At 53.8% G+C, this 106,339-nt stretch overlaps 3 protein-coding genes across 5 annotated transcripts; 2 read left to right on the plus strand and 1 right to left on the minus strand.

Annotated features, from left to right (window-relative positions):
* Positions 1-568: 568 nt before the first annotated feature.
* BAG4 (BAG cochaperone 4) lies at positions 569-19,303 on the minus strand. Of its 2 annotated transcripts, none has more exons than XM_084614932.1 (5): positions 19,238-19,303; positions 13,407-13,514; positions 4,542-4,799; positions 3,737-3,991; positions 569-2,091 (listed from the first exon to the last, which is right to left on the minus strand). In XM_084614932.1, the coding sequence occupies exons 1-5, from the start codon at positions 19,286-19,288 to the stop codon at positions 1,594-1,596; spliced, it is 1,170 nt and encodes a 389-aa protein (XP_084471058.1). In that variant the 5' UTR covers positions 19,289-19,303; the 3' UTR covers positions 569-1,593. The 2 variants fall into 2 exon arrangements, with proteins under 2 accessions (XP_084471058.1, XP_084471057.1); XM_084614931.1 differs by lacking the exon at positions 19,238-19,303 and adding an exon at positions 16,894-17,385.
* Positions 17,645-27,567, plus strand: LSM1 (LSM1 homolog, mRNA degradation associated). 2 transcript variants are annotated; one of them, XM_084614933.1, is made up of 5 exons: positions 17,739-17,783; positions 19,760-19,828; positions 21,691-21,950; positions 24,939-25,054; positions 27,031-27,567. In XM_084614933.1, the coding sequence occupies exons 3-5, from the start codon at positions 21,827-21,829 to the stop codon at positions 27,199-27,201; spliced, it is 411 nt and encodes a 136-aa protein (XP_084471059.1). In that variant the 5' UTR covers positions 17,739-17,783; positions 19,760-19,828; positions 21,691-21,826; the 3' UTR covers positions 27,202-27,567. The 2 variants fall into 2 exon arrangements, with proteins under 2 accessions (XP_084471060.1, XP_084471059.1); XM_084614934.1 differs by lacking the exon at positions 21,691-21,950 and having other exon boundaries at positions 17,645-17,783.
* Positions 27,568-31,773: 4,206 nt separating this feature from the next.
* On the plus strand, positions 31,774-93,958 carry LOC311513398 (G protein-coupled receptor kinase 5-like). The gene is made up of 16 exons (XM_084615212.1): positions 31,774-32,109; positions 69,159-69,254; positions 73,678-73,790; positions 82,189-82,266; positions 82,673-82,773; positions 82,903-82,995; positions 83,089-83,152; positions 83,926-84,066; positions 84,453-84,643; positions 85,275-85,312; positions 86,157-86,246; positions 86,480-86,688; positions 87,366-87,503; positions 87,992-88,129; positions 88,849-88,980; positions 89,525-93,958. The coding sequence occupies exons 1-16, from the start codon at positions 32,058-32,060 to the stop codon at positions 89,642-89,644; spliced, it is 1,794 nt and encodes a 597-aa protein (XP_084471338.1). The 5' UTR covers positions 31,774-32,057; the 3' UTR covers positions 89,645-93,958.
* The last annotated feature ends 12,381 nt before the right edge of the window (positions 93,959-106,339 follow it).

A 106,339-nucleotide genomic window follows, 5' to 3' on the forward strand; every position in this document is an offset into this window, starting at 1 on the left:
CATAGCTTGTGCTCTTGGGAATCAGATCCCAAACAGCGTTAGCTAGGCCTGGTTGGTCTCTGCCATTGCTATTAAACACGGTCCTCCAAACCAAAACATTTATTGGCCCAGACGGATTACTCTGCTCTTCTGGATTAGCCCAGAGTATATTTTCTAGACTGCCAACCACATGCATGACTATGAGGATGGATCTGAACAGTTGGAGAGGTCAGTACTATAAAGCAGAATTCAGGTGCACTAAGGATGTAGAATCTGCAAACATACATCTTCCACTGCATTGACTAGCAGCATACAGAATGCCAGGCTGGATGGCTTCAGGGAAATGTGGTCATTATTTCAGGAGCAAAAGGCTAAAGTGTTCACAGAACTAGTCTGCTCCAAGCCGTCACAAAAGTAGCACCAACCCCCTTTCAACATCATGAATGTCACTATTTCCATGCCACTTGCTGCCTTGTCTTATGAGGATCTGCTGCAAAGACAGAATTCCAGGTGCTTTGGTTACAATAGGTTCCATTTATAGTTTCACACAAACTTTAAAGAAAGTCATTTCCGACTTATCAGTACAAAATTATTTTTAAAACTTGCCAGAGTTTATTTTCTTATCATACACAGTAATGACTACTTAATTTCAGATGTGGTAGCCCCCCGGTTAAAGGCAGATGTTTTTCCTCTCCCCTCCACAGTGCACTGTACAGAACCACCAGTTATGCAGATTATAATGGATTACAAACTGCATTCTGTGAAAGGACATTACAATTAAAAAGTGGATTTTTACCCCAATTTGCCCTGAAAAATCATTTCCAAATGTTTCACTTCCCTAGGATCTTGCCGCCATCTCTCATTTGTACCACTGCCTTTTCAGAGGCAGAATTCAAAAGCTCCCAGTTGTGTTCCTTATTACCTCTCCCCCACATAAAACATCACTGAATAGTTCTCACTATATAGAAGAAAACAGTGTGAAGTTGCCATATTTACTGGTTGCTAATATGGTCTCTTCCACCAGCACTTCAAGACAGTACGACAGCGTGCACCAAAAAGACACAGAACAATACGCATCAATCTCAATGACTAGAGTGATGAAGCTGTAAATAATACACAAGAATAGTGGTCCAAGAGCATGAAGTCTTGTTGTTCTTGCTGTGTGTTGCAATGCCTTTGTAACTTACAAAACTTGACAAATATTCCAGCTATTTAAGAAGCCATGGGGCAGCAGGTGGCATCTACAGACACACATTTGGCCTAGTATAGAAAAGTCTGTTCCATACAACAGTTTCCTCTCCTGCCGATGAAAAGCATGTAGACACCCACAGAGGCAAAAGCACTTTGTTTGGCAGTGTCAAAATTCCACAGTTGTCTGTACATTCGTTGGCCTGGAACAACAAACTGAAAATTCAGGACTGATGTTTCAATCCTCCCTTCATTCGTCCACAGCCAATTTATTATTTGTTGGGTTTAAAAAAAAAAAAAATTAAAGTATCATCAGACTTTATTGCTTTTCGTGGTCAACAGAAGTTAGAAGCGGACCGAGAATTAAGCCTAACCAGAGAGCTTTGGGATGTCCATAGCAGGCCTTGAATTGTTACCATCTGTCTTTTACAATCCCTTTTTTTCCAGTTTTTCCAGTATGGCCTGGATTCTATGAACAGCCTCCTTCCTAGCCTGTCGAACATTGTCCTGGCCACAAGTCTCTATGGAATCCAGTTCCAACAGCTCCTTGGTCAGCATTTCCTCCAGGAGCCGGTATGCTTTGTCCGTCTTTTTCCCTACAAATTCATCCACCTCTTGCTCCAACTGCTCAACTTCCTCCATAACTTGCATAACTCTTTGAATCCCTGGCTGCATTCCCAGGGAGTTTGACAAAGGCTGGTTGCTGGGTTTAAAACCTGCATCCTGGTTCAAAGGTGGTTTCCTAGGTACATTATCATACATTTGGGGCTGTGCGCTGTATTGCACTTTGGGATTGAAATGGGATGGTTTGGTGTTTAGTTGAGTTGATTTGTGATCATTCATAGTCCCAGAGGGCTGATGATTGACTTCTGGAAAGTAGTTGTTGTGGTTTGCTCCTTGGTCTGGTTTGTCATAAGAAGTATCCTAAATCAGAAACAAGCAGAGGTTTTAAAATTTGTTTCCTTCAACATCAGTTTTCTTATCCCACATCAAAGAGGGAATGCAAGCAGATCTCTGAGCAGCAGGGCCAGTCTCTCTCCCTGCTCATTTGGAAGATGTGCATGCCCAGGATGGCAGTGCAAAAAGGGTTCGGGTAATGGAAGTTACTAAGGATGAGGCCTGCACTTTGAGACTGTCATCCACCGTGATGTCATAATATTCTGTGACCTAATAACGTGAAACTTACACAACTTTCTTCAATAAGCATTGCTGCCCATAAACAAGCCCAAAAAGGAATGCTCAGAGACAGCTAGTGATCAAGTCTTTGACCTATTTAAGAACAAACTAGTTAGAGGAACCACATCTGGTTCACAAAACTCTGTGTCTGCGGAATGACAATGCGACAGTTGTGAAATAGCCCACAGCAAGGTCAGGATTATACTTGCTACAGCTATGTTTAGCCATGATATTTGCTAGCAGGATTCTAGCACAATTCCTCTGGTATGTGTGGATGTATTTGAGTGGATCATGAGAGATATGAAAGCTCATGCTCTAATAAATTGGTTAGTCTCTAAGGTGCCACAAGTCCTCCTTTTCTTTTTGCGAATACAGACTAACACGGCTGTTACTCTGAAACCTCTCTTTCCAGGGAGTGTATTACACAATTTTATAACTATTCCCAGGTGACAAATTCATGGCCATGCTATTCAAAAAAATCCACATTAGAATCCTGCTAGCAAGTACTTTGTCAACACAGTTGTACCTTCCAGAGATCTGATCCTGGTGTGGCCAGGGCCTCTAACTGTAAAGAGGAGAATGGTGAGACTAGGAAGGAACAGAATCCATTATTCCCACAACACTAATTTTTAGCGACGTCTAGTAAAGGATTTCTGTGCCCAGGAGTTCACTTGGACAGGAACACAACAATTGCGTGTGGATCAGGACACGCCCTTCTAGCCCAGTCTCCTAGCTCCCAGTGACCAGCACCAGATGCTTCAGAGGAAGATGCAAGAAACCCTGCAGCAGGCAGATATGGGATAATCTGCCCCCCATAAAGGTCTCACCCTAATCCCTACTAATGAGAGACTGTTTTAAGACCTGGAGCATGAGATCTGATATTCCCTCCAATACCTCCCTTTAATTTTTTGCATTAAGTATAACTCTGTATATTCTTTATGAATATCCAAGTTAATGGATCTAAAAGACCATTGTGAGAATTCCTAGTTTTAATTAGTTTAGTTCTATGTAGTATGAACCCATTACTTTAACAGAGGGGGGAAAGGTGGAAGCACTTCAAAGAAATGAAAAGTACATGTGTTTTTCAGGGAAGCAGTGTAGTCTAGTGGTCTGATCACAGACCTGCAGTCAGAGAGCTCATCCTGACTGACGGATTCACTCTACAATTATTTAGCATTGTACAGCGTTCTGAAGTTGTAAAAGCAGTATGTAAATACCAAACAGTATTGGATTTCCAAGCAAGATCTTTTCTTCCCTGCGCCAGCGGGAGCTAGAAGCACTGTAAAAGCAGCATGCTAAGCTTCTGGGGAAGGGGTTTTTGCACTGCTGTGCAGTGACCCATACGGCCGAGTTAATATAGGCACCAGTAAGTGTCAAAAAATTAAATCTTTACCTTTGTATCATGAGCTGGAGGATGAGGAGAAGGAGCTCCATTGCCAGGCCAGGATGGAGATGATTCTGAAACAAATGGACTTCCTTGGGGTGTTGAAGCAGCAGGCCAGGCATAACGTGGCTGCATCCCATAGATGCCAGAGGAAGCCCAAGATTCATCCTGGGGTCTTGGTTGTGGTGGTGGAGGCCCCTGCTGTGGAATGCCAGGGTTGGTATCTCCTCCATATGGATAGTGTGGGACAGGCATACCTGGGGTCTGCAGGAAGAGGGAAATGAAGGTAGTACTTTCAAGGTCATGTTCACTCAGTCATTGGAAATACCTTTGGACATGCTTCTCCACTCCTACTAAACACTCCTTGTTAAGAGCCACAAAGTCAGACCAGCTACCTTGGCTCTGACATGTCAGCCTATTAATTCTGAGTCCTAGGCCAAGGGAGTGGTTACACATCTTTATAAGAGTGGGCATGGCTGGCTCTCTTGGCAATTTATGTAGTTTAGCTGCAGTCTAAGTCAGCACAGTGTCAGTCAAAATACTGGGCTGTGTTGGAGAGATGAGAGACCTGGGGCATGAGATGGACCTCGGGGTAAACATTTCCCGTGCTGGAGCCAAGAACAGCAGCTATGTAGTGCACTTCTAGGGCTCAGACCTGAATAGCTGGTAGCTGGAAGGGCAGACTGCCCTTAGGCTAGCGCATGCCAACCTTTGCTTCAGAAGGGCTATATCCAATACTGAGCTGGGTTGTACTCACACCAGCCGCAAGCATATTCCCAAAGGAAGCATGTATTCCTTGTATTAGCTTCCTTACCGATGGTGGGGAGTATCCTGGGGCCTGCCTCCTGAGAGAGGGGCCTTCCGGGGGGCAGTCTGGTGGGGGATAATTCCAGTGCGAGGCTGGTGATGGCGGCCGGTACATGCTCGGAGACTCTGCTGGATAGGCGGCCCGAGGGTGCCCAGAAGAATAGTAAGTGTTTGACTGTGGCAGATTAGCATAGTGTGGAGCAGCCCCAGGGGCTGAGGGGTAAGGGGCGCCATAGGCTCCATTTGTGTAGGGAGACTCCAGTCCCTGAAAAACAAGCAGAGAACATATTTGGGAGATGGACACAGATTGAATGTGGACAACACCAACCGGGGGGGGGGGGGACACTTTGGAGGACAGGAATGAATGCCAATTTGTCAAGATCGCTTTGAAAACTGGTCTGAAATAAGTAAGATAAAATCCAATGTAGAGAAATGCAAAGGACTGCACCTAGGAAGGAAAAAATCAAATGCAGAAATACAAGACGGGGAAATAACTGAGTAGGCTGCAATACTGCTGAAAAGGATCTGGGGGTTACAGTGGGTCACAAATAGAATATGAGTCAACAATGTGATGCTGTTGTGAACAAGGCAAATGTCATTTTGGGATGTATTAACAGGAATGTTGTATGTCAGACATGGGAGGGAATTGTTCTGCTCAACACTGGTCAGGCCTCAGCTGGAAAACTGTGTCCAGTTTTGGACACCACACTTTAGGAAAGATGTGAACAAACTGGAGCAGTCCAGAGGGCAGCAATAAAAATGATAAAAGGTTTAGAAAACCCGATCTCAGAGGAAAGGTTGAAACAATTAGGCATATTTAGTTTTGAGAAGGCTGAGGGAGGATATGCTAAGTCTTCAGATATGTGAAAGGTTGTTACGAAGAGGACAACACGCAATTGTTCTCCGTGTCCATCAAGGGAAGGACAAGAAGTAATCGGCTTAATTTGCAGCAAGGGAGATGTAGGTTGGATATTAGGAAAAAATTTCTAACCAAGTATTACGTACTAGAATAGGTTACCAAGGGAGATTGTGGAATCTCCATCATTGTCTAACCTGTCCTTAAACTCCCAAACCCCTGTCTAGGTACACTTAAATCCTGCCCCAGAAAGACAGGAGGTTGCGGGGGATGGATTAGATAACTTCCTGAGGTCCTTTCCAGCTCTCCATTTCTGTGATTCTATGAGTGGCCAAAGGCTCTAGGGTCTGGAATAGGAGCAGCAACATAGCTGTGTAGGAGAAGAGTGGAATAGGTTTTAGACAACTGCAAAATAGGGATTTTAGTCTCAAATCAGGAAATTCAGAGTTATGGTTTCCATAGCAACTGTGCACACACCAGCAAGGAATATTAATCTTGTTGCTGTGGGAACCATAACTCTTTCTCACTGGAGTGATTAAAGTTTTACCATTGAAGTAGGATAGAGGTTTTGCATTTGAAAATTTGTGGGTTGGGGAAAAAATATAGGGTAGAAATTTAATTGTCTTCCTCCTGCCATGTCTTATTATCAAGCATTACAGAGATTCCAATGAGAGGCTGACAAGAATGCTTTACAAACATTAAGCCTCTCCACCACCCCTGTAAGGCAGGTCAACATTATTTCACTGTCAGGTGCTGCTCAGCACACTGCTTGCGATCCCTACCTTGTGCCCAGGTATACTGATTAGTACCGATTAGCCCTCTACAGGCTTATCCACATAACTGTTTCTGGTGCTCCATGGCCCTAGAATCCCTGGAAAAGGTTGATTTCTATCACCCTGACAACCAAAGAGGTCAATCTCTTTTCCATTTCAACAGACCCTCATGATAGAATACCCCTTAGCCCCAACAGCCCTCTTCCCTCCGCAACCCCCTCTCTGGTTTTCACGATCCCTGCCTTTATACAACACTTACAGTTAGTGAAGGATTTGCAAATACTACTCCACATCCTGATTCCCCAAACAACCCCCCCATATCTATCAGTTTCACAAGCCTTTCCAGTTCTTGCTTCCACTTCCTGATTGAGCTGGCCATCAGCACTGATTGTCTATCTCAGGAGCATACACTTGTTTGTCATATTGTATTGTCACGTCAATCACAGAAGCACCATGATTACTGAGCCCCTATATTTGACACTGATACTGGATTTGGAAAAGTAAGGAGAGTCACATAAGAACCAAGTTAAAGTTATACAATGTCATTGTGATACCCACAAGGTTATATTCTTCAGAAACTTGGCAACAGGAAACTTAACGCGTTACATAAGAGATGCTTACAGAGAGTACTTGGTGTCCACTGGTGGGATAAAGTAACTAATGCTGATGTGTTACAAAGGACTGACCAACAGACTGTAGGGACAATGATTTGAGAAATAAGGATGAAAGTGTTTGGGTATCTTGTACAGATATGAAAAGACTACGGCTGTCAAGTGATGAAAAAAATTAAATGCGTGATTAAAAAATTAATCACGATTAATCGCACTGTTAAACAATAGAATACCATTTATTTAAATATTTTTGGATGTTTTCTACATTTTCAAATATATTGATTTCAATTACAACACAGAATACGAAGTGTACAGTGCTCACTTTATATTTATTTTTGATTATAAGTGTTTGCACTGTAAAAAATAAATAGTATTTTTCAATTTACCTAATACAAGTACTGTAGTGCAATCTGTTTATCATGAAATTTGAACTTACAAAGGAAGAATTATGTACAAAAAACTGCATTCAAAAATAAAACAATGTAAAATTTTAGAGCCTGCAAGTCTACTCAGTCCTACTTCTTGTTCAGCCAATCGCTCAAACAAGTTTGTTTACATCTGCAGGAGATAATGCTGCCTGCTTCTTGTTTACAATGATACCTGAAAGTGAGAACAGGCATTCTCATAGCACTGTTGTAGGCAGCGTTGCAAGATATTTATGTGCCAGATGCGCTAAAAGATTCACATGTCCCTTCATGCTTCAACCACCATTCTGCGGGACATGCATCCATGCTGATGACAGGTTCTGCTCGATAACAATCCAAAGCCGCGCAGACCGACGCATGTTCATTTTCATTATCTTATTCAGATGCCACCAGCAGAAGGCTGATTTTCTTTTTTGGTGGTTCAGGTTCTGTAGTTTCTGTATCGGAGTGCTGATCTTTTAAGACTTCTGAAAGCATGCTCCACACCTCATACCGCTCAGATTTTGGACAGCACTTCAGATTATTAAACCTTGGGTTGCGTGCTGTAGCTATCTTTAGAAATCTCACATTGGTACCTTCTTTGCGTACTGTCAAATCTGCTGTGAAAGTGTTCTTAAAATGAACAACATATGGTGGGTCATCATCCGTGACTGCTATAACATGAAATATATGGCGGAATGTGGGTAAAACAGAGCAGGGGACATACAATTCTCCCACAAGGAGTTCAGTCAAAATTTAATTAATGGATTATTTTTTTAACGAGGATCATCAGCATGGAAGCATGTCCTCTGGAATGATGGCCGAAGCATGAAGGGGCATATGAATGTTTAGTCTATCTGGCATGTAAATACCTTGCAACGCCAGCTACAACAGTGCCATGCGAATGCCAGTTCTCACTTTCAGGTGACATTGTAAAAAAGAAGCAGGCAGCATTATCTCCTGTAAATGTAAACAAATGTGTTAGTCTTAGCAATTGGCTGAATGAGAAGTAGGACTGAGTGGACTTGTAGGCTCTGAAGTTTTACATTGTTTTATTTTTTGAGTGCAGTTATGTAACAAACAAAAAAAATCTACCTTTGTAAGTTGCACTTTCACGATAAAGAGATTGCACTATAGTAACAGTATGAGGTGAATTGAAAAATACTATTTCTTTTATGATTTTTACTGTGCAAATATTTGTAATAAAAAATATACACTTTGATTTCAATTACAACACAGAATACAATATATGAAAATGTAGAAAAACATCCAAAATATTTAATAAATATCAATTGGTATTCTATTGTTTAACAGTGCAATTAAAACTGCAATTAATCTTTTTAATCAAGATTAATTTTTTGAGTGACTCGCGTGAGTTAACTGTGATTAACTGACAGCCCTAGAAAAAACACATTCCTAGATAAACCCTTGACTGGACACCACTTGGTGAAAGATGGAAAAGAGGAAGACAGCAGATGACATATAAGAAAACTATTGACAAAGATGTTGCTGTCATGGAACAGACTGCAATGGAGTAAGAAATGTGGCAACCCTGGGTTGCCTCATGTGTCATAGGGATGAGAGCATCCGCTTTGAGCAGGGAGTTGGACTAGATGACCTCCTGAGGTCCCTTCCAAGCCTGATATTCTATGATTCTATTATTCTAATCCAATCCCCACCCCTCCACCCACAGTGCAGCACTCTCAGGGTCGCAGTAAGCTATGTGACCATGTGTGCAAGCTTTCCAGTTTCTCATCAGGAAGCGCATTTGTGGTCCTTGAAGTCATAATCCCACCCCCTGCTTTTCCAGCCCTACATTTCTCCCTCATGGGACATTCTGGAGGCCTTACCAGTGTTGAGCACTGACCATGCTCCTTGATGGCCAGGATGTACTCTGCCAAGGACACAGCCCTACTCCCAGTGTCTGGCCTCTTCCTCCTAACCCATGCCTGAACATCATGTGGGAGGATCTGCAGGAATTGCTCTGTGATTAGCATGTCAGCAATCCGTGCTGCACTCGTGCTTTTGGGCTGGATCCACTTGTGGCACAGCTCAGACAAGTGAGTGTGAGCCTCCTGGGGTCCCTCTGCCTCCTGGAATCTGTACTCCCTAAACCTGTACCGACACATTTCTGCATAGTCGTCAGCCTCCCTCACATCACTGCAATGAGTCTCTTGGACTTATACGTAGGGACCACTGGTCTTTCAGCCACTGATATGCCCTCTGAATGTGTATCCAGAAAGAGCGTGATGGCTGTAAGTGGTCTGGAGAAGCTAGGTGAGGAGGGAGTGCTTCTCCAGGTCTGACCTGGGAGCTCAGAGCCAACCTGTTCGCTCTCTTTCCTAGCTCCAGGAGAAATTGCTGAGATTTTGTTTCTGCCTCCTCCCACCTTTTCTCTGCCTCCTTGCGCCTCCTCTCCTCTTCCAGAAGCTGGAGGAAGAGCCACTTCACCAGATCATCTCTTTCCAGAGAGCCTATATCCTGTTTTGACTGTGGGCAAGCAGCTGCAACACCCTGGATCAGACTGTCTCCTCCAACATCCCCATCTAAACGCAGCGGAGAGGATTCAGAACCTTTCAGTGAGTCTTCTCCTTCCATCACCTCCTCCTCTTCTGGCTGCAGAGCTGTGGCCATGTCCCTCTCCAGTGGATGATCTTATTCCATCATTACTACTTCACCTCTTCCAGGGGCAGCAGGTGCTGTGCTGCAACACCTTCCAACTTGCCTTTGCTCTTCAGCCCTGCATCCTCAAGCACATCTGTCTCAGCTGGCTTTTGGGGGGGCACTTTCCCCTCAATTTAGCATTTTTCCTATAGTAATTGTGTATTTTCTCTTGCGCAGAGAAATGGGATAGTACACTCTGCCTTCAGCTGTTATACGTAAGTTTCCTTCAGCCCCCAAAATGGGCTGTCTTGGGGCTTCTGGTTTCTCTGACCCAAATTGGAGTTTTGGCAACTTGTAGCTGTCTTTGGACTGCCCACAGTGAGTGGTCACAGGGGCCTGTAAAATCACGATGGCTCCCACCAGCCTTGAAATCTCTCCTTAGTCTTATTACATACATCTTGGTCATATGCAACATGTATATGTAATAATGGTGGTCAGTGACACACACCAAGGCTCTTAGCAACGAAGCATAGGAAGCAATGAGAGGGAATGGAATGCAGTGACATCCACAAGACAGTTGGAGAAGGTCAGTTTTGTTCTGACCAGGTAAGCTGGTAGAAGAGTCTGGTGTAGGACTGAGACGTGGGAGGCTGAAGTTACTGTCTGTGGGGAAGCTGTGTTTATAGCCTAACCCCTCTCTGTCTCTGTGCCTAAATCTGCTGCACTGAGAAAGGCATTTGTTAGTTCTGTCTCATCCTCACAGTATACTTCGTCTTTAGAGGAAGAGAGGGCCACAGCGGTCACAGCAATAGAACAGTCAGAACTAAGAAGGTGCTGACTTTATAGTGGTTACATTCTCAAGAGTAATACTTAAATAAATTAGATAATTTTGGAGGGGAGAATAAACTGACAGCCTTAACTGCGCATTGGCAAATTTTGTTTGGAAACATCCAAGCAACTTAGATACGAAATATCTTGGAGCATGTGATCTGGTGAATTAATATTTACTGATGTGGCTATAACACAATGGGATCCTGGTCTGTGACTCAGGCTCCTTGGCACTACTATAATACCAATAATAAATAATACTAACAGCCAAGAAGAGTGAGTCATGGGACCAGAGAGTAGAGAGAAAGTCTTCTGTCAGTTCCCTTTTTTCTGCAGGCAAGCGGAAGTACAATGCCCTCTACTGAGGATTACACTATTCTTTTTTATTATTTAAAGTGTCAGCCATTCTTACAGATTATCAGGCATTTCACTACCTACACAGCTGGGGCCTTTTATTTTGTTAATCTCTTTAAAAACGAGGAAAGTCATAGGAGTCGTTCTCAAGCACTAAATTCCCATCCTCTTCCCCTCCATTGGAGGAAGCATTGAGTTCCTAGATTACTTTGGCTGTAATGCAACTAGCAGTTGGGACCAGACTCTTTCCCTACATGCACATCACATGTGTATTCCCAATCGTGAGGTTTGCTAAACAGTTTCCATACGCTCATGCCTGATGCAAGTCCTGTCATTTATAATGACAACAGCTGGCTGACATTTTTCAAACAATTTATTCCAATTTAAAAAATGGCCTATTTGAAGAGGGAATTTTTTGCAAAAAATTCTCTTATTTGGAAAAAATTGGAAGAAAAATTTAACTACTTTTCATTTTGTTTTTCCTATCCCCACCTTTTTCAATTTTGCCAATGAATAAGACAGGGAGGAAACTGCTTTCCATTTTTTGTGTAAAATGTTGAATAAATTAAGTTGCTCCTTTTCAAAAGCTGGGAATTAAAATGATGCATTTTCTGCAAAAAGCGTTTGTTATCTTTTACTAGTGCTAATACTGACTTTGCGTATGAGTAAGTGTTATTATTCCAATATTCCTAATAAGAAATATGTATTATTTGTAGTGCATTAGCATCACAGGGCCCATTGTGCGAGGCACTACACACCCACACTTGCATTGCATTTATACTATTTCCAAATAGCAACCGTTTGACCTGTGCATATCCAAAGGCTCAAGTTGCTTTTCCTACATGGCTTGTCTTTCATAGAATATTAGGGTTGGAAGGGACCTCAGGAGGTCATCTAGTCCAACCCCCTGCTCAAAGCAGGACTAATCCCCAATTTTTGCCCCAGATCCCTAAATGGCCCCCTCAAGGATTGAACTCACAACCCTGGGTTTAGCAGGCTAATGCTCAAACCACTTGTGTTTTTACAGATTTTACTGTACATCCAAGTTCATTCAAGGAGCATGAAACACACCTTATCCATAGTCACCAGAGTGAGGGTGTTAGTGTTCCCAAAACAGAAAAAGCTCTTTCCTTTTCAACCAAATAAAAAACGCACTAACACTGTCAGGTAAGAAACACGGTCACACTGGTTCTCAAAAAAAAGAAGTGTAAAGTCCTTAGAGAATGACTGCTCCAACCACAATCACGATGGGAAGCCAAATTCATCTTGTAACACAAACCCTAGCGCATCTCATGCTATAGGAGCATAAGGTGAGATTTTACTGTTATACTTTAAGCAGATGAGATGCAAGTATGAAACCCTAAAGCAACACGTGCTTTGTAATTAGCTAAATAACGTTTTCCAATGAGAGGAGTGTTCAAACAGAACATACCAGATTGCTATTGTATAGAGTAGGGCTTTATAAACAGGGTCACCAGCCATACCAATGTTGTATCTGCTTTAGTGGCAAGATAAGAGCGAATTTCTTCAGCTGGCAGGATAAAGAAACCAGAAGAATTTGCCCAGTACCAGGGTGCAAGAATTCCAAACACACATCAAGGATGGGCAGGGAGAGAAGGGCAAGGAAGAGTCTACTCTGCCCGCAGCTTTCGGGGAGTGGGCAGAATGTGTATGTCTTTCAGCATTTTCAGTCTATAGGATTAATTTTGGCTGCAATGTTAAATTACACAGGCATTTTCTTGCTTTCCAGAGCTCTAGTTTCAGATTGTAGCTTCTAGGGTGATCTAATGGTAGGGCAGAGGAGTGGGTTCTATTCCCACTTCAACCACTGACTCACTGCGTGACCGCAGGCAAGTCACTTTTTCTGTCTGTTCCTCAGTTTCCCTATTTATAAAACAGAATAAAAACCTGCCTAACACATGACTGTTTTAAGAGTCTGTAAAGCATTTTGGCTTCTTTGACTGAAAGACACTAGAAGAGTCATTTGGGATTCTTCATTTAGTTGGACCACTGATAAAAAAATAATTACCCAAATTACTCTCAGTTTGCTGGCAACACGACACAGTGCATTTCATATCAAGCAGCTGGAAGTCACCAACACTGACAGCAAAGGAGATTAATACATTTGCACTGAGCTTCAACAATTAGCTAAAGAGTTTCAGGCATGGATGCTAAAGTAGTTTAAAGTTTCAGTGTCCAGTTCAAACCCAATTTAATATTTTCACATCAGTATGTGGGATTTCCTGATGCTAATGCAGTCAGGAGAAATGGGCAAAGGAACCAAGTGCTTAGGAACATCGCCTGTGGGGGATTCTTGGGTCCTTTCTTTTCAAGGGAAACCAGCCCTTTAGTATTGGGGTATGGCTTTAACCTCACCCCAACAAGACAAACCTTTCAGATTCAAAAGAAACAAGAGGTGAAAGAGTTGCCCTTCTACTATACCTGGCTTTGTAACTCAGGTCCAGCGGGGTACGGACTTGGGTAGGGAACTCTAGGCTGCACCGCAGAGTTCCAGTAGTTGGAACCATAGCCAGGATAAGGAGGCTGCTCCTAAGAAGGAAAATAAAAACTCATTTGCAGATAGCAATGGTCACAGTCCAAGGGCAACTGCACGTTTATTCCTCCTTCATGGTCCAACAAGGGCACCTACTCTCAGATTTCTGGCTCCCCAGCCATCACCTCTCTTGAGCAGAGACACGTCTCTCCCCCATTACTGGAGTACTTCCAGGCTGCACAGATCCCTGCCTACACTGTGATTTCCCCAGCTGTCAGACTGCCTAAACAGGCCTGCTTTACTTTTCTCCTCAGAGGCTATAAACAGTGTAATTGCCCACAATAAAGTTACCACACAGCTCTAAGCAAGCAGATTTTATTCTTAAAGTAAAAATCATTACAGAGAAAAAATATAAAAACAATAAAAGAACCTACACGCATGCTAATAAGCTTACCAGAGATGTCCCCCTAACTCCAACAAGGCTTCTGGCCGATGAACAGTCCTCCCAACCCCACACAGGAGTTTTTCTCTGGCCACAAGTTCATAACAGCTTTTGCTCAGAACAAGTGCAACCCCCTCCCCACCTGCAAATCTGAGAGTCAGTCTTGTATCCAGTTTGGGCTTCTGAGCTTGTCCTCGTGTAACAGGCAATCAGCAAACAACACACTTTCCTCAGGGCACAGCTGCTAAAAATTGGGTGAGAAGGCACCTTCCCCTCCTCCCAAGTATTTCCTAGCAAGCCCACTTAATTTGGTTTGTCTAACACACAGTTTCAGAGTCCTCTGAAGCTCACAGCACTTCCCAGGGTTTACATTAGTCCTGTCCCCCCCCCCCCCCCATTAAAGAAGCTGCATATAATCCCACAATAATACATAAACATTAGCATTTTTATACAATCAACTCCTAAGATACTTAAACTTCATTCAAGTGAGGTTTGCCCAGGACATTGCCATATCGGTCACAGTAATGAACAGAAGTCTCCCCATTCGGGAAAGAAAGGGGAAGAGTTCATTCCGTGTATAACGAGGAACAGCAGCCCAAGCTCATTAAAGATACAGCAGCCACAAAGAACTACGAGTACTCATGCTGCCCATTTGCTATTAGCAATACACAGATGCAGTTAACTCCTCATGAAAAAGGCTCTTGGAATGTGCTCACTGACATTCATGCTAGGTACTGCTGCAAACAACACTTTTACAGACGCACCTCTCCCCTGCCGTCCTTGCCTTTGCTATATTCAAGCTTACTAGGTGTCTTTCACTGTAAGAGCTGGCTGCTGGCAGCCAGGGTCAGCCTGATGTCAGGAACTGATGTGGAACACTGGCAAGCCTTGCTCTGAGCTGTACAGGTAGCAACACAGCCCCTGCTGCAATCTTCAGTCCCAGGAACCTGTCTGTGCTTAGGGTGAATCAGACTGTTACCATCTTACTGTGACAACAGAGCTAGGAAACCATTCTTATCTGACACCCTTTTCAGCACTGCACTGTAATCCACAGCCCTTCTCTAGCACCTTCCATCAGCACCTTCTCTAGCACCTTCCATCAGCACCTTCTCTAGCACCTTCCATCTTAACACAGTTCCCATGGGAAGAAGTTACTCCTCTAATTGTACAGGATGCAATGAGATCGCCAACCTGCTTTGTTCCTCTGAGCACGTATTGTGGGGGTCTGTACAGAGAAAGGAATTGAAAGAGACACAACCCCTTTCTAAAAGCATGTTTTAACACATCTTCAAGCTAGCTCTGCTCTCAGCATACTTCTCACAGCTTACAGGAGGACAAGCTCCCAAGCTTGTGATCCCCAACTCTCAGACCAGGGCAGGGTGCTGACAGCACCACAGAAGTTGGATGCTCTGGGTAATTTCACTTTTGACCATGAATAAAAACCTGAATGTTCTAGACTCTAAAGTAGATTAATTAACCTTTGGAGTCCAACAAGCAGTGTTAACTTTAGAAACCACCGTTTGATCCACTAGTTCTCTGCTGCTTAGGATAGGAAAATTCAGACCTCATTCTGTTTTTCTGATGTCTCTTTTCCTTCTACAGTTCTTCCCAAGTCACATAAAGAGTGAGTTACCAGATCCCACTACCCAGGATAACTCCACTCACCAGCCACACTTCATCACCCCTTAGCCTGCCTGAAGAATTGTGCCTGTGGATTCTGAGATGATACTTGGCTACCACCACAGTGATGTCTAGACCCACATGCCTTAGGAGAGAGATTCCCTTTAGCCTGGTGACCCACCTGCTAAAAGGACCAAATTAAAATACAACCACAGTCTATTACCTCTTTGCCTTGAACTATATGAAAAATGGGTTGTTTGGGGGAGGAGGTTAACTAGGGGAGGGGAGGGGATGAGTGCAGACTTAGGAAAGAGCACATGATCTGCATTCATGTATACCCACTGTCCCAGAGGGGTGAAAAGTGACAGCACTAGAACTAGCAGAAGATTAGACAATGTCTAATCAAAAACATGCAAAGAGAATCCATAATAAGATATGTTGCAGTGCTGTGAATCCTAGAATACCAGGGTTGGAAGGGACCTCAGGAGGTCATCTAGTCCAACCCCCTGCTCGAAGCAGGACCAATCCCCAACTAAATCAGGGAAAGAAGAGCTTGCCTGAACAGTCTGCTATATGTGACTTAACACATTCTATAAAGGCCTGAAAGCATGTTAAGGTGTCAGCTATTTTCAAATCCTCACACACAATGTAATTACAAGCCTTTCCAGGCTTCTTGCCTCTCCAGGCTAGCTGCCAAAACCAGAATTCCTCCCTCTCCGGCCTTTGAGGTGGCATTGCACAGAGGCACTTTCCAGTAGCTGTAGGCTCAAGCCTCTAAGATAGTGCACCAGCTTAAGGGCGAGCTGATGGAGAGTCGCCCTGAGTACAGAAACAGCAAGAGAAATGTGTAATCAATTAAGCAGAGGTGTGCAAAGGATTCAGGAACACAGCAACTATTTAGCTTAATTGCATCTTAGGGCAGTCATCTTTTCCACACCAGGCTAGTGACAGACCACTACACCTGGGGCATCTGCACCCTGGAACCCCAGGAGCCTTCCCCAGCTCCCTTCAGGAGTGCTCATAAGGTACACCCACACCCCCGGTCTCTAGGGCAGGAGCATGCCCGGGGACGCCCCCAGCCATGCTCCCCTCCCAGCCCCTAGGGGCCTTCCAGCCTCTGTCGCGGGACCGCGCCCCACAGCGCGCGCTCCAGCCCCGGGACCGCGCCCCACAGCGCGCGCTCCAGCCCCGGGACCGCCCCCCACAGCGCGCGCTCCAGCCCCGGGACCGCCCCCCACAGCGCGCGCTCCAGCCCCGGGACCGCCCCCCACAGCGCGCGCTCCAGCCCCGGGACCGCCCCCCACAGCGCGCGCTCCAGCCCCGGGACCGCCCCCCACAGCGCGCGCTCCAGCCCCCCAGGGAGTCCCAGTTACCTGGGGGCCGCCGCCCCGGCCGGGCCTGTCCCAGTAGCTGCCCCCGGGCCAGGCCGGCCCCATCCCAGCCCCACGGTGCTGCGGGCACGCCCGGGGCTCCATGCCCCAGGGGCCTGGGGGCGGCTCCGGCTCCGGCCGAGCCCGCTCCGCCTCCGGCCCGTACAGCAGCCGCCGCAGGGCGGACATTACCAGCCCCGCTGCCGGCTCGCTGCCACGCTACCGCGCCTGCGCGAAGCCCGCCCGCTGCAGCCAATCCCCATCAGGGATACAACCGCCACCAGCAGCAGAACCAGGTCAGCCAATGGCCCTGACGGTGCCATCGCAACTCTACAGCTCCTGCAGCCTTAGCCAATCACTGAGATGGTACCGCCCACGCCGTGCATATCAGCCAATCAGCCCTAGCGTTCCGCATCTAAAGTCGCCAACAAAAATTTAGCCAATCAGCGTCAACTTTCCGTCCGTCCCAGCCCGATCCACCAATCCATGGAAACCGGGCTGTGCACAAGGCACCCGTTTCTTAAAGAGACAGGCACACGATGCCCTCGCCGAGTCCCCCGTCTTAACTCAGCACAGCCCCGCCCGAGCCCTACCCGGGGAGCGCTGGGCGAGGCTGTGGGTCGGGGGTGCCCCACCCCCACCCCCGTCACGCCGCGCTCGAGCGACGGGAGCCCAAAGGGGCCCCGCCCGGCCCCTCACGCAGCCGCGGGCCCGCGCCCCGGGGGGGCGGTGACCCCGCGGCGCGGGGCGGGCCGGGGCGGGTCCATCCGGGGGCAGATGGCGGCGCTTCCGCTGCGTGCGGTGGGCGGCGGGAGCGGGGCGGGACCCGTCGGGCTGGGGCCGCAGGATGAACTACATGCCGGGCACCGCCAGCCTCATCCAGGACATCGACAGTGAGTGGCGCCCGCCGGGGGGGAGCCGCCCCCTGGGCCCCGGCCCCGCCCCAACCCCCCGGGCCCCCCCGCCCCCGGCCTGGGCCCCCCGCTCCCGCTGCAGCCCCTGGGCCCCGGACCGGCCCCGGGCCCCCCGCTCCCGCTGCAGCCCCTGGGCCCCCCTGGCCCCGCCCCAACCCCCCGGGCCCCCCGCTCCCGCTGCAGCCCCTGGGCCCCGGACCGGCCCCGCCCCAACCCCACCGGGCCCCCCGCTCCCGCTGCAGCCCCTGGGCCCCGGACCGGCCCCGCCCCAACCCCACCGGGCCCCCCGCTCCCGCTGCAGCCCCTGGGCCCCGGACCGGCCCCGCCCCAACCCCACCGGGCCCCCCGCTCCCGCTGCAGCCCCTGGGCCCCGGACCGGCCCCGCCCCAACCCCACCGGGCCCCCCGCTCCCGCTGCAGCCCCTGGGCCCCGGACCGGCCCCGCCCCAACCCCCCCTGGGCCCCCCGCTCCCGCTGCAACCCCTGGGCCCCCCTGGCCCCGCCCCAACCCCCCGGGCCCCTCTGCCCCCGGCCTGGCCCCCCCGGGCCCCCCGCTCCCGCTGCAGCCCCTGGGCCCCGGACCGGCCCCGCCCCAACCCCCCCGGGCGCCCCGCTCCCGCTGCAGCTCCTGGGCCCCCCTGGCCCCGCCCCAACCCCCCGGGCCTCCCTGCCCCCGGCCTGTCCCCCCCGCTCCCGCTGCAGCCCCTGGGCCCCGGACCGGCCCCGCCCCAACCCCCCCGGGTCCCCCGCTCCCGCTGCAACCCGTCGGGCCCCCCTGCCCCCGGCCTGCCCCCCCCCGGGCCCCGGTCCAACCCCCCCACCCCGCCTGGTCCCGCTCCAATCCCCTGGGCCCCGGACCGGTCCCACCTCAACCCCCCGGGTTCCCCGCTCCCGCTGCAGCCCCTCGGGCCCCCCCAGCCCCCCGGCCGGGCCCCAGCCCCCCCCCGGCCTCGCTGCAACCCCCCGGGCCTCCCGCCGGGCCTGCTCCCGCTCCAACCCCCTGGGCCCGGGCCCCAGCCCCTGCCCCCGGCTTGGCCCCGCTGCAACGCCCCGGATTCCGGGCTCTGGACCCCCCCAGCCGGGCCCCGCTGCCGCCCCCTGGACCTCGGGTCCCGCTGCCGCCCCCGGGCTCTGTAGCTTCACGTCCTTTCTCGAAAGGCTCCAGGTCTCAGTTCTTGAGCCTGAGGGAGACCCGCGGACTCCCCCCGGAGCGCTCGGCGCTGTGCAGGTGGTCCGGGTTCCCCATGTCTCCCTCAGGGCTGGGTTCCCCCTCCCCGGGCGCCCTGCCGAGAACCGTGTTCTCCCGTCGGCCCAGCTCTCCTCTCCGTTCAGCTTAATAACGATCATCTCGGCGCTAACTGAGCCGGCTGGGGCTCCCTTTCCTTTGGGAAGTCCCGTATTTCCTCCTCCCTCCCCTGCCAGGCTCCGTCTCACCTTGGCTGCCTTTTTCTGGTGCTGTGTGTAGTTTGTGAAGGGCTGCAGCATCCTCCAGGGTGCTGGGTGCTTCCCAAGTGTACGTTTTCAACCCTCTTCTGGGGTGGCTGTTTCCAAATGTCCAGTGCTGTAACTTTCTAGAGTCTCAGTATCCTCATTTCAAATCTGGGTGGCACTTACAAACTAATGGCCTGGTCTTCCAGCAGTGTGTCACCTGCAGCAGCTCCCCTTGATTTCAGTGGCAGCTGCATATGCTCAGATAATCCGGCTAAAAAACTATTGTAAAATCTTCAGAGCAGAGCCCTTCTTGTTATCTGTCTGCGCAGCACCCAGCACAATGGGGCACGGGTCCATGACTAAGGCTCCGAAGCACTGTCACAATGCGACTAATGCCATTTAATGCTGATTAAAACCTTCTTATTCAGCATTTTAGTTGCTCTTTTGAATTTGGTCTATGTATGAATTGTAATCATTGCTTGATATTTTCTATAACCACTAATACTGATTTAACATCTCTTCCAGAAAAACACTTGGTCCTCCTTCGAGATGGTAGAACACTGATAGGATATTTACGAAGCATCGATCAGTTTGGTATGTGATCACATGGCCTCGCTTTTCCTCCAGCCCTCTCTGCCTCATGCAGCAGGTTTTCCTTCCCCTTATGTATGTCTTTAATGATGATATTTTAAAAATATCTACTTTACCATAAATCCACTGTTCAGAAGTCTCCAGTAGACAGTGCTGAAAGCTAGTATGCCATGTATGATGCATGTGCGTCCCAAGCCTTTGACCTGTGACAAATAGAAACATTCTTGGAAAAGTTACATGTGCCAAACCCAGTCCATGAGGTGTGGAGGGAGGTGAGGAATGCTCATTGTTAGTAATCAGCATTGGTTTCTATGGTACTGCTGCTTGGAGAAGCTTGCTGACAGATTTTAAAACGGCTGTTACTCTGAGTGCTGTAGAGAGAAAAGGGAGGAAATTTCACTGTGTGTGTTTGACTTTTAATTCTTCCTGTGTGCTCAGACATTTTTCAGCACTGTTTTGGTATGTGGCCACCCCTTCTTGATTGCAAAGATCTGCATCTTGCATCAGAACTTAGCTCTGAAAATGCTTCTAGTTTCAAAGTTGTCCGTTAAAATGTTTTTTCATTTAAAAAGAAAAGGAGGACTTGTGGCACCTTAGAGACAAACAAATTTATTTGAGCATAAGCTTTCGTGAGCTACAGCTACAGGAAAGGTGAGCTAATTCCAGCAGGAGAGTGGGGGGAGGGGCGAACATTTTGTAGTGATGATCAAGGTGGGCCATTTCCAGCACTTTACAAGAACAGTAGGAGGGAAAATAAACATGGGGAAATAGTTTTACTTTGTGTAATGACCCATCCACTCCCAGTCCTTATTCAAGCCTAAATTAATTGTATCCAGTTTGCAAATTAATTCCAATTCAGCAGTCTCTCCTTGGAGTCTGTTTTTGAAGTTTTTTTGTTGAAAAAAGAATAAATGGACACAAATCAGACGTCAAGAATGATAACATTCAAAAACCAGTCGGAGAACACTTCAATCTCTCTGGTCATTCACCTTTCCTGATCGCTCTTGTTACAGTATGTATGGTAACACCCATTGTTTCATGTTCTCTGTATATATAAAATCTCCCCACTATATTTTCCACTGTATGCATCCGATGAAGTGAGCTGTAGCTCACGAAAGCTTCTGCTCAAATAAACGTTAGTCTCTAAGGTGCCACAAGTACTCCTTTTCTTTTTGTGAATACAGACTAACACGGCTGTTACTCTGAAACTTATCATTTAAAGACTTTCTTAGCTCACCACTGGGGGGAGCCAGATACCTCCCAAAAAGTGCTTTAAGAATGGAGAGGAGCCAAGTGGTGCACAGTTTTCACCAGCATCATAAATATTTATCTACTTGATGACTGTTGGCAGGGAGGACGGAATGCCTTGGATGGGGCTCTTCGTGCACACTTTGGGGGGTAGAGGGCTTATAAAGATAGTAACTTGATAAGGATCAGGAATAATCCTGGTTGCAGCATTTTGTAAATGTGTAGAAGATACAGCAGTTGTGGGTCTGGGCTGTATGTCCAGCTGATGTCAGAAATTTAGCTGTGCTGCGGCCTCTTTCGATATGTCTACACTGCAATTTAAGTCCAGGGTTAGTGGGACTCGAGCCAGCTGACCTCTGTTAGGGAACCCTGGGTTTGTGTCTACATTGTATTTTAACCCCATGTTAAGACTTGTCTAACCCGTGCTCTGGCAGACCTGAGTCAAAGTAACGATGTCCCAGAGTCCCTAGTGTCCCTCTTCTTCCCCCCCGCCCCCAAATGTAGCTGCTCTAGCCCTAGGACCGTGGTACACTGTGAGAAAAGTTTACTGCCCCCCTGCACGGTACCAGGAAGGCGCTCGCTTGCAAAAGTCTTGATGGGTTCGCTCTCCGTTGCAGGCCCCGGAGGCGCTCTGACAGCGTGCTTGCAGATCAGAAGAGACTGGGTTAACTCTGAGTCCTGAGCTGCTAGCATTTGCAAAGCATCGGGGCTTTCCTTTTTCCATAGAGTGGATTGCAGATTGTTGGGAGAGGGATGACTAAGGAAGTTGTCCCGTGGAATTGTGGGATACTTCCAGCTGACTCCTGGGACCCACGTCAAGTGGTGCTACATCTACACTGCAAAGCAATAGGGCTCGGACCCTTGTGCTTTAAGCAAGGTAACTTCTGTGGTACTTGAGCTTTCCAGTAATAGGAGCAGTATAACAGGATCTATGCTACCTTGCCCATGTTTAGACAAAGCTGTATGACATAGCTGTGGCAGATTTTAATCCGTGTAAAGACTGGAAAATATAGGTTGTAGCCATCTCTTAACTCAGGGAGATTCCTAGGCTAAAATATGGTTCTCTAGTACTATAACAGGCTCTTCGGTCCCATAGGCAAGGGCAAAGATGTGGTATAAAACGGCTCTGCCCCAACTCTCCCCACACCTGGTTATTTTTGCAGTGTGGACAGGGCCAGTGAGTGCTACAGCATGGAACATGAGGTGACTCCCTGGGGGGGGGGGGTGCACGCTGCTGAGATGACATCTCTCACTGTGCCCATTCCTACTTTGCCAGGCTTGTGAGTCAAGAGCTCTTCACCTTTTCAGGGTGTTGCTCCTCATCTTTAAAGCCCTGCAGGACCTAGGTCCATGCTGTCCCAGATGCTGCCCCTCCCTCCACATCCAGCCCTGGCAGAGATAATTGATGGGTGTGCTGCAGCTGGAGTGGCTCCCGAGGTGCAACTTTTTGGGGTACAGGGCCGGGCAGTCTCTGGGTAAGGCTACGGGGTTTCCTGCCAGTGGAGATCAAGATGAGTCACTACTTTGAGTGTGCAGTGCAAGGTCCGTAGGTCTGCCCAGCAGTGGCAAAGCACTGTGCAGACACTACTGCACTGTGAAGGTTCGCTGGTGAGGATCTTTATCCCCACTGCAGTGAAACACACAGGGGATGGGACTCACCCAAGGGCTCTGCTAGAGCCAGGACCTCTTGGTTCCCACCCCTGCGTCGCTCTCCAAGCTGGGCTGCTACAGACGGGATGTGGAAGGCAACTGGCCAAGTTGACCCTGCCTGTGTGTTTGGCTGAAATGAGGGACAGTGGAGAGTTTGGGTTAAATTTTGGACAGAATTCAGTGCCAGGCTTGGTTATGTGTGCAGAGCCTGATCCTTCTGTTGACTTAAATGGGGCATGATCATCTGAATGGTGCTTAAATACTGTGGTGGCTGTTAATGATACATAGCAATCCATAGTCTTAAGGGTGGGCAGCTCGAGGGATTAGGAATGCATAGGCTGAGAGGGTGCTGAAATTTTATCACAAAGAGCAACCAGGAGACCATTTTTCTGCAAGATCTCTGAGCAAAAGCAGTGAAACAGAAAATCTCCACTGAGGTTAAAGACATAGTGACTTTGTAAACAGCAAGTTTGGATCTGATGAGCTTCCTGTTTCATTTCTTTCCTGTGTGATCTTGGGTGCAATAGCTGCATAATCTCGAATAGCAGTGCTGATTTCTTGTCATGTGCCTGTCATAAACAGTACTGCACATTTCCTCAACTCCAGTCAGTCAAGGCTTAAAAGCACTGATGTGTATAATAAAGTGGTCTGACTTGAAATCTGAATTTAAACCTTGTTTGTGTTTTTAAATAAGTGTGTGTACTCCTTATGGTTCAGAGCTGGCATTATAAGCATTCTTATCTGCATAATCTTTCCCCTTGAATTTATGTGCATGTTGGGGTCTGGTTTTCTTCAAGATAAGCTAGTTTAAGATTTAGCGTACCAGATACTGGGTTTTATATATGCAGGCATTTGGTTGGTAATAAAAAAACAAAAAACAACCCTTTAATAAACGACGGCTATGTTAAAAGAACATGTCAAGATGTTCTTACTTTCTATGGTTTGTTAAAGCCTCTTTAAAAGCTGGCTAATATATCGTCCCTTACTAGTTTTTTTTTTTTTTTTCCCCTGCTTTTAATTGGCAAATGCTGACCTCTTTTCTCTTTCTGTGGATGTTGACTGAACAATTTTATTGAGTCTAGGACAACTGCAATTTAAATAGCCACTGAAGATGAAACATCTTGGTCTTTACCCCAAAATCAACAATTGAGTCCGTACAGCTCCAGGGACCGTGTGACATTTAATTGCTGCTGCAGATGGAGCACAGGGTTCGTTTTCATACGGCTTGTACAAACACCAGTGTCTTCAACTTCACAGCGATCCATAGAGATACAAATGAAAATATCGAGACTTTGCCTCTTTTTTCCCTTTCGGATTCTGACAGACTTCAGTCACACGTGGACTGTGGAAAATGTGGAGTCTTACGTTCCGAGTTTCAGGAAAAGGAGGATTAGGATGGGAAACCTCCAACCTAGACACGTGTCGTAGCTTCAGGACGTGGTGCCAGTGACTAGCTTCTGTCATGACTAGTGCCCCGTGTGGTGCTGTACCGCTTGTGGGCAGTGCTCTCGGGTGGGACTTGTGCTCATCAAGGAGCTGTGCTGCTGCCTGTAAGAGTAGGTGTTGAGCCCAGAGCCCTGGCAGCCTTGTTCACTTCCTTTGCAGTGGGGTCTGGTGCCTAACGCCAGGGCCTGGATGTCAGGTGACCTGCGTTCTCTTCCTGATTCTGACACTTTCCCTCCCTGTGCCCTTCTCTCCTCCCAGCCCTTGTCTTGTCTATCAAGGCCTCATGCACACATGAAAGTAAATTCAGATTATGGTAGGGTGTGAATTTAAAGCAGATTAACTATTCCTGGTTAACTCTGTGTAGACACTCTTATTCTGGAGTGTGAGTAGTGTGTCCTTTAAGGGGAGTTCTTCTTGATTAACTCCATAAGTCTGTAAGCTTTTCAGGTCAGGGACAGCCTCCCGTTCTGTCTGGAGAGTGCCTAGCCCAACAGAGCTCCAATCTCAGGTGGGGCCTCTTGGTGCTAAGCAATACTGCAAATTGAAATACTGCAAATGGATACAGTATTGTGCATTGAAGTGGTGGGTGAAATTCAACTGCCCTTTGCTAAAATGCTCGGAGATACTGGATGCTACCAAAGCATGAGCATTAGGGTGGCTTTGCAGTGCATGTGCAGCCCCTCTGCTTTGGGTTGGGACCACGACACTGTAGCCTCATTCAGACAAAGTCACAAAGGAGTCTGTTTTCTTCCTCCCTTGAAAACTGCAGCAAACTTGGTGTTACACCAGACGGTGGAGCGCATTCACGTGGGCAAAAAATATGGCGACATCCCTCGAGGCATCTTTGTCGTGCGAGGCGAGAACGTTGTCCTGCTGGGGGAAATAGTAAGTAACCATCTCGTCTGTCGCTGTGCTGGACCCCGGGCTCCCTTGTTGCCCGGGATTGTAGTCTGTTACTCTGAGCAGCATTGCCAACAAACCTGACACTAGAGCCAGGTCTCGTCAACACCTGGCAGCATGCAGGTCCCTTCCGTGTCAGTGATGATATGGTCACGCAGTGCCAGAAAAACAAGCACAGCGGGAATTATGTAACCCTTTACCCTGGCTCATGGAATGTGCCGTTACGTAGGCAAAAGGGCCGACCCTGCAATCGAGGGTCCTGAGCTTTTATTGTCCCTTCAATACTGTAAGGAGAAACCTGGTGCCTTCCTCTGGCTGCTCCTGGGGGTGGGGCAATGCAAAGAGTTTGGTGCAGGTTAGTTCATCAGAGCCAAGTGGGAAAGTGGGCGCCCGCAGAAGCTTTGAGACATTTCCCACCAGCTCCGAGGGTAAAGTGACCTTGAAGCACAGGGTGTGTGCGCGGAGGAATCTGCCGTGGTCCCAGGCTGAATGCAGTACTCCAGGTGCAGCATGGTCAGTGCTAGACAGAACAGCTGTGCTCTCCCTCCTCCCCCGGCCTTGCCTTTTTCCAGGTCAGATTTCCTCTTGATTTCAGGCTGGGGTCTTCAAGGAAACTTAAGGAATAGGTGCCCAAATCCCACTGTAATTCATATGTACTCGTGACACTTCATGGCTTTCTCAAGTGAAATCTGGCATTTAAGAATCCGCATCCCAGAGCTGGGATAAAACATTGAGATGGTTCCCATCTGCCCTCGTCGTGGGGGGAGTTGGGCGTATCCTGGGAGACAGATCCTGCCATGGCTCAGCTTCTCTGATCAAGCAGGCCAATGAACTGATCGTTGGGCAATGCTAGGTGGTCACAGCCAGAAATACCTAGCAGGCCCTCAGGGGTGAGCACAAAGCCCTCTCCAGAGTCCATAGCATATGCCCAGGCATCTCTAAAGTGCAAGTGTGTAAGATTTCTGTTAGTACTCTTATGACTCTGATTGCAGACACGCCTTCCCTAAAACCTCTCTGGTGTGGGTCTGCCCTGACCATTCAGAGCATCAACAAATCATACATTGATTCCTTCACAGCTGCCGCTGGCTGGGAACAGTGTTGCTCCAACAATTTGCAGTCTGCAAAGGTGGAGCATGGATTGATTTTCCCCCTTTTCTGTGCTCCATTCTAAGGAGACAGTGTCAGCTGCAGCAATTCCCCCTCCTTGGGAAATGTTAACCCCAGTACTAGGCACACAGTGGGTCCTGCATCAAATGACTCGAATTGAGAGGAGGAGATGGGTGAGTACTTGACATCCAGCAGGCCCCGTGGGATTCTTGGAGTGTGAACAGATCCCGAGAGCTGTGATCTCAGCTATGACACATTCCTGATTTTGTTATGAGAGCAGAACATAATAGATTAATTGTGAAGCTGCTAAGGACCAATTCAAGTGAAACTTCCGTGATGTACCACTGGGTTCATGCCCTGCAGCACAACGTTTGTACTGAGTGAAAGTAGAGAGCTCCTGCTCCTCATACACTGAATCCCTCCATCCCTTTTGGGATCACGTCTCCTCTCTCACCTGGGGTGACTGTGTAAGCTAGGGATCTTGGGCCACAGGGACTTGCTGGCCACTGCTTCCCATATTTCCGTGCCATGCCTGCGGACGGTCAACGTAAACAAAATGTCTCGTGGCCTGCCAGCGGATTACCCTGATGGGCCGCATGCCGAAGCCGACCCCTGCTCTAGGGCAGTGCTGGAAATCCTGGGACTCTTATCCTGTCCCGTGCATCTGCATTGCAAAGTGGTGGAGCTGCCTGGGGACACATGGATTCTCGGCCAGGTTGTTAATGTGCTGCTTGTGGTCCAGGCCGTGCTGTGTTAAGCTCTTTCTATAATGTCACCAGTGGTCAGAGCAAGCAGAGCCTCAGATCTCACTGCTAGCTCCCTCCCGGCAACCCTGAATGGTGCTTCTTTTGCAGGACCTGGAAAAGGAGAGTGACACGCCTTTGCAGCAGGTGTCGATCGAGGAGATCCTGGAGGAACAGCGCGTGGAACAGCAAGCCAAGCAGGAATCGGAGAAGCTGAAAGTGCAGGCACTTAAGGAACGGGGCCTTTCAATCCCGCGAGCAGACACTCTAGATGAGTATTAGGTGTTCTGCCCATCGGACAATTCGCTCTGTCCGAGCAAGCAGAGCGCTTTGTGTTTAGACCACACTTGGTCAGAGGGTGTGTAGGTCTGTTTGGAAAGGCTGTTTTTTGTTTTTAATTTTGGGCTTATCTGTTTTCCATGGCACAGATACACTATTAAAATCATGTCATTGTTTTCACAAAATCATTGTTTATGAAGAATGAAGGTGTCTGAATAGCCTTGAACATACCCACATGCAATGGCGCAGTTAGAGCATGTGTGCATGGAGAGAAATCTATTTTTTTTTTTTCCCGTCATGTGATTTTGGGGAAAACTGCTCTTCAACATGTAAATAAAACCTGGATCCTGACAATGTAATCAACAGTCACCTGTACTGGAATCTGCTTTGTTTTCTGGGCTGTATCTATATGGAACAAACAGAACATGGTACTGATCACAAATGGGATCTTACGCCCCCACTGCTTCCTTCCAACCTTGAGGGTTTCTCATATCACAGTCCAGGGAGCTGAGGAACCAATGCACATTGGAGCACTCTTCTTTCTAGCTTAGTGGAGGGGGTGGGAGTGGGGCACTTCCTGGTTATGGGCAGAAGGCTGGAGCCTGTTGCTGTCTGTATTTCTAGAGGGAAGAGCAGGAGTCTGCTTTCACTGTAGTCAGGTGGATGGCTGGTGGTAGCATAAATGTGTCTGATCCTACAGTATTAGTGGACAAGTGACTCCAGTGGCTGTCCAGCTAACCCTCCTTGTCACTGACTGTGCCCTTGCAAGTATGAACCATCCTTTTGTCATTAAAGCAGATAGTGTAACAGACAAGACAAGGAATCCACTAACTCTCTCCATTAGCTCCCTCTAACCTGGCTCCGCAGGGTCCACCATACTTTTTTCCTCTTAACAAGAAACTGGACTAGGTTTTGCTACTCATGATACACACCTGCTGCTCCTGTGCTGAACTGCCCAGGTGTGCCCAGAGCAGGCAGTAGAATGGGCTCGCAGTGGCAGAAAGGACATCTGTCTTGATGCTGAATTGGCCAGGATGCTCTTAGATATCTTGGGCTGTATCACTCAGCATGTCTGTGATGTTACAAGGCCTCATCCACCCTGCAGCAAATGGTAACTTGACAGCAAGAGTAAGGTTTTGCTGGGGGCAGCTTGTAAGGCTCTTCACTGTGATCTCCACAAAGGTAAAACCAGCTTCTGGTGCAGTGAAATGAGCAGTTCTTGCCTCCCCCTTGAGCTGCTTCTCAGAGCCTTATGTGCTCTTCCTCTGGAGGGACATTAGAGCTCGGAGACTTATTTTTCATGGAGGTAAATGTGTGATGCAAACTGATTCTCATCCCCTTCCCTGAGAACTGTGTGGGCACTGTGCACAGAGATTCCTGTGAGAGGACTTCATGGTATCATGTTAAAATCAGATTGGCCGTGAGAGTTACAGTAGTTGCCACTCTGTGCCTCTCTCCCAGTGCTCATGCTAGAACAATCCAGCAGCATCAGGTGTTCAACCTTATCAACCTGTATAGATTACACCTGAACCACTCTCCGTGGCTACTGTCCAACCTGTGCAAATGCTCTAGGAAAAATAGTAGGTATGGGAGAGGCTGGTGACATTAAAGGTACAAATTACTTAAGCAAATGCAATTCCTTTTAAAACAATAAACATTTTCTTTACAGCTCAGAGCTTGGGCAGCACTACTGGGGCCGCCCTGTACCATAAGCTATGAACCATACACAAACTGAACAGGGACTGCATCAATTATAAACCATGCTTAACCAGTGGGAAACAGTTCTTCCAGTTTTGGAGACTTTCAGTGAGTTCTACAGCCTAATCGGTTGGCAGCCTGTGACGTTCCTGTAACTGGAAACAATTCTACAAAGAGGAAGTAGCCTTTTTTCCTCCAGTAGGGTCTAACCGTTGCTTTCCTTGGGCATAACACAGCTCCTGCTTTGCAGAGTGCTAAGGGCCATTTTCCTCCTGTTTTGTAGATGCTCAGTTATTCTGTGGCACTCCAGGCCTTCGTGCACTGAGGAGGAAGAAAATGTAAGAAAGGATGAGGCAAATTCTGGCATTTGATACATTTCTTTACTTGTGTTACTAATCCACCTGGATGGTGAACAGTGAGAATTCAAAAAATCATGTGGTTGTCACACCCGCTGGGGGTTATTTTATTGCAATTCTGTCATCTTGGCCAAGGAAAAATCCATGAAGTAGGTTTTGTTTGGATGTTCTGTAGTCCTGCTGGGCTTAGATCTCAAATACTGCAGGGAAATGTTTTCAAATAAATAGCTGTTTTGTTTGGAATACATTGTGGAAACATTTCTGTGGATTTATGCTTCATCTACGTGGATTATACTGGTATAACTCCCCACCTTATTCTGGTAGAAGAGTGGTTTTTCTGTATAGATTAAACCTCTTCCCAAGCAAGGTGAAAAGAGGCACTCTTATTTCAAAATTAGAAGTGTCCGGACTGGTACAACTATATTGGTTTAGATTCATACCTGATGTTATACCCAAAACACTTTCTCAAATGCACAAGGCTTTAGGTTATGTAATATCTTTTTAAGTTGCAAGTGTCCTTTCCAGTTCCATGGGAACAAATTAACAGTGTGCTTAAATTAAATTTGGTTCTTATTGAATTCACTTTACATGTAATTTGTTTGTCAGATATCACCTACAAGGAGGCTCTAGAATTCAGGTGCACTTTGGGAATAAAAATAGCTCTGTAACTGTGGCTAACACCATCCTTCTGAGGTCCAAAGAGTTGCTATTACAGTTTGACCCAGAAGCCAGGATTTAACACCTCGAGTCCTGTGAAAAATGCCATGGGCTCTTTAATAGGCAGGTTTTGAAATGAGCTCTTATGAGCATATCAAACCCCTTTCTGCCAAATCTTGTGTGTGAGATTCCTGGGGTCATAGGCAATGAAGATGGAGAAGCCCAAGTAAATCCTCTATCCCAGGCACCTATGCCTCACACTGCTGCCTCTGTTTCTTCATGGCACTCTATATATTTCACTAGTACAAAACCTTCCTATTTAGCATTAATTCTCTTCCCTTCCCCCTGTCAGTCCTGTTTACATCCTCTTGGGCCAGCAAGCCTGGCTCAGTGGGCCTGGTTTGGCTTTTGTGGTGCCAGAGGACAAGCGAAGACCATAAAGCTGCCTGTGGAGGTGAACAGCATGTCCCTGGTAGTGTGTGCAGCCTTTTCCATGCTGCCTAAAATCCCCCATTTATGCTGAGCCAGTTTGAGAAGCGTAGGCAGCACCAGCTGGGTTAGGCTGAGAGCTAGGGAACGTGGCAAAGCCGCTAGGCCTGTCTGTGTGTCCAGCTGCCTTCATTAAAACAAACAGAAACTTCCCCATAGTAGTATAAGAACATAAGAATGGCCATACTAGTTCAGACCAACGGTCCATCCAGCCCAGCATCCTGTCTGCTGACAGTGGCCAATGCCAGGTGCCCCATTAGGGAGTGAACCTAATGATCAAATGATCTCTCTCCTGCCATCCATCTCCACCCTCTGACAAACAGAGGCTAGGGACACCATTCCTTACCCATTCTGGCTAATAGCCATTAATGGACTTAACCTCTATTAATTACAGGGGAGTGCTGTCCATTCTCTTGCTGTGAGGGCATGCCACACTCTGGCCTTGTTGGTACAAATGGGAGTGCCCGGCATTGCACAGCACCCAGCCTAAAGAACCCTTTCAAAATGGTCTGCCTTAGATGTGAGGAACTGATCTGGCAAGGCTGGGTGAGAAGATTGTGGGCCCACCCAAGTAAGTTGTCAGGTGACATGGTATGGTGTGCACAGCCAGTCCCTAGCCACACTCCAGTGCTGTGTCCAGTACAGCTGGGACCTCACCTCACCCGCCGTACTGGGATAGCCAGTCCTGGCTGGAATGGGGTCATCCTTCCTGTATGCAAACCACAGATAAAGGTAGCAGAGGGGAAAAGCCATTCCCAGCCTGGGGTGGTTAGCAAGCTGTGTGGGGGGGAGAGATTGCTGTCTTATCCCCATCATAAATCACAGCACTAGGGATTCAAAAGTGCAAATAAGGGGAGGTGGTGGTTGAACTACGTTACCCAGGATGCATTTGTGATTCCAGGCTTTATTTTTCTTGGGGGGGGAATGGGGGAGTTACATAAATCCTAGTGCGTTGACCATCTGGTCCCGCCCTATGGAACGTCAGCTGCACTAAGCCCCGCCCCCATGGAACGTTTTGTAGCCAGTCAGTTTCAGATTGCTATAGTCTGTTCTATTCCATGCTATTTCCTGCTGCTGCTGGGGGATAGAGGATACCAGTCTTCTCCTTCCCCTTCGTGGGGCGCTGGATTTACACTGGGGGTGGGGGGGATCCTGAGCCCCTAACCTGCCCTGGACTCAAGGGACTGAACCCAGCATCCTCCCCTGGGTATGGTGCGTGGGGGTGGGAGGTGTTTTTCCCCCCAGCGTTGATGACCCCAGTGCCCCCAAAATCCGTGCAAGGGGCTGTTCTCACGAGCCGGAGATCTAGTTCCTGGGGTGCGGGGGGTGGGGGGGGGGGCTGGGGAGGAGGTGGAGGGGAAGGAGCCGCGGGGAGTCCTGTATCCTGGATTGCAGTCGTTCTAGGAAGGATCCTTTCCTCGTTTTGGGTTTGTGCTGCTGACTCTTTACCACCAAAGACTCCAGATCCTGGCCTCTGCGACTCCGAGTGACTCTTCTAGAAGAAGACGGGAGGGTTTTGATTTTGTTTGGGGTGATTGCTACATTCAGATTTTGGGGGTTTAGCCACCTCGTAGACTGTTCTCGAGGACACAGCTACTCCTTCCTTTTTCCATCTCTTTCCTCTTCTTCCTCCGGCAACATATCCAAATCTGGATCACTATGGAGCTGGAGAATATTGTGGCCAACACAGTCCTGCTGAAAGCCAGAGAAGGTAAGAGAATAACTTGGGTCATTTTGGGTGTATGATCTGAGTGTCTCTGAACATGCCTTGACACCGTGACTAACAGAAGGAAATTGGGAACAGGGAGTGAAGCATCTGCTGCTTTGTTGCCGCTCTCTTGATTTTACTGAGTGAAAGCAAACTGCCCGCAGGGGTGAGAACAGGATATTTTGTAACCTTAAATGCAGCTGTAGGAAACAGACCTGGAAACTGGGGTTTAGTGGGTTTCCTCAGTAGTTCCACAAGATGCTTTATAATACCAATATTTAGCATTTATAGCTCCATTTACAAAACATCCCCTGGTGTTTTCACCTACTATATACAGAGCAAACGTTTGAAAACCAGGCTTTTGGTTTTTGTGTAAAGTTTTCTCTGCAATGACTATGGCCTGGGGATGGAAATTTTGCATCTCCCCTGCACCTCTGAACTGCAATGTGATTTTCTTGTGTGAGCTAAGAATTGGACTCTGGCTCTGTCTTTGAACAGGAAGCATGAAATGCATGTTTGCTGCTCTGTCTGATGCAAAACTCTGACAAGCAGATAAGGAAAAACATAGAAAGCATGTTGTGACTTTTGTTTACCACAGAAAGCTAATGCTGTGTTGCAAGAGAATCCCAAGACTGTGTGTTATACCTGACCTTTCATTGATATTCTACAGATGGTCTGTTTCATGAGATTTGATCTAATTTATTATGCTAGGGAAAAGTGGTCATGCTGCTGACCTGGTGTAGTGTGGTATATTTTGTGTGACTGTGCTGTAGACATCACAGCAGAAATTCTGGTTGTGGTACATTTTAACCAGGCGTGGTGTAGTGGGAGATAGCTTCTCTTTATTTTCACCCATTGCACCACAAAAACGGTTTGACCTTCCTTATCCTTAAACCCTTAATGTAAAGTGGCTGCTGATTGTTCAGTGTGGTAAATTACGGGAAATGCAGAGGGATACTGTTGGAGGTGAAATTTTCAAAGGCATCAAAGTCCCATTTCCAGAAGGGAAACAGGGAGTTAGCAGCCAGTTCTCTTGCCTTTCATTGAGACTTTGGCCGGTTCTACACCGCTTTGCTGGTGTAGCTACCTAGGCTATACTGGCAAAGTGCTGCTAGTGAGGACACGGTTTATACCAAGGTTGTTTTGCGCTTTGCCAGCATAGCTTATTCCAGACTTCTTGAGCGAAATATCCTGTTCTAGCAAAAGTGCAGTTTTGCTGATGTAACTACATCTGTGCTGGAAAATGCTCCTAGTTCAGGTATGCCAGTCACAAATTGCACTGCATCACACCCCTAACCAGGGTAGCTATGCCAGCAACCGTCTGTCCTGCAGACCTGGCCTCAGGCTCCTAAGTGCCTACATCACTTTTAAAAATGGGACTTATGTTCCTAAATCACTTGAAAATTTTACTCTATGTTCCTAAGCTTTCATAACTGAAAAGCAAACAGGAGCTTAGAGTGACTTGAAATAATGAAAAGGAGGACTAGTGGCACCTTAGAGACTAACCAATTTATTTGAGCATAAGCTTTTGTGAGCTACAGCCCACTTCATCGGATGCACGCACTCCTTTGCTTTTTGAGAATACAGACTAACACAGCTGCTACTCTGACACCTGTGAAATAATGAATTCCCTTAAAGTGACTGGGGGAAATATCTTGCTTTCAGGATGATCCCACAGCAAGCTAGTATTTATTGGAAGGCACATTCTTCTGAAGGGAACCCTCTCTTATCAGTGAACGCAGTGTGGGAGAACAGTGGGAGAACTGCTTGCCACACACTCCTATATTTGTATTCACCAACTGGCTTGCTTGCTTGCTAATTGTGCCTCAGCCTGGAGCTTGGGAGAACCATCTCTACAGAAGAGAGTTCAGACTCTGTGGCTCATTTAGCCCTTTGCCTTCCAGCCAAGACCCGCATTCATAGGCGTGTGTGCTTGGTGAGCTGCCTAGCTACTCGTGTGGGCACCTGTCTACTGAACTAAGCTCCTCGGCTCTTTTCACTTAAGCCATCGGATGTCCGATGAAAGCTCCTTTTGGCCCATGCTAACTCAAGTCAAAGTTGAGCTGGTGTGAGTTGGCTTCACCAGAGCACTGTAGCTCAGACTCTCTGCTTATTTCTTTCCTCCGAGGAAGCTCATTGTTAGGCAGGTGAACACCAGGCAGGAATGCGTAGCTTGTAAATTACTAGTATCAGAAACACAGACAGTTTTAATGGGAGGCAGAGCAACTATAAAAGCTCAGACAGAAATAGTGTGTTAATTTCAGCCCAAGATGATGACAAGCTGTTCTCTGATGGAGGCAGGAAAGTAACTCAACTGCCAGTCCTGCTATTCAAGTGCAGTGAGGCGATTTCCTTTCAGGCTTGATAACGGTTACTTTCCCTGATTTTTCATCCTGGGTGGGGTGGGTGCGGGGTCCCCTCATGCATTCTGACCTTGGACATCTCCAGAGTCTACTTTTTCCAATTCCCAGTCTTCCAAGGCTGGAAACCTGAGCTACTGGAATCCTTCAGGAATGATTTGCACGAATGAGCTGCTGCTGCTGCACATCAAAGCAGCGAACAGTTCGTGCCACTAAGGAGCAGCACCAGTGTACAGTAGAAAGAACAGGAGGACTTGTGGCACCTTAGAGACGAATCAGTTTATTTGAACATAAGCTTTCGTGAGCTACAGCTCACTTCATCGGATGCATTCAGGACATTACTGTAGCTAGCTCATGGCAAAAGTGTCTCAATTGCCAAGCAGATCTGGGCCATTGTAATGTTCAAATCCCCTGCACACCCTAGGTCATGATCTATTCCAATGGGCTTATTGTGGATAAAAGTATCTGGACTGGGTCTTTCAAAGATGCTTAGGGGATTCAGATGCCAAGATCCCATTTAATTGAAACAGGCGCTGGGAGTCCAAATGCAGCTTTGAAAGTCTTCAGAGGTGGATCTGAGCTCAAGTCTGGCTTCTGAGGCATGAAAAGGGTCACAGGAGGGATTTATTTTTCTCAGGCTTGTGACTCCTGTATATTTGAGGTTGGGGTGAGCCTAGGGGTAAATAACTGGTCCTACAGCTTCGGGCTAGTGTAAGCGTGGCAGAGATGGTTTAGGTCTCTGACTTTGCCTCTCCCTTCTGCATGCCAGCCAGCATGACACCTGGAAATACTTGATCCAAATGTCATTGCAGAAATATCCCTGCTGCCATAAAATGCACTGGAGTTTAACCCTGTACTGAAATACGTGCCTGTGTTTCTGGAATCCTGAGTCTCCTTTAAGTGCTGGGACTTGGTCAATATCCCATGGAAAAGGCCAGGAAGTGTGTTTAGCAAGGTGTTGGGTGCTCTCTTTGCAGGGCTTTTTTCCATTGTGTATTTGCTGCGGACTCGGATGGAGTCCTTGCTCCAGGCTGAGCTGCTGGTTCCAGGACTATAAAGCAGCAGCTAGTGTCTTCACAGCGAACACATTAAAACGGCAACTGTGCGAAAACCCCTCTGCCTCAGTGGCAATTGACTGCCCCAAGGGCGGCATTGGGGGAGCCTTGTCTCAGGGCCAGAAAAACACTTCTGTATGCGCTGCGGGGGGACTGAAGCATGGGTGCGAGGCAGAGTCAAGGTCCTGCCTGCGGGCAGCCATTAGCGATCATGCGGAGGTGTTAACCCTGGAGCCCTGGCCAATTAGACAAGGATATTCTGCCTCCCTATACGTCCCCACTCCTGCTCTTCCAGCCGGCGGTAGGAGTCTGGTCTGGAGCTGCTGTGCTGGGCACTAGGAGAGAAAACAGCTGCTGCCTTCTGCCCCAGTGTTGGTCAAAGGGATTCTGCTCTGTGGACACACGATGCCTGATCCTGTTTCTGTTTAAGCTTCTTGCTGTGGTGGGATGACTAGGCCCGTTACCTGTAAAAGCCAGGTTAGTCCCTTGGGCTCCTTCTGGGGAACTGGCTACGTGTTGGTTGCTGTGAGTGGCCTGTCAAAGAGGGCATCACTGGGGGTGAATCCGCAGTGACCTGACTGCCCCTGCCAATTCTGGCATGCAGGGCCTTTGATCTAGCTCGTGCACTCCTCCCCATGGGGACCATGGCACTTGAAGGTGTGTGGCCAGGCCAGAGTCTGTGGGCAAGGCCTCATCCTGGCCCAGGGCAGATAGAGCTGTGTGTATGTCAAGCTGGTTGGAGTGCAGCTGGAACGGACGTTTCGGTCTGCCAAATGGTTACTGATCAACAGTGACCTGTGCTAAAGGAGAGGCTGCAAACTCCGGAGGGTTTAGGGATCTGGGAGTGCTTTCCTGGTGCCATCGGTGTTCCCAGTGGAGTCTTTAGAGGCCGTGTGGTTCAGGAGCCAGAATTTCCTGACTCCCCTCCCCAAAGCCAGTGCCCTCAGCCACCTTCAGTGAATCCGGTTGGGCGGGATCCTCATACGCTAGGGCCCCTTTACACCACTCTCACAGGCTGCTGGGACTTCACTGCACTTTCAGGGCCCTTTGCGCTGTCAGCGGTATTCCCAACCTCAAGCGTTCACAAACCATGAGCCCGGCCCTTCTTAAAATCCTGAGATTGCACCGGGCATCTGTCCATATTCCAACCACTGCTGTAGCTTCTCTGGTGCGCGCCCCTGCTGGGAGCTAGGGTCAATGGTGCCAGTAATTGCAGGATAGCGGCGCTTTGCCTGTCTGCACTAGCGGCTGACATCTGGGCGAATCCCAGTGTGGGCAAGGTCTGTGTCTTTGTGCCTTCAACTGGCCCCTAAATGGGGGATGGCTTAGAAGACTGTGTGACATGAGGAAGTATGGAGCGTGAGTGACGTAATAGACTATGAATCTATGTACTTGCCATGAGCTTGAGTTGCAAATTGATGCTCATAGGGGTGTACCTGCAGCATTTAAACAGTGGGAACATCTGGCCCAGGGTCACTAGATGGGCCAGTTCAGGTGTGAAGCAGTGCAGCGTGGGATAGCAGTGGGAGGACTCAATGACGCGGTGTGGGCAAATAGGCATGAGGATGCATCCACGCAAACCTTCCACCAGTAGGACACCTACTGAAACAGCGAAGCTGCTTCTAAAGAGGTTTAACAATTATGGTATGAGGCACAAGATAAACCACAAACAAGACAATTTGTGGGTGGGCTCAGGGCAGCTTCTGCTGGAAAAAGCTAAGTTACACCATGTACCTCCCATGTAGACATGGCCTGAAGTCTCCCCCCTAGTGTTAGTCACAGCCAGGTTCGCGCATGCTTAAGTACGCTGGCTTTAGCTTGACTAGAGTGTTTAGAAGCTGTTAATTAGATACGCAAAAGCCATTGTTACAAAACAACAGTTCACAGGTGATTTCTCTGGCATAACTCAAACTTTAACATCTGGGGGGGGGGGACAACTTTGTCCGCAGTTTGCTGAATCCACATGGGCAGTCCTGGGAACCTGTGTGCAGAGAGGGCCTGTTGGCTAACTCCCTCCCCAAAAATCTTCCTGCTTTACAGCTAGCTTCTCTCTCTCCCCTGCAGCTTAATGGACATTAATGCTGGGGGTGAATAGCTGAAGTGGTGACAGGTAGGTCAGGTGACAAGGAAGTTGCTAATTTTACACTTTGTAAAATGGACAAAAATAGACAAACCTGGTAAGCAGTTGCTGAGTTAATGATTTCTCTCTGGCCGTGTGTGTGTGTGTGTGTGTTCTAAAGTGAAAGGTAATTTCCCTGATGTGTGTGGTTTGTAGGGGGTTGGGAAATGAATTAAGGTCCCACTGCCCCCAACAGATTGTGGTGCATAACAGGAGGGTGAGAGATTTGTAGAGAGCTGGTGCTGAAGGGGAAACGTGGTCATTTTAGGCCCTTTTTAAAGACGTTACAAACTAGGGATTTAAAAATGGGCTTTGTGTCTTTTTTTAGCTGCTTTATGGTGGAGAAGGAAGGCTGGAAGATGGGTCTGGTTTTTTGCTTTGCATGCGTGGGGTTTTTTTTTTTCCACATTAGAAATTCAGGTCCCATCTAGATGGGAAGACTGGTGGTGAGACTTAATGAAAGGAGACCATTGCAAGAGCCAAGCATGGAAATTGAGCAATGGGGAGAGGAAAGGATTTGTTGGCTTGCTTCAGACATATTTTAGTACATATTTAACTTCAATGACTTATCAACATGTTGGAGAAAGGAACTCTTTGCTATGATTTAACACTGCTGGCCTTCAGTTAGTGTGAGAGCTCATAACATAAGTCCTCTGAAACCCACAACAAATCCCTCCAGTGAGCCAAGCAGTATGGCCTAATAAATAGAGCCCTGAACTGTGACTCAAGAGACTTGGGTGCCTCTGCCACTGGCCTGCTGGGTAACCCATGTCACTTCACTCTCTCTTTCCCCATCTGTAAAATGGGGATAATGAAACTGATCTCCTTTTGTAAACTCCTTTGAGATCTACTGACTAAATGTGCTGTCAGAGCTAGGTGGTGGTGTTTTCTTTCTCTCTCCTGATATTTTAAAGGTTAAAAACCAAACAGGAAAAGAAAAACACCTTAAAGCCAGGTTTCAGAGTAGCAGCCGTGTTAGTCTGTATTCGCAAAAAGAAAAGGAGGACTTGTGGCACCTTAGAGACTAACAAATTTATTTGAGCATAAGCTTTTGTGAGCTACAGCTCCAATGAAGTGAGCTGTAGCTCACGAAAGCTTATGCTCAAATAAATTTGTTAGTCTCTAAGGTGCCACAAGTACTCCTTTACTTTAAAGCCAAGGTGGCCATGGACTAGCAGCGTGGTTTGCTGGCAACTGGGGCAGGGAAGAGGGTAATAATTGCTGCAGACAGCTTCTTAGTAGGGACCTACACCTCGTTTAAGTGAGCAAAGAGCATTTCAGGGAACAGACTTGTATTTAACAAAGAGGGTATTACTCTGCTTGATTCAAAGGGAGCTATTGTAACTAACAGTGATGCTCTTTCTGGGTCTAAGAAAGTGGTTGAAGAAGCAACTGCAAGCCTGTGTGAAGCCAAGCGAAGCCAATATTTGTGAGAGTGTTTTAGAGTGACTGGGGCTGTGTATTTTACCTAGATGGTCACTCAGTGTCACACTGGGATCAGGCTTGGAGCCTAGTTTTGGTAGCCCCATGAATAACTAGGTGATTCTTTTTTTCTTTCTGTCTGACATCCTGGAGATGAAGGGAGTAACACCTGCTCACCACAGGCAAATGTTACAAGGATAAGGGCCAGATTCTGATCACTGCTGTCCAGGAGGAACTTCACTGACTTCTGTGAAGTTACTCTGGATTTACAACAGTGTGACAGATCTGGATCTGCCTGGCTCCAGGCCTCTGCCCATCCTGTAATTATGTGGGATTGGAACTACCAGGAAAAGTTAACATACAATCTCCATACACTAGAACTCCTCTGAGACTGTTCATTGGTGGAGTTTTGAGAGCCAGGCTGCATGCAAAGCAGAAATTAAGGGAGTCTTAGGATGGGAAGAGGAGCTCTGATTGGACATCAGATACTAGGATGATCTTGGATCAAAAAGAAAAGGAGTACTTGTGGCACCTTAGAGACTAACCAATTTATTTGAGCATAAGCTTTCATGAGCTACAGCTCTCTTCATCGGATGCATACCGTGGAAACTGCAGCAGACTTTATATACACACAGAGAATATGAAACAATACCTCCTCCCACCCCACTGTCCTGCTGGTAATAGCTTATCTAAAGTGATCATCAAGTTGGGCCATTTCCAGCACAAATCCAGGTTTTCTCGCCCTCCACCCCCCCACACACACAAATTCACTCTCCTGCTGGTGATAGCCCATCCAAAGTGACAACTCTCTACACAATGTGCATGATGATCAAGTTGGGCCATTTCCTGCACAAATCCAGGTTCTCTCACCCCCCTCCCAAAAACCACACACACAAACTCACTATCCTGCTGGTAATAGCTCATCCAAAGTGACCACTCTCCCTACAATAAGAAAAGGAGTACTTGTGGCACCTTAGAGACTAACCAATTTATTAGAGCATAAGCTTAAGTGAGCTGTAGCTCACGAAAGCTTATGCTCTAATAAATTGGTTAGTCTCTAAGGTGCCACAAGTACTCCTTTTCTTTTTGCGAATACAGACTAACACGGCTGTTACTCTGAAACCTCTCCCTACAATGTGCATGATAATCAAGGTGGGCCATTTCCAGCACAAATCCAGGTTTTCTCACCCCCCCACCCCCATACACACACAAACTCACTCTCCTGCTGGTAATAGCTCATCCAAACTGACCACTCTCCAAGTTTAAATCCAAGTTAAACCAGAACATCGGGGGGGGGGGGGTAGGAAAAAACAAGAGGAAACAGGCTACCTTGCATAATGACTTAGCCACTCCCAGTCTCTATTTAAGCCTAAATTAATAGTATCCAATTTGCAAATGAATTCCAATTCAGCAGTTTCTCGCTGGAGTCTGGATTTGAAGTTTTTTTGTTTTAAGATAGCGACCTTCATGTCTGTGATTGCGTGACCAGAGAGATTGAAGTGTTCTCCGACTGGTTTTTGAATGTTATAATTCTTGACGTCTGATTTGTGTCCATTTATTCTTTTACGTAGAGACTGTCCAGTTTGACCAATGTAAATGGCAGAGGGGCATTGCTGGCACATGATGGCATATATCACATTGGTGGATGTGCAGGTGAACGAGCCTCTGATAGTGTGGCTGATGTTATTAGGCCCTGTGATGGTGTCCCCTGAATAGATATGTGGGTACAGTTGGCAACGGGCTTTGTTGCAAGGATAAGTTCCTGGGTTAGTGGTTCTGTTGTGTGGTATGTGGTTGTTGGTGAGTATTTGCTTCAGGTTGCGGGGCTGTCTGTAGGCAAGGACTGGCCTGTCTCCCAAGATTTGTGAGAGTGTTGGGTCATCCTTTAGGATAGGTTGTAGATCCTTAATAATGCGTTGGAGGGGTTTTAGTTGGGGGCTGAAGGTGATGGCTAGTGGCGTTCTGTTATTTTCTTTGTTAGGCCTGTCCTGTAGTAGGTAACTTCTGGGAACTCTTCTGGCTCTATCAATCTGTTTCTTTACTTCCGCAGGTGGGTATTGTAGTTGTAAGAAAGATCTTGGATCAGTTACCAGCTCAGTCCCATACAGTTTTGTGGCATTCTCAATCATCTCCAAATTATTGTTTTCTTCTAACACTTTGTGCTATGGCAGTGCCAGGTGACCCCAGTGGAGACCAGGGTCCCATTGCGCCAGGTGCTGATGCAAACCCAGAGTAAGAGTCCCTGCCCTGAAGAGCTTAGGGTGGGAGAGAAGACAGAGGTCCAGAGAGGGGAAGTGTCTCACCCAAGCAGCTCAGTGGCAGAGGTGGAGCGAGAATCCAGCTCCCCTGTGTCCCAGTCCATGCCCGGCCCACTGCACAAGAGGCCTGCTGGGCTCATATGGGCCTAGTCGGGAGTCACGGCTGGCATCCAGGCAGTTAGAAGGGGTGAGGTTTCCAAGTGGATGTGCACTTTGGCTGTTTGAAAAGCTCCAGGTGAGTAGCGCTTCTCAACTGGAATCAGCTGCTGTGCATCTGCCGACCTAAATTCCAACTGCAGTTGGACTCCCTGTGGAATTCCTGGGTTTGGTATTTTTTTTCCAGGGGGCCATGTTCTCTAGAGAGGTTGGAGCCAGGACTCCTGGGTTCTATTCCTGGCTCTGCCCCTGACTCACTTGGGTCGGTCATTTAACTTCCCTACTGTGGGGATAATGATCCTTCCTTACCCAGCTTTGGAAGGAGCTTATAGATCCCTGCATGGCATGAGGGTTCGTTACTGCTAGTTGTTGGTGTTGGTAAGCAGAAGCTGCATTTCGCTCCACGGGTGGCTCCATTTCAGCAGTGGGTGGGCGGTCACTGGGGAGAGCACAAGTTCGTGGAGGGTTTTGTGTGAGATGAAAAGGTTTCGTGGAGGGTTTCCTGTGACATGAAAAGCCCCATTTCAACATGTGCACTACTTCGCTCTGCGGCTTTTACACCTCATCTGAAAATAAGGGCTGTTCAGTTGCATTTGGTGCCTAAGTCCCTTGGACTCCTGTTAGAAATCAGTCTAAAACAGCTGGCATTACTGGGGGGGGGTCTGTCTCTGAAGAGCTTCCTGGCGTGTGGTCCTGTGAAAAGCCTGAGAGCAGATGTCGGAGTGACAGCTCCCTGCATGCAGTTCTGTGACAGCGCAGGGTAGCACAGGTGGAGGCCGGGGGTTTATCTCTGAACAGGTTTATTGGTGTAACAGACACCCAAATGCTTATGTCTTGCCATTTGGTACGTGGGCTTCTTTCCTAGGAGGACAGTTTTAGTTTACATTCAACAGCTTTTCTGATTTCACAGGTCTGATTGGCAGGGGATCGGATGGGTTTCTGGTTTGGGGGAGTTTCTGAGACCCTTCAAATGAAGTAATTTCTTTTTAATACATGAAATCTAGGGCCAGCTGCTGGAAGCCAATGGCGCTTCTCTGCTCTATGCCAGCCATGGGTCTGCCCCAGCTCCTTCGGGTCCTGTGGCTGCCAGCTTTGAGTGTGTTCGAGTAGGACTGCCTAGCAGCTGCCATTGAACAAGGGGTTATCAGATGTTGCTTGCACAGTCCCCACATGTTCCAATTAGAGAGCGAACATAGACTCCATGCGCCGCAGTCAAGAGTGTGCCACCTCCCTGCTCCCATCTGCTCTGTGGGTACACTCAGTCCTATCCGCGGCTGCATCCACGCAAACACGGTCTGGCCACCTTAGCCCTGCAGAAGTCACTCATGCTTTGGGAGTGGGCAGTGAATTGGATTCTCTTCTGTGTCATGAGTCACCGACTTGTCAGCTCATTTCCAACGGCAGGCGCTTGATCCCTGGTGCAGTAAGAAGCAGAAGGAGTGCTGCTTTAATATTCCCATCCGAGGGCGGGGTCTGACTTGTGTGTTGAGCTGGTCTGGCGTGGGCTTGCCAGGAAAGAGCAAATGGGGGCTGCATGGGTTTGGTTGGTTTGTTGGTTCATTTTCAGTGAGTCGTGCCCTTTCGAACTGTGTGATCGCTGCTGTACTGCTTTCAGAAGAGCCCACTGCCCTGGGATTACCCGAAAGGAAAACATCATCGTTAGGGAGCAGTAAATTTTCTGGCTGTTTTGCTGCCGTTTGCTACAACAAACCGCAGCCCCGCTGCCTCTTCTGACCAGCCCCTCTCCCCTCAGCTGGCTTTAGTGGACACCCATCCATGAGAATTTTCCTTGGAGAACGTTCCCTTCATGTTTTGTAGCTTGGTCCTTGGCTTGGTCGTACTGGAGCCGTTGAAAGAAAGAAAGGATCCCTTCTCCTCTTGTAGGACGATCTGGTCTAAAGATGCACTGGGGTCTGTGGCACATAACAGATCACTCCTAGTTGGGATGCGCTAAGATTTCAAAGGCTTTGCGAGGTGTCTGCCCTTTTTTTTCTCCTACAGAGCCTGGATCCAACGTTGCATGGTCCCGTGCTGCGTGTCAGATAGCTGGGGAGAGTGCTACCATGTTAATGCACTTCCCTTCTTTATGGTCCTTCTGGGTTTAGCTTAGAGTGCTGGCCTGACCTGAGCTACGAAAGAAAAGCTGCCGGTTTGTAGCCATTAGCACTTGGCTTGGTTATGGGTTTTTTGTGGGAGGGCTACTGATTGCAGAAAGCCAAGTCCGGCGGCTGCAAAGAATGGGGGCGACGCTGACACAAGACGCTCTGCTAGCATGTAGCCATGCTGCCGTTTGGGAAGGAATTATTTCTACCTTTTAGGAGAAGGGGAGAGTCCTCCTGTGCTGGGCATTCTCAGGCCAGCCGGGTGCTGGAATGGCCCTCGACATTGGAGTGACTGACTCAGTGGCTGTGGTGTTATTTACATTACAGTATTGCATACAAGCTCCATCCCTGGCTGGCCCCCATTGTGCCAGGTGCTGCAGTCCCAGGCTTCCTGCTCCCTTTCTCTGTCTCTCTGCCGCACACACAAGAGAGGGGCAGAATGAAATGCCTTACTGCAGCCAAGCAGAGCTTCTGCTCTGACTCAAGTCGCCGGCTGGCTCCTGGCTGGTGTTTCGGATGAGAGTGATGGTGAAGCAGCCCTACTTCCATGTGACCTCAGAGCTTTCCGAGTCCCTCCCTGCGTAGCCAGCAGCCTGAGTGAGGGCAGACACATGCTTAATATGAGAAGGCGTTTGCTGGGGGCCTGCATCAGAGGAAATGTTGCCACACTTCCTGAGCCATTGGGCACTGCCTAGAGCAAGAGGAGCCCAGTTTCAGGTTTTGATTGGATGCTGGCACCTGGTTTGAGACCTTTAAACAAACTGCGTAGGTCGCAAGTCACTCAGTGCACGCTCCCTCTTTGTGCTGAATTCTGTGGGTTGCATGACACAAGAAATGGGGGACCAGTTCTGGTTTCTGTTGCCGTTCACTGCTAGGCAGCTGGCTCAGAACTGGGCCAGGTGGGCAGAGGCTAAAAGCTGCTGGTGTCTCTGCCATGTGTGTGGTGTGAAATGCATGCCACGGGTCCTTGCCTGCTGCTCAGGGGACAGGTGTCCATGATACAAAAAATTCACAGCTGGCCTCTTGTTGGCTGACTCAGCAAAGAGACCAGGACTTGACTGGAAGGAAGAGTGAGGAACCCTGTTCTCTCTCCCTGCCACGCAGGTGGAGGGTGGCCCGTAGGGGTGGGGTTGAGACATGTTCACCAGCGTAGGGAAAGCTCACTCTGCCACTAGCTGCTGCGTCGGCCCTGCAGATTCTAGTCTGTTACACATGCGCGCGCACACTGCTATCTGCCAAAGGCAGGTCAAAGAAATGAGCCTGCTACTTGGTGCTGAAGGGGGGAGGTTTGGGATACTCGTTAGTTCTTGAGGGTGTTAGTTCCACAGTCTCAGGCCTGCCCTGGAGCAAGTTGTCTCCTGCCCAGGCGAGCGTCAGTGCTGCTGTGCCAGAGGAGTGGAGTCGGCGACCACAGTCCTCGCCTTGCAGCTAAACAAGGACTTCAACCTCCCAGCTCTTTCTCCAGCCCTGAATTCAGATCAGCCCTGAGAGCCGATTAATGTGCCCCTGTCTCCCCTTTGTCCCAACCCCTGCTTTCTCGCCAAGGATGTTCCCTGTTCCCATGGATTCTGTACTGGGCAGTGCTCTAGCCAGGCCTGTCTCCTACGGTCAGCCTTTCAGAGGGCTTCAGGCCAAGTTAGGGGGAAGAGGGGGACATTCAAGGCCTCTCATGCTGCAGGTCAGGGCATAGGAAGTCCCAAACAGAGTGGTAAGAACAGGCTGCTCTCCTCTGAGTGCTGCACTGAAGTTAACACAGCCTCATGAGCGTAGGGTGAATTGTTTCCATTGTACAGATGGGGAGCCTGGCTCAGCTTGGGTTGGTACAGGGAGCCCCCCAAATCCATATTGATTTCAACTGGAGCTAAGGGTTTCCCCATCTGGAAACCTGCCCACTTGCTGCGGAGCCTCGATATGGGGTTAGGTGTCGAGCTACATCTGTCTGAAACGTGAGGGCCCCAAGTGATTTGCCTATGCTCACTCACCGCGCCAGTCAGGGACAGAGCTAGACTAGAACCCAGGAGTCCTGACGCCCAGTCCTGTGTTCTAACGGTCAGAGTTTAAGGCCAGAAGGGACCCCAAGATCCTGAGGTCTGACCTTCTGGACATTGCAGGCCGCCAGCCCCCTGTGCTAAACCCAACAGCCAGAATGACTCCGAAGTATTACCGCCCCCAGGAGACGGGACGACAACGTGCCACAAGGACGTTACTGACGGCAGAGGGGGAAGTTCCCTGCGAGGGGGAAGGGAAACGCCCCAGGAGTTGTGCGGGCGATAGCCCTCCCAAGCACAGGACTCCATGTGCTATCAAGCAGCTGCTTTGAGATCAGAAGGTACCCAGGCCCTTGGCTCGGGGGCAGTGGCTGCCAGCACTGGGTTAGGCTTGATTAAAAACTGGGGCCTGCAACGAGAGGAGGCTAAAAGCTTTCGTGAATCTGGGCCCAATGCAACCAGCAGCCTGCAGTGTAGGTGGCCACAAGGGCTGCTTGTGCCATCTCCAAGCTAGAGATCTTGCCTGTGTTCCCACTGCTCACTCCCTTGCCGAATGTTATCAGTCACAGCAGCCTAGGTGTCTGACATCGAGTGTACTGTATCCTGGAGCATGCCAGCTGTTGCAGCCCTGGCTCCCAGCTGCAGTCCACTTCACTTTCGAATAATGCTCCACGCATGCTCTCTGGGAGGCTCTCATTCCAAGGAGGAAACGTGCTGCTTTCTCCCGCCCACTCCCACATGCCTGATGCAGCAGAGGTACCAAGGGATGCAGCCACCCTGCAAGGACAATGGCTCTTGTTACCTTCTCACCGCCCTGGTGCAAGCTCACACGTGGTCTTTGGAGAGAATGAACAACAAGCTTAATGGAGGCCAAGGAATTTTAGCTTAAGGGCTCTTAAAAAAATCATTAAAAATATATACTCTAGAAGGCAAATAAAAGCCCCCTTTGCCCCTGCACTGTGGTTTCCGGCACACATTGAACTTCCTGGTGCTGGATTTCATTATAGCTGCAAGAAGGGAAAATAAAGAGAGCCAGCTGTCCCGCACTCCGCTTCGAGTCTGCGTGGCGGGATCACCGTGTGCTGCGTGCCAGGAACATTCTTATGGACGTCGCGGGACTGAATGGGCTTCCTGTTGGAGAAGTCGCCCAGGCAGGGAGGAGCTAGGAGCGAGTTGTGTTTGGTCAGGTTGTGTAGTGACCTCTGCGGCGAGGAGGGGCTGCTGGGGCGGAAGTGCATGCACCCTGGATTACTCCAGTGTCGCGGGGGACAGGGAGCGATTGTGGGAACTCTCAGCAACGCTCATGGTGGCTGTGGGCTGGGACCCTGTTTTGGGAGAGCAGAGGGAGTTCTGAGGGACGGAAGGTTTGCATAAGTGAGCTGGAGCTGTGTCTGTGATGCTGCCAGGGCTTTTAACTGGGTCACTCTGGGGCCAGGCGTCCCACCCCAGGTGTTACAAAAGGGTGTGGGGGGACCCAACCCTCCCGACCTTCCTCTATTGCTCAAAGCAAGGAGCTCCTGGCTAGAGGCGGCAGCAAATGTTCAGGAGTTAGGCCCCCAAAATCAGGGGATTTTAAATATGAATCAATTTTCTGGTCCATTTTGGGGGCTTTTTTGAGCCTTTAGGTCACGCTTGGGTTGTGGGTTTTTTTTTCCAACTTTTCAAGCCAAAAACAAGGTCTAGACCCTTACTTTTCTTCTCTGCAATGAAAGCTGAAATAGTCATGTGAACACTGGGCTTTAAGAAAACTTCCCCTGTTGCACCATCCCCCAGTAGGACAATGAGTTGGCAGCGGTGGGGGGTGGGGATGGCTCAGCTTGGACAGGAGCAAGACCCAGTGCCCAGGAAGACTTGCGGCGTGGCAGGAAGCTGAAACCTGCGCTGTGCGTCCAAACGGCTGTCGAGAGCCTATGTGGATGGTGCTGTCTGTCCCTGCTCGTGCCCGCAACATGCTAGGTGTTGCACAGGCCTCAGGGGAGGCCTAGGCTGCGAGCTCTCCCCATCAGGAAGAGACCACACAGGGACCCCTGAGGAGTCCAGGCAGGGAGAGGTGGTGAAGATGATGTAAATTATGGGGGGAGGGATAGCTCAGTGGTTTGAGCATTGGCCTGCTAAACCCAGGGTTGTGAGTTCAATCCTTGAGGGGGCCATTTAGGGATCTGGGGCAAAAACTGGGGATTGGCCCTGCTTTGAGCAGGGGATTGGACTAGATGACCTCCTGAGCTCCCTTCCAACCCAATTCTATGCCAGAGAATTGGCCTCCATTTGATGCCAGAACATGTTTGTAAGTGTTCCCAGCTTCCTCTCACCATTGTGAAGTGGCCTGTCACAAGCAGGTCTTGGGGAGGAATTTCAGTGCTGACTGGGGAGTTGCCTCATTGCCCAGCCCCGGAGGGTGCCCCGTGTGTGGGGAGTGGGCAGGTTGGGAAGCAGGTATAGAGGCAGTTATGGGAGATGGGGACAGGCTGGCATCGTTGGCTGGGCCGGGTGGATTCGCTAATGAAAGGCCCCAATCTGGCTCCAAATCTGCCCCAAGTTCTGGAGCATTGGTACGGTCTCCAGGAGCCCAGCCCATTCTCTGCCGATCCAGCTGCCTAGGCCAGGCATGCTCTGAGTGTCATACGAGTGTCCTGTGGCCGAACCCTCTGGGCTCAGGGTCCAGGCTCAGCCCCAAGGACCTTGGCTGCCCTGGGCTGGTGCTGCTGCGCCTGAGTATTCCCTCCACCAGGACATGCCTTATTTACTCTTTGCTAGGCAATTACAAACGGCTGTTTCAGCAGCTGCCCTCTCCTCGGGCGCCAGAGCATTGCCTGGCCCTCTCTAACCCGAGGTGTGTGCTCTGCTCGGGAAGGAGGTCTGGCTGCTGCAACGTTGTTCAAAATTCCATTTGATTTAAGCTCCTCTCCCTTTCTCGCCTGGCTCCGAGCCCCAGCCTCGTCCCTTGCCGTGGGAGGCTCCATCTGGGCCAGATCCAGCATAGGCCTTTCAGTGAGGGGCTCCGTTCCCCTGTCCTGGTCCCTGGGGGGGTGGGAGAGAGCTGGCGCTCGCTGGAAGTGGAGTCGGAGAGAAGCTCAGCAAGTGCGTCAGGCCCCTAAACCTGCCTTGGGAAAACATCCGAAAGGCAAACACTGCTGATGGGCCAGCTGGGCAGAGGCACCTGCGGTTGTTTACCTTCCCGTTGGGGGAGCGGCGTTGCTGGGCATAACCTGCCCAGCTCTTCTGTCTTTCCCATACAGGAGAGAGGCTGGAAACCCACTGGGAGCGGGGAGAGGTCAGTACTGGAGTGAGGGCCAGGGGGCTGGGGGAGGAATCCAGGGCTGAGGTGTGCTGGAATCACTGAGCCCATCCGAGATATCGGGTCCTATAGAGACTAACCGCGTGCAGCACACTTGCTATGGTGTCCCGGGAGGGACGGCATCTTTCCAGGACCCTGGAGGATGCGTGGGATGCACTTACACAGCTACCCTAAACTTCGTTATGGGCTGGGGTCCCACAGACTGCAGGTCCCAGCATGCAGCGCAGCGGGGCCCATCAAAGCATGGTGTATGCCAGGGCCTGTAGTTGCCATGGGCTGCCCTCTCTCCCTTTAGGGCAGCTGCAGGTCCTGTCTGGCAGTGCACCGCCAGCTTGTTAGCACCTCTGCGCAGCTGTGCTGGTCATAGATGGGACCCGTCTCCTGCTGTGGGCTGCATGGCCGCTCCCCAGCTGGCTGTCAGGTGGATTTTAGGGGTTGGGAATGCTGCTCCCTCTGTAGCTACTCTCATCCGAGGGTTTTGGAGCACTTGGGTTAATCCTTGCCAGCTCCCTGGGGGCCTGGTGGGGTGTCTCCCCATTTTGCAGAGGTAGAAATGAGACCTTGTCCAGTGACTTGCCCAATAGCACCCTGCGAGTCTGGAGCTGGGCTGGGAATGATAGCTGACCCCACAGGCCTATGCTCTAGCCACTAGGCCCCATGGCCTGACTTGGGAGCTCTCTTTTCCGTTCAGAATGCATAGCTCAATCCTCCCGCCACCAGACTGGCCGTCACAGGCTCCTGGTGAGACTCAAATGCTACTTGCTCCGGGTCAGAGGAATGTTGGGGGCTGGCAGCTGAATCCTGCCCCAAGGGCTTGCAAGCGGAGTATTGGATCCTCCTTTGCAAATGCGCAGAGCTGTCAGGAATCCCTTGGCCTTGCCCCTGGTGTTGTGCAAACACTCTAAAGGTTTGATGGCAGTGTTTACACTGACCTGTTTAACAAGGCTCCTCGCCTTGTTTTGAGATGTCATTTGAGCCGATCCTTGACAGCACAGAAGTGGACGTTGCCCTAGGCCAGAAAACAGGAGGACAGTCGGTGTGCCACGCAGCAAGGCCTGAATGTTCTCTATAGCGCAGCACCACTGTCCCACTGACTTCCAGCCTTCTGGGGCCGCTGATCCTTCTTGGCTTCCTAAGGACACAGCTTGGCCTGGTGCACTGGGCAGGCGGCACCAAGAGCTCCCGAGTTCTAGTCCCAGTGCTGCCACTGTGGGCCTTGGGCAGGTCACTTAACCTCTTTGTAAAACAGGGAGGGGATGAGCCCACCCACGCCCATGGGGCGTTCGCTCTATGGAAGTCGTTCTCCTAGGAGAAGCCGAGACGTGGAGCTTTGTGGGACTGGAAGGAAGAGAGACCTGCAGTAACTTACAAACCTTTGCTGATGACAATTGCTGGTGTGAGTATCTAATAATACTGCAGCCCTTCCATAGCCCCACTCCTGTCCAAAGGATCCCAAAGCATTTTACACACCACTCAGCTGAAATGCAGCTAGGAGGTATTACATCTGCACACAGACGTCCCCCCTCCCCAGCTTTCTTGGTGGAGGCAGGAACCGTCTCCTGTTTGTGTTTGTGCGGCGCCCAGTGCAGCGGGCCCCTGATCCTGGCTGGGGCTCTACTGATGCTCCTACAATACTGGGTTTTTGTGGTACCTTTAATGTCCGTGCAGAACAGACGGGGCCTCTTCTGATCTTTAGCTGGCGGAACAGCAAAGTGACGCCCGCTGCCCTCTGGAGACACACGGCTGGGGCAGTGCGCCGCACGAGGGCACGTGCTGCGGAGCGCGCAGAGTCACGTGGGGTCCTCCTCTCTATTTTACGCTGCTGGTTCTGAGGCCGGCCAGGCGCGCTCCACAGTGTCCTTTCTGAGAGCAGACCGTATGCGCTCAGAGCTGGGTAATGCACGTCAGTCACCCAGGCCCTTGCAGGCTCCTGGTGGGCGGCTGGGAGCTCGCAATGGAGGACAATGTCCTGAAGTCACCTCTGCGGGCCAGTTGCACGGCAGCTGCCGCTGTGGCAGGGAGTCACAACGAGTGGGGGGTGTTACCAGGCTGCAGCACAGACAGGCCAATGGGGCGAGCGAAGGAAAGCTGGCTGAACTCGCACCTCTGTTTAACCAGCGCCCTCAGTGAGCTCTTAGCGTGGGGTTCCTGACAAACGGCAGGATGCCGCTCGGCCAGCAGGCGTGCATGCACAAGCGACCCCTCTGCGCAGAAGCTTTGGCAGTGCTCGTGGTAACACCCGGCCTGGCGTGCGAGCAGCACTGTGTGGCGGATTCGCACGTGCCGTGTGGGGATTCCTCCCTCCCCCTGCCTGGGGTGGCTAGAGGAACGCTTTCTCCAGCCCTCTGGAGCCGGCTTCAGCCAAGTGCTATAGCAGTTTCCAGTGAAGGGGAGCCTTTGTGGTCAGCTGCTTCAGGTGACGGCGTGTCAGACTGAGCAGCCCTCTGCGGCTGGGAACCGCCGCACCTGCCCAGGTAAAGCAGCAACCTAGCCTCAGAACAGCCTAAAGGAAAATGCCAGGCGCTAACCGCTCTAGCAGAGCACCCACCTCGCCCGTAGCGTATGATGTCAAAGCAGCGAAGTCACTCACTGGGTTTGCAGCGGCTGAAGCGAATGTGCTCCGTGCTGCTACCCAGCTCTCACCAGACTGTGACTGATGACAGGCTTCCCCGTGGCTGAGAACAGACCTTCCCTAGCCACCTGCAGACCTGCGCTGGGAGGGCTCGGCTTATCTGCAGCCCCCTCGTACTGCGGACAGGACCTTTCTTTCCCACTGCACCCTGGGCATCAGACTCCCTCTGGTGGGACCCAAATGATCTTTCCCCCCCCTGGTCTTGCGCACAGAGTGGTACTGGGATTGGGCTGCCACAGCTCCGGCTTCCTTGGCCCCGGGGGTATTGCCTTGGCACAGCTGGACTTAGTCTTGGCTGGGAAAGCTAATTCCAAGCTCTGAATGTGCATAATTTCCTCTGGGCCATTACTCTGCCCTCCTCCTCCAAGATTCTGTCATAACCACGTCCTTCCCCTAACAGGAAAGAAATAAAACTTCATGTAAGGAACATTTATTTACGTGTGGGGCTGGCTCCCTCCCCCAGCCCCACCTTTTTTCCCCCCGGTAGGTCCCATCATTGCCTTCTGGGCTGCGTTTTGTTTGTGCCTGCGAGGTGCGTACTAGCTAGCGGAGGGCTCTCGCGTGCCTGGGAGTGTTTACAGAGCACAGAGGAGCTGAGCCAGCTGCTAGCATGCAGGGAAATGGGTCTCTCTCTTCCATCCTAGCTTAGATGTTTCCACCAAGATGTATATCTCCTGGCTGCTGTTCTCCTTGGGCCTTAATGGCTGATCCCTCCTCCCCCCATTTCCCCAGCCTTGTGCTTCGCTGCCCTGAGTAGATTCTACCAGCAGAGGCAGCCCTCTCTGGAGCCCTCCTGGCACTTGGTGGTTGCTCCAGACCCTCCGGGCATAACTGGTGTCAGATGGGCCACATAGAGGGGAGGGGAGTTTGCAAAAAGAAGAGACGGTGTGGTACAGGCTGTAGGGATCTGGCCTCTGTGTGAGGAGCCCTGGGTTCCATTCCAGCTTTGCACTGGCCTATTGGGTGATCCTGGGCAAGTCTTCGGGCCTCAGTTTCCCCACCTGCACTTCTCTAACTCAGGGGGTTGTGAGGATAAATACACAAAAGATTGTGAAGCATGTTTTGCTGTACTGATGGAAAGCTATATAAGAGCTAAGTATCATTGTTATGCGGGAAAGGTTTTCTCGAGAGGAAGGCCTTGCAATATTTCCTAAAGATGGTTAGACTCTGGCTTCACCTGATCTCTTCTTGAAGATTGTTCCATAGCCAGACCCGCTATGTCAGTGTCCAACTCTCTCTCTCTCTCTAATCCTACTGAGCTCTTGGCTTCAGTGTCTTGTGGCAATTAATTCCACAGGCTAAGGGTGCAGTGTTTTTGCTTTTTTCAGTCCTGAATGAATGCACGGCCTTTCAGTGTCCTAGATTACAAGCCCTTTCTCCTGGGGCACTGGCCCTCCTCTGCCCTAGGACAGGAAATGGCACATGCACAGTGTGATGTTGTCTAAGGGCTCGGTCTGCTGCTAGCTGCACAGTGACTGGGCAAAGGTTCTGGGGGAAGGAATCTTTGAGGAGGGACAGTTGATGTCCTTCCCCGGGCAGTCTCCTTCCTGCAGGGTTCCAGAGATGCACCTGCCCTTCATGGATAGGGAACAAAGAGTCCGGCCCATACTCGATCCAGCTCCCTGTTTGGAGGGGAGATGCCATGCCGAGACGTTCCCCTCTCGGATGGAGAAGAAGCAGCACGAGCGGTTCTGTCAGAGGCAGGGTAGATGTCGGGGCTGCAGGTTGCCAGCCCTTGGCTCTGATTCTGGGGCTCAGTGCGTCCCTGGCTTTCTCTCAGGCTTGCTCAATTCCACGTGGAGCCTCACAGGGGACAGACCCGTTCCAAAGCACGGGGCTGCTGTAAGCCTGAATTGAGCTACAAACTAATGAATGCTTTAGAAACTGGACAACAGTGGCACAAACCTAATGGGTGGCCCCACGAAAGCAGCTGCAGGGGGGCGGCCAGCCTGAGCAGTGGGGAAAGCCCCAGCGTGTCTGGCCATCTCTCTGCTCTAGTCTTCCGCTGCCTGCCCCAAAATGAAACCAAGCTGAAGGTCGCTCTGTGTCTCCTGGCTACATGTAGCTAGGGTGGGTGTGGGTTGGGGAATGCAATTCCTTTTTAAGGCAAAGAAAACCAGGGCAGACCCTGAGGCTGAACTCTGTCTCCTGGCCCCTCATGCCCTGTAGCCAAGGGATAGGCAGGATGGGCTAGTGGTTATTGCACTCGACAGAGAGCGGGGTTCTATTTCCGGCTCTGCTGTGTGACCCTTGCTGTGTGACCCTTAATCTCTCCTGTGACTCAGCTCCTTATCTGGAAAAGGGATGATAACCCTTCCCTGCCTCCCGGGGCTGGGAGCCTCAGCTGCGGGAATGAGTGTGAGATACTCAGTGACTACAGCGATAAGGGCTGTAAAAGTGTCCAGGGAGATCCCAGGCTGGGGAATGGCAAGCGTCCCAGGATTTGCTCTAGATTAGGGATTACAGGGCCAATGCAAACCCAGCTCCTGCTCTCCCGCTGTGGTGCTCTGGTAGTGCGGGAGCCTCTAGCTTTGGGGTGTCTGCTGCAGTCCAGTGCCCCCGGGGAAGCGGAGGGAGGCAGCTGCATGTAGCCCTCTCCACTGCCAGGCAGCGGATAAAGTGCACTGGGGTTTGAAGGTGCCAGAGAAACATGTGGTTATGTTCCTACCCAGAAGATGGAGAACAACCTTGTGGATCAGGACTCCTGGGTTCAATTCCCGTGTCTGTTTCCGATCTGTTGTATTACCTGGGGTGAGGGGAGTGAGCCCTCGGCAGTTTCTCTATGGCCAAGTGAAACCTGGGCTCCTCTGTAACTGTATTTAGCTGTGCTAGTGACCTGTCCAGAGATTGGCATGAATCTGCTCCCCTACTCCCCATCCCTCCAGTCTGTCTGATATTAGAGCATCGCTCCAAATTCCACCTACCGCCCGTAGGCAGCACAGCGAGGCCCCTTCCTCCGAGGATTGTAGTTCTCTCTCCAACGCTTTTAATCAAAGCTTCACCCCGCCCCCAAACGACAGTGCCGCAGCTGGGCCTGACCACCTTTGCTGCCCCACAGCGTAGTCAAGCCTGGGCACCGCAGGTCCCCAGTGTGCCGGAGGGAAAACAGTCTGCTTTGCCAACCCGGGTGCTCCAGATTTGTGGGTTTTCACAACCAGGAGGGTGGGAAACTCACATGCCTCAGTGACAGCTGAGATTCTGGCCTCCTCCCATGACTCTGGGAGCAGAGGCTTCAAGAGAAACCGGAAATATTATGAGATATGTGATAGGCTGGTCGTGCCAGGCAGCACCTGCGGTGCCCCAGGAGCTCGCTCTGGCTAGGCTGGATAGATTCTCCCTTTGGGCCGTGTCTGGGCTTTGTAGCGGAGCTGGTGGAAACCCCAAATACAGGCGTATTCAGCTGCTTTGCAAGAGGCTGTGCATGAGGGAGCTGCACTGGGGGGTTACAAGGAGGGCTGGGCATGGGGCATGACGCTCTGCCGGAGCGTCATAGGGGCTCACGTGTTTAAGGAGGGCTCCAGAAGGATTTGGGAGCCACGCTGGGGTGGACTGATTTACTACAGTCTCTTGTACGGCACCCACCATAGTGGCTGGGCCTGTTGTACCTACATTGAGACACAAACAGTCCCCATGCGTGACCCCCCTTGGCTCTGCAGTTCTACGTGGGGGATGTGGCCAGCAGCAGGGGAGATGCTCCAGGAGTAGGCATGCATTTTAGTAGGCCTGGTTCAGGTCAAATAATTTGGCCTGGGGAGGTTCTGCTCGTCGCCCTGGGCTCTTTGTCTGCACCACCCAGTGTGCTGGCTCGGCTGGGACCCACAGGAGGGCTGCCCTAGGACTTCTGACCTGATTTAAGCCAGGCTGCATGTTGGGAATCTCGCCAGAGACCCTGCTCTCGTTGGGCTCCCGAGCAGGACACATCTGGCCAGCGGCCGGGGGGCGAGGTTCCCAGCTATCTGTGTCGGGAGCGTGTCAGGCAGCCCTGAACCTGGTTGCTGTCCGCATGCTGGGTGCTCTGAGGGTGTCCTCCTCGGGAGAGGAGAACAGGGATCCTGGCTGACGCAGGGCAGCGTAGGGAAACGTGTGAGAAAGTGACTGGGCTTGTCCTGTTCTGTGGCAAGCCAATTAGCCAACATGGACTTGTTAATGGGTTACAGACTCTGCCAGCTGGAGGGTTGACTCACTTGAGAAGCTTGTCAGAGCTGTTCAGGCACAGGCTGTGGCCAGGGTGCGGGTTGATTCCTTCTTCTAGCTCTTGCTGCTGTATCCCAGAGTCCCCCTTCCAGCACAGGCCTTCTAAGGAGATGTTGGCTTCCCTCGGGCTAACAGCTAGGGGCCGGGGTGGGAGACGATGAGTAATGTGGCTTTGTGGCCTGCACTCCCTAAACTTCGCTGCCTTCTCTCATGCACACGCATGGGGGGTTCTCGCTCTGCAGCGGGACACGGGCCCAGTGCAGATGCGGAGCAGCCTGAATGAAAGAGCGAGTGAGTCTTTTTCCCCTGGGAGCGCTGAGGGGGGGGGGGGAGAGACATGGTGAGGGCAGATGTGGAACTCGGGGTGGGTGGGGAGATCTTGCCGCGATCTGGACGGCGGTTGGGACGAATGGAAAGTGTGAGATCATTGCTTGAAGGACTCTGGAACGCAATTCAACCCAGTCCCCAAACTCTGCCACCCTCTGACTGTGTCCCGGCCGGCTTGGCGCGTGGCCTATCGAGGCCAGCGCTGTGTTCGGTAGGTGATAGTGCATTTCTGTTTGTAAACACACACCCCGCCCGCAGGTGCTAAAAATAATGCACAGGAGCATAGTGCAGTGCAGTGTCTGCCAGTCGGGGGGCCAGCCGTGGCACAGAACCCGCTCTGTGTGGGTCAGGAGGGTCTGCTCCGGGGCTGCAGGCACAAGGCCGGGTGCCAGAGTGCAGGTTGGGTGGGGGGTCTGATGCCAAGGGGTTTGGTGAAGGCTGTCCCAGTGACTGGGGCATGGGTGGGATCTAGACCAGTACCATGATGGGACTGGTGCTCGGGGCCGTGTGTGTGTGGGGGGGGAGGGGAGCACGTTGAGGGGAGGGTGTCTCTGCCTGATGCCATGGCTTGCGTGTGGGCTCATCTGGGTGGGGGACTTGGCCGGGTGCTGTGGGGCATGTGCACGGAGGGGGGATGCAGGCTGGTGCTGTGGGGGTGGGGTATTTGTTGGGGAGCGGGGGAGACGTGGCTTGGTGCCCTGGCTCAGTGTCCATTTGCCATGACCACAGCACATTAGCCATGCTGTGCAGGGCGGGCTCTCCCGGGCCTGACCCACCCTGGCTCTCCCGCAGTTGGTATCCGGGAGCACGGAGCCACCTCTGGGGCTGACAACACGAGAGGCCTTATCCTGGCTTATTGAGCTGCTGGCCCAGGAGCTGAGCAGACCTGCCTGCTGGATCTGACTGGGGTGTGCTGGCCTAGTCAATTCCTTGAGCCCCTCCCTCCGAGGCGTTAGTTTGCCCCTCATGTCTGAGCTGGGGGTAAGTGAAAGGGGTCACCTTGGGTACGTGACTACCGGTTTCCGCAGGCTGTGATTCAGGGCAGGCTAGTGCTCTGAGAGTGGAACTGTATTTCCAGGAGGTGTGTGTTTAGAGAAGGCAGGGCGCATGACCCCATCTGGGCGTCACTCTGATTGCTGCAGGTAGGGATGGGTTAACAACCTTGTGATTGTATGCTGGCACGTCAAGCTGAGTTTACGATGTTTCCCTTCCACGGGCCAAAGGACCCAGCAAGAATCCTGGCTGCCTTCCAGCTGATAGAGCCCGGTTACCAGCCGGCACTGTCCTCACTAGCCCAGCCTGCCACGCATGGGGCATGGATGACCCATGTGTGCGGGCTGAGCCATGAAGAGCCAGCCCTCAGGCAGTGAAATACGGGGTGCCCAGACAGAGTCCCTGGGTACTGCAGGGTGGGCTGGGAGCATAGGCGCTCTGAGGTGTGTCTGGATTTGGTTTGCTTGCCCTCCCCAGCCTGGCTTGCGTCAGGTTCCCTGCCTTTTCAGGTGATCCTGGAGTTTGGGGTGTGACCTGGGCTGGGCCTGGAGTTGGGGGTGTCAGACCTCAGGGAGGGACTGGCATGCATTCCCCATTGCCGTGTGTTTTACATCCAGAAATCGGCTTCCAAATATTTTCCTGGAACAGCCCCCTCTATGTGGCTGAGTGCGGGTTCTCCTGCAAAGGGGCTGGGCCGGGCAAGGGGCTCCTCGCTGGCTGGCAGTGGCAGAGAGCGGCTCTGTGCTCCCCTCAAAGGTTCCAGGGGGTTGAGTTTTCAGGCTCAGTGTGCGAGGGACCTGTGAAGTGCTGAGACCGGTCACTTGGGAAGAGGGATGCATGTGTTCACACTGCGTAGGCTCTAAGGCCAGAAGGGAGTGTTGGGATCGTCCCGGCTGCCCTCCTGCAGCGCACGAGCCAGAGAGTTTCACTCAGTGATTCCTGCCCAGCAGCCAGCGCGTGTCTCTGAGAAAGGTGCCTCTGCTCACTCCTACCCAGAGAGGTGAGCAGGAGTAGAGTGCGGGAAGAAATGCCAGGGTTAAAGCAAGAGGGGGGGTTATTGGCTTATATCCATTTGCTAATGCTTATGTAAATATTTCGAGGGAACTGGAATGAGCAGTGCAGGGGGATGGGGAGGCTGCTTTTAACTTTTGGCAAGGCAGCAGCAAGCTCCATTCTGCTTTGTGATGGCCCAGAGTGCCTTGTCCAAGCATTTCCTAGTGCTTTGCAGGTGTAACCGAGCTGCCTGGTTCCTCTGTTTAGGAGGGGGGAGAGAGATGTCATTGCTTCCCATGCCCCACTGCTTTGCTTACCAGGGAAATGCAGCCTTCTATAGCATGGGACTGAAGCTGGAGGGGACTCCCTCAAGGGGCTCCCTAGCAGCTTTCCAGGGCCCCCATGGTCCCCCATCTCTAGCTGAGTGGGGTACTTGCTCCCCTGCACTGCCCCTCCTCCATAGCTGGTCGGGGGGGATGGTGTCTCGCTCTTAGACAAACTTTCCAGTCCTCTCTGTGACTTGCTTCTGTGCCTTTGTATTGGAATCAAGCAGAGGGACTGCCCCTCCACTTGCTTCCAAGGTGAGAGGATGGCCGGGTGGCCAACACACTGGGCTGGGGCTCAGGAGAACTCGGCTCAAGCTCTGCCTCTGCCACAGACACCCTGTTTGATGTTGGGCAAGTCACTTAATGTCTCTGTGCCTCGTTCCCATCTGTAATGGGTGGTAGTAATAACCCTCCCCCAGCCTGTGTCTGCCCTGTCTGTTTAGGTTGTGAGCTCTTTGGGCCAGGGACTGTCTCTGACTACGCAGGGCCCAGCAAAACAGGGCCCTGATCTCCAGGCTGCTTCGGTGTGACCCTTGCTGGCCCCAGTGATCAGACGTTCTTGATCTGAGTCTTGTTTTGGTCCAGTGTAGTGGCCCTGACCCTAGCACCTGCAGCAGTTTCCACCTAGAGAGAGAACGGTAGGGCCCTGCAACTGCGGTTCTGCGGGGAGAGAGGCCAGCGGGAGCTGGGCAGGGGCCTCAGGATCCGCCCGAAGGGAGCAGTTGGAAGGGGGTTAGTGAAGAAGAAGGCGGAAAGAGTTGGCGCTGTGGTGAAGAGAGGATTTGCTGAGGGAGCTGGACCGTGAAGGGAGCCCGGCTGCGCAGGACACAGAGCGTACGGCTGGTGAGGTTGACCTTTGGGACATGGGGGGCTGGGGGTGCTGTCTGGGCACCTGGAGTACGGGGGTGGTGCTCCAGGCGAGGAGCTGTCATTCATGGGTGGGCTTCTTGGAAAGAGGGGTGGCCAGTGCAGCCGCGAAGGGAAGGAGCATCCCTGCTGCATAGCAGGGATGAAGCTAGACTTTGCAGCCGGAGAGAAGAGGGGTTCATTCCCTCGTGGCCGTGACACAGCCTGTCGTTGACACATTTCTCTTATTGTAATGGTAATTTTACAGTTTATTATTCTCCTAAATGAGCATTTGATGTTACTTCATATTATTTATGTTCTTGCCAAATTTCTGGGTTTTCCTTTATAAAGTTTAAAAATGGAAGGTTCTCCATTATCTTGGTTTGCCGCTGCCTCTCGCACAGCCAGCCTGGGTCACTGCCCAGCTCTATCAAAACGTCCTCTTGGTAAGAGGAGAGGATGAGACTATCCCCTCTGGCTGGCGGTTTGAAGCAGCAGTGGCCAAGAGATTGCACGTGGGGTGTTTGTTTTTTAAGTAGCTGATAAGCTGCTCGGTGGACCCCTGGTGAAAATGTGAGGAGTGTCCATCCGTTTGCTAGTAGCGCTAAGTGGGGCCTCGGTCTGAAGCCATGTCTTTCCTGCTATAAAAAAAAAAAAGTGTCTTTGACATCGGGGAGCTAACTAGTGTGTACACTATCCCGAAGTAGGAACACAGAGAAGACAAGGCGCTTTGGTTTTACTGAGAAGCAAACTAGGCGAGGCCCACCCCAGGTGAGGAGATAGCGCTGACCTCGCCTCGTTTCACTATCGCCGGTAAAAACACTCTTCTTTAGCAGCAACCACAAGGCCGTGGAGGTGGCTGAGAGCTGAATGGGCCAGAGAGGAAGGTCAACTTGGCACCTTTCAACAACCACACAAAATTCAAACTTGAATAAAAGTGAAGGGAAAGAGGAGGAAACAGCGACATCTTGGCAAATCCTAGCACTTGCCACCCTTTCCATTTAAAATCAATTTAAAACACATGGAAGAATGTAATTTTATTATAACTCCAGACGTCTACATTCTTATCGTGGCTTAGTGCTGATGACAGAAATGAAGTATGACTAGCACTTAATAAGATTGTTATCGAGCTTGATTAAAACGTACGGGAGGAACTGCCTAGAGGTTTCAATTCCTGTGTGGAGTGAAAGAGGGAGAAATCTGTCCAAGAACCAGCAAATGCAAAGCTCTTTGCTGTCTCGAATCAAAGAAAAGCCACCCCCTGCACCCAGGGGGTAGATAACCAGAGCTGAAAGCCACAGGCCAGAATTCACTGGCATGGTGCTTCTTGTTAATATTGCCCTGTGTGATGGGAGCTATTCTTGACTTGCCAAACTTTGGAGCCTCTCTGCTTCAGACTGAGTCCTGCTCAGGTGCTGCTGAGTGGTCTAAAGGAAATAAAACAGGGACTTGCTCCATAAAAGCCACTTGGAGCTCAAGAGGCTATGAACTGACAATAATTCCACTCCCAGCCTCTGTGCTGGGCGCCCACCTCTGGACATCAAACTAGCTACTGGCCGATTCTGCCATTAGCTTGGGGCTGTTCCCATCCTGCAGAGAGACCAGTGAGGGGTCTCAAGTCCAAGCTCTTTCCCATCATTAATGAATTTCAGACACAAATGCTTTAGGGATCATTTTCCTCTCCTGATTATTGCCCGAATCGGAAACCTCTTGTCTGAGCAATCACTCCGCTTTAGATCTGGTCAGCACTTAGAAATTAGATGGACCTAGCTACGTCGCTCAGGGCTGTGAAGACGTGTGCACCATGTGTGATGTAGTTAAGCCAACCGAAGCCGCAGTGCAGCACAGCACGGTCAGTGGATGAGGTCTTCCATTCACCTCGCTACTGCCTCTGGGAGAGGTGGATTAACTGCGGAGATGGAAACCCCCCTTCTGTGGATGGAGGAATGTTGATGCTACAGCTGAGCCGCTCTAGTGCAGCCCTACCCTGGGACTAAAATTCTGAATTTCTGTACGAGGCTGAAAGAGAGATTGGTTCAATATCGGCACCCTGACTGTTTAAAAAATCATAGTTCCGGGCCCTAATATAATGAGATTTTAATAAATGTGGTGGGGGGTTCTTAGTTCTCTCCCGCCAAGTCTCCCTTCTGTAGGCATGCCCTGGTCGGGGCTCAGATTTGGAGTTCTGGCCTGCCTGTGTTCCCTCTTGCAGGGGGTGATTCACTCTGCCTCCCCATCTGAGGTGACCCAAGCCTGCAGGGAGCCTGGGCCTGGGACATTCGTATCCACAGTGTCCCATGGCCCTGAAAAATTCAGTCCATGGAGAGCCTTCACTGAGGAGCAGTGGCAGAGCTAGAAGCCCGCATGACTCCAGGCGAGTTGGGGTCTCCACTTAGCACCTCCGTCCAGAGCTGCTGGGTAAAGCTAAGTGCAGTAAAGAAACAGACTCGTGGGCCAATAGGTATTGGAGCCGAAGTGGGTACCTAGGAGGCCGGTTCCTCCATCTCCGGCCTCTGTGGCCCCGTGATGATGAAGGGACTAGAGACTGCACCCCGCCCCCCATCCTTGCTGTGCAGATTTCCTGCGCTCTAAGGCCAGGAGGGACGGTTAGTTTTGCTTTTCATCTATCTCAGCGAGTGGGGAGCCGCTGCCTCCTGCCAGGGCTGCCCCTTAGCTGCAGAAGGAGGGAGCTGGGAGGGGAGGAAGGAGGAAATGGAAGCTCTGGTGAGTAACTTGCAGGGGCCTGGGGCCGGAACGCTCCCCCCCTCGCACCCCCCCATCCGGCATGTTAAACTAGTTGTGGATTATTCATGCTGAGTGGGAGGCTGCACGCAGACTTAGTGCTACCAGGCTGTGCAGGGGGAGAAGGGGTGGAGCTGAGCAGGAGGGGAGCTGCGGAGACCTTGCCTATGGAGTGGAAGGGTCCTGGTGGGCTAAGGGACGGGCGTGAGCGCGTGGCGACAGGCTGGTTGCTCTGAGCCTCCGTCCCACAGGCTGCATCCACACCTCCCTGCCAGAGATCCCTCCGGGGCGGAGAGTGTCCCCATGGGCCGTTGGCTCCTCGGTGTCTCTGCTGAGCCTGCAGCGATGCGAGATCAGCACGATGGGCTTGTCTGTGAGATGCGGTGCCCTTGACGTTAGGAACTGGACTGAGATCCCGCAGGACACCACACAGCTTTGTGCATCCCCAGGCTTAGGAGTTGGGGAGCTCCGTGCCAGCATGCGAGCCATGCCCATGCTGTGTGCTAGACGAGAGATCAGGAGAGCTGCCCTGGAGACACGCCTTGCAATGGGCTGCTGCTGTATGGGGGAGTGGGAGCCGGCTCCTGTTCATAAGGGGGGCAGAGAAGGGCCATGTCCCTTGGGCCTCTTCCTCTAACACCTCTCCTGGCGTGAGAGTGTCTGGCGGAACAGAGGGTCAGGGCCACCTTCTCAAGCCGCGAGGCTGAAGTGTGTGTTTGCACACATGCACTCTTTGGGGGCAGTTACCCACGTCCCCGAGAGCTTGGGACCCCAGCTTTGGCCACAGCTTCAGACAAGGAGGTCACAGCTGGGGCTGTTAGGCGCGACCATAATACTAATGAATAAGAGAGTGCATGGTCTTGTCTGGAGGGGAACCCCGGCCCGTTCCTGCTGAGTTTGAATTTCTGAGGCGGCCTGGCTAGAGAATTATTAGCTCACAGAAGTCTATAAAAGAAGATAAAGAAATAAATCCACACGGGAAAGTAGGCAGTTAGCCCGGGTTATCCAAGGCCTCGTCACTTTAGTAATCCATATTAAACAGCTTCTTCAGCGGCGGCATGCCAGCCGCGGAGGGGCTGGGCAGGAAAATTCCCCTTCGGTTTCGGGCAGGTATGCTGCATCTCTCCTCTGCTTGGTCCATCAGTGGCACTGTGGCATTGTGGGGAGGTGTAGCTTGCTGTTAGCGGAGGGCAATGGAGGAGCGGCCTGGGCCCAGGTGAGGAGCAGGCATGTCTCCCATTGGCTCCCAGGGGAGTTCTGGGTGCTTGGGGCTTTGGAAAACCCCGGCTGGTAAGGTGGGGCCTGGCACGTCTCTGGGCTGCACCTCTTGGTCTGTCCCCACCTGGCTGCACAGCGTTACGCAAACCTGTGTGGCCCCCAGGCTCCCCGCCTTGGCTGAGCAGAGTTCAGACATCTGGGCTGCTGGGGAAATCCGTTGTGGCCTCAGGCGCTCTGGAGGCCAGTGGTTAGTGCTATATGGAAAGCAGGAAGCCAGTTGCTGGGTCACATGGACTGCGTGATCAAGGGATTCCACATTAAGGAGCACTAATGGCCATGCAACCACTTGACAGCTAATCAGCTGCTCTTCGCCGCGGCAACCGTCATGTACACAGCAACATTGGAGCAGTGGCATTTGCAGGCCCTTGGAATTCCACCCTGGGTCTCGTCAGGCCCCAGAAGGGAGGGTATCCATGGTGCCGCCCATGTCCGTGACAGACAGGGCTGGGGTCCCAGCGCTGGCCGACGGGGTCCCTGGCCCTGGGAAGCTCTCACCAGCTGGCTGAGACCTTGGCTCTAAGGAGCAGGCTGAAAGCAGCAAGTTAGCCTAGCAAAGCACGGTCTTCTCCTTAGCCAGATGTCCGCAGGGAGGCAGAGAGGGGCAGAGGGAGGAGGAGCCCCCTGGCCCCAAGGAGGTTTCTAAGAACCCTGCAGGGGTAAAGCAGATGGTGACTTCTCTCTTTCTTGGGTCTGTGGCCTGGACAGCTGAACCCTCCTCCGTCTGAGTTTTAGCAGCAGCCTAATAACTGGTAGTGCTGGCAAAGGCTAGCACAGGGCCATTGCTAACTGTGTCCTGTGCCCTAACCCCCCAAGGCTTTGCACAGCATGGCAGCAATTCAAAGAGCCGATGGCTGGGTGTAGGATCCAGCTCCTTGGACTGCAGAGGGGCAGCTGCCTGTACCAGCTGGGGGCAGAGCATGTGACTGCTCCTGCAAAAAGCCGCCCTGTTCCCTGTCGTGCTCTCTCCTTGTTCAGGACTTACTAGGCCTTCCCCCGGGGAGGCTGGTACCAACAGCAAGTCCCCGTGGGAAGCTCCTCTTTGCCGAAAGGAGGCGGCTGGCCAAGTACTGAGTGACGCTGTCCTTTTAAGCAGGACTGAGGGGAGATGCAGCCATCCTGCTGCTGCAAGTGAAATCTGTGCCCCGGGTGGCTGGCCGACAGCATGAACTGAGGGGTGAAGTCTCTTCCCTGGCACTAGGCTCCCAGCTGCACTTGCAGAGCCCGTCTCCCCGGGCCAGAATGCTCTGCCTGGAATCCACCGGGCAGCTGGCCTGGCTGCATGTCTGCTGCAGCAGGGAGGAGACCCACCCAGCATCATGCCGCTCCTTGGAGCACGCTGATGTGGCGCTCTCAGAAGGGCTCCTCAGGGAAGCCCTCGATCAAGCCAGCAAGGATGTTACTGATCTGAAAGCGGCTTCGTCTGCTCATGGGAGAGTTCCAGCCCAGCTATTCACAGTTGTCCTTGGAACGCAGCTGCCTGGGAATCTGTCTCCAGCTGACACCTCCACCCCCAGCGCTAAACACTCAGCAGAAGCCACCTGCAGGCTCCTCGCCCCTTCCAAATTAGAGACCATCGTCCTGGCAGCCAGCACCCAACCGCCGATCCCAGAAGCAGAGTGTGAGTGGGCGTCTCCAGACAGCAAGTGGGGCCTTGTCCCTCCTCTCCATCCCCAACCCTCGGTGCCCAGGATGGGACCAGGACTCCTGCAAGCCGTTCGTATCCTGCATGCTGCTCGCCACCTGTTGCAGAGTGTGGTGTGCTGCCCTGGCGTGGGGTCAGCTCCAAGGGAGCAGCTGGGATCACTTTTCCGGAGGCTGTAGAAAGAGGCTTTAGAAGTAATGGGCCGGATGACTGCCCAGGAAAGGCTGGGGGCTTTTATTGTTAGTTCTGGTTTGGTTGGTTCAGCAAAGCTACTTTGTTCCTGTCCCTGTTTGGTGCCACAGCAAAGTCCTGCTCCAGTGTCCCCCTCTGGCACTCTGAGCTATCCCTGTTGCCCTGGTTTGCTGCCTGGCTGTCCCTTGGCTTACCTCAGCTAATAACCAAGCTGCTGTGCATGTCCGCGAGGTGAATAATGTCCCGATACTCTGCATTAAAAGCTGAGTGAGATAATGCTGCCCCGAGCAGCTGCCCTGCACTTCCCATCACAGATGGCTTTGCTCCTTTGGATTACCCTCTTTGGTGGAAAACAGATGAGTTCCCTCAATATCCCAGGGCTCAAGGATGAACTCTTCAGCACACTGCAAATGCTAACAGGGAAGCTGAGGTGTCCACTGTTTTCCCCAGCTCCTGAAACCACATAAAAGCAGAGAGATGCGGACTTTTTTTCCAGACAGTGTGTCTACCATGCACTGCCCCGTTGGCTGGGAACGGAGGGAGGCGAATTAGCGTAGCGGCAGAAGCTGGTGTAATTCCTGCATGGTATTTACTGCCAGGCCTGGGACTGCGCCGCTGCCCAGTTCCAGCTCTCTGACGTTTGGCCTATTCATGCATGAGGAAGTGAATTAATTACGGCAGGAAATTCTGCTGGACCAACTCCCGAGAGGACTTGGTGAAACATAGGCCCTCTGGGGCCTTTGGCCAGGAGTCTGCAGACAAGACCCCGGGATTCTGTCAAGCAGCATTGTAGTGGGGTCCTGGCTTCCTGTTGGCTCAGCTTGACGTAACTGGACCTTTAGATGGCAGCTGGTCAACGGTGGAGATTGTTATTGGCTGACAACCAGCCCTGAGCAGCCGGAATGAATGCTGATGTCAGATCCCCACTGGGATTACTTCATAAGTGCAGGGCATGTGTGCGTGCCTATGGAAAGAAAGAGTCCATAGAAACCCTTCAGTGATCCTAAAGGCTCCCCAAAGCTCATTCCCTTTCCCCACTTCAAGGAATTTGCCTTGTTTCTGCACTCAGTTGTAACCACGAACTGGCTTGTGAGCAGAGTGGGGGCGGGAGATCTTTTGCAAAATTTCTGGAAAACTTACAGGGGTCTCCTGGGGCGGGCAGGGCAGGGGTTGGCTGAGAGCTCCCAGCTGTGCGGGGCCCAGGTGTGAAGTGAGCATGGCGGGATGGGTTCTTGGTCTAGTCCTTCTGTTGATGTCACAGCTGGCATTGACCCTCCCCTGGTTTGCAGACTCAGTGGCAAGGCCAAGGACTAACTGGGCCATGGTGTTTGAGCCCCCTTGGGGCTGTCGAGGGCAGGACGAGGCCTGCTGGTGGGGCAGGGCCATGCCGTACCTGTACAAAGGCCAACCCCCTCCCAAAGGCCACATGCTCTACGCATCGGATGTGCCAGCCCCGTGCAGCACCCTGCAGGGCAGAGTGGGAGAGCAAGGCCTGGTGCCTTTCTGGGTAGTGGTATGCAATGCCGATCGGGTTGCCAGTCCCTGATGCTCTCAGGCTCCTAGGGCAAGTTCCAAGGTAGTTGCTCTGTGTCTGCAGCCAGGAGTTGGGCCCAGGAGTTGCCGGGCGATAGCATTGGAGTCTCGGAGGTGCGGCTCTGCGGGTGGCTGCTCTGTCTGGGGCAGGTGTCTCAGGCCAGGGTCCGGCAAGGAGCACTGCAGGGAGGGAACTCCAACAGCTGCTCGTCGCTCGCTCTCCCTGGGGGTCGGGGCAAGGCTGGGCTGGGCTGCTCTCCTGAGAGGGAATAGCCAGCAGACCCATCCTATTGCCGTAGCTTTGGGAACCGTAAAGGCACCCGTGACAGGATGGGACTGGGCCACTGCCCATGGCACGCCGTCCAGTAACTCCATAACGAGCAAATCCCAAATGCTGCTGTTGGAAAACTTCTCCCTGCCAAGGAGGGCCCCATGGTGAATGTGGGTGCCCTCCGCCCAGGCGTGGTGGGTACTGCGTCGGGCTGGGAACATCTCTTAGGGCTGTCTCTCCCCTCTTGGGGCGTTTGCAGTGGGGTGATCCCGCAGCGTTCCCTGCGGTCCCCCCACATTTCCCCCCCCCTTCTGTTGTTTTAAATGCCAGGAATTCCCCAACAAGCCACTGCCTTGACACTGTAGGAAGGGATCTCACAGCACTTTACCCTTCCTGCCTGGATCTTCTGTGTCTCCCTCCCTGGCAAGCTGAGAGCTCAGCTCTGGATCTTGAGGACTTACTATTTATTTGCACCAGGGAGACCCTGTGCTAGGGGCTGTACATTCGTAGAGTAAAAAGACCACGCCTCCCCACTGAATACACTCCCAGGGTCCTGGTACTCTTCTCCAGAGCCCCTGCTTGACCTGCAGAACTGGGACAGAGCGGGGATGCCAGTGGGGCGAGGAACACATGGCTTGTGGCGGACAGGCAGCTGCCAGGGAGGCTGAGCATGTTGTCTGTCCCCTGGGGAAGCATGCCAGGCCATGAGCTCATTCCTCCAGAGTCAGGCCTGCATCCTCTGCACGCAGATGAGGGCAGATAGCAGCCAGCAAGTCCCGGCCGGGCAGGGAATGGCGTGTGGAACAATAAACCAGCCCAAGAGATAAGGAAACCAGATGGTTATTAGCAAGCTAGCACGGAGGACGGGGCATTGTTCTTGGAGGAAGCGCAAACCCTCTCTGGCTTCTAGGCTCAGCTCCTATGAAGAAAACCCATGTTGTGTCAGAGCTGGAAGCGGGGCTGCTCGTCTGCTGCCCGGACCTGCAGTCAGGGTACGGTCTGCACTGTGATCTGAGTGCTGCTGGATGGGGAAGAGCCAAACGTGTGTATTCTTGCGCTGCCGCTGGCTGCCGGGGGAAGCCAGTCGCTGGCTGGTGCGTTCAGACGCAGCAGAGCTGAGGGGGCAGCGCAGGCCATCACGGGAGGCCAGGCTGTGCGGAGCTCGGCAGGCTGGAGGACTTGGTTCCTCTGCATCTGCAGCCAGAAGCAGCACCATGCGGCTGCTGCGTGCTTGGAAACCGGGGCTCTTTCCTGCCGAATCCTGCAAGGTGCCTAGCCCCTGGGAGAGGTGCTGCGCTCCGCATGATGCTCAGCAGCTCCTGGGTGTACTCAGGACCATGCACAATTGGACCCGGCAGGATTGGTGTCTTTGGGTCAGGCAGGCGGACCAGGCAGAGGGCTGGGAGCCAGGAGTGCAACCGCTCATGTGTTAACACACAGAAGTGTGGCCCTTTCCCTTCCAGCCACAGCAGGGCTGTGACTTCTTGGGCTGAATCCTCATCTGCCCCACCTGCAGCACGGGGTGACAGTAGCTGCCTGCCTGTGTGGGGCAGGGAATAACCCGTTAACAGTTTGCGAAGCACCCTGTGGCCAGGCCAGGCACAGGAATGGGCGCCTCCTGTGGACGGGCATGGGGCCTGGGAGCTGCTCTTTGTGGGGCCTGTCAGGCTCTCCCCTGTGCTTGGGAGCAGGAAGCTCCTCTCCACGTCAAGGGCCTGCTCCAAGCCCCATAGAAGTCAAGGGGAGTCTCTTTCCCTTTGGCTTTGGATCAGCCCCGTTCTGCAACGTGAAAAGGAGGCCGTGTGCTCCCTGATTGTGCATCACCCCCGCCTTGCCCTGGGTGCCCGGTGTGAGCTGGGGCCTTTTGGAGTAAAGCTGATCCCATCCTCCCAAATTCTGATGCTCCAGCAATGGCGGGGGGCAAGGGGGGCAGGGGAGGTGGGGAGGGAAACCTGCAGATCTAACTGGGGGGGTGGGGGGGGAAGTCCTGTAGAAACTGCTGAGAAGGAGCATCACCTGCGCACTCTCTCCTTCTCCCACAGTGTCTGAAGCTGGGTTCAGGGCCAAGGTGAGGCTCAGAACTGGGCCAAGCCCCTTCCCCTCTCTGCACCTCAGTTTCCCCTGGGGAGGAGTCTTCTCCCCCATATCTCCAGGGGGGTTGTGAGGCCTGGGTTAAGGATGTGTTGAGGCCCGTGGCTGGTGCGTGAAGCATCGCTGTCCTGATGCCATGAGTGCTGTTCCTCCCTTCGGTGTCCAGGCTCTAATGACAATGGTCAGTGTCTCCGGATTAATTTCTCCTTCCCCTGCCCCCTTCTCTGTCCCTTGCAGGAGGTGGAGGGAAGCGGAAAGGGAGGAGTAAGAAATGGAAAGAGATCCTCAGATTCCCACACATCAGCCAGTGTGACGACCTCCGGAAAGGCCTGGGTAAGCGACGAGCCCCAGCCCGGCTGCTCCCCGGAGCTGGCCAGCGAGATGAGCCTCGTGCAGGGGCATGCGGGGATTGTGTTGCAAGAACTGGCAAAACCTGCTTGCCGCAGAGCCTGGGTGCCTGCTGTGAACGAGCAGGTACAAGCCAGTAGGGAAGGAGGGGAGTGTGCGGGGAGAGCAGGCTAGCACACCGAGCTGCACTGTGCCCCGCGGCCTCCTGGTCAGCAGAGAGGCCAAGAGCACCAGTGTGGCGCTGTAATGGGTACAGAGAGAGCAATGGGAAATGCCAGGGGCCCATGGGGAGCTCCATGCTACGGCTCTTGCGCTTGACAACAAAGACTGTGATCATTTCCTGCCAATGCAGAGGAGAGATGCTTATCGGGAGCCCGAGGAGGGTGGGGCAGGGAGTCAGGAAAAGGGTCAAGGCTGGGGCTGGTAACTGCTGCTGGAGAGAGGGTGTGCTCCCTGCATGCAGCTGGGGACACCTGCGCTGCCTGTAAGAAGCCAGGCACTACCCCCATACGCACGCCCGCGTCCCGTGTAAGCGGGGAATGGGGGGTGTGTGGCAGAAGTGCAGGTGGGAGGAAAGCAGCACCTCCCGCGGGGCAGGCCCAGACACAGCTGCAGCGCTCCCTGACTCTGCGTCACCCCCACCTTGCCCTGTGCGGGTCCCAGACCCAGCTCTCCACTCTAGCATCCTGGTGCACAAATGTCCCTGATCAGTGTCAGTGACTAACCTGGCCTTTCCCTGGCAGGGGTTGGGGTGATACATGTGGGTTTAGGGGGAGCTGCACTTGGGCACAGGGAATGAACTCCCTGGGTACAGCCAGCCTCAGCGGGGTGCAACTTCTCTGGAGCTTCCTTCCTGCATCCGCAACAGGGATTGGGCCTTTCCCTCGGGTCTCCTGCTGGCCTCAGGGTCCCACGTGACTCTAGGTGTCGGGGAGCCATTAGCTGCACAGTGCTCATCCAGCCACCTGCAGTAGCAGGCGGGCAGGTGGGTGTCAGTGTAACGGCGTACAGTTCTGGGTACTAGGGCACCATATCTGCCCAGAGAGACACGTCTCCTGCACCAAAAAGCTGGCGCTTCCGGGGCACCTGAGAGACCTGAGCAGGGCAGCACAGGAGGGGCAGGGGTGTGGCTCTTGCTGTGGAGGGGGAATGGTTGGTGCGAGAGGGGGCATGTGGGGAGGGAGCCGTTCTGGGAAGGGGGCCGTGCTCCAGGACCAGGGCAACAGAAGCTTCACGGCCATGAAAACTGTGTCCCAGACCATGAAAACTGGTCTTTTGTGTGCTTTTATACAGATTTCACGGGGAGACCAGTGTTTCTCAAATTGGGGGTCCTGACCCAAAAGGGAGTTGCGGGGGGGGGTCACCAGGTTATTTTAGGGGGGGTTGCGGTATTGCCACCTTGACTTCTGCACTGCCCTCAGAGCCGGGCTGCCGGAGAGCGGTGGCTGTTGGCCGGGCACCCAGCTCTGAAGGCAGCACCCCACTGCCAGCAGCAGGGCAGAAGTAAGGGTAGCAGTACCGCGACGCCCCCCCTTCCCCCCCCACAATAGCCTTGTGACCTTTTTGGATCAGGACCCCTACCATTACAACACCAAGAAATATCAGATTTAAATAACTGATATAATGAAATTAACGATTTTTAAATTCCTATGACTGTGAAATTGACCAAAATGGACCATGAATTTGGTAGGGCCCTAAGCGGGAGGGAGCAGGGCAGCGAGGGCAGGACAGCCCTGTGTGCCAACGTCTCCCCCCTGCATGGCCCACTGCTATCGCACGGCCCTGCGTTCCTGGCATCGGCCCCCCCTTCACGCTCCCCTGCTATCACACGGCCCTGTGTGTCTGGCATCGTCCACCCTCCCCTCTCCCCCCACACACGCCCCTGCCATCGCATGCCCCCACCCCCGCTCTCCTGCCATCTCACAGCCGTGTGTGTCCAGCATTGCTCCCCCCCCCCCACATGCTCTCCTGCCATTGCACAACCCTGTGTGTCTGGCACCGTCCCCTCCCATGCTCTCCTGCCATCGCACAGCCCTGTGTGTCCGGCATTGCTCCCCCCGCCCCCCCCACATGCCCCCTGCCATTGCACAGCCCTTGGTGGAAGGGCTGTGTCTCTTTGTCTCTGGGAGGTGCCTGTCCCAGCTGCCGGCTCTGAGTCAGCTCCACTCTGGAGCCATTTGCTCCAGGGAACATGCAGCCTTAGTGAATCTTCCCTTCCTGGCCCGCCCCTCAAGTGCAAGCCTAGCCTTGTGAGTAGTGCCCTGGGAACTGGGTGCTGGAATGCCTGAAGTCTGTCTCCAGCGGTGGAAGAGGAGCTGGGTCTAATGGTTAGAACAGGGAGGTGAGGCGTTTCTCTCACTCCATTAGTAACCTCTGGGTCCCCAGTGAAACCTCATGGTCAGCAGTATCCAAGGCAGCCGATGGGATGTAATAGTCGGGGCAGACCTGGTCCTCATCCCTGGCTGGGACGATCCGCGCATGGCACCATTTCTGCTCCTAGCCTTTGTCTGAATCATGACTGGGCAGGGCTCAGGAAGCCTGGCCCCAACTCCCCTGGGACCTTCCCCCAAAGCAGAAAGAGTGACTTGAGAAAGTAGATGGTGAGTGTCCGCATCGAGGGCACTTTCCCTTCATAGAATCATAGAATATCAGGGTTGGAAGGGACCTCAGGAGGTCATCCAGTCCAAACCCCTGCTCAAAGCAGGACCAATCCCCAATTTTTGCCCCAGATCCCAAATGGCCCCCTCAAGGATTGTGAGTTCAATCCTGGGTTTAGCAGGCCAATGCTCAAACCACTGAGCTATCCCTCCCCTCCTCAGGGCTCAGGCCAGACCCTCTATTAATGTGGATTTGATGGGGGGGTGACATCAGCAGTCCCCATTCGGAGCAGACCTGGTACTTCCCCGCTCGGAGAGTCCCTGGCTCCCCCAGAAGCTGGACTGAGCCGAAGAGGAGAAAACTAGCCACGGCCCCCTCCAGCCTCTTGAAGGCACTTTACATCTCACAGAGCTGTTGAAACCCCGGGCAGATCTGCTACTGCCTCTTTGAGGGTGAGCATAGGAGCCATTGTCCCCTGAGCATCCAGTGGAGTTTGGTGGAACTAAGGTTCTTGGGAAGCCCGCATTGGGGCAGGCGCGCTCAGAATCCAAGATAAGTGTGTCCTTCTCCCATGCTCCCTCGGAAATGTCAGTGACTCTTCCCCTAATGCATGCTCGGCTGCTCCTTCCCCTGGGACTCAGGCTGCAACACCAAGGAGTGGGTGTGTTTATATGGCCTGGGAATGTGGTTAGGCAGAGGCCGGGGGGCAGTTTCCAGCTCAGAGAAAGGAGAGGAGCAGCGGGAAAGACATTTGCAATGTTTTAGTCTTGCTAGAACACAAAACTTACAGCTGCTGGGGGCTTTGGCCTGGAATTCATTGTGTGCAGCTGGGCCCAGCACGGAGCTGGGCCCCTGTCACGCTACACAGGGGAGATGCATGAGAACCCTCTGCCTGGGGAGTCTCATGCATTCTCTGGAGAGAGAGTTGCAGCAAGGCCTGACCTAGCGTCCAGACGCACTCGAGCCTCTGGGAGGTCAGAGGCCACAATCGTGGGCCACAGAGGTGTTTGGGCAAAGGGGGCTGTGGAGGGGGCTGCCTGAGGGGGGCACACACTGTCTCGAGGAGCTGGTCCCCTAGAAATCCTGGCCATGCTGTGCAGTGTCAGCTCCAGTGACTTCAGCGAAGGCGACAGGTGCAGTTTGTGCAAGCCGGCGTTTGACTCTTGCCTGCCTGTTCCTTGAACCAAGGCAGTGACATGCAGGTGCTCTGAGCCCTGCTGGCTGGGGGAGCAGCTTCCTGCCTTGGGGGCTGCTTTCAGAGCCTTCACAGCGGGAGGCTGCGCAGTGGCCAACAGATGACGACGTTCATGAGGCAAGTCCGGTGACTTGGTGCGTGGATCCTCGGGCCAGGGAAGAGCCCCATGGATGTCCCTATGGCTCTGCCTCAGCGCAAGGGCTCACCTGCAGAGTTACCTGCTGGATCTGGGCTGAAATCACTGCTGGTCTGCGTGACTCATCAGCCGCAGCAATGCTCCCTGTCTCCCGCTCCACCGCCCAGTCCCCACCAGCTCAAAAGGCAATCCAGGTGTGCGCAGGAGAGTGGCCAGTGGCTCTCATCCCACAGCCTGGTTGCACTGTTGCCTGATGCAGCAGTGCTCTAAAGAAGCGCTTCTCTCCAGAGCTGCGTGCCTCCTTCGTCAGTGAGCCGCAGAACCCAGTCATGTGGGAACAGAGCTGTGGAGGGTTACAGGCTGGGAGGGCTCACCTGTCTGCGAGATGATCTCTGGGGCACAGCGTCTGCGGAATGGGCCGGTACGGACCATCGTGCGCCGTGCTTCTGTCCCATCTCCTCCTTGATTTTCTTTTCCAGAAAGGGACTACAGCAGCCTGTGTGACAAGCAGCCCATCGGCAGGCTGCTCTTCCGCCAGTTCTGTGAGAGGCGGCCGGAGCTGCAGCGCTGCATCCACTTCCTGGACGCTGTGGTAAGAGCCCCGCTAGTCGCCAGCAGCCCGGGGACTTTGGTGCTCCTGGGGTCGGTGCAGTTTGAAGCTAGGGCACCCTGCTGGTGTTCTTGACCTAGGTTAGGTTTTGGGAGGATCGCGGCAGGAGGGATGTCTGTCTTGTATGGATTGCAGGGGGGATGACACTGTAATATATGGAGTGTAGGGAGTCCTGGGTTTGCTCTGTCGGGGGACGAGACAGGATGCAGCGAATGGAAAGCAATGGGATTCCGAAGGGAAGGGGAAAGTGGATGTAGGGGTGTGCTAGATGGGGGGTGTGGTGCGGGCCCCGGAGCTGTGGGAATTCCCATGTAGCATTGGCTCTGCCAATAACGGATCTGTCTGGGAGCTGGAAGTCTCTCAGGAACATGTGCAGTGAAACCAAAAACCCACCCTGCAGTGTGCACATAGCTCCTGATTGGAACAGTCCTCTGGAAACGTCCCACACTGCTTCCCGGGGACTGGCAATTGCTCTTAAAGCCTCCGAGGGATGTAAGATCGAACAAGGATCTTTTGCACCATCCTACAGCAGAGCTGTGAGGGCCCAGTGGGGCAGGGCTTTGGGACGACGCATGTGCTTCAGTTAGACCCGGATGGTTGAACTGGGGCCATAGAGAATATCTCTGCCGTTGAATTCTGTAGGAGGGTTCAAAGCTTCTCTCTGGCTGTTCAAATGGCTTTGTAAATACCAGCCTACAGAGGTGTGATTTCCTAGGGCATTCACTAGGATGCTTCCATGAGGGAGAAGAGGTCACTCGCCTTCCGTCTACGTTCTTTCCCCGTTGTTGACTTGTTAGGTGGTCGTGATAGACAGGCGGCTTCTTAGATGCCGGAGAAAATGAAATTGCTAAAGTGCGCCCCTAGCTCCAGTGGTGTGCGGGCAGTACATTTCACAGCCCTTTCTAAGGCAGCCGTGCAAAAATTCCACCCTGATAACATGTAGCTTCAGTCAGGCCTTCTAGTGAAATCATATCTTCGTGTTCTCAAGGGCTTTTTGTTTTTCCCCTCAAAGGTTTCCTGGTTCTGGAAGCATGGTCTGTCCAGTAGGGCTTGGTTTCACTCTGGGTCACACTAGAGGATTTGGGCTTTTTTCACTAGCTAACTTGAAGTTCTGATCTGAAATCCGTGTGCATCTGCTGTTACTCTCCTGATGCCAGGAGGCAATTTTAGATGCTGTTTAATAGAAAACGTAAGCCTCCTAGAATGATCTGTGTTTCCCATTACCAAATTGTTTATGTAACTGAGGGAGCTTTTGCCCTTCAGACTGAGAGGAGCTTGCTGAGTCCCATTTGGTTTGGGTCAGGGGAAAATCTCGCTCTGTGTTGAAGGAAGCAGCCAGTCCTGCCAGCAATTCAAGCTGGTGTACGAAAACTTAAGCATTTTTCTTTTTTTGCATAGTCTTGATGCATCTGAGCGGCAGAAAGGCCGATCCAGTCATATGGGTGTTTAATGGGAAACACATGCCTGAAAAACAACCCTGGGTTTGTGTGAGGTTCTTTGAGCTTATGGAAGATTTAATAATTTAAAAAAAAATAATAAAAAAAGTTTCTTGTCCATCTAAGTCAATTAAATAGAACTCTTCCAACCAAAGTTGGTCTGGTGGTTGCTGTAAGTGCAGGTATGTAACAAAGCCACAGGCTTTCTGTACCTTCTGGGACTCTTCCATGTTTCCAGATACAAACCCTTTTGTCTCCAGCTAGTAAAATTCTGCAGGATGTCCCAGCTCCTCCTTCCACCACTGTCCTTCCCTTTAATCCCCTCCTGCCTCTCTTGTGGGCTGAAAGAGCAACGCTGCGCTTCCTCCTGACCAACCTCATGCTACCTTCCACACCTAGCGTCTGCCCTAGCCCCTCATTTGTTGCGATTCAAGGTGTTGATTTCAATTTTGCAACGTGAAGCATGTGGCTTCTGATGTTGCAATAAAATTTCGCATCCAAATGTCACCCGGAAAAATGGGGAGAACGTTTTTACTGAAGCCTTGGTGAAATTTGTCCCTGTTCTTGACCCAGCTGTGATGTCAGTCTCTAAAGCTCCAGACTGTTTGAGTCTGGGCTGCTTTAGAAGCAGTCTCTTCTATTTCATACCGCGAGCAGTCCCTGCATTCCCACACCAGCGGCTGACAACGGTTAAGCATCACTGTGCACCAGGGTGATCGCCACGTTATCAGACCGTTTTCTTGCATACCTGGAGAGGAAAAATGTCCCTGAGCTATCATGCTGGAGAACTAGGTCTCTAGGCTAAGGCACAAGCCTCTGCCCTGGTTCTAATGCATGCTGTAACCACTTAGCTATGGACAGGGTAGGGCCCTCTGCTTGGGGAGTCCGTCTCCCACACAGCTGATAGAATGGGGGTCTTGTAGGGCACTGTAGGCAGGTCATATATTGCTTTACGCTGTTATCTGAGCTGGCAGAGCGGGGAACGCTTGGCTCAGTTAGCATGTAGAGTCCCTTTGAGGCTCATGTGAGTCACTCTGAGTCTGGGCGCACTGTAGAAACTGAAATGGAGAAGTTTCACAGACTCTGGCCTGCCCCGTCCATTCTCTGTGGATTGGGAGAGACAGTCCCTGGGGTAACTCCAGGCTGGTTCAGGATTCCAATCCTGGCTCTGGAATCTCCTCCTGAACTTGGGAGCTCTGCCTTGGAATGGCTGCATCCAGATACCCCTGGTCTCTGGCTCTCTGACCCTGATCTGGTGGGCACTGGTGGGTGGGCTACAGTTCTCTGGCGTCAGGTGGGTTCTGAGTCCTGTGTGCTCTCTCCCAGCTGGTGTTTGGTGCAATCATGAGGTCAGATTCGGTTTGGCACAGCCCAGGGGGAAGGCAGCTTTGAGCACAGCATCATAGAGATGCCCCCTATGCTTCTGCACTTGGGAAAATTCTCTTCTGGCCTCTTCCTGGGCCTGGTGTGCTGCCAGAACAGTGTCTAAGGCCGGGTGGGGGCAGAGCGTCTCCATTGGCCTGAGCGTCTGTGCATCCGCTGGTCTCATTTCGCTTGGAAATGTCCCTGCCTGGCCCTGGCAGCGATTTGCAAAGGGTGTGTGGCTTCCTGGCTGGGATTACGGGCACCCCGGCCCTTTGCAGTGTGCATGTCATTGTTCAGGCCGCGCTCAAGGCCCTCCGGGCATGTTGGAAATTACAGAGAAGCTAATGACCGCGGCAACTGCTAACAGCTCGGTAAAGCCTCCCCAATGCCCTTCTTATCTGTGAGAAGCCTGCGAACAGGGGCTAACCCCTCCGCACAGCTGTGGGTTTTCTCTTCCTGGCAGGGCTCCAGGTCTGTGCTGCTATTGCATACCTCCCAAGCCAGGCAGCCTGGCATCATACCGGGGCAGTGTGGCTCTGCATGCATGGAGTTCTGTCGTGAGTCCCGGGAGGGTACTCACCCCGCCGTCTCCATGCTGACGGTCCCAGTAAAGAAACCAGTTTCCAGTCTCGAGTATCGAGTAGTGTTTGTGATGCGGTGGGGCCCCGTTGTGCTGGGGAGCGGCGAACACAGGCAGTTCCTGCCCTACAGCGCCTACGATCTAACCAGGTGACGAGGGACCACGGGGGGAGCCCGAGGTGACACGGAGGTGGGTGCTATCGGTGTCACGGGCAGCAGACCCAGCACAGCAGTTGCCTAGCCATTGTCGAGTGTGGTGTAGGCCTCATGGTGGAAGGGAGCTGTAAGGAGGGATTGGGCCAGCAGTGATTACTCCAGAGAAGCCAGGTGAACAAGGCAGCGCGTTAAAGACACTGGTTAGGCTGTCCCCCACTCACACCTACCTGCCTTTTGGTTTCTCTTTCCAGTGGTTCAAGAACAAATTTGTCTTTTTATTTTTTTTGAGTCCTTGCTGGTGGGTTTCAAGTGACCCCCATGACAGTCGGGGGTGGTGTAAAGTCCCGCCTGGCTTACAAGGTCTCCGTCAAGTTGGAAGAGAGTAACTCTGCCAGTGCGTTGCACCCACTGGGTGGAAGAGACAGGTGGGCGGAAAAATTGCAACCCCAAGTCCCAGCCCAGCACGGAGGTGGTGGGGATGTGGAGCAGCGCCGAGGGGTTTTAATGCCCAGTGTGTGTAGTTTGCTTGCTCTACTGGTGGACTTACAATTGTGGGGGCTCTGTCAAAACATGCATGGTGCACTGGGGTAAACTCAGGTCCACTTAAAGCCAGTTTAGTGAAACCTGGGCAAGCCCCAGTGTGGACACACTGATATTCACTTAAAACTGGGTATTTCAGTTTAGCTTGTGCCTGGAAATTTACCACTTCAGGCTAACTTGTTGAAAGCAGGATTAAATTAACATTTTGGTCCACACAGGGTTTGGCACCGGATTCCCTTGCTCGGCTTGCAGCCTTTCTGTGAGGTAACCCTGAGCAGCTGTGTGTGTCGTCCAGGCTTGGGTTGTGTTTCTGAGCCCCTCTTCCTGGCCCCAAGGTAGAGGCTGGACTCTCCCGCAGCAGCATTCGAGTTAGTGCAGTCGGTTTAGTTGCTGAGGAAAGTTTCACATGAGGCTATTCTCCAAAATGTGCTTCGGAGCCCTGATGAAATGGGTTTGGTCTTGTCACGAAACTGCTCTTCCAGCTGTCCGTCCACATGCTCCCCTCTCGGCACTGACGGTCCGGCTGGAATACAGGCTCTGCAGCCCGATTCTGCCCCTGTGGGGCCTGTGCAGCCCCATTGTCTTTGCTCTGGTCAAAGACCAGGCACCCCTAGTTTTCAAACTGGTCAGGATCCACAGCAGTTGCCGAGGGCCTGGCCGGCAGAGCCTCTGTTGCGGGTGGCGTTGAGTGGGGTGGAAGAAGCCTGTCAGATCCCGAGGGATGTGGGGACCAGGGAAGCGTTTTCACTCCCAGCTCGCTCCTTGCACAGGTAGAGGGGTGGGGCTTCACCTGCCTTGGAAGGCAACAGGGATTGGGCACTATGGGATGCTCCAGTGATCTAGCTTGACGTATCGCAAAGGGGAAAAGACGTGCCATGTGTAACACTGCGGTGTGCATGAGGCTGTCCTGTGGAAATGCTGCAGGACAGGGCCTGCGCCTGCCCGGTGCTGCATGCGGGGTCCTGGTCCCAGGGGCGTGCCTCTCTTCTTTCTGAAGGAAAGAGAAACTGCATTGCTTTGGTCTCCTCCGGCCCCTCCAGCGTGCTGCCATCCGGCTCCAATTGTGAGCGACCCCCACAGCCCCTTTGCACGGCGGGCTGGTGCCACTCATGCTGGCAGAGCTGGCTTGTCGTGTTGTTGACATCCACCCTGCAGCGTGGGCCCCTGGGACTTGCTCCGGGATTACTAGCAGTCTCTGCGCACATCCTTGCCGGGTGCCAATGGGCTGGTGCCTCTTCACGGAGTGTGTTTTTCTTGGCACGTTGGCTCACGGAGGCTGCATGCCCAGGGGCCCTTGCAGGCTGTGCTGGCTTGTTGCTGGTGCTGGGGTTTGTTGCCTTTTTATGAGGCTGGCTGCTGGCGGGAAATGTCACACCACGTAGGGAGGGGAGGGAAATCACCTGGGGCCATGAGGAGGCCCACGAGGAGTGTCATGCCTGCAGTGCACCGGGTCACATGTGGCACTGATGCCAGAGAGTTGCTTTCTGTCCACAGATGAATCGCTGACCTTGCGGATTGTCCTCCCCCGGGGGGTGGAGGGGTCCTAGTGGATTAAAGCAGTGGAGGCTGGGAGTCAGGACTCCTGGGTTCTGTCTCTAGCTCTGGGAAGGGAATGGAGTCTAGTGGGTTAGAGCGGAGAGGAAGGGGGCTGGATGCTGTCCCCAGCTGTAGGAGCAGGCATGGGGTCTAGCAGGTTAGAGCAGGAGGCGGGGAGTCCAGACTCTTGGGTTCTATTTCCTGTTCTGGGAGGAAATGTGGCTCTGTGGCTAGCGCAAGTGTGAAGCCACTTGGTTTTATTTTAGTCTCTGCCACTCACTGTGTGATCTTTGGTCCTGTCACTTAACCAATCAGTGTCTCAGTTCCCCATCTGTAAAGTGGGGCTACGGACAGCACCCTGGGTCGTGGGGGCTCTAACTGCCAACTGCTCTTGCTGTATCCTGTCTCGGCAAAGTGGACTGGTAACAGCTTGGTCCCTTTACAGCCCCCTCCCTTTCCCTAGCTTCTCGGGGCCTCAGTGGTCCTGCCGGAGCTGCCCTGCAAGGAGACCCCCCAGTCAGCGCTGTAGTTCAGGGCTGGCTCGGAGAGGCTTACTCAGCTCCTCATGGGACATTCCAGCCTGTTTGTTTCTCATGGCTGTCATCCAGTGGTCTTTTTATTAAGGAAAACACAGATGTCACTTGAGCCTTGAGAATGAGGGCGACCCGTGAGCCATCCCCGCTATGCTGGCCCTCCAGAGCCTATTTCCGTCCTTCCTGTTTAAGGCGGCCGAAGCCTGGGACAGTTTTGAGAGCACCTGCTCCGTTTTATTCCCCTGGTTGGCTCTCTTCCCAGCCCCCCTTTATTAGGGGACCGGGTGCTTAGCCAGCTTCACACCTGACTCTGCTGCACTATGGGAGAGGTGAGTTCTGACCGAACCCTTCGCCCGCGGCTCATCCCTGCCTCTGGGGGTCATTCCTGTGTCCTCCGTCTCCTAGCGCCCGGCCGAGTTCCCAAAACACTGGCCGAGGGAGCAGCAGGTCAGATTTTAATAGCCGCAGAGCGTGGCTCTTGGAGGAAGGCAAACCGCCAACACCCAATGGGGAGGCGTGGGTGGGGAGGTGGAAATCAGGGAGGAATGCCAGGAGGGGCTTGCAGGGGCCCCATGCCGACAAGAGCAAAGTGGGAAGGAGACACCAGGGAGGTTGTCCGGGTAATTGGCCCAGGGTAGGTTTTTCCTGGTGCGGTTGGCTTTTTAATGAGGGTTTGGCCCAAAGTCCTGGCTGCTCCTGTGTCTGGGAGCTCGTCCCCTACTCTCTGGCGGTTCAGACCCTGCAGGCCCGTTAGTGTTGGCGTTAGCGCCAGGTGGGCCACCGGAAGAACGAGCGGCTCTTGGGCGGAGTTGGCAGAGTCCGTTGCTGCCTAACAAGCACCGTCATGGGGGTGACCGGGGTGTTTGAGCCCTGGTGGGGTCCATGCCCGCTTGCCGGGGGGAGCCGAGCAAAGCCAGGTCTCCCCTGCTCCTCCTCCTGGAGCTGTGTCTAGGAGGCCTAGCAGCGAGTGCTTAGCAGAACCCTGGGGTCCCCGAATGTGGGTGAATCCTCCCGAGCAATGTGTCATGTTAGCTCTCCCCAAGGCAGTGTGCGAATCCAGGCTGTTCCGGCTGGCGGCTCCCCCGCCTTCGCAGTTGCTCGTTGTTTGGTTATAAATGGCTCCCACTGTCCGTACAGCTGTTCCTTTTGTTGGGCTGGTGGGTGGGAACATTTGGCTGTACACCCCCCGGCCACGCTGGCTTCCTGCCTGTCCCGGGAGCCGTACTGCAGGGAGGGGATGGTTAGCCCAGTGCCGGTCACCCTGAGTGTGGGGCAGAAACCCACGAGCATCTACACTCGCCGACAATAATGTCATGCAGGTAAATGCAGTCAGGCCCTGTAGGGGTGCCCAGGTCACCTGGGAGCCGTCCGGGGCACCAGCCATGATGCCATGACAAGCAAATAGGTGCTGATCCCATGAGCTGCAGCCTCAGCCCCAGTGGTGCCCAGCACAGGGACTGGGTCTGTACCTGGGGAGTGTGAGCGCTGCACAGAGCTTGTCCCAAGACCATGGCAGGCAGGCCTGAGCTGGCAAGGGGTGTCGTGGCCAGACAGGGGGGAGAGCGTCTCGGCAGAGCTCCAGCACAAAGGGCGAGAAAGGTCAGGTCAGGCCAGGCCTGCTGGCCCTGGGACAGCTGGGGCAGGGCCTGGTGCTGAAATCCCTTCACAGCCCGGTTCTGTAATGCTGCCGGCCACTTCAGCCGTGGAGCCCGTGCTTGGTGCCAGTAACCCCCTGAATCCAGGGCAGCGTGTGGCCCACAGGGTGGAGAGAGGCGAGGGCTGGCGCTGCGGGGTTTGGGAGGAGTCCCAGGCCATCCAGTCTTGTCTCCAAGGCCAGGTCCTGATGTAAGGGCTGGAGGGGGAACCATGGTGCCTCCAAGCACTTGGCAGCGTTCCCTCTGTCAGGAGGCTCCCTGGCAGTGCCAGGCAGTGGGAGGCAGAGGTGTGGAACCAACCCGGTGTCTGCCTTGGTGGCACCCTCGCCCTTTGGTGTTGGTGCCATGGTGACATGGCAGAGCCCTGTCTTGCCCATTGCTGGGGGGTGGGCCCTTGGGGCCAGCTTCACAGCTCTGGGCTGTGCCTGTTTGGGTCTGGGGTTTTGGTTTGAGCCAGGCAAACCCTGGTGTGGTTCCAGCCAAGGCTGGAGCGGTGCTGAAATGTACCAGGCCTTGCAGAACAATGACCGCTGGACCGTCCAGCCCGGCTCAGTCTGATGCCTCTTTCTGCCCCGCCCAGATCGATTACGAGCTCTCTCCGGATGAGCGGCGCAAGGAGATGGGCGACGAGATCATCCGAAGGTTCTTTAAAAGGGAGGTGAGTGTGTGCCCGGTCCCCCCGCCCCCCACGGTGAGCACAATGGGGAAGGAGGCAGGCAGAGGCTGGCCAGAGGGAAGTGTGTCTCTGCCGAGCAGCATGCGCTCTCTGTGAGGGGAGGGTGCCCCTTGCTGGCAGCATGGAGAAGATGCAGGTCTGCGTCCCTGCCGGAGAGTGGGGTCTCAGCTGCACTTTCTCTCACGCTGCCCTTGCTGGGCTAGACAAGGTGTGAGGAGCCTCGCTGTAAGGCCCTGGGCTGCCTGGGGCTGGGCAAGGCAGCTTGGTGTCTCCCATGATTCCTACCCAAGAATCAATCAGGTAGGTGGAAAATACCCAGGTGGGGAGCTGGCTGGGCTTGGGGGCTTCAGCCAGGACTCAGACCTGCCGTGCTCTCCTTTCACCTCAGTCTTCAGACTACATGCCGGAAATCAGCCAGGCCCTCATGAAGCAGTGCATGGAGAACCTGGAGAAAAGTGCCTGTAAAGACCTCTTCAGCAGCTGTCTGGCGTGAGTACTGGGCTTGGCCTTGAGCGGCGCTGTGCGTGATACAGCGTGGCCATGATCCGCGGCGCTGGAGAGGGGTCCTCCAACGGGGCAGCCGGGAGAGCAGAGCTAACATCCCCTTCTCTCCCCTAGTCCTATGCACGGGTACCTGAGCGGAGCGCCCTTCGCCGACTATCGGGACAGCATGTACTTCGACCGGTTCCTGCAGTGGAAGTACTTGGAGAGGTGAGTGAGGGCTGCTGTCTCCGGGCTGCATTCGACTGAGCTGAGCTGGGATCTTACGGGCCTTAAACACGCCTTGCGGCTTTGTCATTTCAGGCAGTCGGTGACCAAGGACACCTTCCGGCAGTACCGGATTCTGGGCAAGGGGGGCTTTGGAGAGGTAAGGCTGTGTCGCCGGAGCGGGGGGCTCAGGGGCTGGGCAAAGGCTGGTTTCCCTGAGGCGTGGCACAGGTTCTCTAGCCTTTGTGGAAAATAATCCCCTTTGATGGCAGCACCAGCCCGGCGGGCACTGGTGCCTGGGAGATGCTGCCAGCTGGTGAGGCCCTGGCCTCCAAGCACTGCTAGCCCCAGGAGCACTGGGCAGGGGCCTGTCTGCCAGGCTGAGGGGGCCTAGCCCAGAAACGAGGTGATTCAAGCTCTGAGAGGCCAGTATGTGGGCATAGCCCTGTGGTGAGGGGGATGGGCACAAGGGCATTGTCTGTCCCTGTCCACCACGGGGGAGTCTGGGGCTAGTCGATGGGAACGTGCAGCTGGGCCCTGCTGGCTGGCCCTTGGGCTGGCTTTGTGTGGCCAGGGGGCTGCTTGGGGCTGGGTGAGTTGAGTGGCCTGCACTTGGCACGTTGCCCCAGATGCAGAGGAACTTTGTAAAGACAATTGGAGCAGATAAGTCAGTTTACTGCCGGCCAGGAAACCCCACGATCCCCTGGGGGAAGGCCCCTTGCCTTTTGCCCAGATGGGATCAGGAAGCTGAGTTGTTGCCCGAGAATCTGTTCTCCTGGTGGCTCTGGACAGAGACGTGGCTTTGGTCGGGCTGGAAGGATAATGCCAGGCCCTTGGCCCAGGGGTCTCCTTCAGCTAGTCCAGTCCCATCTCCCAAGCACCAGGCACTGCCCTTCTCGGCCTCCTCATGCTGCGCTGTGTCTGTGTCTCCAGGTCTGCGCCTGCCAGGTACGAGCAACAGGCAAGATGTATGCCTGCAAGAAGCTGGAGAAGAAGCGGATCAAGAAGCGGAAAGGGGAGGCCATGGCCCTGAACGAGAAGCAGATCCTGGAGAAAGTGAACAGCAGGTTTGTGGTGAGTGTTGCTCTCCTGAGAGCTGGGCTCCCAGCCCCTCCTGGTGCTGCTGCTTCCTGCCTCCTCTGGCTCCGGGATGGTTCGGGAGCCCTCCTCCCTGGAGCTGGCCATCGGGGGGACCCTGCTGGGTGTCAGTGGGATGGAGACGCCCCCACTCTTCATCACGTGGGTTGGGACTGGCTGTGTTTGTAAAGGGGTGGCTGGGTTTGAAGTGAAGCACGCAGAAGAGGGGTGCCATGGGGACCCAGCTGGCATGCACCCCTGTGCCCTCCGGTCCGTACAACCCAGCGACTGCCCCCACCCGTAACCCTGATGCTGCCATGGTGACAGGCAGCTGTTGGAGGCCTGCCTGTGGCGATGGTGCCAGCTCTGGGGCGTTCTTGCAGGTCAGCCTGGCCTACGCCTACGAGACGAAGGACGCACTCTGCCTGGTGCTGACCATCATGAACGGGGGTGACCTCAAGTTCCACATCTACAACATGGGCAACCCCGGCTTTGAGGACGAACGTGTCGTCTTCTATGCGGCCGAGATCTGCTGCGGGCTGCAGCACCTGCACCAGGAGGGCATTGTCTACAGGTGAGCGGGCCTGGGGCAGGGGGCCTGACTCGGGCCGGCCATGGCTCCCCGCGAGAGCTGCTGGGGAGGAGCTATGCAGCGGCAGTGCCCGTCTCCAGGCAGCAGACTGGCAGTGCCCAGGCTGTGGGGTCAGGAGCATGCCCTGTCCCGCTACTGAGCACTTGCTCACCCAGGGAGGAGATGGTCCCCGAGGCAGTCCCTCTCTCTCTCCCCATGCCAGGGGCTGCAGCGCCCCTCCTGATCAGCTGGGCACTCACGGAGTTCTGCATGCCGGCCCCGGGCCTCCCCTTCCCTGCGCTGCTCTGTGCCTGTCCTTTCAGGCTCTGCCCGCTGTCAGGCCACAGCTTTCCCCAGGCCTTGGGTCTGTGCTCCTGGCATGAGATGCTGGGCCATGCCCTCCCTCTTCTCTGACTAGGATCTAGCCCATCCTCACAGCCTGGGATATGAGACCCAGCTCTCACGAGTTAGTGGCACCAAGCTGGCCAGCAGCGTCCGAGTGGCTCTCTGGGTCCCCCAGTGTACTCAGCTGAGCCAACGAGCCCCAGCTGGCATGCACTGCACGTGCGAATGTAGCCGTGCCTGGGCTGCCCCGGTTGTCTCATTCTGAGCTGGGCCTGTCTCTCCTCCCCAGGGATCTGAAGCCAGAGAACATCCTGCTGGATGATGATGGTGAGTGGGGAACGTCCGGGGGGAGCTGCCAGGGTCTACACGGCCCCTTCCCAGGCTGGTGGGAGCATGAGCCCAGCTGGCTCCTCCTGGCCGTTCCTTGGCTCTGGTTCTCTTCACTGCGTCGGCTTGCACTGCGTATTCCACCCCGGCTGGCACCCAGCCCTGAGCCGCCTCCGGGGCGGGGGACGGGCTCCCTCCTGCCCCGGCTGGTACGGCTCACCCCACAAGCTGGGAGTGGCAGTGATGGCCTGGAGGCGGCCCCAGAGACAGCAGCCCCCGATCCACATTCATGTCAGGGTGAAGGGGGTAGACAGGTCTGCTGGGGGGAGCGGCTTCAGGCTCTAGGCATCGGGCCTGAGATGCCCCCCTGGGAGCAGTGTCTGGGCCCACGTGGGGTGGGGGCAGTGACTCCCAGGTCAGACTAAAAGTGGAGGCTCTGTCTGCTCCGCGCTAGGGGGTGCGGAGCTGGAATTCCCCACCCCGCCCCGTGCTGCTGCGCTCACCCATTTGCTGCATTTCGCTGTTGAGGTGGTGCCATGCTCGGGGAGGGGAGGGGAGGGGACGATCGTCGTGTTTAATCAAGCTGGCATCAAGCGCTCTGCCCCCTTCGGGAGAGACATCGCATGCATTGCTTTTCTCCTGAGGTCAGTGGCTCCCTCTGTTCCCCTCTGGGACTATCTTCCCGAAACCCATCTCCTTAGAATAGCCCAAGCAGCTGATGCCTCAGTCCCCGAAGGGCTGCCTGCTGAAGGGAGGCAGCAGGCCATGGAGCTGGGAACCCCGGATGGCTTGGGAGTGGTGGGCAGTCCCACCGCTGAGCCTTCTGATTTCCCTCCCGCGGCAGGACACATCCGGATCTCGGACCTGGGGCTGGCCATTAAGATTCCGGAGGGTGAGATGATCCGCGGCCGCGTCGGGACCGTCGGCTACATGGGTAGGTGTTGGGGCTGCCCGTGCCAAGGGTAGAGCGGGAGGTGGCGGCTGGAAGCCAGCGCTCTGGGCCGGGTGCTGGTGTCAAGGGGGAAGCCGCTAGGCAGGACGGCTGTGCTCTGTGGCGGGGCCCTTCTCCCACCTGTGGGCAGCCTGGCCTCAGGGCCTGGCTGGGAGCCGGCGAGTGATTCCGAATGGGGTTTGTTTGAGGGCTGTCCCCTGCTCTCGCCCCGCCAGCCCCAGAGGTGATTAACAACGAGCGCTACACCTTCGGCCCGGACTGGTGGGGGCTGGGCTGCCTGATCTACGAGATGATCGCGGGGCAGTCGCCGTTCCGCGCCCGCAAGGAGAGGGTCAAGCGGGAAGAGGTGGAGAAGCGGGTGCGGGAGGAGCAGGAGCTGTACTCCGACAAGTTCAGCGAGAACGCCCAGGCCGTCTGCACGATGGTGAGTTGGCAGCTGGAGCCGCCGTGCCCTGTGCCCCTCCCTCAAGGCCTGTCTGTCCGGAGCGGGGGCCGGTGTCCAGGCCTGCTCTGCTGGGGGCCCTGCCGGCAGGGCCAGCTTTGTGAGTATGTGGCTCCTCCCTGACCCCAGGCGCCCGCTGTCTAGAGCCTGCTGCTGCTCTCAGCCGCAGACACTACCCAGCTTCCAGCTCTGGTGAAGAGGGGAAGCGCTGAGAGGAAGTCCCACGCCCCGAGACGTGGCTCTGCTGACCCACCCCCCGGGGTAAACAGCGTTGGGTCGAATTCTTCCCTCGACCGGGCGGCCGCCTCTCGGGGAGGTGGGTTAGCTCCAGCTGCGGGAGGACGTCGCTGCCGCGTTCAGTGTGTGGACACCGCCCCAGCCCCTCTGTGAATGGTGGGTGATGAGACTCTTGTCTGTGCAGCGTGAGCTCACCAGGCAGGGACCGTCTCGCTGGGGCTCTGGGCTCATTGGGGCCTGGAGGTGCCCCGTCCGTACACAGGCTCCTCTCCAGCCCCCTGCCAGGCCGGGTGCCACCCCCAGTGCTCTCCTGCGCGCCAGGCTGTGGGGGCAGCGCTGGGTCGCTCCGTCTAGCCCGCTGCGCTGCGTTCAGTCCGCATCACCCCCCCGTGTGACCACGGGGCCTCGGTCCGTCTCCCCAGCTCCTGACCAAGGACCCGAAGCAGCGACTGGGCTGCGGGGAGGACGGGGCCGCCCAGGTGACCCAGCATCCATTCTTCAGGACCATCAACTTCAAGCGGCTGGAGGCCGGGGTCATAAAGCCGTCATTTGTGCCAGATGTAAGAGCCCAGGAGGGGCAGGGTGGGGGCAGAAGGGCAGGCAACATGGCACAGGCCAGGCATCGGCGGGGAGGGCCACAAGTCAGTGCTGGGCCAGTGGTGATGGGCTGATCCTCCTGTGGCTGCTGGTTGAGTCTGAGGGGGCTGCCTCCCCAGCCCAGGGGAGTGGGCCCTGGAGCATGCTGGGGGCAGTCAATCCCCTGCCCCATGCTGAGCGCTCTCTGTGGGTCATTCAGCTCTGGGGTATGGGCCCTGGGGTGATCAGTCCCCTGCCCCACGCTGAGCACTCTCCGTGGGCCCGGCACTTCCCTGGGGCGGTCAGTCCCCTGCCCTACGCTGAGCGCGCTCTCTGGGTCGTGCAGCACTGGGGTATGGGCCCTAGGGCGGTCAGTCCCCTGCCCCATGCTGAGCGCTCTCCGTGGGCCCGGCAGTGCCCTGGGGTGGTCAGTTCCCTGCCCCACGCTGAGCACTCTCCATGGGCCCTGCAGCCTCGGGCCGTGTACTGCAAGGACGTGTTGGACATCGAGCAGTTCTCCACCGTCAAGGGCGTCAACCTGGACCAAACAGACAGTGACTTCTACGCCAAATTCGCCACAGGCAGCGTCTCCATCCCCTGGCAGAATGAGGTACGGGGCGGGGGGAGGGATTCAGCCATAACAACCGAACTCCCCCCTCACCCCACTATGTGTCCCTGCAGACAGTGCCCCCATGGCTCTCTCTGGCACAGCAGCTGGCAAGGAGGGAGGCTGAGTCCATATTGCTGGCCAGGGGGCTCTGGCCTGTCTGCTTTCCCCATAAGAGGATTGGTGCCCTGATTCCCGAGCCCTCTGCCTCCGTGCCAGGGCTGTGGGGCGCGCCAGGGTGTGCAAACTCCTCTCAGGCAGGATTGGTGGTGGGCTTCCCTCTTGGGCAGCTGGTTCCCACGGCAGGGTCTGGGAGGAAACCATGCTGGGGTAGAGCCTGGGGGAGCTGGGATCCAGGCCTCTGCCCTGCAGCTGCAAGCCCTGAGGAGGGTGGGTGGGAATGGAGGCTGGGTGACCCAGCAGGAAGGAGCTGCCCTGGGAGGAGGGGCAGGAGCCCCATGGCTTAAACTGAGGAATACAAAGAGCCTGATCCTGCCCTAGCCCCATGGGGCTGTCCCTCCTCTTGCTGGCTCCCAGGGATGGCACTAGTGTGCTGTCACCCCAATGCATCCAGCTTGGCCAGCCCCCTGCTCCCAGACACACAGGGAGACTGCCCTCCCCAGGGAGCCTGCCTCTGATCGCCTGGGGGACGGTCCCATCTCTGGGCTGCCTGTGGCCCCGGGCGCCTCCCGCTGAGCTTTCCCCTGTGCGCCTCTCCCCAGATGATCGAGACCGAGTGCTTTAAAGACCTGAATGTGTTTGGACCAAATGGGTTGCGCTCCCCGGATCTGGACTGGAAGCAGCTCCCCGAGCCCCCCAAGCGCAGCCTGCTTCAGCGGCTCTTCCGGCGGCACGTAAGGCCCGTTGTGTGTCCTGCCCGCGGTCCCTGAGGTGTTTGCCCCGCCCTGGGACCCTGGCCTTGCTGGGGCTCCCCCATGCACTGCAGCAGGTGCTGGAGACTGCCCCGCTCCACGCCTGCTTTCAGCCAGCACCTATAGCCAAGGCTGGCTCGACGCTGACCCACTCCGGCCCAGGGGAAGCCAACGCCCCTTCAGACCAGCAGAAGGCATCTCATGGCTGAGACTGGCCCGGTAACCCCCCGTCAGCTGTGTGGACGCCTTTGGCCCACGCCGGCCCCGGCTGGTTTCTGTGCCGTTGGTATGAAGGGCTCGGCGTAGCCAGCCCTGACACTTCCCTCTGTGGGTGGGTATCTCTGCCCAGCTGGGCTGCTGCCCTTGCAGACGTCCTGGCACTGAGGGAAGGTTCCTGGGGTCTCTCGAGTAGCCCCTCCCCTGTCCCTTGCCTTCCTGGCCAGGCTGATCATGGGGGAGCCCGTGGCTCGCAGGCGGGAGTGGCTGAGCCCCTATCTGACGCTCTCTGTCCCTGTCTCCCCTGCAGCCGGCGGACTACACCATCAGCACCAACACACACTCCAACCTCACAGCGGGCATGAACTCGCATCCGCCCACGGCCAACTCCGCCGGCCAAGGCCGGGCCATGGCGCAGGCGCCTTCCTGACCCCCCTGCTCCCATGGAGACCCTGCTCCGTTAGAGCCAGCATGGGCAGGCCCAGAGCCCGCCCGTGGAGCTGCCGTCCTTGCCGTCTCAGGGTTACCGTGGATGTGAAGCTGAGGCTGTTGGCGCCAGAGCTGGGGTGAGGGGCTGTTCCGTCACCCTGCCCTGCTGGGCTGAGTCACTCCTGGAGGCCGAGTGGGAAGATGCAGCCCCAGCCCAGGACTGCGTGCCAGATACTCTCACTGCACCTCACCCCATCCGCCTCGCCTCTGGGTAACCGGAGCCCTCTCAGCCCTGCTCCCGGGGGCCCGTTGCGCTGGCAGGACCTGGCACGGCCGCATGCCAGACACAGACTGCTCAAGGGAGCCTGGATCCATCTGTGTGTTCACGCGGGAGGGTGGAGTCGGTGTTTGTTGTTGCCAATAGCTTCCTTGCCGTGATCACTGGGGTGGCCTCTCCCAGCTGCTCCCGCTTTGTCCCCCCAACGCGGTTCCTGCGGCAAACCCTGCCCTGGGAGGTACTGTCGGCATTGTGCCCACCCTGCATCTGTCGGGGAGAGGGGGGCTCCCCCGGTGTTACACCCCTGCCTGTGGGGTCTGGGTGAGAGGAGGGGCGGGGCTCACAGCCCAGGTGGGAGCCCCTAGCTGCTCAGGCTGAATAGGGGCTGGCCATAGCCAGCTGGCTGCAGAGACCCGGGGCAGGTGTGCAGGGTGTATTGTCACTGCTCGGCTCCTCTCAGTCCCGGCTGCAGGTTGGGATTGAGGGGCACCAGCAGGGTTGGGGAAGCCCAGGCCGGGGCAGCAAGGAGGCTGTTTGAGTGGAGTAGGACCCAGGGGCCCTTGAATTTGGGGTCACGAAGGCCATCAGTCAGTTGCACCCACGCTCCCTTGCTGGAGAGAATTGGTGAAGGGAGCAATGACCAAACCCCTTCTCCTCTCACCCTCCCCGCAAACCCAGCACCTCCGGCTTCCCGCACCGCTTCTGTTCTCTAAGCAAGTGTCCCAAAGAGTCAGTCAGTCAGTCCCCCTCCGACTCCTGCCCCTGCCCTCGGCCCAGCGGGAGGTCGCTCCTGGTTCTCTCAGCTGCCACCTACCCAGGGTCTAGCAGCCTACGACGATAGCTCATAGCCTGGCCCAAAGGGTGAGACTAAGACCCCCTGACCCTGCATGGGAGAGTCTTGCCATGGGACTGGCCACGGGCCCCTGGGCTGCCACTTGCCTAGGAGCAAGCCATGGCAGGGAAGTCGTCTTGGCTTCGGGCTGGAACGCAGGCGGCTGGGAGGTGCTGTGGGCTCAGGTGGGACCTGAGCACTGTTGCTGAGTGGGGATGGAGGGGGGGCAATCTGTTTTCATAGCACCTGAGCCCCAGAGCTGCTTGTTGTCTCATGGCGAGCATTTGTGTGCTGTTAGGGGCCTGGCAGCGTGCAGGGAGCCTGGCACTGGGCCAGACATGGGCTGTGTTTTTATCTTTAGGGTCTGTTCTGGCCTTGTGCCTGGGAATCTGTCACTCTTAACATATTTGGTGCTAAAGCAAGAGCTGCTCTCAGCGGAAGAAACTCGGGCTGTAAGCAGGGGAGTGAAGAGTTTTCCATGGAACCCACCCCCTAGCATGAACTGCTGAATGCGCACCCAGCATTCGCTCAGACTTCAGCGTGACTCAGATGTCTTCATACAGCCCTGGATGCCTCTTTGCTCCCCTGCTGAGGTCAGAGTAAAGACCCCCTCTCTTGTCCCACTGGCTGGTGTCCCCACCCCCTAGGGCTGGGTAGGGAAAGAAGCCCCCAGTTCTGCCTGGTGCTAGCGACATCATGAGCTGTGACAAGGGAAACGCTTTTCAATTCCTCTTTATGTGAAACAGTTCCTTCGTCTCCACCCCCCAGGTCAGTAGTTGCCAAAAGAGCTCCTTTGCAAAGGCTCCTCTCTCGAGATTGGCCCGTGAGGCTTTGTTGTCCCAAGAGCCGGGGCTGGCAATAACAGACTCCTGAGCCGTGCCAGATCTGCCAGGCCGAGAGTGGCAGACTCGTTGCACTTTGTGGCTTTGCCCTGATTCCAAGTCCAATGCACAATCCCCCTTTTGTTCTCCGGCCTCACCGCTCCTTGGGGAACTCGATGGCGGGAGTGGGCCACAAGGTCCAGAGGGGCATGTAGCCCAGCTCTTCCAGCCCCAGCTGCTGGCTGTTGAGGGAGCTGCACGTTCTGCTCGGCTGCTTGGCTCATCGGAATCCAAACAAGATGCTCCATGTGGACAATCTGCCCCATGGGACTCGTGTCCCAAGGGAGGGGCTCTCTGATGTGGGGACCAAGGTTAAAGGCAGGCTGTGCTGTGCAGTCCCACTCGAGCTCTCCCTCTCATCATGCCTAGAGCAGCGGGTAAAGCTGGCCACCCAGCTGACCCCTGCCATGGTCCTCTAGGCCTGACCAGAGCCCACCTTGAGAGCCGTGCCCCAAAGATTAGCCATTTCTGTCTGACTGACACCTGCCCCCTGTGGGAAGAAAGGGTATTACAGCCTTATGCTCCTCCCCTTTCTCAGCTGGAGCGTGAGCCATGCCTGTGGTGACCTCAGCAGGTCCCACATTCGAATTACTTCCGCGTGAGCATGTCTCCTCTGGGGAGGGGGAATCTCTGGGAGCACCTCAGGGTGATGGGGTTCCAGGCCTGGCTGGACTCCTGATTACTTGGTGGTTGTGCGGGAGGAATCTTCACCTCTCCAGTTTGGTTTGCACTGGTGGAACTGGGAGCTGAGTCCCTGCTGGTGGCAGCTGCCATGTAGGCGGGCTGGGGCCCGTCTCTCACCCAGCTTTGAGCCCGGCCCGCACGACAGCTCTCGCCAGTGGGGCTGTGGTGCTGGTGACTTGTGGGTCCCATCTTTGCCAGTGCGGATAGAGCTGTCATTGCTGGTGAAATGTAGGGTGATGGCACAGGGGTAAGGCTGCTCCCAGGGAGCATTGCTGGAGCTAAGCAGTTGGGGTCTGCGTTTGGTCTCTGGAAGTGTCTGTGTCCCAGGCATTGGCTTGGCTGGACTGGCGTGGATCTCGCTTTGCCCTGGTCTTGGCAACCTGCTTGGCTAGAAGTGCAAACAGATCGGGGGACAACAGTGCAATGTTGCAGGAGATTTAGATGCATCAATGGAAGATGTGTCTAAATCCTCTAGACTGTTGAACAGCCTCAACCCAAATTAAAAAAACACTGATCCCTCTGCATTCAAGTTACCAACAGGAACCGAAACAGAAAATGGTTGCAAAAAGTTGTATTCTTGTTTCCTTCATGCATTTCGCTCAGCTTGGAGGCAGAAATTAGGTGGGTTTCACTTCCTAGTTCTCCAGAACCAGCCCAAGATTGCAGAGTGTGGGTTGCAAATGCTGCAGGAGGAGGTGTAAAACCAGACTAGGTGTAGTTCATTGACACTTTCAGGCTGCTCCAAACAATTGTTAAATTCTGTGAAACACTTCATTTAGGAAAAAGTAACTCTTGGGCCTAGATGACATGACTGTCCCTCTGAAAAATACAGACTGATGGCTTTGGTGTAAATGAACTGGGAAAGATTGTTTCAGATGCCATGTCTCTTATCCCTGGAGCCTCAGCAGACATCCTGAAATAATCCGTGCTTGGTTTTTTGAATTCTGTTTGGGGGCTGGGCAGAGAAAGTTTCTTGAATATGATTGTATCCTGCTCCATCTCATCGGAGAGGAAAGTGTGTTCTGATACCATTGAAAACAAGGTGTGTGAGAGAGAAAATGGGTGTGTTTGTTTAACAGACTGAGAACTGCCTTTTGCTGAAAAGATGCTCCGTGACCCACGGACCTTGTCCAGAGAGAGACTGTGTGCCACATGGACAGTGTCTGTTTCTATGCAAGGACAGGTTGGTGGTCTCATGCCAGTTTCTCCAGCGGGCAGCCCTGGGGATTCCAAACAAGACTGAATTTCCCCCTTGCAAAAGGACACCTGTATTTTTGTATTTTCCTTTCTCTCAACATCCATGGGCTTTGGATTGGTTTTTTACACTGTAAATTCCTGGTTCTGGTGTATTCAGTTTGGTTTTTGTACATTTGTAAACATTTGTAAATACTTATATGGTGAGTGCCTGGATGTACATTTTAAAGCTAAAAGCAGCAAACCAAGCCATGTGATGACTTGTACACTTCCATGTTTCAGGGATATTTTTATAGGGAATTTAAAACAAAACAAACCCAACCTCTCAGAGGAAAAAGGGGATGTCGCTTCACCCCAGTCGAGGAGAAGCCCTCTTACTCCGCTGTATTTTTGTAGTAAGCTTTTACAACTTTCTAATTTGTAATTTAATTACAGGACTATATTTTAGGTTGGTTTTCTTTTTTTCCGCTTCCATTTTGTAAAGCACTGAAATTACATGCGTGGTCATTTTTATTTTTTGGATTGTGCCCTTGTAACTTTCGGATATACAGGTAGTTTTGGTTTTCCTGCCCCCGACCAGTAACAATATACACACCTTCCCCTAGAAACATGAGTGCTGTGTGTATGTGATACTTTCCATTTCACTGATCAGCCACGCAAGTTTGTCAAAGCCATTCAGTAGGGAGTGCAAAGAAAAGGCTGGGTCCTGCAACCAGATCCGTGCAGCTGGACTCTTTGGGCTTCATGTGGGTGTTGGGGCCAGCCCAGGCAGGTGCAATCGCAGGATTGAGGCCATAACCTGCAGCAGCAGTCCGGCTGGCTGTCAGTGCTGCTCCATGGAGTGTAATCTGCAGGCTTCCGGCCTAGCCGAGTTAACTTCAACACACAAGAATCTTCTGAATAATGAGGGGAGAGAGCTCCTTCCGAGGGACGTTTTCCTGCAGCGATAACACTCCTTAGCTCCTCAGCCATGACTCCCAAAGCATTTAACAGAGGTAGGTGCCATTATCTATCTCACAGATATGGGGAAACTGAGGCACAGAGCGGGAATGTTCCTTAAGGTGTCTTAGGGACATGGTGACCGCATCCGCTGCTGTGCTCTCAGCACTGGCCCATGCTGCCGCTCTAGAAACGGAGGCTGTTGGTTCTCTGCCAGGCCCCCATGTGCCCTAGCAACCCGTCACTGGTGCTAGGGGTACATGGCGACTGCATAGCTAGGACTCTGCTGGTCTCCCCACCAAATAAGATGAGTCCCATAAGCCCTGAGCCCCTTCATCCTCCGTGCGGTTCCTGAGTGCTTCCCCTGTAGCCCATTAGAGGGGTAAAACGGTCTTTGAAACAACCCACCCGGCTTTACATGTCCTTTTTTCAATGAATTGTCACAGACCCCTGAGCTGCAGGGAGCTCTCTTGGCCACTGGGTGGCCCCAGCGGGAAGCAGTGCAGGGCTGTCAGATTTCAGCTCCGCACCCAACGTGGGGGCTGCGCCCCATGAGCTGGGCTCTCCTCAGAGTCTGGCCCGAGGCCCTGCAAGCAGGCCAGGAGAGGCTGAGCAGAGGGTGAATGCCAGTGCAAGCGGGCAAGGAGAGGCTGGGCAGAGGGGAATGCCAGTGCAAGCGGGGACCCTGGCAGGGAGACGGGCTCTGGTGGACTTGGCCCTTGCTAGGGGACACAGGTGTCTGCGATGCACACAGGCTGCTGCTGTAGCCCAACTGTGTCTGCAGGAAACGGGACACCAGGCCCAGCTTCTGCTCTGGCCCTTTTACCCCCTCTTGCGCTGCAGATGCCTGAGGGCCTGCTGCCCTCTGCAGAACTCCATGAGCCGCCCCTCCGGGAGCTACTGCCCCCAGCTCTCTGGGCCCCCGAAGTGACCACGCTGAAGACACGTCCCCTCTCTGCTGGACAGGAGCAGCAGCAGGGCAAGCGTCCCCCTGCTGCATCTCACAAGGGGGTAGCAGGGCCCATTGCAGCCCGCAGTGGGGCGGTTGGGGCGCTCCTGGAGTCCGGTGCCATTTCCCCCATTGTTGGCCAGCGCAGGCAGGGGGTTACGCTTCTCGCCGCTTGCCCAGGCAGGGAAAGGAAAGCGCCCCGTAGTGCAGACCCCTCGCCTACACCCCCCTGGGGCCAGTCCTGCAACCTGCGGTGTTGAGGGTAGCGCCCTGAGGGAGCGTTTCCACCCCTGCCGTGGGAGCAGGCCGACGGGGTGCTGGCTGGAGTGGCAGGCTCTGTGGTAGGGGAGGGGGAGCTGACAAAGGGGCCCAGCTGCCTGGAGGGGTGGGGAAGCTGGATTCTAGCATCTCCACACCCCTCCCTAGCTGCAGGGCCATTGGCAGCTCCCCGCTTCGTGCCGCAGCGTAGGCTGGTGGCAGGTCCTTGCTGCCCCGCCCTTGGGAGCGATCTGTGCTCCCTCCTGGCGCTCTTGCCCTCTGCACTGTTTCCACATGGCTCCCATGCAGCGCTGTGTGGGGAGGAAAACCAAATGGCAGTGCCCAAGCCCCTGCCCACCCTTGGTGAGTGGGTGGGGCAGGCCTGCGGAGAGCTAGTCCATGGATCAGCCTGCATCGGAGCCTGGCACAGGTTTCAGACTGAAGCCAAAGTCCTGTCTGCTAAAGCCCCTCACACACCTGCAAGCTGCTGCCTTCCCCCTAACGATCAATTAGCACCAGCCCCCTCCCACAGGTGCCACCAATGGGCCCCTGGTGCAGAGAGGGCTGAGCTCTTCTGCTTGTTCCTGTGGGAAGGGGAAGCTCCCAGGCCTACTTGCAAGGGGGATTTTTCCTGCAGGCTGTCTGCCTTTGCCCTCTGGCTAAAAGCCCCTGTCTGGAGCCCGGGAGAAGACTCAATGCCCAGCTCCTGGAGAACAAGGTAAACCACTGTAGTGACTGCAACTTAAAAAGCTTCCAGTACCTGCAGCTGGGGCTGGGACGGAGGCTACCGCAGGGAGCGGGTGTGCAGGGTTTGGAGCCTGGAGGCTGTTTCAGCGGCACTCGAGGCCCCTTGGTGCGTCCCTGCCCAAGAGAGCTCACAGCCGGACTAGCCAAGCCAGACCAAGGGAGGTCCTTATCCCCATCGACTGCTGCGTTGGCCCAGAGTAACCGAGGCAGCGTGTGGCAGAGCTGGGACTTGACCCTGTGTCTCCCGCGTCCCCGCCCAGTGCTCCATGCACAAGCCTGCCCTGCTCACCACGTGTGCTGTGTCCATGGAGGGGAGCGTTGTACATCAGGGCTCTCCCGGGAAAAGGCCTGACGCCAGCCCCACGAGCCAGGTCCTGCACCATGCCCACGGGCTAAGCAGCACTCGCTCCCCCAAGGTTGCAGGGAGGCTTTCCCCTTGGATTTCAGACTGCCTGCTCCACCCGTGCTGTCTGGGGGGTGACACCCGCCTATGGCGAGGGGCTCCCAGCAGTACCAGGTGCAGGGAGGGGGGCAGGCAGAACAGTCTCCCCCACTAGGTGCATGAGCTTGGCCCTTTGTCCCACGCTGAGACCCTGCTGGGCCTGGGGAGAGCTCCCTCGGGGCTGGCCTGCCTGGGGCTGCCAGCCATGGGTGTCCAGGACTGTGCTGCAGTCCCTAGCAAAGACACAGTAGGCTGCTAGAAGCCACGATTTAGCCCCCTCTGTGTCACACTGGTGCAAACAGTGGCTGGGCCCTTAAACCATGTCCTCCACTTGGGCCGGATCCCTAGTGGATGCAAATCAGCTTTGCTCCACGGAAATCAGCAGCTTCCCTGACTTACATCAGCCGCAGAGCTGGCATCGGCGGTGTCTTGGCTTCACCCTCTTGCTGCTCTCCGGAGGGGTTGGCCCTGGCTGGCGTATCGGTGGCGGAGGGGGACGGCTGCAAGGTGGCAATCTCGTTCTCCTCGTAGACACCGGGGCTGGCAAGGCGGGGGGCTGGCCTGGAGTGGCCCTGGATCTGGAAGCAGATGGTGTACAGGAAGGCAGATAAATGCAGCAAGCACACGCAGCAGAAGATAGTCACCGCAACGATGGTGTGGGACTCCCACGGGGACGGCTCCGGGGCCAACGGAGACCATGTTGTGTTCTCACTGAGCTGGGGACCGTTCCCCAGCCCCTCTGTGCGGTTCATGGTAACCCGGGCCTTTCCTAAGGGAACACACATTCTGGCATCTTCTCAGCACTGTCTGGTTGGTAGCATGGTCTCATGGGAAGGGATTTCCAGGTACCTGCAAAGAGAGAATGCAGCAGCTCTGGGCTCCCCGTAATTAGCCCGCCCCGCCCCACCCTCCGAGTCAGAGAGAATGGGCTGGTTGCACCATGCCAGGCTGAGCTGAGAGGAGTCAGCCCAGCTGGGGATCCCGTTCTCTCAATGTATGTCCTGCGAGAGCCCTCTAGACATGCAGCCAGTGCGGGGCTGGCCGCCAGATGTCCAGAGCGCACGCTGCACAGTGGGCTGGGGAGAGGACAGCTTGGCCAAGGATCCTGGGGAGCCCTGACTCGGGAAGTGACCTGCGATCCTTGGTGTCTGTGGAGCAGGCAGGACCTTGGGATTCGAGGGCTGCGCGCATGGCAAAAGGCCCCGGCTGCTTGATGTATCCGCCTTGGAGGGAGACGGGGCTGGGATCCTTCCATCACCATCCCAGCCTGGGATGCGGGGATTACAGGGCTGTCAGGCCTGAGTTGCCTTCCTTCCCTGGGAAGCTCAGAGGGGTCAGGCCTGGTTCGCAGGCTCACTACAGCCCCTGCACACCGCTCTGGCAGGGAGAAGGCGTTTTAATATGGGAGCAGCTTATCTTCCCCCCTCCCCTTGCCAGGGTGAGGTGGGAATCGGGCCCATTGTTTCCAAATTCCTTCCTGCACCCTGCATTGGGGAGCCTGTTTGCAGCCCCACCTGGCTGGATTCCTCCAGCTGGGGGCTAGAATCAACCCCCTCTGCCCCTGCTGGGCCCCCCGTTCCTGGGGAAGGGTGCCCTGTATCTCCCTGAGATGGCTGCTTGCCAACTGAGCCCCAGGAGCCATACGGGTTGTGGCAGAGCTCTGCCGTGGGCTACCTTGGCTGACAGGCTCTTGTTTGGGTGCCAGACCTCTTTCCCTGCGGGCCCATTGCTGGCGGCTGAGCCGTGAGACTAGCGAGGTGAGTCACAGAAGCCCGAAGTGCAATGAGGATTGTGTGCCGTGGGTGTAGATTGCAGTGACACCGGGCTCACTTGGGAGCCGAAGTACAGAGCCCTTAAATCAGGGCTGCCCATGGGCTGCAGACCCCCATGGGCAGCTCCACAGCATGTCTGTCTTTAGGAGAAGGGCCTAATGCTTTGCTGGTGGTGTCATGTCTGGGCAGCAGGGGGTGCTGTTTATGATCTGTGTTTAGTACATGGCTGAGGCCACAGAACACACGATTTCCATCCGTTTGCCAGGAGCTTGAGGCCTGTGTCCACAAGGCAAGAGTCTAAATGCAGCTGGTTGAAAACGTTGCATCCAAACAGTTTTCAGCCAGAAAATGCAGTTTTTGCAAAACGGTATCGACGTGGATAAAATCTCCCACGAAAACAAACGTTTTGAAATGTTTCTTTTGTTTGTTTTGGACAGAAAAAGTAGGAAATTTCATTTTGAAAAATTTCCAAGGCAAAATTGTCCAAACCCAAGATTTGAAGTGTCCCGTGAAAGGCAAGTGTCCTTCCGATTGGAACAAACCCCCTAACTTCTGCATGTCGCCATTTCCACCCTGTTTGGAGCAGCCCGAACTGTGAGCGCTTCGGGGCAGGGACTGTCTTTGTTCTGTTTTGAGCAGCGCTTCGCACAAGGCTCCTACGTACTGTGTACAGAGCACACGCAAGACTTTGCCCTTTGGAGACTACAGGGCCCAGCGTGCAATGTTCCAGCTTGATCCCACTGCCCTGCCGGGGCCCTATTGTCCATCACTGTGTCGAGGACGGAGGGTGAGCTGCATTGTAAAATGCTGGGGGGGGAGGCTGCCTTTTGAAACGGCCAGGGTGCTAGTGACCAGCTCTGGGGGCCCCGGCGGGGGCCCAGAACGGGCTCCTCCAAAAGCCGCCTGTTTTTATTCCTGCGCGTGCCCCTGCTCTGGGGGTGTCTGGGAAAGGTGACATCAGCCAGGCTAACAAGAGACTTGTCAATGTCTCTCGTAGGAAATGGGCCTTTTCTCAACCCCAGCAGCCGGTTGAGCTTCCTGCTCCCAGCTGCAGGAGAGAAGGCGAGGACCCTCCGGGATGTTGCTGCTGCAGTTTTATCTCTCTATGCAGTAGCACGTAGAGGTGACCAGGCTGGGCGCCATCATGCTGGCCGGGGGCAGATATGGGGTAAAGACTGGCCTGGCCCCAAAATGCTCAGAGCCTGCAAGCAAAGTTGTGCTGAAGGCTACAGCCGGATGGGAGATGGGAAACGGTCTGTTCCAGACAGTCCTTTCTGGGCCTTTCATGCTGGGAGCCTGGGGCCCGACTAGCACATCCCACCTTCCATGCCAGCCTCCACTAGATGATCCCGGTAACGAAAATGACAGCCTCCCCTACCCTGCATAACCAGCCAGCCTGGGTGTCCGACTGCCCGTCCCCGAGCGAGTCCCGAGGAAACCGGCTGCATCCCCTAGCCGGGAGAGCGTTAGCTCTAATGCTCTAGGCATCGGCACCTACCTCTCCCTCTCTGGTGCAGCAGTTGGGCATCTGGTGCTTCCAGCCACGAGTACCTTCTGTCCAGGCAGCCCTGCCTCCCACGCCTGTCTCCCCACCGTCCGGCTGCTTGGAGGCTCCCTGCAAATGGTGAGGAGAGCAGGGGAAATCGCCTCTGTTCCTGTTGCTCTGGAAACTGAACGAGCCAAAGAGCCCTCGGCTCTGTGTGAGGGTGGGCTCGGGCTGGGCTCGCGGCATCCCCCTGCAGCGGTGAGCCGAGCATGTGAGCCCCTGCTCTGCTCCATGGGGCCGGTGCTGGATCCTCAGCACTTTGCCACTTCACACCCCAGCTCCAGGCTTTACAGTGTGTCTGCTGTCACGAGCTGATTGAAACCCCTGTTTACTTCAGTACCTTAGCGGCTCGGCTCAGTTTTAGGGGAACCTGCTCTCCCCTCTTGGCCCCAGTGGCTAATAGAAGGGGTAGGTGATTGCTGCCCCCTACAGTAACCCTGGTCTATTGGCCCTTCTCCGCCACAGGTTTCCTGTGTGACCCTGGGCGAGTCATTGAGCTCTCTGTGCCCCAGCTCCCAGCTGTACACAAGGGATCATAGCACTGCCGTCCCTCCCAGGGGGGTGAGGAGAAAACGGTGTCAGAGCCAGGCATTGTTACGACAGTGAGTGAATAACCTGTCTTGGGTCACTCCTCTTTCCCTGCCCAGGAGCGTGTAGGCCTCGAACATCAGGGCCCCCGGGCTCCCCCGATTCAGAGCCTGACGTCCTGGCTCCAGACAAACCTGGCAGCTTGACGCTCGTGCTGTGGGCAGCCTGTTCCATCCTGGCTCTGAATTGGTCTCTCGGGTGGCATTTCTCCCTGCGCCTGCCAGCTGGGCTGTGCCACTTCACCCGGGCACCTAGAGCCAATCTGCCTTTGCGTGAGGAGCCAGCCAGCACGCACAGCCCCGCCAGTTGCAACTGCCCTCGTCCCGGGAGAGTCTTGGGTGAAACAACGGACCTTGCTGAGCAGGTCCTGCTGCAGCAAAGGCCACCGGGGCCCCATGGTGGGATGGTTTGCGCTGCGGCTGCTTTTTGTAAAATGGACCCTGTCGCTATGTTCTGAGCGCTGAACGCCCACCTGCTCGCTTCCCGGGACTCGACTGCTCGACTCAGAAGGTCTTGCTGGAGCTGAGGGCTCCGGGAATCCGAACCCTGCCGCTCCGAGACCCAGACTCACGCTGCTTTGGGAGGCGAGAACATTGATTTGAAATCGGTGGTGGTTCGTGCTGCGCGCAGTGAGCTGGCCTGTCCACATTCAGACAGCGCTCCTGTCTTAGCAATCCCTCTGCTGCCGGCCCCCGTGCATGTGTCACAGGGGGCCAGCCCACCATCCCTTCTGGTCTTACAACTCACACTAGCGTCTGGGACCAGGAACTGCAGAGGTGGCTCTGTCCTGAGCTCTTGGGGGTGGTTTTGGTTTTGGATACTTTTCTAAACAAAAGGAACAGGAGGACTTGGAGCACCTTAGAGACTAACCCATTTATTGGAGCATGAGCTTTCGTGGGCTACAGCATCCGATGCATCCGATGAAGTGAGCTGTAGCTCACGAAAGCTCATGCTCCAATAAATGGGTTAGTCTCTAAGGTGCCACAAGTCCTCCTGTTCCTTTTGCGGATACAGACTAACACGGCTGCTACTCTGAAACTTTTCAAAACAAAACCACGTCCTTGGACAGAGGCCTTGCCTTCGGGAGCGACTGCTTTGTGTGGATAAGTGCAGCCTGCACAACCACAGGGGCTCTGGGCTCCCTCGTCTGACCAGCACCTCTGGGGAAGATGAAACCTGAGGGGTTCAGGGTGCCCCTGTCTGGGATGGTTTCCTTGTTACCCACTGTCACAGCGGTCTGCTTCCTGTGCCTATGCACATGGAGACTCTCTCCCCTGCAAACACTGCTGTTCCCCAGCCATGCCTAGAATCTCTGTCCCTCTGCTGCTGTTTATCTGCAGCTCTGCGTCCTGGGGATGTGGTTCCTGTGAAAGACGCAATGCAAACAATTGCATGTAGACTCTTTAGCCACCAGCTGCAATGCGGGTGTCCAGCTGGCTGTCCCACTGAAACAGAAGCTGCAAAACAAGCCCTGTTACCAACCAAGTAAGCCACAGACCAGCCATGCTAAGAGAGCCACAGTCTTGGGGTGAGGGGTGTGTGTTCTCTACTTGCATCTATTTCCCGGGGCAGTGGTGGGCAGCCCCATGTCTGGAGGCATGCTCTCACACACTGGCTTTCCCCAGTACAGCTGGAGCTGGGTGTTGGATGGTTTTTGCAAGAGTTAAAGTAACTGAATATGATCTGTCTGCTCTGGGAGGAGGTGAGGCAGGGTCAGTAGCAGCACTGGCCACCTGCAAGCTAACTGTGGAGAGGGGGCGCTGCTAGCCAGTGCTGGTCAGCATGCAGACCTGCACTCAGAGGTCTGGCTCAGCTTCTCTCTCAGGCTGGACTAGCCTCTGCTGTGGCCACCACCAGGGATGGGCCTTGAACTGGGATCCCCAACTGGAACGTTCTGAGCTGTGCGCCCCCGTAGGGAAAGCTGGGCTGAGCCGAGTGCCCATCTCTAGGGCAGCTTAGGGGTAGAGTGTGCCAGGGGGTGCCAGGCTGAACTCAAGGCTGTTTGGGAGGTGTCGGGCATGGTGATGGGAGCCATAAAGTCAGCCAGATAGATGCCTGGCCTGGGCCTTATAATTCTGGTTCTCTTGGAAAATCTTTCAAACTCCTGCGAATGGCAGGGTTCATAAGAACGGCCACACTGCGTCAGACGAAAGGTCCATCTAGCCCAGGATCATTTCTTCTGACAGTGGCAGGTGCCAGATGTATCACAGGGACTGAACAGGACAGGGCAATTTATCGAGGGATCCATCCCATCATTCCAGCTTTTGCTCCCATGCTTGTGTTGTCAGCTGAGCTGCGAATTCCAGCAAAGAGCTGGCTGGGAACTTTTCTTCTTATTTAAAAAAAATTCTTAATTTTCACCAAAAAATGGCACTTTTCCCCCTGCATGTTTCTACCTGCTCTAAACAAAAGAAAAAGAACCAGCCAAGCAATACGTCTGAGGTGAGTCTTCGATATTTGGGATAGGAGGGGAAAAAATCTTCGTGAGTGAAATGTGACCTTCTGACATACTGGTTTTTCCTTCTAGGGACTGTTGCTGACTTTATCTGGCCCCTGTACATGTAGACCTGCATCCCTCTCAGGCCCCACATCTTCTTTCTGCTCGGTGGCTGCATCGCAAAATGGTGAGTCCTTTCTGTGCAAATACTTTGAAAGGGAAAAAGACCCTTTTCTCTGTATGCAGGGGAGGGGGAGTGGAAAACGGACCGAAATATCCCTATTGTTTGAAAAGCCGCTCTCCTCCCCCCCGCCCCCAGACCTTTTTGCTCAGAGATGTTCGACTGGAGAGGAGCGTGGCAGGGGGCTGGAATTGACCCACCTTGTGAGGAAAGCCGGCTCCAGGCCTGCTTCAGTTGCTTGTTGTGTAATTTTCAGCCAGGACTGATAGTTTATCGGTCTGTGTTAAAACACTTCATCCGAACCCTACCAGGCAGCTCTAGCGAATTGATTTTATTACTCACTTAAATGCTAGATATCTCTTATCTAGCATGACCGAAGAGGCTGTTTGTTTGTTTCTATGCAGTGTCCTTCAGGCATACAATCACTGCATGATTTAGAGGGGGAAGCGCATGCTAGCCAGCGGGAGGATGGGGGTGGTGGTAAACTAGCTTGTTATATATCCTGTTGGGAGGGGTGGCGGGTGAATTGGTGATAGGATAGCCCCATGGTTGTGTCAGAAATTCACCTGCCTGCTTGTCCGTCTTCCCTGAGCCTCTTCCACAGCCCGAGCAGCATCCCCCAGCAGCTCCTTGGTTTTTAAATTGATCTGCCAGAGAGAAACGTTTCCCTCGTGTGGAACTGGCACTGAGTTTACCCTTGCCTGAGGCCTACGCTCATGCCTGGGCCAGCTGCAGGCTTCCAAGCTGTGATGCTGCCCTGGGTGGAACCTGTTATGGCCTGGCAGCTCGAGCTGTGCCGTGCTGAGGAACTGGAGGCTGCTGGCAGGGGAGGTGCATGTTCTTGCTCTCGGTAGCAGCAGTTGTTTGTATTATGGTAGCACGTAGAGGCTGGAACCCCATGCTGGGTGCTGCACAGGATCATAACTGGAGACAGTCCCTGCCTCAAAGAGCTCGCAAGACAAAGGGTCGGAGGGAAAATGGGGGAAGTCACTTGGCTGGGGTTGCCCAGTAGGTCTGGGGAACAAAGCCCAGCATTCCTGAGTCCCAGCCTGGTGCCCTGGCCATGGGCCCCCCCAGCCCCATATGCTGGCTTTGAGACCGGACTGTGGGGTTAATGGCGCAGAGGGGGCTGGCCTCATCCATTCTTGCAACATCAAGTGCGAAGGTCAGGCTCCCCGCACAAGGGTACGAACGCTGACGTCAAAGGAAGCAGCTGGTGATTCACTAGCTCTTCTGGTCCTTTGTCTCTCTGGCTGTAACTCATCTGGGAAATGTCATACCATCCTTGAGTGTTATCGTTCCACTGTCAGTTTGCCCACCCTGCTGGGAGATAATCCAGCCTCTGAAGGAGATATTGGCCCTGCCAATACAGGCTTTTTGAAAACCTCAGTGTAGGGGGACTTCCCCTTCCCTTGGATGACTGCATCTGTACGGCACTGCAGAGCAGTGCCTATGGGGAGACCTGGGCTTTGTCCCCTGCTATATTCAGAGATTCCCAGGCCAGAAGGGAATCTGGGGGGGAGGGATAGCTCAGTGGTTTGAGCATTGGCCTGCTAAACCCAGGGCTGAGAGTTCAATCCTTGAGGGGGGGGCCATTTAAGGATCTGGGGCAAAAACTGGGGATTGGCCCTGCTTTGAGCAGGGGGTTGGACTAGATGACCTCCTGAGGTCCCTTCCAACCCTGATATTCTAGGATTCTATGACTGCTGTGATCAGCTAGTCAGGCCTCCAGTGTAACAGAGGCTGGAGACCCTCCCGAAAATCATCCTTAGAGCAGATCTCTGTGGCCAGTGATGGAGAATCCACCACGCCCCTCGGCAAATTGTTCCCGTGGTTAATCACCCTCAGTGATTCATCTCCCAGCCATTGGATTGTTGAGCACGTCCCCCTGTATGCCTCAGTTTCCCCCACTGTAAAATGGGATGATGGTACTGACCTCTTCGAGCTCTATGGATGGAGGGGCATATAAAAGCCAAGTGCTACTGCTGTTCATTAAGGTTGCTTCGGTTAGTACATGCGGTCCTGCTTTGAGCAGGAGGTTGGATTAGATGACCTCCTGAGGTCCCTTCCACCCCTGATATTCTATGATTCTATGTCCTGCAGGGTTCGAATCCTGCACCATGCCCTGGGGAGAGGATGAGCCAGTCAGCCTTCTCCGTCTCGAGGGGCAGATGACCAAACGGGAGAACGCCCAAAGCCAATGGTTCTGTTCATTCCCAGGAGACTCTGGGGGCAGCTGAGTTCAGAAGCCCACTCAAGGCACTGGGGGGTGTGGGGCTTCTGAGGGTGCAGGTATATACATAATGGGTCGGCCCCGTGCTCAGAGATGCCAGTGTAGCACCACGCCATGATTCCAGCCTACTTTTCCCCATCCTCGCTCAAACAGGGTGGGACTGCTGCCACCCCCTCCCCCCGCAGCGGCGTCTTTCCTCAGCCAGGTCTGCTCCCGTCGCTGGGAGGCTCTGCTAACTCTCCAGGGGCTGGATCCTCTCACGCCCAGCGTCCAAACTGAATCCTCAGGGAGCTAAACTGACAGACCAGCCCTCATCATGGGATATGCCCCTTGTGCACACGGCTGGCTCGGGTACGAGCAGCACACAGGGTCTCTGTTTTGCTAATGCTCTGCCCAAGGCTAGTGATTCCACTGGCTTTCTGAGGCTGCTTCTCCCCCCCAGCACCTTCTTTAAAAATCATGTTTTCAAAGTTAAAGGACGCTTCCACCAGCCCTGCCTGTTACAACTAGATCTGTGTTTGCAAATCCATGCAACTCGTTCCTTAGGGCACCGGTGCTCCATTCAGTTACCCTGGCCTGGCACTCCCGGGCCCCTCTACAATAGCCAGACAGTGCCTGTGAGCTACTCGCCAAACGGTGAGCTACTCTTCACCTGTGCTAGGTGAAGGCAGGTTCCATTGCCAACCCCCGGAGCCATCCAGTGCCCTTCCCTGTGACCCCCCCACACCCACTGATC

Source organism: Lepidochelys olivacea (assembly GCF_965140295.1).
Source record: "Lepidochelys olivacea isolate rLepOli2 genome assembly, chromosome: 26".
NCBI lineage: Eukaryota > Metazoa > Chordata > Testudines > Cheloniidae > Lepidochelys > Lepidochelys olivacea.

What these genes read in the sequence shown, in the direction of transcription:
- LOC311513398 (XM_084615212.1), top strand. Translation starts at nt 32,058, where the DNA reads ATGGAGCTGGAGAATATTGTGGCCAACACAGTCCTGCTGAAAGCCAGA. An exon ending in GCAAGGGGGGCTTTGGAGAG is followed by an intron (nt 83,153 to 83,925) that starts GTAAGGCTGTGT and finishes CTGTGTCTCCAG; the next exon opens with GTCTGCGCCTGCCAGGTACG. An exon ending in CATCCTGCTGGATGATGATG is followed by an intron (nt 85,313 to 86,156) that starts GTGAGTGGGGAA and finishes CTCCCGCGGCAG; the next exon opens with GACACATCCGGATCTCGGAC.
- BAG4 (XM_084614931.1), bottom strand. Translation starts at nt 17,079, where the DNA reads ATGTCCGCCCTGCGGCGGCTGCTGTACGGGCCGGAGGCGGAGCGGGCT. An exon ending in GCCGGGGCGGCGGCCCCCAG is followed by an intron (nt 13,515 to 16,893) that starts GTAACTGGGACT and finishes TTTCCTTCTTAG; the next exon opens with GAGCAGCCTCCTTATCCTGG. An exon ending in CTCCAGCTCATGATACAAAG is followed by an intron (nt 2,092 to 3,736) that starts GTAAAGATTTAA and finishes TTTCTGATTTAG; the next exon opens with GATACTTCTTATGACAAACC.
- LSM1 (XM_084614933.1), top strand. Translation starts at nt 21,827, where the DNA reads ATGACTAAGGAAGTTGTCCCGTGGAATTGTGGGATACTTCCAGCTGAC. An exon ending in ACCCTTGTGCTTTAAGCAAG is followed by an intron (nt 21,951 to 24,938) that starts GTAACTTCTGTG and finishes TGAAAACTGCAG; the next exon opens with CAAACTTGGTGTTACACCAG. An exon ending in TTGTCCTGCTGGGGGAAATA is followed by an intron (nt 25,055 to 27,030) that starts GTAAGTAACCAT and finishes CTTCTTTTGCAG; the next exon opens with GACCTGGAAAAGGAGAGTGA.